Source organism: Oncorhynchus nerka, linkage group LG4 (assembly GCF_034236695.1).
Source record: "Oncorhynchus nerka isolate Pitt River linkage group LG4, Oner_Uvic_2.0, whole genome shotgun sequence".
In the NCBI taxonomy this organism is placed as follows: domain Eukaryota; kingdom Metazoa; phylum Chordata; class Actinopteri; order Salmoniformes; family Salmonidae; genus Oncorhynchus; species Oncorhynchus nerka.
The window spans coordinates 57,404,899-57,549,077 of NC_088399.1; the positions used below are offsets into that span (position 1 = coordinate 57,404,899).

General features: G+C 42.8%; 3 protein-coding genes across 3 annotated transcripts; all 3 read left to right on the forward strand.

Annotated features, from left to right (window-relative positions):
* Window positions 1-33,176: 33,176 nt before the first annotated feature.
* On the forward strand, window positions 33,177-68,252 carry LOC115128251 (zinc finger protein ZFPM2-like). The gene is made up of 4 exons (XM_029657936.2): window positions 33,177-33,267; window positions 54,846-55,052; window positions 55,709-55,951; window positions 65,085-68,252. Exons 1-4 carry the CDS (start codon window positions 33,177-33,179, stop codon window positions 67,502-67,504), a joined length of 2,961 nt encoding a protein of 986 aa, XP_029513796.2. The 3' UTR covers window positions 67,505-68,252.
* A 15,265-nt stretch (window positions 68,253-83,517) lies between these two features.
* Window positions 83,518-90,677, forward strand: LOC115128252 (probable C-mannosyltransferase DPY19L4). The gene is made up of 20 exons (XM_029657937.2): window positions 83,518-83,726; window positions 84,024-84,123; window positions 84,234-84,407; window positions 84,634-84,758; window positions 85,055-85,145; window positions 85,345-85,466; window positions 85,661-85,806; window positions 86,150-86,273; window positions 86,490-86,624; window positions 86,822-86,953; window positions 87,214-87,315; window positions 87,513-87,586; window positions 87,779-87,937; window positions 88,046-88,165; window positions 88,259-88,379; window positions 89,045-89,101; window positions 89,192-89,274; window positions 89,425-89,557; window positions 89,765-89,923; window positions 90,105-90,677. The coding sequence occupies exons 1-20, from the start codon at window positions 83,700-83,702 to the stop codon at window positions 90,267-90,269; spliced, it is 2,349 nt and encodes a 782-aa protein (XP_029513797.1). The 5' UTR covers window positions 83,518-83,699; the 3' UTR covers window positions 90,270-90,677.
* A 5,000-nt stretch (window positions 90,678-95,677) lies between these two features.
* ints8 (integrator complex subunit 8) lies at window positions 95,678-127,337 on the forward strand. Its single transcript, XM_029657938.2, has 27 exons — window positions 95,678-95,806; window positions 97,089-97,224; window positions 97,382-97,556; window positions 97,704-97,844; window positions 97,967-98,038; window positions 98,140-98,191; window positions 98,289-98,471; window positions 107,026-107,133; window positions 107,306-107,458; window positions 112,856-112,956; window positions 113,179-113,320; window positions 113,471-113,541; window positions 113,738-113,913; window positions 118,575-118,705; window positions 118,819-118,929; window positions 119,216-119,420; window positions 121,043-121,164; window positions 121,414-121,598; window positions 121,784-121,877; window positions 121,964-122,025; window positions 122,182-122,300; window positions 124,221-124,324; window positions 124,472-124,522; window positions 124,625-124,698; window positions 124,796-124,860; window positions 124,948-124,991; window positions 125,157-127,337. Exons 2-27 carry the CDS (start codon window positions 97,095-97,097, stop codon window positions 125,271-125,273), a joined length of 2,988 nt encoding a protein of 995 aa, XP_029513798.1. The 5' UTR covers window positions 95,678-95,806; window positions 97,089-97,094; the 3' UTR covers window positions 125,274-127,337.
* The last annotated feature ends 16,842 nt before the right edge of the window (window positions 127,338-144,179 follow it).

The following is a 144,179-nucleotide window of genomic DNA, read 5'->3' on the forward strand; positions in this document are numbered from 1 at the left end:
TGCCCCCACCCAGGTAATGGAAGTGCTGGCAACACTAGCTGCTGTAACCCATGGAGAGGGGGGTCACACTACGACAATCAGAGATGGTGAAACGTATTGTGACCCTGGTGGCACAAAATAATCAAAATGTCTGACTGCACAGAGGTGTTTGGGAAAATGGTCACAACTGGGGACCAGCGTGTGTGTGTTTCAGGGTAGGGGGGTGTATTTGAACTCCATCAGCTAGGATTTGAAATTGGTTAATCAAATCTCCCCATTCTTTCTCAATTTTGCATGCCTTCTCAAACAGCTACAACTGTATATGCATTCACACCTCAAGTCTTCTCTTGAGTTGGGCTCGGAGATGGAACAACTGAGCTTGTGGTTGTTTGTGGGGAAAGGGTGGGGAGTGTGTGTGTGTGTGTGTGTGTACAGTATATATCCCACATCTGTTGCTATGGGTGATGATGTTAGGGACAATACAGGATGGATCACAATAATTGTTTGCTTGCCGAAAATGTAATTTTTGTAATGCCAATCCTGGTTATAGGTAACAATCCTGGTTATGGGTAACAATCCTGGTTAGAGGTAACAATCCTGGTTATGGGTAACAATCCTGGTTAGGGGTAACAATCCTGGTTAGAGGTAACAATCCTGGTTAGAGGTAACAATCCTGGTTAGAGGTAACAATCCTGGTTACAGGTAACAATCCTGGTTATGGGTAACAATCTTGGTTAGAGGTAACAATCCTGGTTATGGGTAACAACCCTGGTTATGGGTATCAATCCTGGTTATATGTAACAATCCAGGTTAGAGGTAACAATCCTGGTTATATGTAACAATCCTGGTTATGGGTAACAATCCTGGTTATGGGTAATAATCCTTTGTAGGAAGTGCCTACATTATTACGCATATAATTTGTTAATTGTGGAAATAAATTAAGATATCCAATTTTCTTTATATATATATATATATATATTTATTTTAATTACTTTATTTTAATTATTTTAATTACTGTATACAACGCAATTGAGGTGAGGGCGTTGGAAATGCTTTTGGCAGTTAATCTGCTTCGGTTCTGTGGTGGCACTGTGTGCTTTTTTTAAAGGATGTCCCAGCGAAAAAGAAGAGGGAAACATGCCACTGATACCTGCAAGACAAACTGCCCGAGTGGCTCCACCTGTCCACCGACAGGCCCATAAAACTCGAGAGAGCTCACCGAGCACTGAGGCCCCCACCAGCAGCCAGACAACCACCGCGCCCAATCACTATACGTTTCCTGAGATTCACCGACAAGGAACGAGTCCTACAGGTGGAGAAAATCATCACCATTACAGTGGGAAACGTCAAACTCACTTTACACCAGGACCTGTCAGCTGGAATACGCCGAAAGCGCCGAGTTTGACGAGGTGAAGAAATACTCCATTGACCGAGGCATCTTTAGGGGATTCAAATACCCAAACGAGCTCAGGAAATCTTCACCAAGGAGCCCTGTGACAAAACTCCCGAAGAGGCAAAACGTTTTTTGAAAGACAATCCTGGTCAATGAGAAACGGACCAATGACTAAATGCGATTAATGCTATTACTAAAGGGGGTAAGACAACATATAGCCGATATCCAAAGACCCACCCGCCCCGCTAAATGTCATTATAGCCGTCTAATCTATATTTGTTTTCCTTTAGCTGAGAGGGATAGGCTTTATAGCCTAAACTAGGCCTACTAATGTTTCAGCCTACTTTTATTTCCCTTTTTTTGTGTTGCTATTATTACTTGTGGTTCCATATGTCCCTTGGGGGAGGTATATGTAGGCTGGGCTATTGATTTTATTTTCTCCCTCTTTTAATGTGGTCTGGACGGGGACTACGTTGTAATTTACTCAATGCGGGGCGGAGAGGATGAGGCATTTCTTTGGTGGGGAGGTGGAGACGTTGTGTGTTGCTAGCTGTTCCCGTTTTTTCCCCCGTTTTTGGGGGGGAACATCGAGTTGAGACTGAGCGGGGGGATTATAGATCCAACGGGATTTGTTGAGTTGTTTGGGAACTCGGCTGGGGTGTTCAGAGATTATTATTTTATGTACATAATTTATTTTCCTTTTATGTGAACGCAGCTGTAACTATTATCCACCTTTACCCAGAGATGACTTGCACTAAAGTTCGATTACTGTTCGATGACGATGACTAGCACCTTAAATCTATTGATATGGAACTGCCATGGTCTAGGTCATGCAATAAAACGGAAAAAGATACTATGTGCTCTAAAAAAGGAAAAAGCAGACGTTGCTCTATTACAAGAGACACACCTCTGTGATGACTGAACATGCCAAACTCCACAGAACTTGGGTGGGACAGGTGTATTTCTCATCTTTCAAATCAAACAGTAGAGGTACAGCCATACTTATCCATAAGAATGTTCCATTCATAATTGACAAAAACATATCTGATCCGGAGGGGAGATTTATTTTGATAACTGGGTCACTGTATGGACAACCAATTACTATCTTAAACATATTCACCCCTAACACAGATACTCCTGCTTTCATCTAAAAAATGATAACCCTGTTCAATGAGCATTGTGCTTCCTTTGGAGTGGTGGCCGGAGATTTTAATTGTACCCTTAACCCAACCCTAGACAAATCATCTCAAGTCCCCACCACAAATCCTAGATCTGCAAAGATGTTGAACTCTCTTACTAAAGAGATGGGACTGATAGATATCTGGAGAGAGACGAATGGCTCATCTATGGACTATACATACTACTCTAATGTCCATAACACCTACTCCCATATAGATTACATTTTTATCCCAAAGAGTTTAATAAATTCAGCCACGTGTACAATCGGACCCATAGCACTTTCAGATCACGCCTTTGTCCACCGACATGACCTCTGCAAAAACATCCCGAGGTCAAAGAGCTGGGAATTCAACACCTCCATGTTATCCAATGAAGCTCCATACATTGATAACTACATGTATAGACAACTACACACAAGACAACAAAGATTCTCATGTTTCTCAGGCCACAATGTGGGACGCTGCCAAAGCCACACTAAGAGGTCATCTAATTGCATATGCTTGCTCTAAGAAAAAAGCAATGGAAGCACACAGGCTATATCTTGAGAGGGAGCTAGAATGCTGTGAAAGAGTACATAAACAATCCCCAGACAGCACCTCCTGGAGTCAACTTAAAGCAGCCAAAGAAAAACTGAATTTGGACTATACTCGGGAGATAAAAAAAGAAGTTTTCTTTACTAAACAGAAATACCATGAGTATAGCAATAGGCCGAGTAGATTGCTTGCTTACCAATTAAAAAAAGAGCAGTCAGAGTGTACAATCATGGCTATCCGAACAGCAGAGGACGAGGTCACATATGACCCAAAAAAGATCCATTTAACATTTCATGATTTTTACTGCAAACTATATACCTCTGAGAGAAAACACACGGAGGCAGAACTCCACTCCTTCCTAGAGGGACTCTCACTACCTAAACTATCAGAGATCGACCAAGAAGATCTCAACTCCCCCTTCACTTCTGAGGAGATCCTGGAGGCAATTACCTCCATGCCAACTAGTAAGTCCCCAGGCCCAGATGGATTCCCCAGAGAGTTCTACAAAGCTTTTTGGCCCCAGTTTAGCCCTATTTTCATGCCAATGCTGGATGATTTTTGCAAAAACGGAGTTCTCCCAGACTCAATGCACACAGCTTGCAATACAATGTTGCTCAAAAAAGACAAGGACCTTCTATCCTGCTCGTCCTTCCGGCCCATAAGCTTGATGGATTTCGACTATAAAATAATTGCCAAATTGCTCACCAAAAGACTGAACACTCTTCTTCTCAAAATAATAAAAGCAGACCAAACTGGATTTATTAGAGACAGATACTCTTCTGATAACATTGGCCGTCTTTTTAATATTATTGATCAAGTAAACGCACAGAAGACCCCTGTCCTGCTGGCTTCACTGGATGCTGAGAAGGCGTTTGACAGAATGGAGTGGAGCTTTCTGTTCTCAGTCTTAGAAAAGTTCAATATGGGCCCAAAATTTATTAAATGGATCAAATCACTATAATCTCATCGAAATGCCATGGTGACTACTAACGGACTGAATTCTGACAGATTCCCTTTGGGACGGGGCACAAGACAAGGGTGCTCACTGTCCCCCCTGCTCTACTTGTTGGGGGCGGAGCCGCTGGCAGAGTTGATAAGGAGCAATCCAAGTATTACGGGTGTTTCTGCAGGCAGCCTGCAGCACAAGATTTCGCTTTACATGGATTATGTCTTGCTCTACATATCCAACCCTGAGAAATCCCTCCCTCCCATTTTAGACACAATTGCTCAGTATGGCAAGTTTTCAGGTTATAAGATATATTTTAACAAATCCACTGTCTGCCCTCTCAATCTTACACTCACCAGCTCTATGAAGACACTATGTCCATTCCAATGGAAGAGACAGGAGTTTCAATACCTTGGGATCTTCATAACACTAGATCTGAGTAGCCTTTTCAAGGAAAACTATCTTCCACTCCTGGATCGAATCAAGAACGATCTCCAAACCTGGATCTCCCTCCCAATTAGCTTAGTAGGAAGAATTTTTGTCATCCATATGAACATCCTCCCTAGACTGAACTATTTATTTCAGATGCTCCCATGCTATCTCCCAGTTTCCTTTTTCAAAACAACTAACCAAAGCATCACCAAATTTATATGGGGCAATAAAAAACCTAGGATCAAGTTCTCCACTCTATCGAAACCTGAATCTAAGGGTGGTCTTGCCCTTCCCTCCCTTCAATTGTACTACTGGTCTGCCCAAATCCGCAACATGCTAACATGGATCACAAACAGACAAGAGTCAACGTGGATTCAGATAGAAGCCAATCCTGTGGTTCATTGCCACTAAGCTCAATTATATTAATTAATAACTTTAGTGAAGTGGGCAACATAGCCAAAACATTTGTGATTTACAGCACCTTACTAGCGTGGAGGGACTGTAAGAAATACCTGGGCATTTCCTCCCAAATATGTTCCCACTCGCCCATAGTAGGCAACCCAGACTTGCCAAAAATCCTGAAGGATGCCAACTTTAATCTTTGGCATACTCTAGGAATCAGGACCTTTTCAGACCTATTTCATCAGAAAAACACTACACTGAAATCCTTTCAAGAGCTCTGCAGTGAATTCAATGTGCCAAGATCCCATTTAAATTCCCTTCTTGTCACCCTTCTTGTCACAGCACAATCCATTAATGGCAAAATATCTTATATCTATAGACTCCTTTCTGAGAAAGGAGGCTCCTCCTTTACTCCTTTGAAAATAATCTGGGAAAAGGACCTTGGTCTGACTATCAGTGATGAGTTATGGACGGAGGTTTGCAACAGGGTATACTGCTCCTCTACTAATGTAAAAATTAAATTTTATACACTCCTTTGAGACTCCATAGAATGAAAACGGACATCTCTCCTAACTGTAAAAGATGTACAGTGGGGCAAAAAAGTATTTAGTCAGCCACCAATTGTGCAAGTTCTCCCACTTAAAAAGATGAGAGAGGCCTGTAATTTTCCTCATAGGTACACTTCAACTATGACAGACAAAATGAGAAGAAAAAACATCCAGAAAATCACATTGTGGGATTTTTAATGAATTTATTTGCAAATGGTTAAGAGAAGCTCTTCTCTGTCTGCATTAACAAGGACAACACACAGGTCTTTCCATCATTGTATGATTTTTTTGTGTGCAAATAAACTCAAGCTTACGGACAATGTCAAATGTGAAATAGCGAGCACCTGAGTGAGTTGGGTGCTCAATTACGCAAGTACTTTCCCGAAACGGACGACACAAACAACTGGATTCATTATCCTTTTCATGCCCTGCCTCCAGTCCACTTACCGATATCATGTCCTGCCTCCAGTCCACTTACCGATATCTGAACAAGAGAGCCTCATCTAAATTGCAACAAGCGGGTCTGTAAAAATTGAATTTAATCAGAAGCCACTGCAAGATTTCTGGATTGGGCTGTGCTCAGAGTATCCTGCCTTGGCAAATTGCGCTATTAAGACACTGATGCCTTTTGCAACCACATTCCTATGTGAGAGTGGATTCTCGGCGCTCACTAGCATGAAAACTAAATACAGGCACAGATTGTGTGTGGGAAATGATTTAAGACTGAGACTCTCTCTAATACAACCCAGCATTGCAGAGTTATGTGCATCCTTTCAAGCACACCCTTCTCATTAACCTGTCGTGAGTTATTCACAGTTTTCGATGAACAAATAAGGTTTTATATGTAAGATGGTTAAATAAAGAGCCAAATGATTGATTATTATTATTATATTATTATTTGTATCTGGTCCTTAAGGGCTCTTTGTCACTTCCCGTGAGCCGGGTATAATTTGTGTGTGGCAGACTTACAATGATGTCAACAAACAACATTTGAGAGTGCGCTGACCCTGGTTCTAGAAGAGGTACGCAGCTGAAGGTTGAATGTTTTAAGGGGTACGGGACTATAAAAAGTTTGGGAACCACTGACTTAGAAGATAAGAAAAGACGATCCGTATTTCCCTGGCTAAAAGAGAAGGAATATAGCACCTATTGTTGACAGGACACTCATTCCACTATTTTAGATGAAGTTGTGTGGAACAAGGCCTGGGGGGGTCTAAATATACTTCTCCCATGGAAAAAGGGAAAAGAAGCCCAAAAAGGGTGATGATATTAATTAGCAATAATTTTGATCCGAATGTGCAAGTTGTTCAAACAGATCTGTAAGGTAGATGATTCTTTAAAATATGTTATTGGACCATAAACAGATTTCTCTCATTAATCTATACGGTCCAAATAATGATGATCCACTATTCTTTGAAAATATATATAATACTGAAACTTATCAAGCCTACAACAAGTAATACAAGACTATATTATTATGGTGGGAGATTATAATACGGTTTCAAATACCTCAATGGAGCTTGAAGGAAATCACACTACAAATCATCACCCTTAGGCACTTAAGGAAACCCCAATATCATGGATATATTGGAACTACTGGTATATGGAGGCTTAAATATCCTGACCGAGTGAGATAAACATGTCATTCTGAATGAATATCATGGATATATTGGAACTACTGGTATATGGAGTCTTAAATATCCTGACCGAGTGAGATAAACATGTCATTCTGAATGAATATCATGGATCTACTGGTATATGGAGGCTTAAATATCCTGACCGAGTGAGATAAACATGTCATTCTGAATGAATATCATGGATATATTGGAACTACTGGTATATGGAGGCTTAAATATCCTGACCGAGTGAGATAAACATGTCATTCTGAATGAATATCATGGATATATTGGAACTACTGGTATATGGAGGCTTAAATATCCTGACCGAGTGAGATAAACATGTCATTCTGAATGAATATCATGGATATATTGGATCTTCTGGTATATGGAGGCATAAATATCCTGACCGAGTGAGATAAACATGTCATTCTGAATGAATATCATGGATATATTGGAACCACTGGTAAATGGAGCCTTAAATATCCTGACCGAGTGAGATAAACATGTCATTCTGAATGAATATCATGGATATATTGGATCTACTGGTATATGGAGGCTTAAATATCCTGACAGAGTGAGATAAACATGTCATTCTGAATGAATATCATGGATATATTGGAACTACTGGTATATGAAGGCTTAAATATCCTGACCGAGTGAGATAAACATGTCATTCTGAATGAATATCATGGATATATTGGATCTACTGGTATATGGAGGCTTAAATATCCTAACCGAGTGAGATAAACATGTCATTCTGAATGAATATCATGGATATATTGGAACTACTGGTAAATGGAGCCTTAAATATCCTGACCGAGTGAGATAAACATGTCATTCTGAATGAATATCATGGATATATTGGAACTACTGGTAAATGGAGCCTTAAATATCCTGACCGAGTGAGATAAACATGTCATTCTCGCTGGCACCAAAAGTTTAAAAAGTGTTGATAGGAGACAGAATGCGGTCAGACCATCAAATAATTGTCAGATACATTACTCTTACAGAATTTCCATGTGGATGAGGATATTGCAAATGTAATCAAAGCCCATTGGATGACAACATATTTTTTAACCAGGACAGAATAATTTATAACAGACTTTTTATGACAAAATATACGCAACCATTCAAAAGTTTGGGGTGACTTAGAAATTTCCTTGTTTTTGAAAGAAAAGCACATTTTTCCATTCATTAAAATAACATCAAATTGCTAAGAAATATAGTGTAGACATTGTTAATGTTGTAAATGACTATTGTAGCTGGAAACGGCAGATTTTTTACGGAATATCTACATAGGCATACAGAGGCCCATTATCAGCAACCATCACTCCTGTGTTCCAATGGCATGTTGTGTTAGCTAATCCAAGTTTATAATTTTAAAAGGTTAATTGATCATTAGAAAACCCTTTTACAATTATGTTAGCACAGCTGAAAACTGTTGTCCTGAATAAAAAAAGCAATAAAACTGGCCTTCTTTAGACTAGTTGAATATCTGGAGCGTCAGCATTTGTGTGTTCAATTACAGGCTCAAAATGGCCAGAAATAAATAACTTTCTTCTGAAATGCGTCAGTCTAATCTTGTTCTGAGAAATTAAGGCTATCCCATTTGAGAAATTGCCAAGAAACTGAAGATCTGGTACAAAGCTGTGTACTACTCCCTTCACAGAACAGCAAAAACTATCGCTAACCAGAATAGAAAGAGGAGTGGGAGGCCCCGGTGCACAACTGTGCAAGAGGACAAGTACATTAGAGGGTCTAGTTTGAGACACAGATACCTCACAAGTCCTCAACTGGCAGCTTCATTAAATAGTACCAGCAAAACACCAGTCTCAACATCAACAGTGAAGAGGTGACTCCTGGATACTGGCCTTCTTGGCATATTAACAAAAAATAGATGGAAAAGCAGTACAGATAGATACCAATAAAAGCTGTACCAATATCAAAACAAATTGTATTTGTCACCGTGAAATGCTTAATTACAAGCCGTTAACCGAACAATGCCGTTTTATAGGCACAGAATGCGTTAGAGGAAAAACAAAAAGAAATGGAGTAACTTATTTAAGAAAGATTGAGTGTAATATATTATAAAAAATAAAGCAAACTGGATGAAATATGGGGAAAAATGCACCAAAATCTTTTTTCATCTTTAAAATAGAAATGCTACCAAAACGAATTTACTGAAACTTGCTACAAATGATGGAGTCACCCATGATTCACCAAAATAGATTTTGGAAGAGGAAGCAAAGTACTTTAAGCATATGTTTTCATGTCAGTCTCCTCCATCTCCATTAATCAAAGTTAATTGTATGGAATTTTTTTATATTAATAATGTAAAATTAACAGCTGTACAGAAAGACTCATGTGAAAGCCAACATACAGAGGAGGAACTTCTAGATACAATTAAAGCCTTTAAGTCTGGGAAAGGGCTGTATGACATACCAGTTTTGATATACCAAACATTTGTTATGTACTCAGACTACCCTTAATTAGCATGTTTTAACCACTCCTATAAAAATGGTAGATAATCAGATACTCAATAATAAGCTCTGATTTCATTATTACTGAAACAGGACCCAAGTGGTAATTATAAAGATCCAGTCCATTTTAACAGTTGGAGGCCCCTTACAATTCAGTGTTGTGATGCAAAAAAGGAGCAAAATGCATAGTGCATAGAATTAAAAAGGGATTGTCAGATATTATTCATACTAATCAGAGAGTTTTTTTTGGACGATACATTGGAGATAATATAGGACAAGTACTGGAAACAATAGAACACTATGAAAAATCTGGGAAGTATGACTGGAATATTTCAATTTGGGAGAATCTCTTATAGTTATGTATAATAACCCTAGGTGTAAAATAGTAAATAATGGCTACTTATCATTAAGTATTAAACTGTCAGAAGGAACAAACCAAGGTTATCCACTATCGGCATATCTATTTACTATAGCCATCGAAATGTTAGCTATTAAAATCAGATCCAACAATAATATCAAAGGGCTAGAAATCTAGGGCTTAAAAAAAGGTGTCATTGTACGATGATGATTCATGTCTTCTTTTAAATCCACAATTTAGATCCCTCCATAATTTAGATCTAGATACCTTTTCTAATCTGGATTATAACCAAATTATGAAAAATCTACTATATTACGTATTTGATCACAATTTTGGGGGGGCGGGGTAATTTACCAATAAAATGGTCTGATGGTAAAGTACTCATATCCTGAAAGAAAGAAATTCTCACATTTTATTACAAAGTTATCAAAAATAGATAATATATTGCTACCATGGAATATATTGCTACCATGATTTGTGGACATATCACCCCGATTAACTCTTTAGTCATATCCCAGCTTACCTATTTGCTTATGGCCCTCCCCACCCCGAGCGAAATCAAAACGGGCCTATTTACAGTTGAAGTCGTAAGTTTACACACACCTTAGCCAACTACATTTAAACTCAGTTTTTAACAATTCCTGACATTTAATCCATGTAACAATTCCCAGTTTTAGGTCAGTTAGGATCACCACTTTATTTTAAGAATATGAAATGTCAGAATAATAGTAGAGAGAATGATTTATTTCAGCTTTTATTTCTTTCATCACATTCCCGTGGGTCAGAAGTTTACATACACTTAATTAGTATTTGGTAGCATTGCCTTTAAACTGTTTAACTTGGGTCAAACATTTCGGGTAGCCTTCCACAAGCTTCCCACAATAAATTGGGTGAATTTTGGCCCATTCCTCCTGACTGAGCTAGTGTAGCTGAGTCAGGTTTGTAGGCCTCCTTACTCACACAGAATTTTCAGTTCTGCCCACAAATTTTCTATAGGATTGAGGTCAGGGCTTTGTGATGGCCACAAATGACTTTGTTGTCCTTAAGCCATTTTGCCACAGCTTTGGAATTATGCTTGGGGTCATTGTCCATGTGGAAGATCCATTTGCAACCAAGCTTTAACTTCCTTGAGATAACTTCTTGAGATATTGCTTCAATATATCCACATAATTCCCCTACCTCATGATGCCATCCATTTTGTGAAGTGCGCCAGTCCCTCCTGCACCGAGGCACCCCCACAACATGATGCTGCCACCCCCGTGCTTCACGGTTGGGATGGTGTTCTTCGGCTTGCAAGCCCCCCCCCCCTTTTTCATCCAACCATAAGGATGGTCATTATGGCCAAAACAGTTCTATTTTTGTTTTATCAGACCAGAGGACGTTTCTCCAAAAAGTACGATCTTTGTTCCCATATGCAGTTGCAAACCGTAGTCTGGCTTTTTTATGGCTGTTTTGGAGCAGTGGCTTCTTCATTGCTGAGCGGCCTTTCAGGTTATGTCGATATAGGACTCGTTTTACTGTGGATATAGATACTTTTGTACCTGCTTCCTCCAGCATCTTCACGAGATCCTTTGCTGTTGTTCTGTGATTGATTTGCACTTTCACATCAAAGTACGTTCATCTCTAGGAGACAGAACCCATCTCCTTCCTGAGCATATGACAGCTGCTTGGTCCCATGGTGCTTATACTTGCGTACTATTGTTTGTACAGATGAACGTGGTACCATCAGGCGTTTGGAAATTGCTCCCAAGGACGAACCAGACTTGCGGAGGCCCACAATTTTTTTCCTGAGATCTTGGCTGAAATATTTAGATTTTCCCATGATGTCAAGCAAAGAGGCACCGAGTTTGAAGGTAGGCCTTGAAATACATCCACATGTACATCTCCAATTGACTCTAATTATGTTAATTAGCCTATCAGAAGCTTCTAAAGCCATGACATAATTTTCTGGAATTTTCCAAGATATTTAAAGGCACAGTCAATTTAGTGTATGTAAACTTCTGACCCACTGGAATTGTGATACAGTGAAATAATCTGTCTGTAAACAATTGTTGGAAAAATGACTTGTGTCATGCACAAAGTAGATGTCCTAACTGACTTGCCAAAACTATAGTATGTTATTAACAAGAAATTTGTGGAGTGGATGAAAAACGAGTTTTAATGACTCGAACCTAAGTGTATGTAAACTTCAGACAACTGTATATAATAAATATTATTTCAGAGGGCAGAAATTATACATATTAAACCCTTAGACCTCGCACTAAATCAAATCAAATGGCTTCAGTCATACAAAACATATACTGTACTTCAATCCGAACTACTTCTCCAGCAGATTATTAAGAATGTCACACCCCATGTTAAAGAATGGTCTTTTTCTCTTTATTCAGATTACAACCTCTAACTTTCAATTATTTGAAAATGAAATCCTCTCCAAAATGTTGCTATTTTTAAACAAGCCATAAACAATTGGTTGCAATTTCAGTTTAATCCACCACAAATATTACAGTTAAACTCAAATATATTAATGGATTAAAACATTATAATGGTTTAGTTTTTTAAAACTATCATCTTTGTAAATTATTTTATAAATAGGACTGGTGGACTTATGTCACACATGCAGCTAACAAAAATATATGGAAATGTCTGCTCTATACTCAACATTTCAACCAACTAATTGCAGCATAAAATGGGAAGAGGCTAGAGTAAGCGGGAGAAACTAAGGAATATGTCTGTCGGCCCTGCATTAAAGACCAACATTGGTTAAAGAAAATTGTGATAAACAAGAAAGTATACCCGTTTAAATTCAAGACCAAAAAATGGATAGCTGTGCCATATAGAATGTTAAATAGTTGGGAAGAGATTTTTGATTTACCGATTCCATGGCACATGGTTAATGAACCGATAAACAAAACGACGCTGGATTCAAAACTTTGACTTTTTCAATTGAAATGATTATTCAACATTTTTGCAACCAATATAATGTTATATATGTATATATGAGGGATACAATCATCCCAGCAGATTGCAGATTTTGCTGTGAATGACTGAAGAATTGCAACATTTACTTGGAGCTAACTCTGCAAATAACTCTGCTGGGTGATCTAAAACTTCATAGTCAATCGATCAATAATATAATAATACTCTTAGCAAAAAAAAGTTATCTTTAATTTTTTTTAAAGAGTTTCTGTAGAAACTATAAGAACAGAAATGTTCTGAATTTTTCTAAAACTTCACAGCACAGTTAAAAAATATGGCAAATAGAAATCAAAACTGGATGCTGTTCAGAAATAGATGGGAGGGGTTGAGTGGAGATGAAGGGTGGGACTAAAAATAACAAGATAACTCATGTAAAATATACTGTGTCCGTAAAATGTATATACAGTAGGTTTGGAACTTTTGTGTAACAGAAATCAAAACTGGATGGTCTCAGGAGATGGGAGGGCTTGAGGGTAGCTAAAAACAAACAAAAGATAACTATTGTAAAATATACTCTGTCTATAAAATGTACATAATATGTATAACTGCAATTGGCACGCTGATTGCAAGAATGTCCACCAAAGCTGTTGCCAGAGAATGTAATGTTAATTTCTCTATCATAAGCTGCCTCCAACGTTGTATTAGATAGCTTGGCAGTACATCCAACCGGCTTCACAACCGCAGACCATGTGTAACCACGCCAGCCAAGGACCTCCACATCCAGCTTCTTCACCTGCGGGATCGTCTGAGACCAGTCACCCGGACAGCTGATGAAACTGTGGGTTTGCACAACTAAATAATTTCTGCACAAACATCAGAAACTGTTTCAGGGAAGCTCATCTGCCTGCTCATTGTAGTATCTGGGATCTACATCTGTTTATATTAGTTACTGTGCTGTTACTAAGCAGTAATGCATTACGGCAGTGTTACGTTACTACACCTAATAGGAAATGCACATGCGCACTGGGGTGCCGGGAACTGTAGAGTACGAGGGGTTTTGACTAAACGAAAACTAACTGTACTCCAGTCTCCTGCCTGGTCATTTCTCCACAACACAAATATTACACTCATCGTCCTCACTAGGGTCTTGACCTGACTGCAGTTTTGCGTTGTAACTGATTTCAGTGGGCAAATGCTCACCTTCTGGAGAAGTGTGCTCTTCACGGATTAATCCAGATTTCAATCGTACCGTTTCAACTGTACCAAACAGATGTCAGACATATGGTGTGTATGGCGTTGTGTGGGCGAGCGGTTTGCTGATGTCAACGTTGTGAACAGTGCCCCATGGTGGCGGTGGGGTTATGGTATGGGCAAACATAACCTACGGACAATGAACACAATTGCATTTTATCAATGGCAATTTGAATGCACAGAGACACCGTGACGAGATCAACAGTGGGCCGTGGTCACACCAGATACTGACTGCTTTTCTGATCCACGCCCCTACTTTTTATTTTAAGGTATCTGTGACCAATAGGTGCATATCTGTATTCTCAGTCATGTGAAATCCATAGATGAGGGCCTCATGAATCTATTTCAATTGACTGATTTCTTTATATGAACTGTAACTCAGTCAAATCTGTGAAATTGTTGTATGTTGCGTTTATATTTTTGTTCAGTGTAGGAGACAATCGTTGTGACCTCTATCATTCCACCAACTTACTTACATTTTTTTGGTTTCTGCAAAGTTACAATATGTTTGCTTGTATTTGTTTGGAATGTGTGTGTGTTTGTGTGTGTGTGTGTGCGTGCATGTATGTGTACCCACGTGAGCATGTGTGTGTGTAATCTGCGCCTGTGGCAGGTTCCCCACTCTGAAGCACGGTGGTATCGCTGGCCCATTGTTGTCGCTGCTGTCAGAGCAGGGAGAGGCCGATGCAGCCTGTGCTGGCCTGATAAGGAAAAGAGGATTCAGCCAGGCTGGGAAGAGCAGAATCAGTGGGACTTGAGGAGAGTGGACTACACTGGAGTTCTCCCTCTCCTCTCTCTCTCTCTCTCTCTCTCTCTCTCTCATATTCCCACTCAGTCATATTCACGTAGACACAAATCTGGAACGTTGGACTTACATGTCCTGTCCAAGATGTCTTTGAAAGATTCCTTTGATGACAACATTGGAATGCGCCTCCTGTTTAAAGTCCATCTTATTCTTCGAAATCCATTGGAATGTTTGCACTTTGAATACACATCATACAACTCTCAAGTTTATACTATCCTAATTCAACATCATTTGACCAGTGAAATCGTGCAATACTGCATTAGGCATCAAGTTCCATAGATACTGAGGGATAATCAATACAAATGTGAACAGCAGCAGTCCAGCAGCTTTGAAGGTCTATCCTGTAAGGATGATGCTGCGGTATCCCATAGCTTAAAGCAAAGTTCTTTAGACTCCTCTGTGATAGTGATCATGAATGCCTGAACAGTCTCCATTGGTCATAGATGCGTTTCATCTCCTCTCTCAACTCCCTTGATTCTCTCACCTCCACCAGAAAGGCAGGCAGCATGGTACAGGCTGACGATCTGCCCGGTGAGGTATTTGGTATTTTATTAGAATCCCCATTAGCGGTTGTGAAAGCAGCAGCTACGCTTCCTGGTGTCCACACAAGACATAAAACATGACATAACACAGAACATTAATAGAAAATAACAGCTCAAGGACAGAACTATTACTGAACAAAAATAAAACGCAACATGCAACAATTTCAAAGATTTGACTGATTTACAGTTCATATAAGGCAAACAGTCAATTAAAATAAATGCATTAGGGCCTAATCTATGGATTTCACTGGGAAAACAGATATGCATCTGCTGGTCACAGATACCTTAAAAAAGGTAGGGGCGTGGATCAGTATCTCGTTTGACCACCATTTTCTTCATGCAGCATGACACATCTCCTTTGCATAGAGTTGATCAGGCTGTTGATTGTGGCTTGTGGAATGTTGTCCCACACCTCTTCAATGGCTGTGTGAAGTGGCTGGATATTGGCTGGAACATGCTCAATCGGTGACATGTCTGGTGAGTCTGCAGGTCATGGAAGAACTGGGACATTTTCAGCCTCCAGGATTGTGTACAGATCCTTAAGACATGGGGCTGTGCATTATCATGCTGAAACATGAAGTGATGGCGGCGAATGAATGGCATGACAATGGGCCTCAGGATCTCGTCCCGGTATCTCTGTGCCTTCAAATTGCCATCGATAAAATGCAATTGTTTTCATTGTCCGTAGCTTATGCCTGCCCATACCATAAACCCACTGCCACCATAGGGCATTCTGTTCACAACTTTGACAGCAAAAATTCTCTAAAACGATGTTGAAGGCGGCTTACGGTAGAGATATGAACATTAAATTCTCTGGCAGTCATCATGCCAATTGCACACTCCCTTAAAATGCGAAACATCTGTGGCATTGTGTTGTGTGACAAAACGGCACATTTTAGAGTGGTATTTTACTGTCCCCAGCACAAGGTGCACCTGTGTAATGATCATGCTGTTTAATCAGCTTCTTGATATGCCACACTTGTCAGGTGGATGTATTATCTCTATCGATTGCGCAAGCAGGGCTGGTAAAACCCTGGATCATTGTTATTCTAACTTCTGTGACGCATATAAGGCCCTCCCCCGCCCTCCTTTCAGAAAAGCTGACCACGACTCCATTTTGTTGCTTCCAGCCTACAGACAGAGACTAAAACAAGAAGCTCCCGCGCTCAGGTCTGTTCAACACTGGTCCGACCAATCTGATTCCACGCTTCAAGACTGCTTCGATCACATGGATTGGGATATGGTCCGCATTGCGTCCAACAAGTGCATCGGCGATGTTATACCCACAGCAACGATTAAAACATTCCCAAACCAGAACCCGTGGATTGATGGCAGCATTCGCACAAAACTGAAAGCGCGAACCACTGCTTTTAACCAGGGCAAGGTGACCGGAAACATGACCGAATACAAACAGTGTAGCTATTCCCTCCGCAAGGCAATCAAACAAGCTAAGCGTCAGTATAGAGACAAAGTAGAGTCGCAATTCAACGGCTCAGACACAAGAGGTAATAGGCAGGGTCTACAATCAATCACGGATTACAAAAAGAAAACCAGCCCCATCACGGACCAGAATGTCTTGCTCCCAGACAGACTAAATATCTTTTTTGCTCGCTTTGAGGACAATACAGTGCCACTGACACGGCCTGCTACCAAAACCTGCGGACTCTCCTTCACTTCAGCCGACGTGAGTAAAACATTTAAACGTGTTAACCCTCGCAAGGCTGCAGACCCAGACGGCATCCCCAGCCGCGTCCTCAGAGCATGCGCAGACCAGTTGGCTGGTGTGTTTACTGACAATTCAATCAATCCTTATCCCAGTCTGCTGTTCCCACATGCTTCAAGAGGGCCACCATTGTTCCTGTTCCCAAGAAAGCTAAGGTAACTGAGCTAAACGACTACCGCCCGTAGCACTCACTTCCGTCATCATGAAGTGCTTTGAGAGACTAGTCAAGGACCATATCACCTCCACCCTACCAGACACCCTAGACCCACTCCAATTTGCTTACCGCCCCAATAGATCCACAGACGATGCAATCGCAACCACACTGCACACTGCCCTATCCCATCTGGACAAGAGGAATACCTACAGTGGGGAGAACAAGTATTTGATACACTGCCGATTTTGCAGGTTTTCCTGCTTACAAAGCATGTAGAGGTCTGTCCTTTTTATCATAGGTACACTTCAACTGTGAGAGACGGAATCTAAAACAAAAATCCAGAAAATCACATATGATTTTTAAGTAATTAATTTGCATTTTATTGCATACAGACCTTCTCCAGATCCTTCAGGTTTCAAGGCTGTCGCTGGGCAATACGGACTTTCAGCTCCCTCCAAAGATTTTCTATTGGGTTCAGGTCTGGAGACTGGCTAGGCCACTCCAGGACCTTGAGATGCTTCTTACGGAGCCACTCCTTAGTTGCCCTGGCTGTGTGTTTCGGGTCGTTGTCATGCTGGAAGACCAAGCCGCGACACATCTTCAATGCTCTTAGTCTCCTTTACTTTTAGCCAAGAGAGGCTGGCATGCATAATATTGGTATTGTCCCTCTGATTACAGTGAATACGTTTTTCTAGGTCCTTCTAATCAAGACAACCAAACTAAAGCCTGTAATACTTATTTTGTGGAGTGTGGTGTATAAAAAGCAAAGCATCTCTTTATCACGGACAGACCATCTTTACAACCATTGAATCAATATGCTTTGACCATGACAGTTTACAATTTACAACAAACACCAAGTAATTTAGTCACCTTAACTTGCTGAACTGCCACATTATTCATTAACCGATTCAGCTGAGGTCTAGAACTTGGGGAAAGATTTGCACCAAATACAATGCTCCTAGTGTCACACCCTGACCATAGTTTGCTTTGTATGTTTCTATGTTTTGTTTGGTCAGGGTGTGATCTGAGTGGGCATTCTATGTTGGATGTCTAGTTTGTCTGTTTCTGTGTTTGGCCTGATATGGTTCTCAATCAGAGGCAGGTGTTAGTCGTTGTCTCTGATTTGGGAGCCATATTTAGGTAGCCTGTTTTGTCATTTTGGGTTGTGGGTGATTGTCTATGTTAGTTGCTTGTGTCAGCACAGTTCTCGTTATAGCTTCACGATTGTTTTGTATTCAGTGTTCAGTGCTTTCTTTAATTAAAAAATCATCATGAACACATACCATGCTGTATTTTGGTCTGCTCCTTACGACGATCGTGACGCCTAGTTTTAGAGATATTCAGGAATAGTTTAATAGTGGCCAACCATTCTAAAATGGATTGCAACTCTTTGTTTGGGGTTGCGATGATTTCACTAGCTGTGGTTGCTGACATGTATATGGTTGAATCATCAACATACATAGACACACAGGCTTTGTTTAATGCTAGTGGCAGGTCATTAGTGAAAATAGAAAAGAGTAGAGGCACAAGAGAGTAGTCCTGTGGTACACCACACTTCACATGTTGAACATTAGAGAAGAAAACCCTCTGTGTTCTATTAGATAGCTCTGAATCCATGATATGGCAGAGGTTGAAAAGCCAGAACACATACGCTACCTTTCAAAAGTTTGGGGTCAATTAGAAATGTCCTTGTTTTTGAAAGAAAACCACTTTTTTATGTTCATTGAAATAACATCAAATTGATCAAATACAGTGTAGACATTGTTAATGTTGTTAATGACTATTGTAGCTGGAAACGGCAGATTTTTAATGGAATATGTCCATAGGCATACAGAGGCCCATTATCCGCAACCATCACTCCTGTGTTCCAATGGCACGTTGCGTTAGCTAATCCTGTCCTTCTTTAGACTAGTTGAGTATCTGGAGCATCAGCATTTGTGGGTTCGATTATAGAAACTGAAGATCTCGTACAACGATGTGTACTACTCCCTTCACAGAACAGCACAAACTATCTCTAACCAGAATAGAAAGAGGAGTAGGAGTCCCCGGTGCACAACTGGGCAAAAGGACATTAGTGTACATTAGTGTCTAGTTTGAGAAACGGACACCTCAAAAGTCCTCAACTGGCAGCTCATTAAATAGTACCCGCAAAACACCAGTCTCAACGTCAACAGTGAAGAGGCGACTCCGGGATGCTGGCCTTCTAGGCGGAGTTCCTCTGTCCAGTGTCTGTGTTCTTTTGCCCATCTTGATCTTTTATTTTTATTGGCCAGAGTTAATCTAAGATATGGCTTTTTCTTTGCGACTCTGCCAAGAAGGCCAGCATCCCAGAGTCGCCTCTTCACTGTTGACGTTGAGACTACTTTCAAAATCTTAGCTAGCAGTCATCATCATGAATCAAGTCGACAATCTCCTGGAAAATCCTTTTTAATCCTTGTCTTATGAAGAGAAATAATGAATAGAAATGATAGATAAAACATATTGGGTGCTCATCGGCCATTGGACATAAACATTGCACAACAAGTTGGAAATCGTAAATTCAACAATGAGTGGTTGACAATTGGAAGGAATCAGTGACAGTGGCTAACTGCAAGCATTGCAAAGCAATCACTAGCATGCTATTCAGTGGAGTGGCTGTGTGGTCCCAAATCTGGGATTAAGTGTCCCTTTTCCAAATATAAAATGATTTGTGCCGTGCTCAAAACAACTGTTAACTCAGAACTGTGAAAACTTGACTTCAGTGAGTTCAAGAGACTGGGAATTCTGGGAAAAACGAGCTCCGACTAGGAAACAGGTTTTGAACGGTCATCCAACTCAGAATTGTAAATCGGGAACTCAGGCCTCTTTCTAGAGCTACAACCTGAAGACCAATGACGTCATTATGATTCGACTTTGTTTTTTTCTGAGTTCCCAGTTGTCTTGAAAGCACCATAAATCCAGAGAATTCCAGACTTTGATGACAAAATTTGCCCATGATGGACCGCCATGCCACCTTCCTGTTCAAGTGAGCACAGCACAACAAGGTGAGTCCAAAAATGTATTTTATGCTGCTGCATAAATGACGTAGTATGACAGGGAGATATGTATACTGTAGCTAAGAAAGTAATACTAAGTGTATGTTGTGTAGTAAGCTGTTAGTAGCCCATGTGCCACACCCTAATAATTTGGTCTATTTACCCCTCTTAATTTTGCCAACTGTTCTGACTTGATGGTGCACATGTAGCCTATAACCTGTTTTATAGAATTGTAATCATCAAATTTTGTAAGAGCTTTCATTGTCTACTTATAGGCCCCCTTTATTTATCATACAGTTCTGACTTGGTGTACAGGGAGAACACTGTAAGAACGGCCCATGTTCTGAATTCTGTCGCTGTACATTTCAAAAGTGCTAAACAAATAGTTATATTTACTACGTCCGTCCTAGCTCACTCATTAATGTCTTAATCGAAATTATAGATTGCCTCTCATCCGCTTGTTGTCCCATTATGCCATAGTTTGTACATATCAAATGTCATTACAAAACCACATTTGTTTTAGCAAGTCAGCCAAATCAGGTATGTTTTTCTAAAACGCAGTAAATGAGCCAAATGAACTGTTTCGCTGCCAGACAAAACTCTGCTGATAGCCAGGTGTAGCAGTGGTAAGATGGTGGGACTGCTGTTAGGACAGATTTATGTAGGCCCCGTTTGTCAATGTTATACTCCAATTATTGTATTGTTTAGTGTTGTGGCTTTGCTTGTATGCATCCCACTTTTTATATATATATTTTTTTGCTCCACCAAGATTCACATGCTAAAATCACCACTGGGCCATTATACTATGGTCAGTACATCCAATGGGTATGGATACAGCTTTGAGCAGAGTTATGTAGCACTGGTAAAAATGTCATCAATACATGTATATGATATAGTTCCTGTACTGTTTATAAACACCCTGGTAGGTTTATTAATAACCTGAACCAGATTACAGGTACTGCTCAGGGCGAAAAGGGTCCATATCAGGGGATATCTTTACATGACAAGTGTTTTAATGTTCTAGAGAATACAGACCATTTCCAATGCATGTTTTCAGTTTTGTGGATATGCACCATATTCTGACAAATTCTGAATCCAGATGTGCCTTTTAGACAAATATGATATTAGGATATAGGATATATATTAGGATGATATTAGGATTCGTCTGAATATCACACATGGACATTCAATATCATAAGAGATGTGACATCCTATTTTCTCTCTTAACATTGACACATATGGACTGTATACATCAAACATCTGTGTTTTGTGAAGATATGAAGCTACACTACATGACCAAATGTATGTGGACACCTGCTCGTTGAACATCTAATTCCAAAATCATGGGCATTAATATGGAGTTGGTCCCCCCTTTGCTACTATAACAGTCTAGACTCTTCTGGGAAGGGTTTCCACTATTTGTTGGAACATTGCTGTGGGTACTTGCTTCCATTCAGCCACAAGCATTAGTGAGGTCAGGCACTGATGTTGGGCGATTAGGCCTGGCTCACTGTCGGCATTCCAATTCATCCCAAAGGTGTTCGATGGGGTTGATGTCAAGGCTCTGTGCAGGCCAGTCATGTTCTTTGACACCGATCTCGACAAACCATTTCTGTATGGACCTCGCTTTGTGCACAGGGGCATTGTCATGCTGAAACAGGAAAGGGCCTTCCCCAAACTGTTGCCACAAAGTTGGAAGCACAGAATCGTCTAGAATGTCATTGTATGCTGTCGCGTTAAGATTTCCCTTCACTGGAACTAAGGGGCATAGCGAAACCATGAAAAACAGCCCCAGACCATTATTCCTCCTCCATCAAACTCTACAGTGGTACTATGCATTGGTGCTGGTAGCGTTCTTCTTGCATCCGCCAAACTCAGATTCATCCGTCGGACTGCCATATGGTGAAGCGTGATTCTTCACTGCTCCAGAGTCCAATGACAGCGAGCTATACACCTGTCGTGTCTTTGGCTTTGCCAGATTAATTGCTATGACATGCTATTCTATAAAATACTTTCTCCGTAATTAATATCACCTGATTGAGCTAATCAGGTAAATGTAATTAACTAGAGTGTCGGGCACCACAAAATAATATTTATAGAGCTGTTATCTTCCGAATAAACTCTTAAAGATTTAGCAATATTTTACATCAATAGCAGTCAACATTAATCGTCATCTTACTTCAGTCTCATCTGAAAGTTGTAAATTCTTGGTTATCTGCAAGAATCCTGGCCAACAAGTTGAATCAGCAATACAAAATTGGGTTTAATGATTTATTTACTAAATACCTAACTAATCACACAGAATAACATATACAAAGAATTTATTATACCTGGATAATTCTTTACGTCATGGGAAACGTCCCTAGCGGGCGGAACAGATATGACAGCTTGTTACACAAAGGAAAAGGGGCTGGGTTTGAGTGAAAGAGCGGGATACTGGAACGGAGGCGAAGCTGTGCTATCGTAAATACAATATCTTATGCATTCTAAATTACCGCCCATTTGGAAAAGGAAAATGCAATAAATATTTACTCTGAGCTGCGCTTCAGTAGGTTGGTGGTAGATGGGAGACCGTGTTGCCAAACCGAGTCCTCTGTCCTTTGAAGAATGTTTCTGGTGGTCACTTGGATAAGTTGTAGTAAAGTCGTTGTGTGATAGACGGGATACTCTGTCGGTTCCTTCCTAACCTGTGTTTGCAGCTGCGGTCGCTAACTCAACGGCTAGGAGGTATCACTTCTGTCGTGAATAAGAGTTCAAAGTTCATACCATTCGCAACCAAAGCTCATGCTGATGTTGGCTTCGTTCTGTAGTTTTTGTCTGAACCTTCTGACATGGGATCGTCATCTCACATCCGCGGAACAGGAAGTTATGTTGTCGTCAAGAGCTCATATAGGAAGGGAGAAAAGGGATGTGTGTCATAGTTTACAACCTCTGTCTCTTCACGTGGGCGGGCCACTGAGTGAGCATCTCTAACTTATGAAAACCCACATCTCACATTTTAGAAGCTAAAATCCCATTTCATCCCATCACAAATCATTTCATATTCAAACATTTAAATTGAAAGACAATTCCATGTGAATCTGAACTGATGTGTATACTTTCCACTGTGGAGTTTGTCATCTTATCATTGATGAGAATGTCTCAGATGACAACCGAACTGACATCATATTCATTAAGTACCACTGCATATGTTCAATTGTTCGGATTACCAGAATATATTTCATTTCCCCCCACATTCTGACATTCCCAGAATCTCTATGTTAACCAAGAGGTTTTGCAAATGTAACCTTAGTAGGGGTAGAGAGCGGAAAAGGGGGGTAAGAGGTATTTATGACTGTCATAAACCAACCCCCAGGCCAACGTCATGACACACCCATCCAGCCGACAGCTGGTATTGCACATAGTGATTTTAGGCTTGTTTGCGGCTACTCGGCCATGGAAACCCATTCGGCCATGCAAACCCATTCGTCGGGAGCTTCATGAAATTTTCATGAAACTCCTGACGAACAGTTCTTGTGCTGCCGTTGCTTCCAGAGGCAGTTTGGAACTCAGTAGTGAGTGTTGCAACCGAAGACAGACGATTTTTACATGCTACGCACTTCTGTGAGCGGTCCCATTCTGTGAGCTTGCGTGGCCTACCACTTTGCGGCTGAGCCGTTGTTGCTCCTAGACGTTTCCACTTCACAAAAACAGCACTTACAGTTGACCTGGGCAGCTCTAGCAGGGCAGAAATTTAAGGAACTGACTTGTTGGAAAGGTGGCATTCTATGACGATGCCACTTTTAAAGCCACTGAGCTCTTCAATAAGGCCATTCTACTGCCAATATTTGACTATGGAGATTGCATGGCTGTGTGCTCGATTTTATACACCTGTCAGCAACATGTGTGGCTGAAATAGCCAAATCCACTAATATGAAGGGGTGTCCACATACTTTTTTATATATAGTGTATATTGATTCCAGATAAGCTTCTTTTGGCTGCGGTCCATATAAAAATATTACAAATATTTTTGATATGCTGAAGATAAGGACAATTCCTAATGCATTTCTGTGTTTTCATCACATGCTCAATCATTTCACAAATATGAGATTCATATTTTTCTTTCATGCACATAATTTTGGGATTTCCTCCAGATATCAGACCGGATACTGACTCATTAGATATCCTGAGATAGGCCTTTTTGGACATCTCATGTACTTTATTTGATGACAAATACTGACGGTATTGTAAATTTTCTCACCATGTACAATGCATATGCTCTTGAATGAGGTCCATATCAGAATATAGCATTTTCTAATGATATGCATTTTCTGATACATATCAGAAAAACTTATTTTAGTTTTAAGGACATGCTCAATAATTTGACAAATATTAAATCCATATAATTCTTTCAGACATTAGCTATAATTGTTGTATTCCCTGTGGATAAAGGCGCAGGCAAACCTCAAGCTAAAGGCACTGTAACTGGCTGTGGAGTTCCAACTGTCATTTTTTATTTGGGTGCCACAAAGGAGTGTGTAAACAGTGTGTGGTAGAGCTGACAACTGGAGAAACAAAAGAAGTGAGAAGCTGATCAGAAAACACCTGAAAGAAGTTAACGCTAAAGTGAGTATTCGAGAAGTTTTATTTGTCTTAGTAACTAGAATCAAGAACATGATCTAATTTGGCCAGCAGCCAGTCGTGCTAGCTAGCTAACGTTAGCTAGGTTTGATAAGGTGAAAAGCTAACTGGTAGCCTACAATAGCTAACTAGCTAACAAATAACGAAATGGCCTTCGCTTCAGTGATTTTTTTGACCCCCTATCAAACCTCAATGTGACAGCTAATGTTTTAAAACATATATGGCTGGATGTTAAATGACGATACGGAGGCATTGATGCGAGTAACCAGTCTTGTTCAGTACATTGCAATACATCCGGGTATCTCAAGCACACCGGTAAAACACTGGAGTTGCAGTAATTAACATTTACCACCAGATGGCATCACTATCATCGTACACCCATAACGTCTTCCCTTTTATAAAATAGAACAGGAGCTGCCAATTCACGAACAAAACAAACTTAGTAATAATTTCCAACATGAACAGTTTAGCTTTTTTCAGGTAGCAACACATTTTGATAGTGTCTTCACTTTTCCCATTTAAAAAAATATATATCTCTGTCTGTCAACAATCCCGAATTGGAAACCTATAGATTAAGTATTTTTGGTGGCTTGGACAGACGCCCGCAGCGTGAAAAGACAAGGGGCTTGTCTGCGAGGACTGCGGGTTCCCGCACAGGCGTGTCACCTGACTGTCTAAGGGGAGTATTGATGGGCGAGGGAGTGGCTCACCTGTGATCCGCTGGTTCTTTGCCCAGTGCCTCAGGCCCCATGTGACTTGCTGGGGTTCCGTCCTTTGTCACGTGACCCCTATGACCATCAGGGTTCTGAGTAGAAATCACAAGTGCAATATAACAAAACACAGCTTAGCTTGTTGTTAATCCACCTGGTGTGTCAGATTTCAAAAAACCTTTACAGCAGAAGCTATCCAAGCGTTTATGTTAGAACATCTCTCTCAGCAGACAAAACATTACAAACAGCTAGCAGCAAAGTAGATTGGTCATGAAAGTCAGAAAAGCAATAAAATGAATCGCTTACCTTTGATGATCTTCGGATGTCATGAGACCCCGTTACACAATAAATAAATGTTCCTTTTGTTCAATAATGATTATTTTAATATCTTTTTATATTCAAAATACCTCCATTTGGTTGGCGCGTTTTGTTCAGAAATCCACAGGCTCGAGCGGTCACAACGGGGCAGACGAAAATAGTAGTAGAAAATAGTATCCGTAAAGTTCGTAGAAACATGTCAAATGTTTTTTATAATCAATACTCAGGTTGTTTTTACAATAAATATTTCAACCGGACAGTAGCTTTTTCAATAGGAGAGAGAGAGAACATGTCTGCTCCAAGCTGTTGCACATGCAAAACTCTGCTGGCACTCAGCCATCCACTGACGCGATGTGATCCTTCTCACTCATTTTTCAGAATAAAAGCCTGAAACTATGTCTAAAGACTGTTCACACCACGTGGAAGCCATAGGGAAAGGAATCTGGTTGATATCCCTTTAAATGGAGGGAAGGCATGCAATGGAACAGGGAGATTTGTTTCTCTTAGGCACCTCCTTGTTGGTTTTTCCTCAGTTTTTTGCCTGCAATATCAGTTCTGTTATACTCACAGACAATATTTTGACAGTTTTGGAAACTTTAGAGTGTTTTCTATCCTAATCTGACAATTATATGCATATTCTAGCTTCTGGCCCTGAGAAATAGGCCATTTCATTTGGGTACGTTTTACATCCAAACATCAAAATACTGCCCCCTACACTCAACAGATGGAGCCCCATATCAAAATATTTTTCAACCAGCACAGGCTTCATTAAATCAGAAATAGTGATTAAATATTCAGTTGTTTTTTGAAATTCTTCCTCTGATTTACAATCCAAAGGGTCCCAGCTACAACATGCATGGTTGTCTTGTTAGATAAAATCCTTCTTTATATCCCAAAAAGTCAGTTTTAGTTGGCGCCATCGATTTGAGTAATCCACTCGTTCAACATGCAGAGAAAGGAATCTTAAAAGCTACCCCTAAACTTTGTTAAGACAAGTCAAAATGCATTTCTAGTTAATCATCGGGTACCCTAAAATGTAATTAAACAATAATATTTAATACGGAAAGAAGTATGTTCAATAGGAAAGCAAAATTAGCAGGTGCGCTTCGTTCCAACTCTGACTCCCAGTACTAAAACTCAAAATTCTTCCTCGTTTGGGAAGAAACATGCCTGGAACCTTGAACAAAGATTGATGATATCTAGTGGAAGCAAGAGGAATTGAAATCTGGGAGCTGGAATTGCATATGCCCCATAGCTTTTCATTGTAAGAGCATGGGATCAAAAAAAAAAAAAAGTTTTCAGGTTGGTGTTGTGACGACCCTCCCACTCTGTCTGCCGTATTCTCTCTGTTATTTCCTTATTAGGATGCTGGTGGGCGGAGTTGGGAGGGTCGTCAGCTACATGGGAAACACCTGGGCCCGGTGTCTCCCAGGATAAATACACCACTTCCCCATTCATGGAGGAGACTCTCTCCATGCAGACACCCTTTGTAGATTGTGTTGTGGTTCTTGGTGGCCGTTTGTTTGTTTGTTTGCTTTGGCACCTTTCATCACCCTGCATTATCACATTCATGCATGCAAAACACTCACTTACACTACTGATTACTGATTACACACACCATTGTATATTATACTTAGTTGCTTTAGTTAATAAATACATATTTTGCTACTCCTTATCTCCACGTTGTCTCCCTTTGTTACGGGCTTTGAGCCGGTTCGTGACAGTGTTTCTTTGCTTTTCTCCTACCGTATCAACTGTGTTATAGTCTCATACATTATTTTAACATTTCTACAAACTTCAAAGTGTTTTCTATCCAATGGCACCAATTCTATGCATATCCTGGCTTCTGGGCCTGAGTAACAGGTACTTGAGTACTTTGGGCAAGTCAGTCAGACAGGAAGTGGAGATAAATAGACCTTAGCCTGAAGATGTTCGTCACACACATTATCAAGCATCGCACACAAATTATCCAGATAATGAATGAACCCCAGCCTAAAACCCCAAACAGCAAGCAATGCCGATCTAGAAGCATGGTGGCTTGGAAAAACTCCCTAGAAAGAACATTGTTTGACTAATAGAATCAGTCAAACAGGCATATGTGAGTGTCAGTTGGTGTATGTTTGTGATGTGGGGCTAAAGCTACTGACCCGGAAGCTAGGCTCTCTCTCTTCTCCCAGTCTTTTGGGAGGTCGGGTGGATAATTAGTCTGTCGTAGTGGATGTTAGCAATGTCCCACTGCTCTCTGGCAGCTTTCATGGCTGGGATAAGTTATTTCCGCCTCTGGTGCACAGTTTCTGAGTAGTCCTCGTTAAGGATGATGTTGGTTCCTCTCAAGTTCTTGGCTTTTTACAGGACAGACATTTTGTCCTTAAACCCTAGGAACTTGATCAGTATCGGCCTGGGTCTTTCACCTGGGCTGGTTACAGGTTTTCCACCTCAGTCTTCCTATGGTCCATCTGGAGCTTTTCAGTGATCAATTTTCATACTTTCTCCTCAGACTCGGCTTAGTTCTCGTGTGAAGACTCTGGTATGCCATCCACAATGATGTTATGACTCCTGGATTGTCCCTGTAGATAGTCTGTTTTCCCAGGTATTGTTAATAATGATTCACAGACAGTGCTGATGTCATCTCGCATGGACTTACAGTTAGGTGTCATATTGCTGCAAGTCTCTTTCAGGACATCCACCTCTCCTTGGGAGAACTGCAAATTGTTCTTAATGTCCTGGACCTCTCTGGTCAGATCATCCATTATTTTATTAGTTGAGTCCATCAGTATTTGGACAAAGCTCTTCAAGTTATTTTCCTGTTGTTGTAAGAACTGCTTGTTTAAACGATCCATCACCTGTGATAGAGAAACACTGTCTTTTCCATTACTCTAACAGGCTTTGGTTTTGGATGTCATGGTAGCAACGTAGGCCAACGCTGGTACTCCATGCAGTTCCAGACAGGGCAGGTTGCAGGGCAGATGAAAACAGCAAGACACAGAAGGGATTTGACAGCCACAAGCCTGGGACAATCTGTGGCCCCAGCCACAAGGGATAACCGTGTCGCAGGCTGTGTGATGCTGAGGAGTATTTATGTCTGTAATAAAACCCTTTTGTGGGGAAAAACTCATTCTGATTGGATGGGCCTGGCTCCCCAGTGTGTGGCTGACTAAATTGGTGGCTGACTAAATACTTTTTTGCCCCACTGTATATATAACAAAAAGTATTTAGTCAGCCACCAATTGTGCAAGTTCTCCCACTTAAAAAGATGAGAGGCCTGTAATTTTCATCATAGGTACACTTCAACTATGACAGACCAAATGAGGGAAAAAAAATCCAGAAAATCACATTGTAGGATTTTTAATGAATTTATTTGCAGATTATGGTGGAAAATAACTATTTGGTCACCTACAAATAAGCAAGATTTCTGGCTCTCACAGACCTGTAACTTCTTCTTTAAGAGGCTCCTCTGTCCTCCACTCGTTACCTGTATTAATGGCACCTGTTTGAACTTGTTATCAGTATAAAAGACACCTGTCCACAACCTCAAACAGTCACACTCCAAACTCCACTATGGCCAAGACCAAAGAGCTGTCAAAGGACACCAGAAACAAAATTGTAGACCTGCACCAGGCTGGGAAGACCGAATCTGCAATAGGTAAGCAGCTTGGTTTGGAGAAATCAACTGTGGGAGCAATTATTAGGAAATGGAAGACATACAAGACCACTGATAATCTCCCTCGGTCTGGGGCTCCACGCAAGATCTCACCCTGTGGGGTCAAAATGATCACAAGAACGGTGAGCAAAAATCCCAGAACCACACGGGGGAGACCTAGTGAATGACCTGCAGAGAGCTGGGACCAAAGTAACAAAGCCTACCATCAGTATCACACTACGCCGCCAGGGACTCAAATCCTGCAGTGCCAGACTTGTCCCCCTGCTTAAGCCAGTACATGTCCAGGCCCGTCTGAAGTTTGCTAGGGAGCATTTGGATGATCCAGAAGAAGATTGGGAGAATGTCATATGGTCAGATGAAACCAAAATATAACTTTTTGGTAAAACTCAACTCGTCGTGTTTGGAGGACAAAGAATGCTGAGTTGCATCCAAAGAACACCATACCTACTGTGAAGCATGGGGGTGGAAACATCATGCTTTGGGGCTGTTTTTCTGCAAAGGGACCAGGACGACTGATCCGTGTAAAGGAAAGAATGAATGGGGCCATGTATCGTGAGATTTTGAGTGAAAACCTCCTTCCATCAGCAAGGGCATTGAAGATGAAACGTGGCTGGGTCTTTCAGCATGACAATGATCCCAAACACACAGCCCGGGCAACGAAGGAGTGGCTTCGTAAGAAGCATTTCAAGGTCCTGGAGTGGCCTAGCCAGTCTCCAGATCTCAACCCCATAGAAAATCTTTGGAGGGAGTTGAAAGTCCGTGTTGCCCAGCAACAGCCCCAAAACATCACTGCTCTAGAGGAGATCTGCATGGAGGAATGGGCCAAAATACCAGCAACAGTGTGTGAAAACCTTGTGAAGACTTACAGAAAACATTTGACCTCTGCCATTGCCAACAAAGGGTATATAACAGTATTGAGATAAACTTTTGTTATTGACCAAATACTTATTTTCCACCATAATTTGCAAATAAATTCATTAACAATCCTACAATGTGATTTTCTGGATTTTTTTCAAATTTTGTCTGTCATAGTTGAAGTGTACCCATGATGAAAATTACAGGCCTCTCATCTTTTTAAGTGGGAGAAATTGCACAATTGGTGGCTGACTAAATACTTTATTGCCCCACTGTGTGTATATATATATATATTTGGTGTCAAAAAAAATATATATATATTTTAATATATATATATATATATATTTTTTTTTTTTGACACCAAATACAAACATACATATATACGAACAACAACTTACAGACATACACAAACAACACCAATCTCCTCTGCCCAGACCTGCATGCTCACAACCTCATTCCTAGTGCCTGCATTATTATTTGCCACATGGCCTTAAATTGTATCAATTTGTTTTTCTTTGTCTCCCATGCTATTTCAATAAAAAATGATTTTTCCATTGTGTTAAGGACGGCAGATTGATCAAACTTTTTCAATAGAACACTTTTTCAGCGACTTTCAAAACAACAAACTGTGCTCTCCCTCGTTCCGCGTTGCCTCTCAGTGAATAGAAGAAGAAACATGGAAGACCTGTATCCAGTTGCTGTTATAAAAAAATGGAACCATGATGCTGTTTCCCTGGATAAGTAGTGAGAACCTAGAATGACATATTGAAGTCAACATTCTAGCTATGTTGAGGACGACCTCCCTGCAAATAAACAGCCCAGTCTGACCATGAGATGGCAAGCCCCTACTGCTGCTGAGGCCTGATAAGTGTCCCTCACCCCTGCCTCTCATCTCCCCCGCACGGTGCAGTGCCAGGGCCCTACGACAAAACCCTGTCAAATTAGCCAACCAGGTGACTGAAGAGATGAGGGAGAAGAAAAATGGCAGCATTCAGCAGAAATGCAGTTTTCTGGCCTATTAGGCTAATGAAAGATTAATGCTATAATTAAATAAAATGTCTGAGAGCAAATTTAGAGAGCTCTTTCTTCCATGGTTGAATATAGCCAAATCTTTTGTTAAAATAGTTGCTAAAAATGTTCCTTGTGGGACACTATAATTCACATGATTTTACGTATAGCTGTTATCGATATGATACATCTTGCTCATCTTATTGTCTAAAGTGGACAGCTGCCTGCAGATCCATGTCATCATCTAATGACATACAAATCTATGCATCAGCTGGGTGTGATACATTCAGTCACAATGGCTCAGGATGAGTTAAATGCATTCAATTGTACAACTGACTAGGTATCCCCCTTTCCCTTGTATGTATGCATAATAATTAGATACTTAAAGCTACAGCCTGGGATCTGAGAATGTGTTTAATGATCATTTCAATTCTTGATATAGAGTATACTCTGTCACTACCATTTTGTTCTTTTTCGAATACGAGAATGTAGCTTTAAAACCAGTGTGATCTGGGTTGTATGGGAACAGACCCCTTCTTCCTTCTTCTAGAAGCAGTCATTGATGGTATACCAGCCTATTGCTGAACATGAGGTAGAGATCAGCTCACAGAGATACATTGGAACTTATGTCCTGACCTGATCCACTCACTGTGATCCTAATCTAGCGGTTGAAAGTTCACGTTAGATTGAACAGTCGGCCAAAGTCTAGAAAAACTAAAAATCAATGATGGTTATCTTGTAATGGGAGTCAACTTGTTGTTATATTGATTTTCATTTAACGACAAGGTTCCTAAAAACCATGGCAGAGGCTGTGTCTGAAATGGCACCCTCTTCCATAGAAATACATTAAATGTGTTCTTTTTAATTACATGCACTATTCCTTATGCACATTCAATATTCCATTGTCAAAAGAAGTGCACTATATAGGGAATAGAGTGCCATTTCGGATGCACTCAGAGTCTCTACAGTACACACAGTTGGATATAGATAAGTTCACTTCACTTCAAGGATGCCCAGCATTGCTGTTTAGCTCAGAGGAGAGGGTCAACTTGTTACAGATTAGGAACACTTACATTTAGACAGAGAGTAATGTGTCAAGCAGTGGTATTATGTCGATGTCTCTTCGAAAGCACATTAAACCACTCTTTATGAGAAATGACATACCATATCCGAACTAGGCAGCAAGTGAAATATAGTCCAAGATATTGACACAATCATTTATCCCTGCATTGTGATCTGTAGACCTGGGTCACTCTTTTGAAACGCACACCAATTCTTTCGATTCTTTCCCTTCCCTGCCAGTCTTCAGGAGGCAGCGTCGATGGTACAGATAGGGAGGTACAATGTGTCTAAAGATCACTTCTAAAGCAGCTCTCCTCCCTTCTTCTTCTTCTCCATCCGAACTCCCTTCAGGATTCTAAAGCACCCTGAAGGACAAGAAAATTCAAAAGAGCCCCGTAACCCCATTGTCACTGAGGACAAATTCGAGTGACGGCCTAGGCCTGGGCTTGTACCCCATAAGACACTCCCCACCACACACACACCACACATGCCATCCTTCAATCTCACTGTCAGGTCAACTGTGAAAAAGACTTTGAAAACTTTCCATAAGAGCGACAGGCCTGATTGATGAATGAGTGATCACAGGTTTTTAGACAGCAAAATGCTAACGTACCACCAACGTCTTTCCTGTCCTTCAGAGTGCCCTGTCCCCAAAGCGGCCTGTCCCAATGGTTCTGACTGGTGGTCCCAGGTGGCTTCAGGACATCACCTGGCTGGCAGCAGAAGATGGCAAGAACAACTGTGTAGTGTACAGCATAGGTACGTACCCTATTTGTTCTTTCACTAACACTGTACTATTGGGAACAGGTCTCCCTCGTAAAGGTGTCTATCGACCTGAGGGGACTTCCAGGTTAGTAAAAGCTGGAGTAGAAAATCTTGTCTTTAACACAAACTGTAGTAATCAACTTCCCTGGAGACTGTGAGAGCAGGGATGTGTCTTTGGGGGTCTTTACATATAGTTGAAGTTGGAAGTTTACATACACCTTAGCCAAATACATTTAAACTCAGTTTTGCATTTGAGTCTATTTGTTCTCAGTTGACTATTTTTTTTATTCAAGAGCAGCAAGTTTTCAAGACACCGACTATCGTTTATTGTAAGAAGTGGTGCATTTATTCAACATATTACTTCCTTTACAGTTTTCAATGATTCTGTATATTTAATGTTGTTGCTTAATATACCGCTTACAGTTGCAATTCGTTGTCATAAAGAAGAGTGTTGTCCTTGATTTTCAACTGTAAGCTGTCTGTATATTAAGCAACATCATTGAATCTATACAATCATTCCATATTAACAACAAACCTAAACATGACATTTCCATGAAATTAACACCCCTAAAATGTGTAGGCATAATGTTAATAATTCACTTCAGTTATCATTGTTTGACGAAATCAAATCTCTAAATGCTTTTTAAAATATGAAGACTTCAGGCAACGAGAAGCTTTTCAGGTCACTATCAGTTATCTTAGGACACAGAGCAATACTGAGAGTGAAGAATAACAGAACATCTCCACCAATGTCATATTCTATTATCAGTCTGTTGAAAGAGAATTGCATCCTGAGGGAGACTCCACAGACACAGCATCGACAGCAGCAGCCAGTCAGTGTGCTGCGATTGTGTTTAATTAAAACACAACAGAGATGAACTGAATCATGGTTCTCAGAGGGAAGTTAGTCATGAATTGTACACAGCGGTAATTGATTGGGTTTAGCCACAGGTTCTGTCGTTATAGTCAGGCTGGATAGAGACTGGATGGGGTGGCAGAGGATCAGACAGAAAACAGAGGCCTATAATCTATAGCTGGGCAGTGGGTAGTTCTGTCACTGAGATAATGCCACTGTACAGTAGATTGGCTGTGGATGAGTGATTTTAGAAGATGTTTTAAATATTTAAATATTGATAGTTTACTCATCTGATCTATTGTAGCTATGCTACAATGTATTCATATTTAGTGGACAGACGCACGTGACATAGGATGGTATGTCAACAGACTGTGGTATGCAACAATTAATGAGGAATTTCTCACTGATCATTTGGACAAATTACAATTTAGTAGGTGTTTGCATATTTTCAAATCTTGGAATTGGAGTGGACATTTGGCCCATGGTTTGGCTCTGATGCATTTACTCAAGATTTTAGTTTTGGGTTTCTGAGATTAATACTGTATATGCCAACTGTTCTTGGTGTTTGTTTCAAAACACATTTATAAAGCAGGGTGCCTCACATAATTTCATCTTTGCTGGTGACTTCAATGTGACTTTCTATAGAGGTTTTCAATGCCTTTTACGATGAGGTGCATTGCTTTAAAATAGTTTTTCTTTTAATCGTGTCAGGATTTGTTACCAGATTTGATTGTGAGAATTCACTTAAACAGAAATGGAGAAACAGAATCTTATGCTCCATTGACTCCCGGTGCCAAAATGGCAGCACATATTATTTATGTGTTTTTATATATGCTCTCTATACTGTCAGAAGGCTTTTGGCTTATCTTGAATGACTGTCAGGGCCTGCATGGGATGTCAGAGGAAAGGAAGGAAATATATGAGATTATTAAGCTCTGCTGGATGTTGTCGGAAGGTCTGACGACACGTCATAAAGCCTGGTTTGATCAATGCTGGACGAGGTGACAAGACTTAAGTCCTTATCGTGCCCTAGTCCCTGATGCTCGTAGATGGTTGTTAGGACTAGGCAGGGGGTTTAGACTGTTCATTAGATGGTAGCCAGGCCCTAGTCGCTGCACTTAGATGTATCATCGCTCCCCCGTCTCGCTCCTCCTCCCTTCATCCCCCTTCTCCCTGACTGATATGTGACAGCCTTATGGAAGTTGCTTGCTCTGAGGAAACATAATGGAAGTGCGGGGTCGGGACGCAGCAGGGTGAAACTGAGGCCAATGTCAGAAAAATGTCTGGCGTTGCAACAGGGAGATAGAAATTGGTAGTGGCTTATCAGTACAGTTCCTGTTTTGGGCGATGGCAGGCTGTTGTAGCATCTAGCTGTATTACGTATGGAGGCTGTGCTTTACAGTGGTGCAGGTATACAGTAATATGCTGCAGCTATGTATTTTTCAGATGTTGTAAAACTGGGTCTAAATAGTAGTTACAGTAGTGGGTCTATATTACGTACAGATATAGGTAATACATTATGGCGCAGCTGTGGTTTGCAGTCAAATGTCTTATTGGATCTTGGATGTTGTAGAAGTTTGATATCAATGTTTTGCTTTCACACTCCCACACTTTGAGGAAGTGAGAAGTAACAGCACCAGAGATCCTGGCACAGGGAGTAAAACGTAACAGCCCCAGAGATCCTGGCAGAGGGAGTGAAAAGTAACAGGCCCAACAGGAATAATCCTGGCACAGAGATGGGCAACCATCCTGGATAGAGGGGCGGCAGGGCAGCCTAGTGGTTAGAGCGTTGGACTAGTAACCGAAAGGTTGCAAGTTCAAATCCCCGAGCTGACAAGGTACAAATCTGTCGTTCTGCCCCTGAACAGGCAGTTAACCCACTGTTCCTAGGCCGTCATTGAAAATAAGAATTTGTTCTTAACTGACTTGCCTAGTAAAATAAAGGTAAAATAAAATAAAAAAATTAAAGAGGGAGGGAAGAAGGGAGAGAGAGAGAAGGAGGAAAGTATCTGACAGGACAGGAGGAGTGATCCCTTAAGCTTTTCAGGAACAGAGGATGCCTCTCTTTGTATTTCCCTCTTTCCTTTTTTTAACCACACAAAGATTATGATGTGCATTGTTTATTATACATCATGCATATCCCTCTTAAGTGTTCCAGAGCATTCCTACTTACCTCAAAATAGCTCATTTCTAAATGCAATTAAAATATCTGTATGCATGAATATGCTACAGTACCACCTCTTCAGTTTAAATTATGAAAATCAAAAACATTAGGATTACATTTCCAGGAACATAATGATGTGTTAAATGTGCCTCAATTTGATCATAGTGTTACTGGTTACACTAACCAAGGACCAACTAATTAGGGCTACGTCCTTGCTGTAATCAAGCAAGAGCCAGGGCTTACATAGTAACTAGATGCCATAGATCAAATGATGTATCCTCTACCCACAATCAACTATACAACCTTCTGCACCCACCGTGGCCACAGAAAAGTATAGTGTAGTATACCGACACCCTGAGAGTAAACCTGGCCAGTCTCTGTTTGACTGATCAGAGCAGAGATACACTACATGACCAAAAGTGGAGTTGGTCCCCCCCTTTGCTGCTATAACAGCCTCCATTCTTCTGGGAAGGCTTTTTACAAGATGTTGGAACATTGCTGCAGGGACTTGCTTCCATTCAGCCACAAGAGCATTAGTGAGGTTGGGCACTGATGTTGGGTGATTAGGCCTGGCTCGCAGTCGGCATTCCAATTCATCCCAAAGGTGTTCGTTGGGGTTGCAGCTGTTCGTCGGGAGCTCCATTTCATGAAGCTCCCGACGAACCGTTCTTGTGCTGCCTTTGCTTCCAGAGGCATTTTGGAACTTGGTAGTGAGTGTTGCAACCGAGGACAGGCGATTTTTACGCGCTACGCGCTTCAGCACTCGGCAGTCCCGTTCTGTGAGCTCTGGTGGCCTACCACTTAGCGGCTGAGCCGTTGTCGCTCCTAGATGCTTCCATTTCACAATAATAGCACTTACATTTGACCGGGGCAATGACTTGTTGGAAAGGTGGCATCCTATGATGGTGCCACGTTAAAAGTCACTGAGCTCTTCAGTAAGGCCATTAATTCTACTGGCAATGTTTGTCTATGGAGATTGCATGGCGGTGTTCTCGATTCTGTACACCTGTCAGCAGCGGGTGTGGCTGAAATAGCCAAATCCACAAAGTTGAAGGGGTAAAAAAAAATAAAGGGAACACTAAAATAACACATCCTAGATCTGAATGAATTAAATATTCTTATTAAATACTTTTTTCTTTACATAGTTGAATGTGCTGACAACAAAATCACACAAAAATTATCAATGGAAATCAAATTTATCAACCCATGGAGGTCTGGATTTGGAGTCACACTCAAAATTAAAGTGGAAAACCACACTACAGGCTGATCCAACTTTGATGTAATGTCCTTAAAACAAGTCAAAATGAGGCTCAGTAGTGTGTGTGGCCTCCACGTGCCTGTATGACATCCCTACAACGCCTGGGCATGCTCCTGATGAGGTGGCGGATGATCTCCTGAAGGATCTCCTCCCAGACCTGGACTAAAGCATCCGCCAACTCCTGGACAGTCTGTGGTGCAATGTGGCGTTGGTGGATGGAGCGAGACATGATGTCCCAGATGTGCTCAATTGGATTCAGGTCTGGGGAACGGGCGGGCCAGTCCATAGCATCAATGCCTTCCTCTTGCAGGAACTGCTGACACACTCCAGCCACATGAGGTCTAGCATTGTCTTGCATTAGGAGGAACCCAGGGCCAACCGCACCAGCATATGGTCTCACAAGGGGTCTGAGGATCTCATCTCGTTACCTAATGGCAGTCAGGCTACCTCTGGCGAGCACATGGAGGGCTGTGCGGCCCCCCAAAGAAATGCCACCCCACACCATGACTGACCCACCGCCAAACCGGTCATGCTGGAGGATGTTGCAGGCAACAGAACGTTCTCCACGGCGTCTCCAGACTGTCACGTCTGTCACATGTGCTCAGTGGGAACCTGCTTTCATCTGTGAAGGGCACAGGGCGCCAGTGGCGAATTTGCCAATCTTGGTGTTCTCTGGCAAATGAAAAACCTCTTGCACGGTGTTGGGCTGTAAGCACAACCCCCACCTGTGGACGTCGGGCCCTCATACCACCCTCATGGAGTCTGTTTCTGACCGTTTGAGCAGACACCTGCACATTTGTGGCCTGCTGGAGGTAATTTTGCAGGGCTCTGGCAGTGCTCCGCCGGCTCCTCCTTGCACAAAGGCGGAGGTAGCGGTCCTGCTGCTGGGTTGTTGCCCTCCTACGGCCTCCTCCACGTCTCCTGATGTACTGGCCTGTCTCCTGGTAGCGCCTCCATGCTCTGGACCCTACGCTGACAGACACAGCAAACCTTCTTGCCACAGCTCGCATTGATGTGCCATCCTGGATGAGCTGCACTACCTGAGCCACTTGTGTGGGTTGTAGACTCCATCTCATGCTACCACTAGAGTGAAAGCACCACCTGCATTCAAAAGTGACCAAAACATCAGCCAGGAAGCATAGGAACTGAGAAGTGGTCTGTGGTCACCACCTGCAAGAACCACTCCTTTATTGGGGCTGTCTTGCTAATTGCCTATAATTTCCACCTGTTGTCTATTCCATTTGCACAACAGCATGTGAAATTTATTGTCAATCAGTGTTGCTTCCTAAGTGGACAGTTTGATTTCACAGAAGTGTGATTGACTTGGAGTTACATTGTGTTGTTTAAGTGTTCCCTTTATTTTTTTGAGCAGTGTATATATAGTGTAGCTTCCTGCCTGCCTGTCAGATAATAACAGCATTTGCATTAAATGTCAATCATGTGGCATCATCATCCCTGCAGTCTGCTCTGCTCTGCTCTGCATCTCCTTATTATTTATGAGCTTTGGCTGGCATGGGGATGAACCAGGAAAAGTCTCTGATTAGCACCACTGAGTATGTGAGCTGTGGTAGTAACTATCAGCAGCCCGCTTTAAAGAATTTCCCTTACATCCTCAGTACATTTTTATAATAGCTTTTCAGTGACAAGGAACCATGTCTGCTAGGACTCCATTTACGAAGTCTAAGCTAGCATCATAAACCTGTCAGGCGCCATGCGGAGTGCTGGCTGAGCATCATGTCATGTTTTAATTATACTGAACAAAAATATAAACACAACATGTAAAGTGTTGGTCCCATGTTTCATGAGCTGAAATAAAAGATCCCAGGAATTTTCCAACGCTTATTTCTCTCAATTTATTTGCATAAATTTGATTACATCCCTGTTAGTGAGCATTTCTTCTTTGCCAAGACAATCCATCCACCTAATAGGTGTGGCATATCAAGAAGCTGATTAAACAGCATGGTCATTACACAGGTGCACCTTGTGCTGGGGACAATAAAAGGCCACTCCAAAATGTGCAGTTTTGTCACACAGCACAATGCCACAGATGTCTCAAGTTTTGAAGGAGCGTGCATTTGGCATGCCGACTACAGGAATGTCCACCAGAGCTGTTGTCAGTTAATTTAAAGTTAATTTCTCGACCATAATCCACCTCCAACATAATTTTAGAGAATTTGTCAGTACGTCCAATCGGACTCACAAACGCAGACCACGTGTAACCACCTCAGCCCAGGACCTCCACATCCAGCTTTGTCACCTGCGGGATAGTCTGAGACCAGCCACCCGGATAGCTGATGAAATTGTGGGTTTGCTAAACCGAAGGATTTCTGCACAAACTGTCAAGGAAGCTCATCTCCATGCTTGTCGTCTTAACCAGTGTCGCTTGCCCTGACTGCAGCTCGGCGTCGTAATCGACTTAAAATGCTCACCTTCGATGGCCACTGGCACACTGATGTGCTCTTCACGTATCTTCACGTATTAATTGCGGTTTCAACTGTACCGGGCTGATTGTGTCGTGTGGGTGAGCTGTTTGCTGATGTCAAAGTTGTGAACAGAGTGCCCCAATGTGGTGGTGGGTTATGGTAAGGGCAGGCATAAGCTATGGACAAAGAACACAATTGCATTTTACAAATGGCAATTTGAATGCACCGAGATACCATGACAAGATCCCGAGGACCATTGTCGTGCCAGGCATCCACCGCCATCACCTCATATTTCAACATGATAATGCAAGGCCCCATGTCACAATGATCTGTACATAATTCATGGAAGATGAAAATGTCCCAGTTCTTTCATGGCCTGCATACTCACCAGACATTTCACAAATTGAGCATGTTTGGGATGCTCTGGATTGGTGTGTACAACAGCGTGTTCCAGTTCCTTCCAACACCCAGCAACGTCGCACAACCATTGAAGAGTGGGACAACATTCTACAGGCCACAATCAACAACCTGATCAACTCTATGTGAAGGAAATGTGTCGCGCTGCATGAGGCAAATCTTACCAGATACAGACGGGTTTTCTGAACCACGCCCCTACTTCTTTTTTTAAAGGTATCTGTGACCAACAGATGCATATCTGTATTACCGGTCGTGAAATCCATACATTAGGGCAAAATTAAGTTATTTAAATTTGTCTTTGTATTTATTATGGATCCCCATTACCTGTTGCCAAGGCAGCAGCTACTCTTCCTGGGGTCCAGCAAAATTAAGGCGGTTACAATTTTAAAAACATTGTAATACATTCACAGTTTTCACAACACTGTGTGCCCTCAGGCCCCTACTCCACCACTCTACCACTTATCTACAATACACAATCCATGTGTACGTGTGTGTATAGTGCGTATGTTATCGTGTGTGTATGCATGTGTCTGTGCCTATGTTTGTGTTGCTTCACAGTCCCCGCTGTTCCATAAAGTATATTTTTATGTTTTTTTTTAAATCAAATTTTACTGCTTGCATCAGTGACTTGATGTGGAATAGAGTTCCATGTAGTCATGGCTCTATGTAGTACTGTGCGCCTCCCATAGTCTGTTCTGGACTTGGTGACTGTGAGGAGACCTTGTGGGGTAAGCATGGGTGTCTGAGCTGTGCGCCAGTAGTTCCAAAAGACAGCTCGGTGCATTCAAACATGTCAATACATCTCATAAATACAAGTGGTGATGAAGTCAATCTCTCCTCCACTTTGATCCAGGAGAGATTTATAGATTTAATTGAGGTTTAGGGTTTAGTGAATTATTTGTCACAAATACAATGATTTTAGTTTTAGAAATATTTAGGACAAACTTATTCCTTGCCACTCACTCTGAAACTAACTGGAGCTCTTTGTTAAGTGTTGCAGTCATTTCAGTCGCTGTAGTAGCTGATGTGTATCGTGTTGATTCATCAGCATACATAGACACATTAGATTAACTCAAAGCCAGTGGCATGTCATTAGTGAAGATTTATAAAAGTAAGGGGCCTAGACAGCTGCCCTGGGGAATTCCTGAATCTCCCTCGATTATGTTGGAGAAGCTTCCATTAAAGAACACCCTCTGTGTTCTGTTAGACAGGTAACTATTTATCCACAGTATAGTATGGGGGTGTAAAGCCATAACTAGGGCTGTGGTGGTCCCAAAATTTTGTCAGCTGGTGATTGTCAAGCAAATAACTGTCGGTCTCACGGTAATTGAATGTTAATTAACATAAACATATTTAGCATCTCCTTGATTCCACAAGCCATTTTAAAAAGTCTAATAAATCCATGTAATAAAGCCTACACCTTCACAATAAATCCATTATTTATTTTAGACAGGTCTAAAGAAGCTTGATATGAAGAAAATGTAGTCAATTTTAGAATAAAAAAATAGCATACTCTGAGTTGTCCTTATGTTAGGTCCTGGTATGGCTATGCCAAATGGCTGTGGGCTACACTATTTAATTTAGCAGACAAGATTAGCTTATTCTGTGGCATTATTTAATATTATTTTATAGTATGAAGAATACAATTGAACAAAGCTGAATAAAATATAAATATAAACAATTTGAAGGAGTGCGCACATGCGGCTATTCTGTGTTGAGCGGTTAATATATAAATAGGTACTTCTCTATGCTTAATTTAGAGTTATTAATGTAACTTTAGTTGTTCTACAAACGTTGCTCTATATATTTATATTTTTATATGCATGTAATGGTTTTATTATAAAGGTGCATATTTATAGTGAAAATTATCTCCCCAAACTTGAAACACAAACACTGCTTATAGTTAAGCTCTACACCCCTTGTAAAGCAGATGAATGTGCTTCATTTGGCCACTTTAGTTGTGATACAAACCTCATTAAATCATATGGGCTAGGCTACATGAGGTGTGCGACTGATTCGGACACGTCACAAAAAAAGGCATGATTTCTTATGCTGGGCATCAGTCACAAGTGATAATGTATAATTCACAACTGATAGGCTAATATTATCACCCATCAGACTGTTCTTGATTTTATCTTGTCTTATACTAAATAATGTGACATGTTATTTTATTTAGAATGGACCATTATCATGCACCTGTATCGAAACAGGGGCAGCAGGAAAAAATAGATGTAATCTATGGACTTAAATAGTGAATGGAGGACGCTTTTCCCCGTTGTCACGGCTGGCTGAAGGACTGGACCAAGGTGCAGCATGGTAAGCGTCCATTTTCTTTATTTAAAAATGACACCGACAAAACAGAGAACAAAACCGTGAAGCTTTGGGCTATGTGCCCTGAACAAAGTCAAAATTAACTTCCCACAAAACAGGTGGGGGAAAAGGGTACCTAAAGTGGTTCTCAATCAGAGACAACGATAGACAGCTGTCCCTGATTGAGAACCATACCAGGCCAAGACATAGAAATACAAAACATAGAAAAAAGGATATAGAATGCCCACTCTAGTCACACCCTGGCCTAACCAAAATAGAGAATAAAAAGCCTCTCTATGGCCAGGGCGTGACACCCATGGTTTATTTTCATGCCAGCCAGGTAGGCTATAATCCTGTTTTAAATAGAAGAAATGTACTTAATATTAGGAAAGTTGAGAAATAAATATAGTAGGCCTAACCACATCTTTTTGTTAGAGGCCATCACTCTGTTTTCTCCCTCAATTGCATGGCCTATAGAAATGTTGCGCAACATGAGCTCATGGGCACTCATTAAGTGTTTTATTAGATTTGGGCAATAGAGTGCTGAGTACCAGGCAGTTAGTAAGTTTGGTAGGCTACTAATGACCATCAGCAGCAACAGCCCTAGCCATAACACAAACGTTTTTCCAGCAGCAGACTATGATCGATAATATCAAAAGCCGCACTGAAGTCTAACAAAAGTGGCCCCATAATCTTTTTATCATCAATTTCTCTCAGCCAATCATCAGACATTTGTGTAATTGCTGTGCTTGTTGAATGTTTGTGCTTTGCCTCATCCCGCTCAACCATACCATTTTTAATTCCTCATCAATCCACTGGGATTAAACTGTTTTTACTGTAATTTTCTTAATGGGTGCATGCTTATTAGTAACTGGATTAAGCTATTTCATAAATGTGTCACGGGCAGCATCTGGTTGCACCTCATTACACAAGACAGACCAACAAATATTATTTACATCATCAACATAGAAATCACTACAAAACCTCTTGTATGATCTCTTATACACTATATTAGGCCCAGCCTTTGGAACTTTGGTTTTCCTAGATATGGCTACTATATTGTGATCACTACATCCAATGGATCTGGGTAGTGCTTTCAAGAAAATGTATGCAGCATTAGTAAATACAGTTGAAGTCGGAAGTTTACATACACCTTAGCCAACTACATTTAAACTCAGTTTTTCACAAATCCTGACATCTAATCCTAGTAGAAATTCCCTGTTTTAGGTCAGTTAGGATTACCACTTTATATTAAGAACGTGAAATGTCAGAATAATAGTAGAGAGTGATTTATTTCAGCTTGTAATTATTTTATCACATTCCCGGTTGGTCAGAAGTTTACATACACTCAATTAGTATTTGGTAGCATTGCCTTTAAATTGTTTAACTTGGGTCAAATGTTTCGGGTAGCATTCCACAAGCTACCCACAATATGTTGGGTGAATTTTGGCCCATTCCTCCTGACAGAGCAAGTGTAACTGAGTCAGGTTTGTAGGCCTCCTTGCTTGCACACACTTTTTCAGTTCTGCCCACAAATGTTCTATAGGATTGAGGTCAGGACTTTGTGATGGCCACTCCAATACCTTGACTTTGTTGTCCTTAACTTCTTGACGCACCCATCCCGTTAGTGGGATCATTTTCATCAACACCCGCTGAATTGCAGCGCGCCAAATTCTAATTAAATTACTAAGAATATTACATTTTCATGAAATCACAAGTGCAATATAGCAAAACACAGTTTAGCCTGTTGTTAATCCACCTGGCATGTCAGATTTCAATACATCTTTTCGGCGAAAGCATAACAAGCGTTTATGTAGGAACATCTCTCTCAGTAGAAAAAATATTACAAACACCTAGCAGCCAAGTAGATAGGTCACGAAAGTCAGAAAAGCAATAGATTAAATCGCTTACCTTTGATGATCTTCGGATGTTTTCACTCACGAGACTCCCAGTTACACAATAAATGTTCCTTTTGTTCCATAAAGATTATTTTTATATCCAAAATACCTCCATTTGTTTCTCGCGTTATGTTCAGAAATCCACAGGCTCGAGCGGTCACGACATCGCAGATGAAAATTCCAAATATTATCCGTAATGTCCACAGAAACATGTCAAGCGTTTTTATAATCAATCCTCAGGTTGTTATTATAATATATAATATATAATTTATCAACCGGGACTGACGCTTTTTCAATAGGAGAGGGAGAGACAATGGCTGCCCCACTCTGTTGCGCAAGCAAAACTCTGCGAACACCCAGCTATCCACTGACGCGATGTTATCTTTCTCACTCATTTTTCTAAATAAAAGCCTGAAACTATGTCTAAAAACTGTTGACACCTTGAGGAAGCCATAGGAAAAGGAATCTGGTTGATATCCCTTTAAATGGAGGCAAGGCATCCAATGGAACAGAGAGCTTTCAGGAAAAACAGCACTTCCTGGTTTGATTTTCCTGCAATATCAGTTCTGTTATACTCACAGACAATATTTTGACAGTTTTGGAAACTTTAGAGTGTTTTCTATCCTAATCTGATAGATTATTAATTATATGCATATTCTAGTTTCTGGGCCTGAGAAATAGGCCGTTTCAAATGGGTACGTTTTTTTTGTTGCCAAAAACGAAAATCCTGCCCCCTACACTCAAGAAGTTAAGCCATTTTGCCACAACTTTGGAAGTATGCTTGGGGTCATTGTCCATTTGGAAGACCCATTTTCGACTAAGCTTTAACTTCCTGACTGATGTCTTGAGATGTTGCTTCAATATATCCACATAATTTTCCTGCCTCATGATGCCATCCATTTTGTGAAGTGCACCAGTCCCTCCTGCAGCAAAGCGCCACCACAACATGATGCTGCCACCCCCGTGCTTCACGGTTGGGATGGTGTTCTTCGGCTTGCAAGCCTCCCCCTTTTTCCTCCAAACATAACAATGGTCATTATGGCCAAACAGTTATATTTTTGTTTCATCAGACCAGAGGACATTTCTCCAACAAGTATGATCTTTGTCCCCATGTGCAGATGGAAATTGTAGTCTGGCTTTTTTATGTCAGTTTTGGAGTAGTGGCTTCTTCCTTGCTGAGCGCCCTTTCAGGTTATGTTGATATAGGATTTGTTTTACTGTGGATATAGATACTTATGTACCTGTTTCCTCCAGCATCTTCACAAGGTCCTTTGCTGTTGTTCTGGGATTGATTTGCACTTTTCTCACCAAAGTACGTTCATCTCTAGGAGACAGAACGCGACTCCTTTCTGAGCGGTATGATGGCTGTGTGGTCCCTTGGTGTTTATACTTGCGTACTATTGTTTGTACAGATGAACGTGGTACCTTCAGGTGTTTGGAAATTTCTCCCAAGGATGAACCAGACTTGTGGAGGTCTACAATTCTTTTTCTGAGGTCTTGACTGATTTCTTTTGACTTTCAATTATGTCAAGCAAAGAGGCACTGAGTTTGAAGGTCGGCCTTGAAATACATCCACAGGTAACCCTCCAATTGAGTCAAATGGTGTCAATTAGCCTATCAGAAGCTTCTACAGCCATGATATAATTTTCTGGAATTTTCCAAGCTGTTTGAAGGCACGGTCAACTTAGTGTATGTAAACTTCTGACCCCTTGGAATTGTGATACAGTGAATTATTAGTGAAATAATTTGTTTGTAAACAATTGTTGGAAAAATTACTTGTGTCATGCACAAAGTAGATGTCCTAACCGACTTGCCAAAACTGTAGTTTGTTAAATTTGTGGAGTGGTTGAAAAACGAATTTTAATCACTCCAACCTAAGTGTATGTAAACTTACGACTTCAACTGTATGTGATCAATACATGTTGATGATTTCATTCCTGTGCTGTTTGTAACTACCCATGTACAGTAGGTTGACTGCGCAAATTTCGCCCAGCCACCGGCGTAGAAAATGTTAACATTCCACTCTTCGTTTTCTACGGTTTCTTTCGTAGGCTGGCGACCTGCGTGATCAAGCCTATAATCCTAGGCAAGCAAACAATTGGTGCATTGGAACTCTGAGTGATCTGGTTTGTCCCGAAACATGAAACAGCCTCTGTTGTTCAGAAAAATAAGCATTTGCCAAAAATGGAGAGAGTGCATAGTGAGGTTGGAAGGGTTCAGGCAGCTCTGCCGCACTCTCTCCATATTCATATTCCTCAACAGCTGTGTTATCACTTAAAAGCCTTTCCAATTACAACAACAAGACAAAAACTCCTTTGGATTCAGTCCAGACCTGCTAAATGCTCAAATAAGCGCTCATTCTCTCGCTCCCTGTCTTTCTCCCTCTTAATCTCCACAAAGCACCTTGGAGGCCGCTCACCCAAATACATGCCAATGAAGGCGGAAGTGTCATTCAGAGATGCAGGTGTCACATTTGATAATAAACTTCTGGATGAAATATGCCTGGGCTAATGAGGCACAGGGTTAGCCTGTCAGGGTTGGAACCATTGGCAGTGGGGATTGTTTGCGGGCTGATAACGTTCTGCATTGCGTCAACATTCCAAAATCCATCATTAATAAACAGAGCAGCCTCTATCATAGGGAGCGTCTGGATCTGTGTGTTAAGTGGAAGACATTGCTTTCCATTACGGAATGCTTGTGGGATTCAGGGTGGGAGGACTGGAGGAGGATAATGGGGTGTATAATCTGCTCATATTTATTTAGCTGTTCGTGAGGGTTTTATACTGATTCCATACGTCAGTAGTAAATTAAGCAGAAGAACACAAGAAAGCTATGCATTGTCATTTATTTAGCTAGTTTTGAAAATAAAAGCAGGAATGAAGAACTTCTCAGTGGAGTGTTCTGACCAACTTTTAAAAGACCATCCAAAGGTCTACAAGAATAGGTCATTGTTCTGTCATTATTTGATACTCTACCATTATCAATTATACCCCCATTGAACTGATATGTGGATCTGGTGAATATGTTTCTCTGTTCACATTTTTAGGTTTTCCTAAATAATTTATCCTCTTAGATGTAAGGGACCTTCGTGGTTCTGGTACCGGTTCCGACCACAGACAAAGCACATGCCTGCAATTGTTACATCGTAGCGCAGCATGGTAGCACATTCAGAGATCAATTTATAGCCATTAATCTAAAATAATTTATATAGATTTTAAACAAAAAACACTTTCTATTTCTCATAGACGGAGAAGTTTAATATAAGATGAACGAGCTCAGGAAGCCAAGCTAGAGCTTTGTAAAACGTTTACAGTGATGGTGGCTGACCTTTTGATCAAGAAAGACCTTTAGAAAATAAGCACATTTTCTCTAAACATACAAATATGTATTTTACAGTTATAAGGAAAGTGAAATCTTTTAGTTAGTAGTTTTATAATGTGATTCGGAAAGCATATACTGTAAGTAATTTCAAGCCTAATTCATAGTTTTGTTGAATAGGAAATAAAATCATATAAAATATCATATTTGAATATTTCTACCATATTTATACTGTGCACTTGAGTTTATGTCTTCAAAACTGACTAAACCTCAGAGTAATTTATAACTATTTTTACCAGAAAGGTGAGATTTGAACCTTTCTTTGAGTATGCGGCATTACTATCCTGAAAAGTTAATATAAACAGAACGTGCAACAATTTCAAAGCTACAGTTCATAGTATAGAAGGAAATCATTCAATTGAAATGAATTCATTAGGCCCTAATCTATGGATTTCATATGACTCGGCAGGGACACAGCCACGGGTGGGCCTGAGAGGGCACAGGCCCCCCCATTTGGGAGCCAGGTCCACCCATTGGGGAGCCAGGCCCAGCCAATTAGAATCAGTTTTTCCCCACAAAAGGGCTTTATTACAGACATAAATACTCCTCAGCACCCCTCCTCAGACGATCCCATAGGTGAAGAAGTGGAGGTCCTGGACGTGGTTACACATGGTCTGCGGTTGTGAGGCCCGTTGGTTGTACTGCCAAATTCTCTAAAGCGAAGATGGAGGATGCTTATGGTAAAGAGATTAGCATTCAATTATTTGGCAACAGCTCTGTTGGACATTCCTGCAAAATGTCAACATGCCAATGCCAATTGCATGCTCCTTCAAAACTTGAGACATCTGTGGCATTGTGTTGTGACAAAACTGCACATTTTAGAGTGGGCTTTTATTGTCCATAGCACAAGGTGCACCTGTGTAATGATCATGTTTAATCATCTTCTTGATATGCCACACCTGTCAGGCGGATGGGTTATCATGGCAAATGAGAAATGCTCACTAACAGGGATGTTAACAGACATTTTAGAGAAATAAGCTTTTTGTGGTGTATGGAACATTTCTGGGATCTTTTATTTTATTTAATGAAAAATGGGACCAACAGTTTACATATTGCATTTATATTTTTGTTCAGTATAGTTATTGTTTATGGCCCTCTCATGATAAATTGTCACTTTTGGTGATTACGTAGATGACATTCTGGATTACATTTAGTTACATCTGGTTTTAAAGGAACGTTCCACAGCATGTCTCCAAGACTTCACCACAAGTTGTTAATGGCCCTAGTTATCCAAATTGGCCAAGAAAAACAAACAATCGCGCTAATAAACAATAAAATTGTATTTTATCCAACCAGGAAGTCATTTGTTTGACTCATGAGATTACTACAGCTTCGATGATGCTTTGCGTCTGGAAGGCAGGTACGTGGAGGAGTGTCTAAACCAGATGGGTGTTAGATTGGCACTAGCTCTGAATAATACATTTTTAAAAACAGGCAGAACTCGAAGTGGATCTAGTAACGATACACAACCACAATGCACACAACACTATATGAAAAGATGACGATATAAAAGCATTAGCTAGCAGTCGCAAAACACTTACTCTGGGATCATTTGAGTGATGAGGCGAAAGCAACCAACTGTAGACAAAAGTCGAGGAGTGACGTCGGGGGAGGTTAATCTGCGACAGCCGAAAGTCGGACACTGATGTGGTTTTCCAACAGCAGGGCTCACTGCAACATGGTAGTGTTGCCATTGTTTATAAAAGTTGTTCCTGATAATGTGGAAATAAACATGTCTCCAACCCCCATATCACACACTCACAAACTGGAAATGTGTGTGTACATCGTACACATGAATTGTGGCAAGTCTTTGGTCACATTCGCGTGTGGGGGGGGACGATTGGTTGATAATAGAGTCTCCCACAATGCAGGTGATGGTTGCAGGATTAAGTTGGTGAAGAGCAACTGAAGAAACTTGCAGTCGATTGCAGTCCAAACTTTATGACCTTTGATCACATGATTTTTGTAAAGTTCATGCAGTCAACATGTCAACAAGGACAATTGGTCACCGACTTGACAAAAGTGATCTGCCCTCTGTCTCTGTAGTGATTACAGTCAGGGCGGATTCCACATAGTCAGTGTTTCAGGAGCTTCCACAGCTTTGCAGCTACTCGCATCTTTGTTGTTTTTCTTTGTTAACTCCTTGATTTGGGGACTACTTTAACTCTGGATGAGCTACTAGGGACACATTGCCAACTGGTTTGTGCCCCGATATTCTATCCTCATGCACGACATATTGAGAAAGGACACCGTCCACGACTACGAGTCGGTCTACTAGCCAGAGACGTGGCCTCTGTGCTTCGCTTCCTGGCTTGTTCCTCTCCAACGTGCATTCACTCACCATCAAAACTGATGAACTAATCAGCCTAGACTCCAGAGTTTTATATTGTATGTTTACTGTTCCGATATTGTATTCTGTGTATTCTGTTTGTATATTGTCTACTGCTGGCAGCACCTTCTCACTCAGTCAAATTCCGGTTATGTGTAAATGTACTTGGCGAATAAAGGTGATTCTGATTCTGATTATTCAACAAAACTTGATAAATGTTGTACTCGTCCAACTCTGCAAGGGGGTCATTGCTTGCAGCAGCCATTCTACTCATGACTTCTACTCATGGTTCTCTGACAGTAGTAACGAGAGAAGCTCAGGGTCACTGAGGGTCAAATCTGGAACATAACCATACATAACTTTTGCTCTACAGAACTCCTTTGGAAGCTGTTTTCACAGTCCTACATGTTTGTAATGTGATCTGGGAAATTATTTTGGGGTACAAAATGTCCAGAACGTTCCTTTAAAATCATGAGTAGAACTGTCCTCCTCTTCCTCCCCGGAGGAGCCTCCCTGTTACATTAATCCCACAAACCCATTACAATGCCGTAACTTTAAGACTTGTATAAACAAAGACCATCATTTAGGTGGAGGTGGACATTTGTTGGCTCTGGGTCTTTGAGTCTGTTGGAAGAGAGGAAACAAAGACCAATGGGAGGGGAAGTTTGTTGGCTCATGTACTGTGAGGCAATCGAGGAAGACAAGAGTCAGATGGAGACTAGGAGAAGACTGTCTGTCTGACTGGCACTTTGCAGGAGCTTAGCTCATCCAGCCAGTAAAGCAGCAGCAGACTGACAGCAGCTGGTTACCCACACCAATAACAGTCCGTCAAGAAACTCACTCAACTCGCACTCCCAAAATGAGAAAATTGGACGCAGGTAGATTTTTTTTACATATGCGTAAAGACCCTCAAAACTCACTGCACCCCCACCCCCCAGCTCCACCCATATGTAGGACGGAAAATAAATATGAATATGAAATATGCATTACCCCTAAACAAGCATCCTGGCCCTGGGATTGTAGCGGATGTTCAGTTGCTTCGTGCTGCTGTCCTCTCCGCTGTCTGTTTGATCTAGTGCTCTGGCATTGCGATCAATGAGGACACAGGTGCAGGGCGCAGATGGCAGCGTGCTGATACCAGGAGGGGTGTGGGTTGGATGGAGGGGGAGTGGAGGGGGGTTCAGAGACCGTGCCAGGATGACAGAATGGTACCAGGGACGGGGGCCCTCCCCTTCCCTCCCCCTCCTGTGAAACATGCAGTCCCATCTTCACTAATGGAGGTTGTTGTTGTTTTGTTCTCAGTGCAAGCTTTTGATTTGTGGTTCAAGCTAAGGGAAACTGCACTCTGAAACATAGTTTTAGTATTCTGAGTTCCAATTTAATAGATCTTTGGACATAAAAGGTTTAGGCCTCCTGGGGAGCTAATCATAACAAAGTAGCAAGGGCAGCCTATTACCACTGTAGTGTCCATTTAACGCTTGTTTAATAGTCCAAAACAAGCATTTCATTACACCTGCAATAACTCCCGAGTGGCGCAGCAGTCTAAGGTACTGCATTCTCAGTGCAAGAGGTGTCACTACAGTCCCTGGTTCGAATCCAGGCTGTATCACTTCCTGCTGTGATTGGGAGTGCCATAGGGTGGTGCACAATTGGCCCAGCGTCGTCTGGGTTTGGCCGGGGTAGGCCGTCATTGTAAATAAATATTTTTTCTTCACTGACTTGCCTAGTTAAAATATTAAAAAATAACATCTGCTAAATATGTGTATGTGAGCAATAAAATGTGATTTGTAAAAAGTGACTGTTAAAGCGTAACTGTCAAAGGTATGGTATGTTAGGCTACCCCCCTCTGTATGCTATGGTATGTCTAATGTCATGTGAATCTCTGTGTAATCTGGATTCCCTGACTGAGAATGCAATTGATTCTGGTATATGAGCAAGGAAAATGTTAATTAGAGACAAATCAAATTATAATAAAATGTTGAAATACTCTTAATTCCCATCTCATTGCTTGTTTATGACTTGTTTATGACGAAGTGCAGTGTGGTAACAGTAATCCATGGAGAGATCGCCACCTTGTGGAGAAGAGGTGTCACCTTTTGATCAACTGCTACAAGGGAAAGAAAGGAATGGCATTTTTATTTTATTTACCTAGGCAAGTCAGTTAAGAACAAATTCTCATTAACAAAGACGGCCTACACCGGCTAAACCCGGACAACGCGGGGCCAATTGTGCACCGCCCTATGGGACTCCCAATCAAGGCTGGTTGTGATACAGGCCAATTTCATCCTTTACAAACCTTTGTTGTTGCTGCTTGGCTTTGAGAAGTGATTGGCAGAATTTTCTTTGAATTCTTACTTGTTACTATAAACAGTATATATTTTTTAAATGTAGTACCTTGCTAAGAAATCCCCTGCAATTATAATTTGAAGGTTATGTGAATCCATCACATTTACATGTAATGTTGAAATAGCAATTGTCAGAGCCTTATATTCTCAACATAAGGCTCTGGCTTTAGCTGAAGTCAATCATACTAGTTCCATTCACATGCGTATGATTGTTTTGTGTGTTTGCCGTGCACATCTTTAAATGGAGAGCAGAAGCATTGTCCAGCTGGTCTGTCAGTACCCTGTGTCTTTCTTCTAGTGTTTAGCTCCAACGTATCATGGTTAGCTCGTTATCTCGGCAGCCAGACTTTTGTAAATAGTCATATTAAAAGATGGAGAGGCTGTCATTGGGAGAGAGATAAATGTTATCATGGCTCCAAAGCCCTCCTTTCTTGTTCTTCTGCCTAATTAGTTTGTTCTCTGGCCTCCTGTGCAATGTTCCATGCCAAGGCTTCTAGAATTAGATTTTCCATGACTTTCATGTTAAAAGTGTTTTGTTCTAGGATGTAAACTCAGAATAAAAAGAAACGTCCTCTCATTGTCAACTGTGTTTATTTTCAGCAAACTTAACATGTGTAAATATTTGTATGAACATAACAATATTCACCAACTGAGCCATAAACTGAACAAGTTCCATAGACATGTGGCTAACAGAAATGGAATAATGTGTCCATGAACAAAGGGGGGGGGGTCAAGTATCTGTATCAGTATCTGGTGTGGTCACCAGCTGCATTAAGTACCGCAGTGCAATGCACCAGATTTGCCAGTTCTTGCTGTGAGATATTACCCCACTCTTCCACCAAGGCACCTGCAAGTTCCCAGACATTTCTGAGGGGAATGGGCCTAGCCCTCACCCTCCAATCCAACAGGTCCCAGACTTGCTCAATGGGATTGAGATCCGGGCTCTTCGCTGGCCATGGCAGTACACTGACATTCCTGTCTTGTAGGAAATCACCACAGAACGAGCAGTATGGCTGGTGGCATTGTCATGCTGGAGGGTCATGTCAGGATGAGCCTGCAGGAAGGCTACCACATGAGGGATGATGTCTTCCCTGTAACGCACAGCGTTGAGATTGCCTACACTGACAACAAGCTCAGTCCAATGATGCTGTGACATGCCGCCCCAGACCATGACGGACCCTCTACCTCCAAATCGATCCCGCTCCAGAGTACAGGTCTCGGTGTAACGCTCATTCCTTCGATGATAAACGCAAATCTGACCGTCACCCCTGGTGAGACAAAACCGAGACTCGTCAGTGAAGAGCACTTTTCGCCAGTCCTGTTTGGTCCAGAGACAGTGGGTTTGTCCCCATAAGCAATGCTGTTGCCGGTGATGTCTGGTGAGGACCTGCCTTACACCAGGCCTACAAGCCCTCAGTCCAGCCTCTCTCAGCCTATTGCGGACAGTCTGAGCACTGATGGAGGGATTGTTCGTTCCTGGTGTAACTTGGGTAGTTGTTGTTGCCATCCTGTACCTGTCCCGCAGGTGTGATGTTCGGATGTACCGATCCTGTGCAGGTGTTGTTACACATGGTCTGCCACTGTGAGGACGATCAGCTGTCCACCCTGTCTCCCTGTAGCACTGTCTTAGGCATCTCACAGTACGGACATTGCAATTTATTGCCCTGGCCACATCTGCAGTCCTCATGACTCCTTGCAGCATGCCTAACCCACGTTCACGCAGATGAGCAGGGACCCTGGGCATCTTTCTTTTGGTGTTTTCCAGGGTCAGTAGAAAGGCCTCTTTAGTGTCCTAAGTTTTCATAACTGTGACCTTAATTGCCTATCGTCTGTAAGCTGTTAGTGTCTTAACGACCGTTCCACAGGTGCATGTTCATTATTTGCTGAGTTTATATTGAATGCGGTGGACTACATGGGTTTTACTCATGTTTGACTTGCACAGAGAGAATTCCTTTATATCATTTTCAAGCTGGTGTATCTGAATATGACCTATTTATCATGTAGCCTAAGCCCTAAGCTATTGTACAGTGTGCGAACTGAAGCAGAGAGCATACCATATACTTTACGATACAACATTGGAGTATTATTGCAGGCATAGTCTTTTTTTCTACAATACATCTTTTAACTGATATTCAGACATTATAAGTACACGGTTTCTACCTGATTAAAAAGAAGAACACGTTTTTTTTCTCAGGTGGACAACTTTGGTGCACTACAACCAAACCCATCATCGAAGGAGAGGAGCTAGCTGCGTTTGCTGTGGACTTCTACTCCCGTCTTCCGGCGGTCAACCAGGCAGCTCTCTCTGAGGGAATGTACCCGGCCAGATTGCTGGACTCCATTCAACTATTGCCCCAACAGGCCAACATGGCATCCATACTTCCCAACGCTATTGTCAACAGTAAGTGCATCTTTAGCCTAGGAGACTAGGGCCCATGCCAAATCTTTTCAGCCTCCTGAGGGGGAAAAGGCGTTGTTGTGCCCTCTTCATGACTGTGTTGATGTGTGTGTGTGTGTGTGCGTGTGTGGGTATGTGTCCATCCATGCATAGTTGTGTGTGTTTGTCTGTGTACGTAAGTTGGTATTTTTGTGTGTGCGCGTGCGAATGTGTGTGTGTTTGTCAATTAGCTATCTCAGCTTAGATTAGTCTGTTTGGCAGGTATAAGAGCCTACGGGTTCTCCTTGACCTTCAGTTTGTGTTAAAATTAAGTATTTACTCTTCATCCACATAGACAGCACCCCCATCAAATAACAGCCCATTTACGCTGATTGAGGTCTATTGGGTTCAGGTCATCACTCTTTGACAGTCTATTCCAGCCCTGGTGAAAAATTTAAGTTAACTTAAGCTAAAACGCTTTCCTCACCCATGAGACCGCACTGAGGCTTTTTAAGAGAGTCGATTAAGTACAGTGAGATGTGATTCTAATGTCTATGTGTGTGTATTCATCATGATTGGTTGGATTTATAATGCTTTTCCAGTGCTCAATGCACTGTACATGGTAGGCCTAACGGGATGAACCTCACCTCATCTCTGTGTTCATCTCTGTCTTTCTACAGAGGACATCTTCCCTTGTAAGGCGTGTGGGATATGGTACCGCAGTGAGAGGAACCTGCAGGCTCATCTGATGTACTATTGCAGTGGGAGACAGAGGGACTCAGTCTCAGACATGATGGCAGAGCAGTTAGACAGGAAGACTGGTCCCCATCACATGCCCAACGTAGGCCCCGGCCCCTACCCACACTGCAATTTAACTGGATCAGTACAGCAGGCCTTGGAGATGCACTTAAACACCCACAATGGTAAGCTGAGAGGAGAATATGTTGACATTGTTAGATTCAATGTTCTGGTACAAATCTAGTCGGATACCAAAAGTCAAACTAGATGTATTCAACACACTGGGCGTTGCAGCTGCAAAAGCACTCATACAATTCACAGAATCATATATTTATACCTTCCGATTAGGTGGCGTCACATCCTTGTATTTCTAGGATCAACAATCAATCTCTGTTGCAGTGCAAGAACTGTGTCTGTTCCTCCTATTTATTATTATTGACCTTTATTTCAACAGAGATCACATACAGGTGAAGTGGGAAGTTTACATACACTTAGGTTGGAATCATGAAACTTGTTTTTCAACCACTCCACAAATGTCTTGTTAACAAACTATAGATTTTGGAAAGTCGGTTAGGACATCTACTTTGTGCATGACAAGTCATTTTCCCAACAATTGTTGACAGACAGATTATTTCAATTAGAATTCACTGTATCACAATTCCAGTGGGTCAGAAGTTTACATACACTAAGTTGACTGGGCCTTTAAACAAAGTCTTGCTCCAAAAGCTTCCGACTTACCTAACATCACTGTTAAGATTAAAACTACAAGTTGGTTAACTTTGGAGACTCCTTTTGTGTCTACAGAGCTAGGTAAATCGGCTTTTAATTTATTTTGCACCCAATGTTTGGAATAATCTCAAATACTTTTTGATTGGAAGTCCCTAGGGCAATTCAGACAGCCGACAGAGGAATTTTATTTAAAAAATGTTTTAACATTTTATTTAACTAGGCAAGTCAGTTAAGAACAAGTTCTTATTTTCAATGACGGCCTAGGAACAGTGGGTTAACTGCCTGTTCAGGGGCAGAACGACATATTTGTACCTGGTCAGCTCAGGGATTTGAACTTGCAACCTTTCGGTTACTAGTCCAACTATTTATGTTTATCTATACTTGCCTGTTGCATATGTTGGTCTTCCAAGATGGCGTAGCAGTCAGACATCTTTGTTTTTTGTCCTGTCGTGTCCCTTGTATATATTTTCTAAAAAAATTTCTTCGCATATATTTTTAAAATATTTTCCTAAACCTCAACTTCTAAATACTCTCCTGCAACCCGCCTCACCCAATGTGGCGTGGATCTGCTTTTTTCTAAAGTATTTCTATTTAACTCCGAACTGGAATACCTCAACTGAAGCTATCCAGCTAACTACCTACCAGCTATCAGTTAGCAAACCATTGCTAGCGGTCATCAGCTAACCTTAAGCTCAGAAAGCTCTCGCCAGCTCGTACACGTTTCAAATCAGAGCATACCGGAACTATTTTTCTCTCCATATCCCCAAATTCCTACCACAAACTCTGAACATTTTCATATGGATCTTCGCAACTAGCTAACCGCAATCCCGGGTGACCACTCCTGGCTAGCGTTTCCATCCCGGAGCAAGCACCAATTAGCCTGAAGCTAGCCCGGCCAGGGCTCCTGTGCTACTACCGAAGTCCACTCCTGGGCTACAATATCTGGACCCCTTCTACTGCCGGTACGGGGCACGAAACCCCACTGATCCTCTATGACTGGAATACCGACATCATCTGCTCGAGGATTCCAAAAGGCCCCTCAGGCGCAACGCCCGCTGAATGCCCATTCTGCTAACCTGCTAGCTACCTAGAGCTTCTTGGAACCCTACTAACTCCACGACTGGTCTATTGACGTCACCGCACGAAGAGACAAAAACACTTACCCCCATCGCGACGTCCCCCAAAAGCTAACTTGTTAGCCCCGGTCTACTAACTGCTAGCTTGTTAACCCGGTCTGCGAACTGCTAGCTTGTTTAGCCCCGGTCTGCTAACTGCTAGCTTGTTTTGCCCCAGCCTACTAACTGTTAGTGTGTTAGCATCGGCCTGCTAACTGTCTGAATCGCCGTGTTCCCAGTGAGCCCAACCACTCACTGGACCCATATGTTCACTTGGCTACGCATGCCTCTCTCTAATATCAATATGCCTTGTCCATTACTGTCCTGGTTAGTGATTACTGTCTTATTTCACTGTAGAGCCTCTAGCCCTGCTCAATATGTCTTAACAACCATGTTGTTCCACCTCCTACATATGCGATGACATCACCTGGTTTAAATGTCTCTAGAGACTATTTCTCTCTCTTCATTACTCAATGCCTAGGTTTACCTCCAATATACTCACATCCTACCTTACCTTTGTCTGTACACTATGCCTTGAATCTATGCTATCGTGCCCAGAAACCTGCTCCTTCTACTCTGTTCCGAATGTGCTAGATGGCCAGTTCGTATAACATTTAGCCGTACCCTTATCCTACTTCTCCTCTGTTCCTCTGGTGATGTAGAGGTTAATCCAGGTCCTGCAGTGCCTAGCTTCACTCCCCAGGTGCTCTCATTTGTTGACTTTTGTAACCGTAAAAGCCTTGGTTTCATGCATGTTAACATTAGAAGCCTCCCTAAGTTTGTTTTACTCACTGCTTTAGCACACTCTGCCAACCCTGATGTCTTAGTCGTGTCTGAATCCTGGTTTAGGAAAACCACCAAAAACCTTAATCTCCATCGCTAACTACAACATTTTCGCCAAAATAGAACTGCCAAAGGAGGCGGTGTTGTAATCTACTGCAAAGATAGCCTGCAGAGTTCTGTCATATTATCCAAGTCTGTACCCAAACAATTCGAGCTTCTACTTCTAAAAATTCACCTTTCCAGAAACAAGTCTCTCGCTGTTGCCGCTTGCTATAGACCTCCCTCTGCCCCCAGCTGTGCCCTCGATAGCATATGTGAATTGATTGCCCCCCGTCTATCTTCTGAGCTTGTGCTACTAGGTGAACTAAACTGGGACATGCTTAACACCCCGGCCATCCTACAATCCAAGCTTGATGCCCTCAATCTCACACAAATTATCAATGAACCTACCAGGTACAACTCCAAATCCGTAAACACGGGCACCCTCATAGATGTCATCCTAACTAACTCGCCCTCCAAATACACCTCTGCTGTTTTCAATCAAGATCTCAGCGATTACTGACTCATTGCCTGCATCCGTAATGGGTCTGCGACCAAACGACCACCACTCATCACTGTCAAACGCTCCCTGAAACACTTCTGCGAGCAGGCCTTTCTAATCGACCTGGCTGGGGTATCCTGGAATGACATTGACCTCATCCCGTCAGTAGAAGCCTGGCTATTCTTTAAAAGTGCCTTCCTCACCATCTTAAATAAGCATGCCCCATTCAAAAAATGTAGAACTAGGAATAGATAAAGTCCGTGGTTCACTCCAGACCTGTCTGCCCTTGACCAGCACAAAAACATCCTGTGGCGTTCTGCATTAGCATCGAATAGCCCCCGTGATATGCAACTTTTCAGGGAAGTTAGGAACAAATATACACAGGCAGTTAGGAAAGCTAAGGCTAGCTTTTTCAAACAGACATTTGCATCCTGTAGTACTAACTCAAAAAAGTTCTGGGACACTGTAAAGTCCATGGAGAATAAGAGCACCTCCTCCCACCTGCCCACTGCTCTGAGGCTAGGAAACACTGTCACCACCGAAAAATCCACTATAATTGCGAATTTTAATAACCATTTCTCTATGGCTGGCCATGCTTTCCACCTTTCTGCCCCTTCCCCGTTCAACTTCCCGGCACCCTCCACAACAACCCGCCAAAGTCCCCACCATTTCTCCTTTACCCAAATCCAGATAGCTGATGTTCTGAAAGAGCTGCAAAATCTGGACCCCTACAAATCAGCCGGGCTAGACCCTCTATTTCTAAAATGATCTGCCGAAATTGTTGCAACCCCTATTACTAGCCTGTTCAACCTCTTCTTTCGTATCGTCTGAGATTGCCAAAGATTGGAAAGCTGCCGCAGTCATCCCCCTCTTCAAAGGGGGTGACACTCTAGACCCAAACTGCTACAGACCTATATCTATCCTACCCTGTCTTTCTAAGGTCTTCGAAAGCCAAGTGTTATGGAGCATGCGAATTTTCGCAGTCTTTAAAAAAAAATCGCGCAACATTTCAGCGCCCTGCTATTCATGCCAGGAATATAGTACGTTCATTTGGTTAGTGTGTGTGGCTAGGAAACAGTCAGACCTTTCCAAAACTGTTTAAATCACGCCTGTGCCATTTACAGAACGTGCGTTTCGGTCGAATAGTGCATGAAAATCTGTTCACTGAAAATGTAAAAATATATTCTTCCGCGCCTGCAGGCAATTGTTTACAGAGAACAGAATTAAATAGAGCCGAGTTCTCATTGGCTACAGCTTCCCCATGCTGTCTAGAGTTACGTCATTAGTTTCGCAATTGATTCTTGGTCTAACCCAAACAAGGGAACTACTTTCCTACTGGCACCGCCCAGATTTTGGGGCGACCATTTCCAAACATATTTTTCTCCACGGACAAGCTAACGATTTCACACCGCCTCCTGAGGTATTTTATCGCTTATTAACGTGTACTAATACCTAAAGTTGCATTACAAAAGTATTTCGAAGTGTTTTGTGAAAGTTTATCGTCGACTTTTGGCATTTTAAAAAATGACGTTACGTTATGAAATGCTAATTTTTTCCTCCAATTCCAAGGTATTCCTAGCTCGATATCTAGGCTATATATGGACCGATTTAATCGAAAAAAGACCCTAAATGATGTTTATGGGACATCTAGGAGTGCCAAGAATGAAGCTCGTCAAAGGTAAGGAATGTTTTATATTTTATTTCAGCCTTTTCGTTTGCGAGCGCTAACGAAAAATCGGTCGTTTTTGTGACGTTGCAGTATGTGAGGCTGCATGGTACAGATAATAGCGTCTCATGCTTTCCCCGAAAAGCATTTTACAAATCTGACTTGGTGGATAGATTCACAACGAGTGTAGCTTTAATTTGGTATATTGGATGTCAATTTTTATGAAATTTTGATTTTTATCATAAACTATGCGTGGTGCACTTGAAATTTCAGAAAATTCGATTCCCACTGGGGAAGCGCTTCCATAACAAGTTTTAACAGACAGATTACCGACCATTTCGAATCCCACCGTACCTTCTCCGCTATGCAATCTGGTTTCAGAGCTGGTCATGGGTGCATCTCAGCCACGCTCAAGGTCCTAAATGACATTGATATGAGACATTACCGTGCAGATGTATTCATCGACCTGGCCAAGGCTTTCGACTCTGCCAATCACCACATTCTTATTGGCAGACTCGATAGCCTGGGTTTCTCAAATTATTGCCTCGCCTGGTTTACCAACTACTTCTCTGAGTTCAGTGTGTCAAATTGGAGGGCCTGTTGTCCAGACCTCTGGCAGTCTCAATGGGGGTGCCACAGGGTTCAATCCTCGGACCGACTCTCTTCTCTGTATACATCAATGATGTTGCTCTTGCTGCTGGTGATTCTCTGATCCACCTCTACGCAGATGACACCATTCTGTATACTTCTGGCCCCTCTTTGGACACTGTGTTAGCTAACCTCCAGACGAGGTTCAATGCCATACAACTCTCCTTTCGTGGCCTCCTACTGCTCTTAAACACAAGTAAAACTAAATGCATGCTATTCAACCGATCACTGCCCGCACCTGCTCGCCCGTCCAGCATCACTACTCTGGACGGCTCTGACTTAGAATACGTGGACAACTACAAATACCTATGTGTCTGGTTAGACTGTAAACTCTCCTTCCAGACTCACATCTCCAATTCAACATTAAATCTAGAATTGGCTTCCTATATCGCAACAAAGCATCCTTCACTCATGCTGCCAAACACACCCTTGTAAAACTGACCATCCTACCGATCCTCGACTTCGGTGATGTCATCTATAAAATAGCCTCCAACACTCAACAAACTGGATGCAGTCTATCACAGTGCCATCCGTTTTGTCACCAAAGCCCCATACACTACCCACCATTGTGACCTGTACGCTCTCGTTGGTTGGCCCTCGCTTCATACTCGTCGCCAAACCCACTGGCTCCAGGTCATCTATAAGTCTCTGCTAGGTAAAGCCCCACCTTATCTCAGCTCACTGGTCACCATAGCAGCGCCCATAGCACGTTCTCTAGCAGGTATATTTCACTGGTCATCCCCAAAGCCAATTCCTCATTTGGTCGTCTTTCCTTCCAGTTCTCTGCTGCCAATGACTGCAACGAACTGCAAAAATCTCTGAAGCTGGAGAGTCATATCTCCCTCACTAGCTTTTAGCACCAGCTGTCAGAGCAGCTCACAGATCACTGCACCTGTACATAGCCCATCTGTAAACAGCCCATCTATCTACCTACCTCATCCCCATACAGTATCTATTTATTTATCTTGCTCCTTTGCACCCCAGTATTTCTACTTGCACGTTCATCTTCTGCACATCTACCATTCCAGTGTTTTATTGCTATATTGTAATTACTTCGCCATCATGGCCTATTCATTGCCTTAACTTACCTTATTTGCACTCACTATATATATACTTTTTGTTTTCTGTTGTTCTATTGTATTATTGACGGTTTTGTTTATTCAATGTGTAACTCTGTGTTGTTGTATGTGTCGAATTGCTATGCTTTATCTTGGCCAGGTCGCAGTTGTAAATGAGAACTTGTTCTCAACTAGCCTACCTGGTTAAATAAAGGTGAAATATGCTTGTTTTTGTATTGTGCAGGGCTCATTTGTAAAATAGACATACAGTTGAAGATGGAAGTTTACATAAACCTTAGCCAAATCCATTTAAACTCACAATTGTTTTTCACAATTCCTGACATTTATTCCTAATAAAAATGCCCTGTCTTAGGTCAGTTAGGATCACCACTTAATTTTAAGAATGTGAAATGTCAGAATTTCAGCTTTTATTTCTTTCATCACATTCCCAGTGGGTCAGAAGTTTACATGCACTCAATTAGTATTTGGTAGCATTGCCTTTAAATTGTTTAACTTGGGTCAAACGTTTTGGGTAGCCTTCCACAAACTTCCCACAATAAGTTGGGTGAATTGTGGCCCATTCCTCCAGACAGAGCTGGTGTAACTGAGTCAGGTTTGTAGGCCTCCTTGCTCGCAAACGCTTTTTCAGTTCTGCCCACATATTTTCTATAGGATCGAGGTCAGGGCTTTGTGATGGCCACTCCAATACCTTGACTTTGTTTTCCTTAAGCCAGTTTGCCACAACTTTGGAATTATGCTTGGGGTCATTGTCCATTTGGAAGACCCATTTGCGACCAAGCTTTAACTTCCTGACTGATGTCTTGAGATGATGCTTCAATATATCCACATAATTTTCCTCCTTCATGCTGCCATCTATTTTGTGAAGTGCACCAGTCCCTCCTGCAGCAAAGAATCCCCACAGCATGATGCTGTCACCCCCGTGCTTCACAGTTGGAATGTTATTCTTCTGCTTGCAAGCCTCCCTCTTTTTCCTCCAAATATAACGATGGTCATTATGGCCAAACAGTTCTATTTTTGTTTCATCAGACCAGAGGACATTTCTCCAAAAAGTACAGTCTTTGTCCCCATGTGCACTTGCAAACCGTAGTCTGGCTTTTTTATGGAGCAGTGGCTCCTTCCTTGCTGAGTGGCCTTTCAGGGTATGTCGATATAGGACTTTTCTGTGGATATAGATACTTTTGTACCTGTTTCCTCCAGCATCTTCACAAGGTCCTTTGCTGTTGTTCTGGGATTGATTTGCTTTTCGCACCAAAGTACGTTAATCTCTAGGAGACAGAATGCGTCTCCTTCCTGAGCGGTATGATGGCTGCGTGATCTCATGGTGTTTATACTTGAGTACTTTTGTTTGTACAGATGAAGGTGGTACCTTCAGGTGTTTGGAAATTGCTCCCAAGGATGAACCAGACTTGTGGAGGTCTTCAAATTTTTTTCTGAGGTCTTGGCTGATTTCTTTAGATTTTCCCATGATGTCAAGCAAAGAGGCACTGAGTTTGAAAGGTAGGTCTTGAAATACATCCACAGGTACACCTGCAATTGACTCAAATTATGTCAATTAGCCTATCAGAAGCTTCTAAAGCCATGACATCATTTTCTGGAATTTTACAAGCTGTTTAAAGGCCCAGTCAACTTAGTGTATGTAAACTTCTGACCCACTGGAATTGTGATACAGTGAAATAATCTGTCTGTAAACAATTGTTGGAAAAATGACTTGTGTCATGCACAAATTAGATGTCCTAACCGACTTGCCAAAACTATAGTTTGTTAACAAGAAATTTGTGATGTGGTTGAAAAACAAGTTTTAATGACTCCAACCTAAGTGTATGTAAACTTTTGACTTCAACTGTATCCCAGCCGTCGGTAAATACACCCAAAATCAAAAATGTAATTCAACAAAATAGCCTCTAGCCTGTTTAACCGTAACTTTCTTCAACAAACAATTCCCTCTCAAACAAATATGTGCTGTTGGGTATACTCCTGTGTCCGTATTGCATTTACTTGGTAATAGACACGCTTCTAGTTTAAAATATGTAACTTTTTTTTATCTAGCCAAGTCAGTTGAGAACAAATTATTATTTACAATGACGGCCTACACCAGCCAAACCCGGACGAAGCTGGGCAAATTGTGCGCCGCCCTATGGGACTCCCAATCACGGCCGGATGTGATACAGCCTGGGGGACTGAGATGCAGTGCCTTAGACTGGTGCGCCACTCGGGAGCCCGAATACAAAGTGTTATGTTAGGGGTAAATCCAAGACAATACATCACAATACCACTCTTCATATTTTCAGCATGGTTGTGGCTGCATCATGCTATGGGTATGCTTGCCATCGGCAAGGACTAGGGATTTTGTTTTAGGATAAAAAGAAACAGAATAGAGCAGTCTACTTTCCAACAGACACTGGGAGACAAATTCACCTTTCAGCAGTACAGTAACCTAAAACTCAAGGCCAAATATACCCTGGAGTTGCTTACCAAGACAACATTGAATGTTCCTGAGTGGCCTAGATACAGTTTTGACTCAAACCGACTTGAATATCTATGGCAAGATTTGAAAATCGCTGTCTAGCAATGATGAACAATGAACATGACAGAGCTCAAAGATTTTTTTAAAGAATAATGTGCAAGAATTTTGTGTAGATTATTGACAAAAATGAAATACATTTTAATCTCACCTTGTATCACAACAAAATGTGAAAAAAGTACATGAGTGGAACTTTCTGAAGGCACTAACAATCTAAAATGTCTTCTTCTCCTCAGGTGTTAAGATGGAGGAGGTGGTGTCCACTGGCAGCAGTAGTATGACATGCACAGTCTGTGACCACACAGCGGACTCCCTCACCAGCCTCCAACAGCACATTCTCTCCCACCTGTCTCAGACAAGCTACCGGTGCTCCCACTGCCACTTCAGCTTCACCTCCCTCAGGGAACTGGACAAGCACCGGGAGAATCACGGACACAGCCACAGCCCACTCAGACAGCACGGTCCCAGGCAGGTTGAGACAGAGTACTCTCCCAGGGAGGGCAGCAGCGTGGAGAGGAGCCCCCAGCGGGCCATGGTGAAACAGGGGCAGGAGATCCTTCAGAGCCCAGTACTGGGTAGCATCCTTGACACCAGGACTAGTCCCAATGCGGAGCTGGAGAAGATGGAGACTTTCCCAGTGAAAGCTGACCCTAACTCAGGAAGCAGGTCTAGTTTCTCCTACACCAGTGTCAAATCGGAACCCTCCAGCCCTCGCCAGGCATCCTCACCCATCCAGAACTACATGGGCCCCGCTGCTTTCCCAATGGGGCCATTCTTACCCCATTTCCCCTTCTCACAGGACATAACAGCTGCCCCCCAGGCCTCGGAGATCCTGGCTAAGATGTCCGAGCTGGTCCACCGTAGACTGAGGCATGGAGGTACTAACAACTACCTCCCTCATGTCATGTACAGCACCCTTGTCCCCAAAGGGGCCACGTGTTTCAAATGCAATATCACTTTCGGTAACTTGGACAACTACTTAGTTCATAAAAAGGACTACTGTAATAGCCGTTGGCAGCATGTGACCAAGCCACATGATTACGCCGGTGTCCTGGACAAAGTGGCTGATACAGGGAGCCCTAAAAGTGGGGATTTGGGTGGGTTGGGCAGCATGAACATGGATCAGGGTCATCAATCTGACCACAACAGTCATCTCATGTCCCCCCGCCTGAACTTGTCAGGACTGGATGTTGGGGAAGGGAAGGCACAAGTACATGCTGAGCTCACTGGTAGCGTGAAGAACCCCTCCACCCCCACCAGTTCAGATGAGAACCCTTCTATACAGGGAGATGTGACAAGTCCCAAAACATCCCAAACGCCCGAGACAGACCCTAACAAGACAACGTGCGAGCCCTGTAAGATTACCTTTAGTCGTACCGAGACCTACATGGTTCACAAGCAGTATTACTGCGCCACGCGTCATGACCCACCCATGAAACGAGTGCATGGAAACAAACTGCCCGTCACCCAGAGAATGGTTCGTACGCGGAAACGGAGGAAGAACTTAGAAATTAGTGTTCCCAACCATGAACAACAGAGGCCTCCCATGAGTCATCATCCACGTTACTTTGGGATAGCATCCATTGAAGGACGAGGCATGTACCAAGACCCAGGGAAGATATATGGTAACCAGTTTCACCCCAGTTACAACTTGTTTCTTGGCATGGTTCCTAAGCATCCAGAGGCTAATCTCCCTGTCACTAAATCAGCTCTGATATCTAAGTGCAACACCATAGCTCAAGATGATCAGGACAGCCCTATTGATCTTAGTAAAAAGTGTTCATCATCAAGCCCTGGCAAATTATCTACCGCTCCTAAAAGACTCACGGACTATCACGAGTGCACCGAGTGCAAGATCAGCTTCAGCAAAGTGGAAGACTACCTTGCGCACAAACTGAGCTCTTGCCCCATCACTGCTTCAGATCACAACATATCTGCGGTTGTAAAAAGAGAAGGGTTTAACAACCCAGTAGATGACAACGATACAAACCTGGAGAAATGTGTCACCAATGGAGCCAATAAGGTGTCTTTTCAAACAGGTAGCACTAAGGGGGATCAGCTCGCTGTCATCAAAGAGGAAAACAGGGACCAGTGTCTGTCCCAAGAATTTAGCCCTCCATTATTTAAGAAAATTCGACGTGATGAACAGATTTCACCCTTTTATGGAATCAAGCCTGCCGACTGCACCACAGGTACAGTGGTGATGCAGAGAGAGCTCGGCGAGCAGAGACAGAGCCCCAATGAAGGGAGTGAGGTGGAAAAAGAACAGCCTATGCCTGATGGCTACCAGGAAACACCAGGTGTTTTGCCCCAAAATGGCTGCCAGGAGCCTGAGAGCACAGAGAACACACTCCAGGACAACAAGCTTGTTAATTCCTATCTCCCAGACAGCCAAGTATCATCCTTGTCAGATTCAGACTGTCCTGTCAGTGTCAACCCCAAGAACAGCCCTTCCTCATCCCCGTCCTCCCCAGCAGTATCTAAGACAGAGGAGGTGCGACCCTCCTGTGTTAGAAGCCTAAATGGCTCCATCCAGGCAACACAGGGTAACGTCAAATACTGCCATCCCTGTGACATCCAGTTCAACAACCTGTCCAACTTCATAACGCACAAGAAGTTCTACTGCTCGTCACACACCGCCGAGCATGTCCAATGAGTTTGGTCCGGTGCCCAGTCTCTCCTCCTAAACCTGCCTCACACAGGGTAAATGCAGCACTGCTGGTGGACAATCAAGAGTAGCAGCTCCTTCAGTTTAATAAGCAAACATGTTTGTGGGACAAAAGAAATGTCATCCTTTCCCTCCTATGTGATTTATTTATTTAATTTGAAAAATACTTCCACTGTTAAGGTTTTTAATTGAAAAAAAGTTATATTTAAAGCCTTGTGTCATACGCACAGAGAATTTGACTTTTGAATGCCTATTTATATATTGATTATGAAGAGAGGTACAACAAAAACTATTTGGAGCTGAAATGCCTCAAACCCTAGTCTATCTGTACAGATTATTTTAGTATGTTTACCGTCATTAAGTGATACAAAAATACTGTTTTTGAAATTATAGGACATGTTTGTTAATCTTATATTTCAGTGTAGAACTTTGTCATGTACTTAATCTGTAAATTGTAGCTTGTATATTCATTTTAAATGTCTGATTTTACTCTGATGCAAAACTTGTTTTTAAATGTACCTCTGATTTTGTTCTCCTTTTATATCTCTATTCAAAAGTGAATTCACATTTTTATTTTGTCTGCTTTGATGAATTGTTGATAACATGTTTGAGTATTGACCATGAAGGCTGGGTGATGTGATCATTCCAATGTCAAAAATACAGTACATTGTTCAAATGTGTTGCTATGCATGCCTGTGTTCGGAATGAAATTCCTCAATGTTTGATATTTTTACTTTACGTGTTGTGGAAATATTAATAAAAATCTCAGGCGCAATTTGCTTTGTGATGTCTGTCTATACTACCTCCTACCTCAAATATGCATCCTCACAATACACACATGATATTACATCACCACCTAGTGGGTGTATATGGAATAGATATAAAAATAATAATAATGCTTGTTCTATCTGCATACTAAGGATACTCATGACTGACTTGGACATCACTTCTATGCATGCTAATATCTACAGGGGGCTTTTGGCTATTTCAAAATGCTGAGTCATTTATGTTGAAGGAAATGGAAAAAGAAATTCAACAATGTTCTGCAGTCTGACCATTCCATTTGGCTTAGTAAGGGTTGAATGTCCTCATGGTATTTGATACTTCACAGCCTCAGCCTACATTACAGTGCAGAATTCAATATATATGACCTGAAATATCTAGCAAGAACACTAATTTAGTTTTTGCAACAAAATGTACTACAAGATATGGGAGTTTTACAAACATGTAATTTACAGAAGCATTATAAAGTGTCATACAAAATGTATTACAAAGTCTTTCTTTCACCTGTCCATCTCCTCATTTGAAGTCCATGCTGTCACTGTCACTTGTCCACTCAAGCTTAACATTGTCATCTATCACCCACCGGGTGCCCTTGGAGAATCATTCAATGAACCGGACATCATGATAAGCTAATTTCCTGACGATGGCTCACTGCTCTTCTTACTAGGCGACTTTAACCGCCCAACGTTTGCCTTCAACTAATTTCTTTCCTCTCCTTGCCTTTTTTGGCCTCACCCTTTCCCAATCCCCTCCAATTCACAAGGCAGGCAATATGCTTGATCTTTACTTGAGGTTGTTTGCCTACTAATTTCACTTCAACCCCCCTCTGATCACTACTTTGTTTCCTTTTCTGTCTCCCTTTCCTCCAACCCTAGCCACTCAGCCTCTTCCCAGACGGTCATGCACTGTCACAATCTTCTCTCTCTCGATGACTGGTCCCAGGTTGACGACATCCGCTCCTCATTCACTCAGCCTATTAGGTCCACTGGTCCCACTCTCACAGAACTAACCTATGCCTGGACCTCTTTCTCCCCTTTCTCCAGATGAAATCCTGCAACTAGTGAGGTCTGGCGACCCGACAACCTGTCCACTCAACACCATCTCCTCCTCCCTACTCCAGACCATCTCTGGAGGCCTTTTCCCATTCCTCACTTCCCTCATCAACTCATCCCTGACCACTGGCTGCATCCTCTCTGACTTTAAAATGTCTCGAGTCGCTCCCCCCTCAAGAAACCAACACAACTTACTGTATCTGGACTTCAACAACTATAGACCTTTATCCCTTCTTTCTTTTCTTTCCAAAACAATTCAGAGTACTTTCTCTGATCACCCGAGGACTTATCTCTCTCAGAACAATCTTCTTGACCCTAACCAATCAGGCTTCAAGACGGGTCACTCAACCCAGACTGCTCTTCTCTGTGTCATGGAGGATCTTCTGGACCCTTAACCAGTCAGGCTTCAAGACGAGTCACTCAACCCAGACTGCTCTCCTCTGTGTCACGGAGGCTCTCTGCACTGTCAACGCTGACTCTCTCTCCTCTGTTCTCATCCTCCTAGATCTATCTGCTGCCTTCAACACTGTGAACCATCAGATTCTCCTCTCCACTGTCTCAGGGCTGGGGGTTTCAGACTCTCCTCTCTGCCAAAGCTGACTCTCTCTCCTCTGTTCTCATCCTCCTAGATCTCTCTGCTGCCTTCGACAGCTTGAACCATCCGATCCTCCACTCCACCCTCTCAGGCCTGGGCGTCTCAGGCTCTGCACACTCTTGGATTGCATCCTACCTGGCAGGCGACGTGGAGAGGATCTGTGTCTGCACCACATACTCTCACTACTGGTGTCCTCCAGGGCTCGGTTCTTGGCCCTCTCCTCTTCTCTCTATACACCAAGACACTCTGCTCCATCATATCCTCATATCATTGCTATGCAAATGACAGTCAACTAGTTTTCTCCTTCCCCCCTTCTGACACCCAGGTGGCGACACGCATCTCTGCGTTCCTGGCAAATATCTCATCTTGCATGTTGGCCCACCACCTAAAGCTCAAATTCGACGGAGCTGCACTTCCTCCCTGGGAAGGCCTGCCCGCTCAAAGACCTCTCCATCATGGTTGACAACTCCACATTGTCACCCTCCCAGAGTGCAAAGAACCTTGGCATGACCCTGGACAACACCCTGTCGTTCTCTACAAATATCAAAGCAGTGACTCGCTCCTGCAGGTTCATGCTCTACAACATCCGTAGAGTTCGACCATACCTCACACAGGAATCGGTGCAGGTCCTAATCCAGGCACTTGTCATCTCCCGTCAGGACAACAGCCCTTCTGGTTTTCAACCTTCCCAAGTTCTCCCATGTCACCCTGTTCCTCCACACAATTCACTGGCTTCCAGTCGAAGCTCGCATCTACTCCAAGACCATGGTTCTTGCCTACGGAGCAGCAAGAGGAACTTCCCTCCCTATCTTCAGGCTACAGTGCCTTGCGAAAGTATTCGGCCCCCTTGAACATTGCGACCTTTTGCCACATTTCAGGCTTCAAACTTAAAGAGATAAAACTGTATTTTTTGTGAAGAATCAACAACAAGTGGGACACAATCATGAAGTGGAACGACATTTATTGGATATTTCAAACCTTTTAACAAATCAAAAACTGAAAAATTGGGCGTGCAAAATTATTCAGCCCCTTTACTTTCAGTGCAGCAAACTCTCTCCAGAAGTTCAGTGAGGATCTCTGAATGATCCAATGTTGACATAAATGACTAATGATGATAAATACAATCCACCTGTGTGTAATCAAGTCTCCGTATAAATGCACCTGCACTGTGATAGTCTCAGAGGTCCGTTAAAAGCGCAGAGAGCATCATGAAGAACAAGGAACACACCAGGCAGGTCCGAGATACTGTTGTGAAGAAGTTTAAAGCCGGATTTGGATACAAAAAGATTTCCCAAGCTTTAAACATCCCAAGGAGCACTGTGCAAGCGATAATATTGAAATGGAAGGAGTATCAGACCACTGCAAATCTACCAAGACCTGGCCGTCCCTCTAAACTTTCAGCTCATACAAGGAGAAGACTGATCAGAGATGCAGCCAAGAGGCTCATGATCACTCTGGATGAACTGCAGAGATCTACAGCTGAGGTGGGAGACTCTGTCCATAGGACAACAATCAGTCGTATATTGCACAAATCTGGCCTTTATGGAAGAGTGGCAAGAAGAAAGCCATTTCTTAAAGATATCCATAAAAAGTGTTGTTTAAAGTTTGCCACAAGTCAGCTGGGAGACACACCAAACATGTGGAAGAAGGTGCTCTGGTCAGATGAAACCAAAATTGAACATTTTGGCAACAATGCAAAACGTTATGTTTGGCGTAAAAGCAACACAGCTCATCACCCTGAACACACCATCCCCACTGTCAAACATGGTGGTGGCAGCATCATGGTTTGGGCCTGCTTTTCTTCAGCAGGGACAGGGAAGATGGTTAAAATTGATGGGAAGATGGATGGAGCCAAATACAGGACCATTCTGGAAGAAAACCTGATGGAGTCTGCAAAAGACCCGAGACTGGGACGGAGATTTGTCTTCCAACAAGACAATGATCCAAAACATAAAGCAAAATCTACAATGGAATGGTTCAAAAATAAACATATCCAGGTGTTAGAAAGGCCAAGTCAAAGTCCAGACCTGAATCCAATCGAGAATCTGTGGAAAGAACTGAAAACTGCTGTTCAAAAATGCTCTCCATCCAACCTCACTGAGCTCGAGCTGTTTTGCAAGGAGGGATGGGAAAAAAATTCAGTCTCTCGATGTGCAAAACTGATAGAGACATACCCCAAGCGACTTACAGCTGTAATCGCAGCAAAAGGTGGCGCTACAAAGTATTAACTTAAGGGGGCTGAATAATTTTGCACGCCCAATTCTTCAGTTTTTGATTTGTTAAAAAAGTTTGAAATATCCAATAAATGTCGTTCCACTTCATGATTGTGTCCCACTTGTTGTTGATTCTACACAAAAAAATACAGTTTTATATCTTTATGTTTGAAATGTGGCAAAAGGTCGCAAAGTTCAAGGGGGCCGAATACTTTCGCAAGGCACTGTATATTCAAACCCTTCACCCCAACCCGAGCATTCTGTTCTGCCACCTCTGGTCTCTTGGCCCACCCACCCCTACGGGAGGGCAGCTCCCGCTCAGCCCAGCCCAAGCTCTTTTCTGTCACCCAGTCCGATAAAATATAGAAATTTGGCCTTTACAACTATAGCCCATAGAAACGCATTGAATATATTGAAAAAAAGACAGTCGAAAAATATATCATAAGGAATAAGGTTTAGAAGTGTCTGTCCTACAGTACTAGGAAATATAAAATATAAGAAAGCTCAGAAGAAAATATATATTTTTACACATATTTAATCCCATATTTTTGGGGGCACAAATTACCTCCGTACTTTCATTTGCTTGTATAGGTTACCTTCAGACGAGTCCCGTAACACTTGTGGGGGACCTAGAGCAAAACGGTGAACACCGTCGTGTTTGTGAGTGTCTCCCCTTTCCATAGATTGGTCATAATAGTTCAGGCGCTACAGTCGTTTTTGTGAGAAGACCGATTTTGGGGATGTCTAAAGGTCTGACATCTTCCAGATGCAAAAGGCCAACATAGGTGAATGTGTTAGATTGATGGGGACTTTTTTATTATGTTACTCAGTTTGACGCATGGGTGAATACACTAACTGTAAATCACTCTGGATTAGAGCATCTGCCAAATGACTAATGTCAAATGTAGGCTCCTGTTGCTGATGATCACAGGGGCAGTGCCCACTTTGACCACTATAAGTGTCCCTGAAGCACTAATATCAAGATGGAGTTAATTATCAACAGTACTTTGATTTAGATTTTATTAGGATTGTTTCTAGCCCAAGTTTCTAGCCTCATTCTTTCAATAGTCCTTAAGAAATGTAATTTTAAAAAACATCACAAAAACACAAAACAAGATCCACATTCCTATTACCTATACATATATGAGGTACACCCCCCCCAGCCTACTCCCACTCACATACCTCATGTGCACATATTAATAAATAATACAACATATTACAATAACCTCTTAGACCCACTATATTCATGGAATACATTTTGCGATTTAATCTCTTTAAAAAAAACTTTTGGAACTTTCTGGCAAGGAGTTCCAGTATTTCACTGCCCTGAAACTAAAAGCTATTTTGCCAAGCTATAATTTTGTTTTTGGTGGTCTATAGGTGGTCTTGGTTCTGCTCTGTGTGTTACGAGAGACTTTGTTTTTGACCATATCCAGTTCATCATATATATAGCGCTTGGTCTTTCAGAGTGGTGAATTTGATGTACATGGACTTTTTGTAATGCTGAACATATTTACTCTCCCTGATAGATTTTTCTTAATGTTGTCTTGTATCAGATTAACATGGCTCTGGTCTGCCACACAGATCTCTGTTTGACTAGACTTTCTCATCACAAAGCTAAGCAGAGAGACTTTATACAAAACTGTTCTCTGTAATATATTTCTCATCACACAGACTAGTCGACTAGGTCTATGTCAAAGAAAAGCTGTGGCAGCACAGGCTGCTAAGGAAACACATGTCCATCTTGTCATAACGCTCCTGGAGACACCAGGCTGTTCATTCTCCATCATTTAACATAATACATGTTTGTTTTACATTGTATTTATTGGTTGTTGTATTGTTGTGATCAGGACATCCTTGGGAGTGATAACATGGTCTCAATGGGTTTTCCCTGAATAAATAAATAAAGAACAATAATGGTAATAAAAATGGTTTTATTCTACCCTTACAGAATAACCACATGATTTGTATTTGTTAGGGATCCCCATTAACGTTAGATGCTGACTCTTCCTGGGGTCCAAACACAATAAGGCACTTACATTATATATAAACAAAATATAAAACAGTACATCATATAACATTATTACACCTCTACATATCTACAATACAAAATGTTTAATACCAACATACAACAATATTACAATGTATGTGTGCGTATGCATGTTGTGGCAACCCGGGGGCCAACACACAAAGTGAGTTCACACCATGGACAGCTCTACAGGGATAGAGAGGCCAAGGTGAGTTCACACCATGGACAGCTCTACAGGGATAGAGGGAAAGTTGAGTTCACACAATGGACAGCTCTACAGGCACCAACAGGGGCTGGTGATTCAACACCATGGAGGGCTCTACAGGGATAGAGAGGCCAAGGTGAGTCAACACCATGGAGGGCTCTACAGGGATAGAGAGGCCAAGGTGAGTTAACACCATGGACAGCTCTACAGGGATAGAGAGTCCAAGGTGAGTCAACACCATGGACAGCTCTACAGGGATAGAGAGGCCAAGGTGAGTTCACACCATGGACAGCTCAACAGGCACCAACAGGGGCTGGTGATTCAACACCATGGACAGCACTACAGGCACCAACAGGGGCTGGTGATTCAACACCATGGACAGCTCTACAGGCACCAACAGGGGCTGGTGATTCAACACCAATACTACCCAGTCCAGGTGCTGCAACCAATTGGACCTGGAATTAGTCCCACCTGTTCCTAGATAACCCAACGGGTATAGGTAGTGGTGCAGTCACTCGGGCAGACAGGCAGAGGGTACGCCTAAACCTCAGAAGAACCAGAGTGAGTATGATAAGCACAGCGATTAGACACCAAAGAAGATACCAGACAATGTTTGACTCACCTTTGCCCCCAAAGGAAGAGAACTCATTCCCGGGCAGCACGCCACCCAGCGCATGTTTAGAGAAAACATTAAAACACCAGACTCATCTCTGTCTCTCTCTTTTGTTTGTGCATTAACATAGGCAGTCCGTGGAGCCGCAACGCCAGACACAGAGCGACCAACTCGTTATCTGAGAGGCCTTTCAGTTGTATTTCTCCCCTTGCCGTTCCCCCCAACCTTTATTAAATAACTACTTTTGTTTGAGCACCGTAAAACTGTCTCCCGCTGTCTTATTTTATTGTGAGTTTCACCTATGACTCCACGGGGCTGCCACACTTGGTGGAGAATGCTGGCAGAACCCTCCCATGCTCTGAACTCACAATAAAATAAGAAGCCAGTGGTCATCATGGAAGATGCTGTAACAGCATCTTCCTTGTCCTTCAGGAGGCAGTCCCAAAGCTTACCCAAGCCATGCTCCGGCTGGACCAAATGGCGGAACCAGGCAAGGTGGCCCCCTTTCTGACTGGAGAAGTCCAAAGGGCCTGTAGGGACTTGCCACTGGCGGACGTCGACAACTATGTTGCTCTTAAAACTGTCATCTGGCCAATTATGGGCACAACATACCAACCCGGGCCCAACGGTTCCACTCCTGGGCCTATGATGGCCACCCCCGGTAAGACCTCTAATGTGGTGACAGGTAGCCTAGTGGTTAGACCATTGGACTAGTAACCGAAAGGTTGCAAGATCAAATCCCCGAGCTGACAAGGTAAAAATCTGTCGTTCTGCCCCTGAACAAGGCCGTTAACCCACTGTTCCTAGGCCGTCATTGAAAATAAGAATTTGTTCTTAACTGACTTGCCTAGTTAAATAAAGGTAAAAATTTCAAAAATAGCTGAGCTGGTTAGACTAACTAGAAGTTGGCTTAGTACGGGGGATGGCTATTAGCAATAGATCGACTAGTAATGGACAAATGTATCCGGGGCCTCACCACTGATGCAAAGAGCCATGCTGCTCAGTGCAACATGTTGACACCCTGGTCGCTATATTAGAAAATTACCAGGTACTGTAGAGATGTTGCGAAGCAGTATGCCAGAGCCCAGTAGGCCTGAAGTCAAGGCCGAACCAACGCATGGTAGAAAGGGAGACACCTATTTGAACCCCACTTCAAAATGGCTTCCTATTACTGAACCCAGATAACCCCAGAAGCGGGGACCAGGAGGGACACCCGGCCTGAAGCTGCCCTTTGAAACAATGAGTCCATGCAAATGGCCAGTCCCGCAGAGAAGACCACCAGAACGTGTGGCTACATCACAACCTGCTGGGTCCAGGAAGCAACAGCAGCCCCTCAGATCCCAGTCAAAATAGGCAGTCAGGATGTGGCTTCCTCGTTGGACACAGGTAGTTTGGTGACTCTCATCAAGCCTCAATTTGCCGCTGACCCCTTAGGGCCGCCCATAATAGTCGCTTGTATACATGGAGATACAAAAAGTTGCCGTACCTGCCGTGTGGAAGTGAAAACTCAAGTTAGCTTTGTGATTGTAGCTGGGGTAGTAGACAAATTGCCAGTAAATGTCCTAGTGGGCCGGGACTGCCTGGTTTTCCAGAGATTCTGGAGCAGGGGGGTCACAGCCTCTAGGAGAACAGCTTCATGGAAAAGGAAAATCGTTCCCCGACATAGAAGCATCTACCAGCCTGTGCCGCCGCTTTCCCTCCCTCCTCCTCAGGCTCCGTGCAGGCCACAGCTGATCCCCCCCCTTGGCTCTCCCCAGCACCGATCGAGATGAAGAGTTTTCAGAGTTTTCCTTTACGGAGGAGGGAAAGGGAACCTCCCTGGGACAGTTCGGCACTGCCCAAATCACCGATCTTAACCTGGAGCAGGCGAGTGGATGAGTGTGGGAGTTGTCAGTCGAAAACCAGTAGAGGGGGTGAGTGTGGGAGCTGTTGGTCGAAAACCAGTAGAAGGGGTGAGTGTGGGAGTTGTCGGTCGAAAACCAGTAGAGGGGGTGAGTGTGGGAGTTGTCAGCCGAAAACCAGTAGAGGGGGTGAGTGTGGGAGTTGTCAGTCGAAAACCAGTAGAGGGGGTGAGTGATCGTTCCATTCCACATTTTGCGGTCAAAAACAATCTATTGAGATGAGATGAAAGTGCTAGAGTTGTTCTTAGTGCCCAAATGTTACATCTCCAAATTCCTATACCTAGCACACTCACATTTGCTTGGAGCACACCTAGGAGTGAAGAAAAACTATTATCGGATCCTGGCTCGGTTTTACTGGCCCGGAATGAAGAGGGCTGTACACGATTACTACCAGCAGTGCGATGAATGCCAGAAAACAGACCCAAAGGTAACCTATCAAAATCCCTTAACCAATAATCGAGACCCCTTTTCAGAGGATAGATAAGGACAAATTGGGACCTCTGCCCAGATCCAATCGAGGACATACAGTTTAAGTCGGAAGTTTACATACACCTTAGCCAACAAAATTTAAACTCAGTTTTTCACAATTCCTGACATTTAATCCTAGCAAAATTCCATGTTTTAGGTCAGTTAGGATCACCACTTTATTTTAAGAATGTGAAATGTCAGAAAAATAGCAGAGAAAATGATTTATTTCAGCTTTTATCATCACATAGTAGGTCAGAAGTTTACATACACTCAATTAGTATTTGGTAGCATTGTCTTTAAATTGTGTAACTTGGGTCAAATGTTTTGGGTAGCCTCCCAACAGCATCCCACAATAAGTTGGGTGAATTTTGGCCCATTCCTCCTGACAGAGCTGAGTCAGGTTTGTAGGCCTCCTTGCTCGCACACGCCTTTTCAGTTCTGCCCACACATTTTCTATGGGATTTTCTATGGTCAGGGCTTGATACCTTGACTTTGTTGTCCTTAAGCCATTTTGCTACAACTTTGGAAGTATGCTTGGGGTCATTGTCCATCTGGAAGACCCATTTGCGACCAAGCTTTAACTTCCTGACTGATGTCTTGAGATGTTGCTTCAATATATCCACATAATTTTCCTACCTCATGACGCCATCTGTTTTGTGAAGTCCACCAGTCTCTCCTGCAGCAAAGCACCCCAAAAACATGATGCTGCCACCCCCATGCTTCACGGTTGGGATGGTGTTCTTCGGCTTGCAAGCCTCCCACTTTTTTATCCAAACATAACGATGGTCATTATGGCCAAACAGTTCTATTTTTGTTTCATCAGACCAGAGGCCATTTCTCCAACAAGTACGATCTTTGTCCCCATGTGCAGTTGCAAACCGTAGTCTGCCTTTTTTATGGTGGTTTTGGAGCAGTGTCTTCTTCCTTGCTGAGCGGCCTTTCAGGTTATGTCAATTTAGGACTCGTTTTACTGTGGATACCTCCAGATACGTTTTGTTTCCTCCAGCATCTTCCCAAGGTCCTTTGCTGTTGTTCTGGGATTGATTTGAACTTTTCGCACCAAAGTACGTTCATCTCTAGGAGACAGAACGCATCTCCTTCCTGAGCGGTATGGCGGTTGCGTGGTCCTATGGTGTTTATACTTGTGTACTATTGTTTGTACAGATGAACGTGGTACCTTCAGGCGTTTGGAAATTGCTCCCAAGGATGAACCAGAGTTGTAGAGGTCTACAATTTTTTTATGTGGTCTTGGCTGATTTCTTTTGATTTTCCCATGACGTCAAGCAAAGAGGCACTGAGTTTGAAAGGTAGGCCTTGAAATACATCCACAGGTACACCTCCAATTGACTCAAATTGTGTCAATTAGCCTGTTGTCAATCAGAAGCTTCTCAAGTCATGGCATCATTTTCTGGAATTTTCTAAGCTGTTTGAAGGCACAGTCAACTTCGTGTATGTAAACTTCTGACCCACTGAAATCGTGATACAGTGAATTATAAGTGAAATAATCTGTCTGCAAACAATTGTTGGAAAGATTACTTGTGTCATGCACAACGTAGATGTCCTAACCGACTTGCAGAAAACTATAGTTTGTTAACAATACATATTTTGGAGTGGTTGAAAAACAAGATTTAATGACTCCAACCTAAGTGTATGTAAACTTCCGACTTCAACTGTATACTGAATATGCATATATACTACAGATCAAACGTTTGGGGTCACTTAAAAATGCCCTTGTTTTTGAAGGAAAATAAAAAAGAATTGTCCATTAAAATAACATCAAATTGATCAGAAATACAGTGTAGACATTTTTAATATTGTAAATTACTATTGTAGCTGGAAACGGCTGATTTTTAAAGGAATATCTCCATAGGCGTACAGAGGCCCATTATCAGCAACCATCACTCCTGTGTTCAATGGCACGTTGTGTTCGCTAATCCAAGTTTATGATTTTAAAAGGCTAATTGATCATTAGAAAAAAAACTTTTGCAATTATGTTATCACAGCTGAAAACTGTTGTCCAGATTAAAGAAGGAATAAAACTGGCCTTCTTGAGACTAGTTGAGTATCTGGAGCATCAGCATTTGTGGGTTCGATTAAAGGCTCAAAATGGCCACAAACAAAGACCTTTCTTCGGAAACTCGTCAGTCTCTTCTTGTTCTAAGAAATGAAGGCTATTCCATGTGAGAAATTGCCAAGAAACTGAAGATCTCGTACAACGCTGTGTACTACTCCCTTCACAGAACAGCGCAAACTGGCTCTAACCAGAATAGAAAGAGGAGTGGGAGGCCCCGGTGCACAACTGAGCAAGAGGACAAGTACATTAGTGTCTAATTTCAGAAACAGACACCTCACAAGTCCTCAACTGGCAGCTTCATTAAATAGTACCCGCAAAACACCAGTCTCAACGTCAACAGTGAAGAGGCGACTTCAGGATGCTGGCCTTCTAGGCAGAGTTGCAAAGAAAAAGCCATATACAGTGGGGCAAAAAAGTATTTAGTCAGCCACCAATTGTGCAAGTTCTCCCACTTAAAAAAATGAGAGACGCCTGTAATTTTCATCGTAGGTACACTTCAACTATGACAGACAAAATGAGGGGGGAAAAAATCCAGAAAATCACATTGTAGGATTTTTAATGAATTTATTTGCAAATTATGGTGGAAAATAAGCATTTGGTCAATAACAAAAGTTTCTCTCAATACTTTGTTATATACCCTTTGTTGGCAATGACAGAGGTCAAACGTTTTCTGTAAGTCTTCACAAGGTTTTCACACACTGTTGCTGGTATTTTGGCCCATTCCTCCATGCAGATCTCCTCTAGAGTAGTGATGTTTTTGGGCTGTTGCTGGGCAACACAGACTTTCAACTCCCTCCAAAGATTTTCTATGGGGTTGAGATCTGGAGACTCGCTAGGCCACTCCAGGACCTTGAAATGCTTCTTACGAAGCCACTCATTCGTTGCCCGGGTGGTGTGTTTGGGATTATTGTCATGCTGAAAGACCCAGCCACGTTTCATCTTCAATGCCCTTGCTGATGGAAGGAGATTTTCACTCAAAATCTCACGATACATGGCCCCATTCATTCTTTCCTTTACACGGATCAGTCGTCCTGGTCCCTTTGCAGAAAATCAGCCCCAAAGCATGATGTTTGCACCCCCATGCTTCACAGTAGGTATGGTGTTCTTTGGATGCAACTCAGCATTCTTTGTCCTCCAAACACGACGAGTTGAGTTTTTAACAAAAAGTTATATTTTGGTTTCATCTGACCATATGACATTCTCCCAATCTTCTTCTGGATCATCCAAATGCTCTCTAGCAAACTTCAGACGGGCCTGGAAATGTACTGGCTTAAGCAGGGGGACACGTCTGGCACTGCAGGATTTGAGTCCCTGGCAGCGTAGTGTGTTAATGATGGTAGGCTTTGTTACTTTGGTCCCAGCTCTCTGCAGGTCATTCACTAGGTCATTCTGGGATTTTTGCTCACCGTTCTTGTGATCATTTTGACCCCACGGGGTGAGATCTTGCGTGGAGCCCCAGATCGAGGGAGATCTTGTATGCCTTCCATTTCCTAATAATTGCTCCCACAGTTGATTTCTTCAAACCAAGCTGCTTACCTATTGCAGATTCAGTCTTCCCAGCCTGGTGCAGGTCTACAATTTTGTTTCTGGTGTCCTTTGACAGCTCTTTGGTCTTGGCCATAGTGGAGTTTGGGGTGTGACTGTTTGAGGTTGTGGACAGGTGTCTTTTATACTGATTACAAGTTCAAACAGGTGCCATTAATACAGGTAACGAGTGGAGGACAGAGGAGCCTCTTTAAAGAAGAAGTTACAGGTTTGTGAGAGCCAGAAATCTTGCTTGTTTGTAGGTGACCAAATAGTTATTTTCCACCATAATTTGCAAACAAATTCATTAAAAATCCTACAATGTGATTTTCTGGAGAAAAAAAATCTCATTTTGTCTGTCATAGTTGAAGTGTACCTTTTAAGTGGGAGAACTTTCACAATTGGTGGCTGACTAAATACTTTTTTGCCTAGTGGTTAGAGAGTTGGAATAGTAACCGAAAGGTTGCAAGTTCAAATTCCCAAACTGACAAGGTACAAATCTGTCGTTCTGCCCCTGAACAGGCAGTTAACCCACTGTTCCTAGGCCGTCATTGAAATAAGAATTTGTTCTTAACTGACTTGCCTAGTTAAATAAAGGTTAAAAAAATGGCCCTTTCACACCTGGACAAAAGGAACACCTGTGTGAGAATGCTATTCATTGACTACAGCTCAGCGTTCAACACCATAGTGCCCTCAAAGCTCATCCCTAAATTTAGGACTAAACACTTCCCTCTGCAACTGGATCATGGACTTCCCGACGAGTCGCCCCCAGGTGGTAAGGGTAGGTAACAACATGTCCACCACAATGATCCTTAACACGGGGGCCCCTCAGGGGTGCATGTTCTGTCCCCTCCTGTACTCCCTGTTCACTCATGACTGCATGGCTAGGCACGACTCCAACACCATCGTTAAGTTTGCCGATGACGCAACAGTGGTAGGCATGATCACCGACAACATTGAGACTATAGGGAGGTCAGAGACCTGATCGTGTGGTGAAAGGACAACAACCTGTCCCTCAACGTGATCAAGCCAAAAGAGATGATTGTGGACTACAGGAAAAGGAGGACTGAGCACGTCCCCATTCTCATCGACGGTGCTGCAGTGGAGTAGGTTGAGAGCTTCAAGTTCCTTAGTGTCCACATCACCAACAAACTAACATGGTCCAAGCACACCAAGACAGTCGTGAAGAGGGCACGACAAAACCTATTCTCCCCAAGAGACTGAAAAGATTTGGCATGGGTCCTCAGATCTTCAAAAGGTTTTACAGCTGCACCATCGAGAGCATCCTGACGGGTTGCAACACTGGCTGGTATGGCAACTGCTCGGCCTCCGACAGCAAGGCACTACAGAGGGTCATGCGTACGGCCCAGTACATCACCGAGGCCAAGCTTCCTGCCATCCAGGACCAGACGGTGTCAGAGGTAGGCCCTAAAAATTGTCAAAGTCTCCAGCCACCCTAGTCATTGACTGTTCTCTCTGCTACCGCACTGCGAGCGGTACCGGAGTGCCAAGTCTAGGACAGATTCAACCCCCAAGCCATAAGACTCCTGGACATCTAATCAAATGGCTACCCAGGCTATTTGCATTGCCCCCCCCCCCCCCCCCCTACATGTACAGTGAGGGAAAAAAGTATTTGATCCCCTGCTGATTTTGTACGTTTGCCCACTGACAAAGAAATGATCAGTCTGTAATTTTAATGGTAGGTTTATTTGAACAGTGAGAGACAGAGTAACAACAAAACAATCCAGAAAAACGCATGTCAAAAATGTTATAAATTGATTTCCATTTTAATGAGGGAAATAAGCCACTTTCACTATTAGCTCTACTTAGGCAGTGATTTATAGCTCCTGCTATGATCATCAGCAGCTTTCTCTTATCTATGTATACCATATCGCCGCCCACCAGCCACGTAATCCCCGGTCTAGATGCTCCTACCCATCTCTCCCTTCAACCTGTATCTCCCTAGACCTGGATCCACCCTCACTGCCTCAGCATATGACACCCTTCTCACCACTCTCACTTGTTGCATCTACACTGCAACATTGCCTGACACCCACCATATGTGTACATAAACCCTCACATAGTAACTCATATATCCTATGGTTACTTTATTTGGCCATTCACTAGAATGTTGTCGCTTACCTCTTTAGTGCTAACACTCACAGGCACTCCTGTTATCACCCATTTAATTCACTGCTTCCCTGCTTGATCAGTCCAGCTGCTCGACACCACTTCACACTTCCCTATTTGTTTCACTCTGTGAGATGTTTCCCTCTGCACAATGTCCTTACACAACAACAAGCTCCATCTCTTAACACTTTAGCATTGACAACTTCAATGAAACTATGTTGTCCTTCCTCAAACGTCATTTTCAGCCTCCTCTGTGCCTCCATAGACCTCTAGCTCCCCTTCACATTGATCCCGGAGTCCCGAACAGTTCTAGGTTCATCTCCTGATGTTTATTGTCCTGGTTTAGACCTAGCTATGCTGAAGACTTCTTCCCCGGGAGTTCTAACAGAAACATGTAGCTAGTTTCCACACTGCCATCTAGTGTATAGAAGGATTGATGACAGTAGGGAAGAAATGGTTGGGGAAAGAAATCGCTTGAGGACTCGGGGCAGCTAGCTAGCTCGTTAGTCATTCGTGGAAGCAAGTTCGAAGACAAACTCGTTAGCTAGCTAAGTATTAACAGGCTAGTAGTAGTAGTGGTAGTAGTAGCTCTGTTAATGTCATGGAATTGCTGTGAATCTCTGGTAGGTAGCTAGGTATTCGTTAGTTTAGCCAGCTAGATAGCTACCTGTTTGTACAGATATGTCATAATTTGCTAAGACTTTGTCAGTATGCTAATTTTGGTTAGCTAGCTAGCTGACTAGCTAACCTTAACATTGTTAATTAACGTTACCTAGCAGGCCAGAAGTAACGTTAGGTGCTAGTTAGCTAGAATGGTAGCTAGTTAGCCAGGGACTAGCTGCAGTTACGTTCGCTGTGTGGATTATGTTAGGCCAGGGTGTCTGACCCATAATGTGAATATGCCTCTTGTGGTTTAACAGGATATGGCAGAGTTGAGATGCCGGAAAACAGTGGTAAAGGAGGGAGAAGAGGAGGAACACCAGCAATGTGAATCTGAACCTTGCTCAGAGAATTTTACAAGTAACCAACCACACTCAATAGGTGTCAACTGTAGGCCTGCATGGTTTGGTGACAGCCAGGAAATACATATATGTGGGTGAAGTTGTAATGTATTCCTTTTCTTTTACCAGTGGACAAGGTTAGTCTGAAGGAGAAGTGTTCAGAGGACACAGATGGAGCTACCTGTGGGGTTCAGGAGAAAGAGAAAGAGAAGGAAGATGAAGAGGAGAAGGATGAAGATAAAAAGGAGGAGGCAGACAGTCAGAAGCCCACTCCTGTCAAAAGAAACCGGAGCGCCTGCAGATGTGAGTGGATCTCTTGTTATTTTCTCGCAGTAAGGGTAGGGATGGAGCCTCTCACTGATGAATCTCTTTCACCAGATTCTTCCTCCAATGCTATGTGCAGATAGCCTGGGGACAAGGTTACTCACTGACTGACACAATCACACAGTAAAAGACGTGCGTTGGGTAGTGTGTGACTTTTGTCTGACAGTAACGTGATGCTCAAACGTACTCTACCCCCACTCTGCAGCGGTTATGCTTCAGAGTCTAGTGAAGCTGTTCTTCGGATGCCTGGCAGCAGTTACATGTGGCATGATGTATGCAGTGTATCTCTACACCTACCACGAGAGGAAGTTCTGGTTTTCTAGCAGACAGGTGGGTAGCGCTAGCCTGGGTACTAGTCTGTGTTACCATTCCACTTCTTACCACTCCTTGTCATGCCACACTTGCATGACAAGGAGTAGCAAGGAGTGGAATGATAGCCTACAGACTAGTAACCAGGCTAGGGTAGCGCTTGCTCTTCCCCAATCCATTTCTCTCGCTCTCTCTCTCTCTCTCTCTCTCTCTCTCTCTCTCTCTCTCTCTCTCTCTGATACATCATTAGATAATGGCCAGGTGTTAACAGAAATATGAACAGTGCTTACCCTGCCTTTGTGTTTATTTTGTTTCAGGAGCTGGAACGGGAAATCACCTTCCAGGGTGGCAGTGGACTCTACTATTACTACTACAAACACATGTTGACAGCACCCTCCTTTGAAAGAGGTAATAGCCTAATCGTTCCCCAAACAAACCAGTATCCAATACAAATCAGTGGTTTTGATATCCAAACCTGAGACAACCTGTCTCACCCAGTCACGGTTATACTGTAACACTATCATATGTTGCCATACTGTTACTACATCTAAGGTTTTCAGTCATCTTATTATCTCTGTGTTATGTATTTGTTGATTTTCTGCTTTAGGGATATACGAGCTGATGAGAGACAACAGGACTGTGTCTGGTCAGACCATCAACGCAGTGGAACGCCTGTCTCTGTACCCAGAGCTTATTACTAGCCTGCTCTATAGAATCACAGGAAGCCAGGTCAGTGCACCACCTAGAGATCAACTCTTTCCCTTGATCAAAAAGATCTGACATGAACTTGTGGTTTTTGGCTGCATGGAAACTTGCGTTAGTTGACGTGCTGCCTACCCACATCCTGCAGTCTTATCAGCCATAAAGATGCTAGTGATGTACTCTGTGTGTGTCTGACTGGTAGGGTTTCCTCCACCCTGCAGGATGTAATAGAGCCAGTATACTTCTACATCGGGGTGGTGTTTGGCCTCCAGGCTGTCTACGTCACTGCCCTCTTCGTGTCCAGCTGGGTGATGAGTGGCACGTGCGTGGCTGGCATACTGGCTGTGGCCTGGTATGTTATCAACCGGTGAGTGGGAGATGGACACACTATCAGACACAATGTGTGTGTCCCAAATGGCACCCTATTCCCTTTATAGTGTGCACTACTTTTGACCAGGGCCTTTCCGATACAGGCAATGGGGACATTGTCCTGCTTTTTCCAGAGGTGTCCACTTGTACCCTCCCTATCATGGATTTAAAAGCATAGGGGTGTTGGCTGGAGGGTAGTTTCCACCGTTGTTAAATCGATGAGAGAAAGTATTTAAGTGTGATGAATCAGGACATAGCCATTATCATGGTCTTCCTAGGCATTCAGACATTACAACATAACTTGTTTTAATTCTGTCATTGTTCATTTATTGTCTCCCCAGACCAGACACAACCAAAGTGGACTATGCCATTCCACTGCGGGACAACTGGGCCTTGCCTTACTTCTCTTGCCAAGTTGCAGCCTTAACAGGATTCCTGAGTAATAACATTAACTCAGCCTCAGAGGTGAGCTACCTTTGCATGTTACCTCAAAAAAACACCTAGGTCATTGGAGAGAGGGATAGAGTGAGACATTCTGTGTATTGCTTTCAATGAAATTGATTTAAAAGCTGTGAGCTCATCATTATGTGTGGGATATAGGGAATATGGATATTTTAAGTTTGTGTTTCATCATACCACCTGTGGGTTTTTCCCACGATGGCTCTCCTCTCTGTGTTGTAGATGTTCTGTTACCTCCTGATGAGTGCCACCACCTTCACCTTCATCCTGGTGTGGGAGCACAGCCACTACGTGCTCTTCATCCAGGGCCTGGCCCTGTTCCTGCTCGACTCCTTTGACCTGGTGCCGTCCCGCAAGGTACTTACTTACTGCCCTCCAAAGTTATTGGGATATTATCTGATTTTGAAGACCTAGATGCTGACTTCCGTCTTCATGGTTGTTATAGATGATACATTTGCTGAAAGAAATTTTGGTAGGATAAAATGTCATAGTATGCAGTCAATTGGATATAGACTCATCGTCTCTCTTTTCTGTCTCTCTGTGTGATTGACAAGATGGCTGACATTCACAAGGTGTACTTGAGCTCTCTCTTCCTGGCCTACGTCCTCCAATTCCAGAACCCAGCCCTGCTCAGCTCTCCTTTGCTCAGCCTCCTCATCAGCTCAGTGCTAGCGAGGTACTTCCAGGTAGAGAGAGCTTCTGACTTACTCTGTGAAACCAAATGGCAGTGAGGCTTTGGAGCTGTAAGTTAGCTTCTACCTTGCACGCAAAATGATGAAATATTGAACATCCGCTACCGTTCGCACATGGGGGGAACGTTTGATTGAAGCATAAGGTGTAAATTAGGATTAATAAGATGATGGAAGCTGCTAATGTTAGATAATCAGAGGTTTCTTTGGCAGTTGCCACAATCGCTTTCAAATGTTGTCTGTGGTCTTGTTTTCAGCAAAACATGAAGATGGGCCCCCTAGTGGCCAGACTGATGAAGCTCTTTCTGCATTTCTACCTTTGCTTCACCACTGGGATCACCTTCAGCTATGTGGCCAAGGTGAGAGTCCCTGAGTTTTGGTTCAGTTTCATCAATATTGTAACATTGTTGGAAATATGGGAGTGTTCCCCCTCTGGATGTGTATTGGAAAGGAAATTGCAATGTCTGATTAACAATCACACAACATGTTGTAGTAGATGGGATTTCAGTTGGAAAATCAACATTTTCATGTAATATGCATCTAATTTGATTTCCAGCGACTAATGCCAGTCAGAGAGAGTGATTTCATTTTGAAATTTCTTGAAGTGAAATTTGGACTCAACACAACAACGTGAGTTGTAACACTTTCTAACATACAACTGACCCAAATATTTGGCATTCAGCGATAAGACAACGATAAGATAATTCTAGTGTGAAGTCTTATTGTAGTAATATTAAGTGTTCAATCATAATGTTAACTAGCAATGAACAACAGTAAATATTAAAATGTTGATGAAAATATTGAATGGTTTCTCTTCCTCAGAGACTTTGTGACTAACCGGCTCCTGTGTCAAGAATGCTTCCAGACCCCCAGTCAGGACTTTTTCCTGCGGCTGACCCAAGCATCAGTCCTGCCTTTTTACCTACTGGTCCTCCTTATCTGTCTCATATCAACACTGCAGACCATCTACAGGAGGCTCAGGTTAGAAACTACACATAGCTGTTGTTTTGTGTTCTCATAATGTGGTCGATTTGAAATACAAAACCTTCATATGGCCATTCAGTCATTTTTGTGTCTCCACGGTGATAGTGGTGAGCCAATGAAAATTAACCTCAGACTCGAAGATGGACGAATAGGAGAGCAACCCGAGGTCATCTACCACGTTTTCCACACAATGCTGTTCGGGGCTCTGGCTATGGTCTTTGAGGGGTATGTTCCTAAATGATTCAGGTTTACTTGCTATAACCTTTCAGACATGAAAACAAATGGCTGTCATTGTTCACATGTGGTGTTCTCCCGCAGGATGAAGTATTTGTGGACCCCATACGTCTGCATGTTCACAGCGTTTGGCGTGTGTTCTCCAGAGCTCTGGGTGACTTTGTTCAGGTGGCTGAGGCTGAAGTCCATCCACCCTGTGGTACTGGTGAGAGAGGCATTTTCCATTCAATTGTCTCCAATCACCATAAACTCTACGCTTTGAGTGTGGACATGTCTCCATATTCATAGCTAACAAATCGATCCCAGAACACCAAACAGTCCCTTTACAAGTCAGAATGTTGAATACATTTTATTTGAACTTACTCTACTGGTTGTCAGCTGATTTCGTCCTTATGCAGTTGGAAATGTGAGACAAACTATTCCCAGGAAAGTATTACTTAACCGACTTGAAAACGCATGTGGGCCGCTGTGCGTGGCTGTCACGGTTTGTTCATCACCTGAGGCACGCTCACACGATGTAAATACATGCTGCGTGCATACTAGCAGATCGCGTGCAGGTGTTTACATGGTTATGTGCATGTGTGAGATGATGGAAATCTCTTTGCAGTACCAGCGTCTTGAAAAGTCAGGTTAATAATAGATATTTATTCTCAAATTTCCAGAGGTTTAAGGGCCAACTGCAGAGACAACCAGTAAAGTTCATATGTAATTTTATTCTGGTTGTAAGAGGAAGCTTTCCAAGCAATTGTATTGCTTTGTTTCACACTGTGATACCTTGCTATCACAGTCTGTTTTAGGCTACAAGCACCATATCTGTTCATAATGTAAAAGTATAGCATTAATCTTTTGCTGCTTGTTTTACCCAAACAGGCCTTGATATTGAGCACAGCAGTTCCAACCATCATTGGATTCAGTTTATGGAGAGAGGTGAGGTTTGCAATATATGCTTTGAACTTTAACAATTAAGGTGACATTTGTAACATGTTAAATTGGCATAACCCTCTGCCCTTCTTTCAGTACTTTCCCCGTGTCATAGCAGAACTATCAGAGCTGCAGGAATTCTATGACCCAGACACAGTCGAGCTGATGAACTGGATAAAGTGTGTAATCTGCCTCATTGCCTCTCACACAGATCATTTAATACGGACTTGAGGGTTACACAGTACATTCTTACTGAGGGTTCTGACCCAGCAACCCATTTCTGCCTCCCTCCCTCTTTTTCTTTCCGTCCCGCCTCTGTTCCTCTCCAGGACCCATGCCCCGATGGCAGCAGTGTTTGCGGGCAGCCCACAGCTGTTGGGTTCGGTGAAGCTGTGCTCAGGTTGGACTGTGACCAGTCTGCCTCTCTACTCAGACATTGACCTGCTGAGGAGGAGTGAGGATGTGAGTAGGGCTACCTGAATCATATGGTGTGCACTTAGTAGAGTAGACGAAAACAGGAGAAAACATTATGAGATAGGACAAATATTATTAATCCTACAGGTTAAAACATATCTCCTCCTGAAACATGGGATAGCTGTTTTCCCTAGTCATTTGTTTTTTCCTTCTGTCAATCCCCCCATTTGAAACCTTGTGTTTTGCGTCAAATAGACATACCAGGTGTATGCAATGAGGTCTGCGGAAGATGTCTACAAGATTCTGTCTTTGCACAAGACGAGCTACGTGATTATCGAAGAGTCGCTGTGCAACGAGTTGAGTCATACCAAGGGCTGCAGGATCAAAGATCTGCTGGATATCGCCAACAGCCATGTGAGTATTATGAACACCACTCCCTGCAACATTATACCAGGCACACACACACTTTGATGATAAGCAGTCAATTGTTACAATACATAACGGCGCTCTGAGAAATATAGCCTATATACATGATTGCGTTCTTGCACATGACTGTTCTTTCTTGCGTTGACTGTTGCCCTCCTTCCTCCACCAGGTGGTGTATGACAAAGGCGAGATGTACTCTTTCTCCAAACACGGGCGATTCTGTCATGAGATAAAGATGAACTACTCGCCCTACACAAACTACTTCTCAAGGGTTTTCTGGAACAGGTCCTATCACGTCTACAAAGTCAACTCTGTCATCTCCTTCCAGTACTGAAGACAGCTCAGCTTCAGCCTAACTACTGAGACAAGACTTTCTTCTGTCTCTGCAGTGTCTGTTACCATAGTTGGATGCAATTACAACCCCTTCGCAGTTGGTACCCGTAAAATCCGTGGAAGTGTGTCGATTGAATATTCAGTCCCCTTGACATTCTACTGGGAGTGTAAATTGTCTTGATATTCTGCACAGTAACAAATCACACGTGTAACAGAGTGAGATCCATGATGAGAACATTCAGTTGGTCCCCCAATTATTGCATGTCAGATAAGTGGTCAAACTCTTAATGAATAGTTAGGGGTGAAGTTCACAATGCCATGTGAGTCATAGTACTGTATTTTGTTTTCCAAAACACTAATTACTGTGATGTCTTGAGTGAAAGTAAAGCACACGTGCATGTAAGGGAGACAGGTCCACTATTCTCTTGTCATTATTTACCTCTTAATATTGACGCACATGCAGTGCATATATGTTTTAACAGTTGAAGTTTGCTGCTTTTGCGTCTTAGGATGTATTTGCCTGCACACCCCCGTGTCTTCTATATGATGTAAAAGGGAAGGGGCGGATAAGGTTGACCAGAGCTCACTCTTAAGCCTTTTGGCAAGGTTCTCCAATTTGACCCGTGGGTGGTTGTATTTGGCCCCCCCAGGTTTTCTGAGAGAAAAAAAAAGTATTCAGACCACTTGACTTTTTCCACATTTTGTTACATTACAGCCTGATTATAAAATTGACTACTTTGTGTGTGTGTGTGTGTGTGTGTGTGTGTGTGTGTGTGTTGTTGACATAAAAGACTGTCAAAACACCAGGAAATCAGCTCCAAGTGATTTTAACTTATGAAAGAGAGAGCCACGTGATCGTATATGCAGGGTTTGAAATGATTTTGTTTTAGTCAAACATATCTGGGCTTCTTGCGGTCAATTTGCAGACTAGAAAGTAGAAATTATTTGTAATTATGTTCTGGCCCACTGACCATCCTCTCAATAAATAATCGGCCCGCGGATTAATGAGGATGGGGAGTGAAGGCAGGCTCTGAGGCTATCCATTTAGGTTGCTTTTCATTTTAAAAACCTATTCTTCTGGATGCCTTTTAGTCTTTTTTATTTATTTAACCTTTATTTAACTAGGCAAGTCAGTTAAAAACAAATGATTATTTACAATGACAGCATACCTCGGACGACGCTGGGCCAATTGTGCGCTGCCCTATGGGACTCCCAATCACTGCCGGTTGTGATAAAGCCCAGGATCGAACCAGGGTCTGTAGTGCCTTAAACCGCTGCGCCACTCGGGAGCCTGAATCTTGACATAAAATGTTCACTCAAATGAACAATTATAGGCCACATAGCTAAAGCAGTGGCATTTCAGATGCTATATTGAGCTACCGTCAACTTGGATCTTTTACTGGTTGACAAAGTATGCCGGTCTAACTTGCTCTGTCTGGAAATTGTAAAGAAAGTGGATGAATTTGTAAATGCAAAGAAACTATGAAGTCGATCTACGATGTGTTTTAATTGTATTTGTCTCAAATGTTTTGCTAGTGCTGAACTGCAATGACTTTTAAGTAGCTGCTATCTGCTGTTTTTCTCCTGAAATGTCAATGCAAAGAATATATGCTCTTGGAGCGGCCTCGTTTACCAGAATCTGTGCACTCAGTGTCCCTTCCCTGTATGTTTTACCTTAGAGACAATTATGCCTATGCATCTTTGTATAGATTGTTCTTGCTATTCTAAACTGTTGGATCCTTCAGGAGCCGGTATGCCACATTTTATGGTGGCAGATGGTTGACCTGGTCCTTTTTAACCATGGTAAATTCAGAACATAACTCAATAGGAAGTTAGCAAACATACTATTTTATGTTGTGCGTCATATATGTTTTGTGCCTTTTTTTGGAAGGTGATGTATCCTAATTAATGTTCATGATGTAAAAACAGTCAACTGTATCGTAACCAGCTGGTACCTAGCCCTCCAATTGCCAGTTTCCAAATATTGAGGTGAAGTTACTTTTTGTCCTCATTGTTAGCAGATACACTATACAGTTGAAGTCGGAAGTATTTCTTGTTAACAAACTATAATTTTGGCAAGTCGGTTAGGACATCTACTTCATGCATGACACAAGTAATTTTTCCAACAATTGTTTACAGACAGATTATTTCACTTATCATTCACTGTATCACAATTCCAGTGGGTCTGAAGTTTACATACACTAAGTTGACTGTGCCTTTAAACAGCTTGGAAATTTCCAGAAAATTAGGTCATGGCTTTAGAAGCTTCTGATAGACTAATCATTTGAGTCAATTGGAGGTGTACCTGTGGATGTATATCAAGGCCGACCTTCAAACTCAGTGCCTCTTTGCTTCACATCATGGGAAAATCTAAAGAAATCAGCAAAGACCTCAGAAAAAAAAATTGTAGACCTCCACAAGTCTGGTTCATCCTTGGGAGCAATTTCCAAACAGCTGAAGGTACCACATTCATCTGTACAAACAATAGTACGCAAGTATAAACACCATAGGACCACGCAGCCGTCATTCCGCTCAGGAAGGAGATGTGGTCTATCTCCTAGAGATGAACGTAATTTGGTGTGAAAAATGCAAATCAATCCCAGAACAGCATCAAAGGACCTTGTGAAGATGCTGGAGGAAAGAGGTACAAAAGTATCAATATCCACAGTAAAACGAGTCCTATATCGACATAACCTGAAAGGCCGCTCAGCAAGGAAGAAGCCACTGCTCCTAAACCGCCATAAAAAAAACAATATGGTTTGCAACTGCACATGGGGACAGATCGTACTTGTTGGAGAAATGTCCTCTGGTCTGATGAAACAAAAATTGGATTGTTTGGCCATAATGACCATCGTTATGTTTGGCGGAAAAAGGGGGAGGCTTGCAAGCCAAAGAACACCACCAACCGTGAAGCACAGGGGTGGCAGCATCATGTTGTGGGGGTGATTTGCTGCAGGAGGAACTGGTGCACTTCACAAAATAGATGACATCATGAGGATGGAAAATGATGTGGATATATTGAAGCAACATCTCAAGACATCAGTCAGGAAGTTAAAGCTTGGTCACAAATGGGTCTTCCAAATGGACAATTACCCCAAACATACTTCTAAAGTTGTGGCAAAATGGCTTAAGAACAACAAAGGCAAGGTATTGGAGTGACCATCACAAAGCTCTGACCTCAATCCTATAGAAAATGTGTGGGCAGAACTGAAAAAGCATGTGCAAACAAGGAGGCCTACAAACATGACTCAGTTACACCACCTGTGTCAGGAGGAATGGGCCAAAATTCACCAAACTTATTGTTGGAAGCTTGGGGAAGGCTACCATAAACGTTTGACCCAAGTTAAACAATTTAAAGGCAATCCTACCAAATACTAAATGAGTGTAAAGAAAAAAAAAAAAATCTCTCTTCTATTATTCTGCCATTTCACATTCGTAAAATAAAGTTGTGATCCTAACTGACCTAAGACGGAATTTTTAATAGGATTAAATGTCAGGAAGTGTGAAAAACTGAGTTTAAATGTATTTGACTAAGGTGTATGTAAACTTCAGACTTAAACTGTATATACAAAAGGATGTGGACACCTCTTCAAATTAGTGGATTTGGGGGCCTCCCAGGTGGCGCAGTGGTTAAGGGCGCTGTACTGCAGCGCCAGCTGTGCCACCAGAGACCCTGGGTTGCACGGTGTTTCCTCCGAAACATTGGTGCGGCTGGCTTCCGGGTTGGATGGCGCTGTGTTGAGAAGCAGTGCGGCTTGGTTGGGTGTGTATCAGAGGACGGGAGTTGTAGCGATGAGGCAAGATAGTAGCTATATATATCCACAACAATTGGATACCACGAAATTGGGGTGAAATTCAAAAAAACATTTTTGGGGTGGATTTGGCTATTTCAGCCACATCCGTTGTTGACAGGTGTGTAAAATCGAGCACACGGCCATGCATTCTTCATAGAGAAACGTTGGCAGTAGAATGGCCTTACTGAAGAGCTCAGTGACTTTCAAAGTCAATTTTACCCCAATTTCGATGTCACCTTTCCAACAAGTCAGCTTGTCAAATTTCTGCCCTGCTGAGCTGCCCTGTCAACTGTAAGTGCTGTTATTGTGAAATGGATTAGTCTTGGAGCAACAACGGCTCAGCCAGCAAAGTGGTAGGCCACTACCAAGTTCTAAACCAAGTTCTAAGCGGCTAAATGGCTCAGCCAGCAACACTCACTACCAAGTTCTAAACTGCCTCTGGAAGCAACGTCAGCACAATAACTGGTCGTCTGGAGCTTCATGAAATGGGTTTCCATGGCCGAGCAGCGACACGCCTAAGATTACCATGCGCAATGCCAAGCGTAGGCTGAAGTGGCGTAAAGCTCGCCGCCATTGAACTCTGAAGTGATGAATCACGCTTCCCCATCTGACAGTCCGACGGACAAATCTGGGTTTGGCGGATGCCAGCACAACTCTACCTGCTCCAATGCATGGTGCCAACTGTAAAGTTTGGTGTAGAGGAATAATGGTCTGGGGCTGTTTTTCATGGTTAGGGCTAGACCCCTTAGTTCTAGTGAAGAGAAATCTTAATGCATACAATGATATTCTGGACAATTCTGTGCTTCCAACTTTGTTGCAACAGTTTGGGGAAGGCCCTTTCCTATTTTAGCATGACAATGCCCCCGTGCACTAAGCGAGGTCCATACAAAAATGGTTTGTAGAGATCTGTGTGGAAGATCTTGCCTGGCGTGCACAGAGCCCTGACCTCAACATCATCTAAAATCGTTGGGATGAATTGGAACATAATTGCCCAACATAAGTGCCCGACCTCGCTATTGCGCTTGTGGCTGAATAGAAGCAAGTCCCCTCAACAATGTTCCAACATCTAGTGGGAAGCTCTCCAAGAAGAGTGGAGGCTGTTATAGCAGAAAGGGGGGACCAACTCCATATTAATGCCCATGATTTTGGAATGAGATGTTTGACGAGTAGGTGTCCACATACACTACATTACCAAAAGTATGATGAACCCACAGATGGAGGAATTACATTTTCAGTCATATGGACCACAGCATTGTGTAAATCTGTATAAGAGCCACAAAAGTAACATCAGTAGTCCACCACTGGAGGTATTGGATTAGACTTGTCAAACAAATGTCAGACTATTCATCAGTCTGCCTGGAAATTGTTTTTGGTTGTAGTAATTTGAATTGAAGAAAATATGTTACTGGCATAATAAAGTTAATCCAAACTGTCCATGGAAGTTATGTAATAGCTTGTTATTTGTTTTAATCTTCTTTTAAACTAACAAATAGGTAGATGAATAGGAAGATTAGGCAAACATCTGCAATTTGTGAAGACAGATAAAGTACAAATGCAAGTGCACGATGCGCAAAAAGGGTGCAGGATAACCACGTTCATGATTGGAGCGGATCCGGATATGACGTCAGAAATGTTTATTGAGCAAATCAAATCATTAGAAAGCATATTGGAGTAAGCTAGCTAACGTTAATTGTCAAAACATTAAACCTTTCTGAATATTTTGAGAATTGCAAACTCAAAAAAGGTAAACTTATGCATTTACATTTGCCAGCTTGATAATATAAGGGAGACCCACCTAGCTAGCATCAACCGCTAGCTGCTAACATTAGTTTAGATAGCTAGCCAGCTAACTTTTGTTTGCTTGATTGTGAACCTCATCAGCTGTTTTTCTCTTTAGCTTAGTTTCTTTAGGATTTTGATATTTGTATAACTTAAGTTAGACTGGTTTTGGATGTACTATTTAATATCCATTGGAAATTTGGTTACTTAGCTGCTAGTTAGCGTTTTGGAGAAGTGAGCTTGCAGAGTTGGTAGCTCTGGGTCCAGTGTTTCCACAATCAATTTGGCTATATCGTAAATATTTCAGAAAACAAACATTTGTTTTTAAATTGAGGTTGGGTGTAAGGTTATATTGTCGTTGGGTTTAAAATCTGATTTTAAGAAGATAAATTGTAGAAATAGGCGGGGTTTATGACTCTGTGGCTGTGTTAAGTATCTGGTCCAGGGTGTAGTGAACGAACCGTGTCAGAGCTACAGGATTCAGGTTGCAAAACTTTCGAATTCCCTGCACTTCCGATGTCCCGGTTGGGATCAAAAGGGAACTACTATTTCTGGCAAACCAGTGAATTTATTTTAAATTGGGATCAATTCCATTATAATTTAGGAGATTAGGTCATTTCAATTCAATATGAAATTGCAATTTCTTTGCTTATTGAGGATTTCTTTCAGTGCTTTGTGGTGAAATTTCTAACAAGCATTGTTAGCTTCTTAAAAATGTAAATGTAAGCATCATGTAACCTTGCTCTCCAGAAACCAAGGAAGCATTCTATCTTATCCCTAGGGTTCTCAGATGTAAGTATTGCCCACCGCTGGGACCACGGGGACTACAATCCAGACACTCTCTGTTTTAACATTTAGAAATGTTAGACTCTCTTGCGATATGATTTTGGAAACATAAAATCCCCTACTTTCACATCACGTAAAAATAATTTCACAAATGCAAAACATACAGTTATTGTACACTGTTGGAACCGGTTTAACAGTTGCAGCCGACAGTATATATTTTTTTAGTTACAACACTTTTCTGGCATCCTTCCATTACACAGGTTTTCGCAGCCCGCTAGATAATTAGTACAGGTGGTCGATCGCCTCTGTCTTCCGTGAACAAGCATTGTAACGTGGAAATATGGCTGTGTGGGAACCCTAACCGTATAAAGATCCTCCCGCCTTGATGGAAGATGCCTTCGTGAATATTATTGCCATCTATGAATAGCCTAAGTGTAACCAAGACTGTGTAACACTGACAGGTGGAGATGAGTGCAGAGGCGGCAGACCGTGTGGCTGTGAGCGGCAGCCGGCCGAGCACTCCTCCTCAGACCTCCTGGTTCGAGTTTCTCCTGGATGAGATGCTGCTGGAGAACCACCTCCAGAAGTCCCATCCAGGTCTGCTGCGCGAAAGACAGAATCCTCTCTGAATATTGGTCCTGATCTGATTGGCATAACCATATTGGTAGCAGTGATTGAACTTAGACATGAGTGGACTCAAACTCGACTGGTTTGTTTGATTGAAAACGTGTATATATATGTTTCCTTCCTTCAGATCCTGTTCCAGTGCAGCTTGTCATCCAGTTCCTTGAACAAGCGGCCAAGCCCTCTGTGAATGAGCAGAACCAAGTCCAGCCTCCTGCAGACAACCGCAGGAACCGCACTCTGAAGCTGTTGGCTCTTAAAGTAGCAGCACACTTGAAGTGGGATCTAGATGTATTGGAGAAAGGGTGAGTGTGATGTAGAAACGTTTGCAGTGACTCTTTTTATTTGAGAATTTGTTATTCCATTACCCTGAAAAGCTAGAATAGTAGTGTGGTTTTTGTTCGTTTTTATGTACGTGTTTCATTGAATTGACACATCCTTTTTCTCTCCAGCTTGACTATTCCTGTTTTGAACATGCTGCTGAATGAGCTACTGTGTGTGAGTAAGGTTCCACCTGGAGTGAAACATGTTGACCTGGATCTGTCCACCTTGCCTCCCACCACTGCCATGGCTGTCATCATCTACAACCGTTGGTGAGAATGGGCACTGGGGAGAACTTTCTGCAGAGGAGGATTGATTGAACTGTATAATAGACCACCAAGTTGTCATAATTCTGTCAGTTCTAATAATTGTATCCATATTTTGTCTCTCAAAGGGCCATACGAACCATTGTGTTAAGTAGTTTTCCAGAAAAACAGACAAAACCCGGGCCTCATCAGATGAACATGTAGGTTCTCCTTCTGCTTTCAGAACTAAATTGGTATTGCTGTAGGTATGACAGGATTTTTATCAGTACAGCATTACATTCCTTTTCCATGTTGTCTATAGGTTGAATGTTGTGCAGCAGGAGAAAGAGTTGACTGAAAATATCCTGAGCGTGGTGAGTCTGGTATTTTCTTCAGGACATATTAGACAACGGAACACCATTTTAAAACATGAGGGATTACATGGTGCTGTGTCACTGTCTCCTATTGCAGCTGAAAGAGCAGGCAGCGGACTCTATCATGGTGTTGGAGGGATCTCTTGGTCTGAAGAAGGACTTCTACATCCACACCCTGAGGACTCTGGACCTGCTGGCTGCCGACCCCAGTACTGCTAACGGAGAAACTGAGTCCTCCACAGCAGGCCTTAGGATCAGTGCTGATGAGCTGCACTGTCAGGTGGGTAGACTCACAGAGCCTATTAAATTACCATATTATATACAGTACCAGCCTAAAGGGTTTTTCTTTATTTTTACTATTTTCTACATTGTAGCATAATAGTGAAGACATCATAACTATGAAAAAACACACATGGAATCATGTAGTAACCAAAAAAAGTGTTAAACAAATCAAAATAGATTTTATATTTGAGATTCTTCAAGGCCTTGATGACAGCTTTGCACACTCTTGGCATTCTCTCAACCAGCTTCACCTGGAATGCTTTTCCAACAGTCTTGAAGGAGTTCCTACATATGCTGAGCACTTGTTGGCTGCTTTTCCTTCACCCTGCGGTCCAACTCATCCCAAACCATCTCATTTGGGTTGAGGTCATATGATTGTGGAGGCCAGATCATCTGATGCAGCACTCCATCACTCTCCCTTTTGGTTGAATAGCCCTTACACAGCCTGGAGGTGTTGGGTAATTTTCCTGTTGAAAAACAAATGATAGTCGCAAACTAGATGGGATAGTGTATCGCTGCAGAATGCTGTGGTAGCCATGCTGGTTAAGTGTGCCTTTTAATTCTAAATAAATCACAGACAGTGTCACCAGCAAAGCACCATCACACTTCCTTTTATTTTATTTTTTTATTTCACCTTTATTTAACCAGGTAGGCTAGTTGAGAACAGGTTCTCATTTGCAATTGCGACCTGGCCAAGATAAAGCATAGCAGTGTGAACAGACAACACTGAGTTACACATGGAGTAAACAATTAACAAGTCAATAACACAGTAGAGAAAAAAGGTGAGTCTATATACAATGTGTGCAAAAGGCATGAGGAGGTAGGCGAATAATTACAATATTGCAGATTAACACTGGAGTGATAAATGATCAGATGATCATGTACAGGTAGGGATATTGGTGTGCAAAAGAGCAGAAAAGTAAATAAATAAAAACTGTGGGGATGAGGTAGGTGAAAATAGGTGGGCTATTTACCAATAGATTATGTACAGCTGCAGCGATTGGTTAGCTGCTCAGATAGCTGATGTTTGAAGTTGGTGAGGGAGATAAAAGTCTCAACTTCAGCGATTTTTGCAATTCGTTCCAGTCACAGGCAGCAGAGAATTGGAACGAAAGGCGGCCGAATGAGGTGTTGGCTTTAGGGATGATCAATGAGATACACCTGCTGGAGCGCGTGCTACGGATGGGTGTTGCCATCGTGACCAGTGAGCTGAGATAAGGCGGAGCTTTGCCTAGCATGGCCTTGTAGATGACCTGGAGCCAGTGGGTCTGGCGACGAATATGTAGCGAGGGCCAGCCGACTAGAGCATACAAGTCGCAGTGGTGGGTAGTATAAGGTGCTTTAGTGACAAAACGGATGGCACTGTGATAAACAGCATCCGGTTTGCTGAGAAGAGTGTTGGAAGCAATTTTGTAGATGACATCGCCGAAGTCGAGGATTGGTAGGATAGTCAGTTTTACTAGGGTAAGCTTGGCAGCGTGAGTGAAGGAGGCTTTGTTGCGGAATAGAAAGCCGACTCTTGATTTGATTTTCGATTGGAGATGTTTGATATGGGTCTGGAAGGAGAGTTTGCAGTCTAGCCAGACACCTAGGTACTTATAGGTGTCCACATATTCAAGGTCGGAGCCATCCAGTGTGGTGATGCTAGTCGGGCATGCGGGTGCAGGCAGCGATCGGTTGAAAAGCATGCATTTGGTTTTACTAGCGTTTAAGAGCAGTTGGAGGCCACGGAAGGAGTGTTGTATGGCATTGAAGCTCGATTGGAGGTTAGATAGCACAGTGTCCAATGACGGGCCGAAAGTATATAGAATGGTGTCGTCTGCGTAGAGGTGGATCAGGGAATCGCCCGCAGCAAGAGCAACATCATTGATATACACAGAGAAAAGAGTCGGCCGAGAATTGAACCCTGTGGCACCCCCATAGAGACTGCCAGAGGACCGGACAACATGCCCTCCGATTTGACACACTGAACTCTGTCTGCAAAGTAATTGGTGAACCAGGCAAGGCAGTCATCCGAAAAACCGAGGCTACTGAGTCTGCCGATAAGAATATGGTGATTGACAGAGTCGAAAGCCTTGGCAAGGTCGATGAAGACGGCTGCACAGTACTGTCTTTTATCGATGGCGGTTATGATGTCGTTTAGTACCTTGAGTGTGGCTGAGGTGCACCCGTGACCGGCTCGAAACCAGATTGCATAGCGGAGAAGGTACGGTGGGATTCGAGATGGTCAGTGACCTGTTTGTTGACTTGGCTTTCAAGACCTTAGATAGGCAGGGCAGAATGGATATAGGTCTGTAACAGTTTGGGTCCAGGGTGTCTCCCCCTTTGAAGAGGGGGATGACTGCGGCAGCTTTCCAATCCTTGGGGATCTCAGACGATATGAAAGAGAGGTTGAACAGGCTGGTAATAGGGGTTGCGACAATGGCGGCGGATAGTTTCAGAAATAGAGGGTCCAGATTGTCATGCCCAGCTGATTTATACGGGTCCAGGTTTTGCAGCTCTTTCAGAACATCTGCTATCTGGATTTGGGTAAAGGAGAACCTGGAGAGGCTTGGGCGAGGAGCTGCGGGGGGCGGAGCTGTTGGCCGAGGTAGGAGTAGCCAGGCGGAAGGCATGGCCAGCCGTTGAGAAATGCTTGTTGAAGTTTTCGATAATCATGGATTTGTCGGTGGTGACCGTGTTCCCTAGCCTCAGTGCAGTGGGCAGCTGGGAGGAGGTGCTCTTGTTCTCCATGGACTTCAGTGTCCCAGAACTTTTTGGAGTTGGAGCTACAGGATGCAAACTTCTGCCTGAAGAAGCTGGCCTTAGCTTTCCTGACTGACTGCGTGTATTGGTTCCTGACTTCCCTGAACAGTTGCATATCGCGGGGACTGTTCGATGCTATTGCAGTCCGCCACAGGATGTTTTTGTGCTGGTCGAGGGCAGTCAGGTCTGGAGTGAACCAAGGGCTGTATCTGTTCTTAGTTCTGCATTTTTTGAACGGAGCATGCTTATCTAATATGGTGAGGAAGTTACTCTTAAAGAATGACCAGGCATCCTCAACTGACAGGATGAGGTCAATGTCCTTCCAGGATACCCGGGCCAGGTCGATTAGAAAGGCCTGCTCACAGAAGTGTTTTAGGGAGCGTTTGACAGTGATGAGGGGTGGTCGTTTGACTGCGGCACCGTAGCGGATACAGGCAATGAGGCAGTGGTCGCTGAGATCCTGGTTGAAGACAGCGGAGGTGTATTTGGAGGGCCAGTTGGTCAGGATGACGTCTATGAGGGTGCCCTTGCTTACAGAGTTAGGGTTGTACCTGGTGGGTTCCTTGATGATTTGTGTGAGATTGAGGGCATCTAGCTTAGATTGTAGGACTGCCGGGGTGTTAAGCATATCCCAGTTTAGGTCACCTAACAGAACAAACTCTGAAGATAGTTTAAAGATAGGTCAATCAATAAACGTATGGTGTCCAGGGCACAGCTGGGAGCTGAGGGGGGTCGGTAGCAGGCGGCAACAGTGAGAGACTTATTTCTGGAGAGAGTAATTTTCAGAATTAGTAGTTCGAACTGTTTGGGTATGGACCTGGAAAGTATGACATTACTTTGCAGGCTATCTCTGCAGTAGACTGCGACTCCTCCCCCTTTGGCAGTTCTATCTTGACGGAAGATGTTATAGTTTGGTATGGAAATCTCTGAATTTTTGGTGGCCTTCCTGAGCCAGGATTCAGACACGGCAAGGACATCAGGGTTAGCAGAGTGTGCTAAAGCAGTGAGTAAAACAAACTTAGGGAGGAGGCTTCTGATGTTGACATGCATGAAACCAAGGCTTTTTCGATCACAGAAGTCAACAAATGAGGGTGCCTGGGGACATGCAGGGCCTGGGTTTACCTCCACATCACCCGCAGAACAGAGAAGGAGTAGTATGAGGGTGCGGCTAAGGGCTATCAAAACTGGTCGCCTAGAGCGTTGGGGACAGAGAATAAGAGGAGCAGGTTTCTAGGCATGGTAGAATATATTCAGGGCATAATGCACAGACAGGGGTATGGTGGGGTGCGGGTACGGCGGAGGTAAGCCCAGGCGCTGGGTGATGATGAGAGAGGTTTTATCTCTGGACATGCTGGTTGTAATGGGTGAGGTCACCGCATATGTGGGAGGTGGGACAAAGCAGGTATCAGGGGTATGAGGAATGGGACTAGGGGCTCCATTGTGAACTAAAACAATGATAACTAACCTGAGCAACAGTATACAAGGCATATTGACATTTGAGAGAGACATACAGCGAGGCATACAGTAATCACAGGTGTTGAATTGGGAAAGCTAGCTAAAACAGTGGGTGAGACAACAGCTAATCAGCTAGCATAACAACAGCAGGTGAGATGGCATTGACTAGGCAACTCGGCCGACAGATAAAACAAACAAGCAGAATGGAGTACCGTGATTAATGGACAGTCCAGCGTGCATCAGCTATGTAGCCAAGTGATCAGAGTCCAGGGGGCAGCGGTGGATGGGGCAGGGGGGGCTGGGCTGGCGAGTGTTATCCAGGTAAAAAATAAAAAAAACTAACAATGACTAAATAGCTTGTAGCTAGCTATCTGGTTAGCTTCTGGAGGTTCTTGAGTGTGTTCTAAAAATAAAGATAATAGAGATTCCGTATCACATTGGGTGAGGCAGGTTTCCGGAAGGTATAAACAAAAAAAAATAGAGTACATATGGGCCACTGCGTTTTTGGGACGCGGCGATGCAGATGGTTAGTAGGCCTGTGCTAACAAGCTAACAGATTAGCAGGCCGGGGTAAACAAGGTAGTAGTTAGCGGACCTGGGCTAAACAAGCTAGCAGTTAGCATGCCGAATTAGCAAGCAAGGAGATAGCGAGGGCTAGAGAGTTAGCCTTTGGAGGACGTCGCGATGGGGTGAGTCTGTTTATTCCTCTTCATGCAGTGATATCGATAGACCGGTCGTAGGTCAAGGTATTGTAGCCCAGGAGTATGCTAGGAGCTCTGGCCGGGCTAGCTTCAAGCTACGTGGGTGGAAACGCTAGCCAGGAGTAATCAACCAGGGTTGCTGTTTAGCTCGATAGCTAGTTGTGAAGATCCAGCTGAAGAATGTTCCGTTTGTGGTGGGAATCCGGGGGTAAATTTTTTTTTAAAAATAAATAAATAGGTCCGTTATGCTCTGGTTAGCGTCGCGTTGTTCGAACTGGCGAGAGCTTTCCGGGCTAAAGGTTAGTTGATGACCGGTTAGCTGAAGACCGCTAGCATAGCTGGTAGTTAGCTGGCTAGCTTCAGTTGAGGGGGTCCGGTTCCGAAGTAAATATAACTACTTTAGGAAAAGTAGCTACATTGGCGGGTTGGCGGGTTGCAGAAGAGTATTTGTAAGCTTAGGTTTAGCAAAATGTTTTTAAAGATATGCGAAGAAAAAATATCTAAAACGAAAAAGAGACGATATTTACAGAGAGACGATACGACAGGACAACTTACTGCTACGCCATCTTGGACCTCCTCCATGCTTCACGGTGGGAACCGCACATGCAGAGATCATCCATTCACCTACTCTGCGTCTCACAAATACACAGCAGTTGGAACCAAACATTTCAACTTTGGACTTATCAGACCAATGGACAGATTTCCACCAGTCTGATGTCCATTTCTCCTGTTTTTTGGCCCAAACAAGTCTCTTCTTATTATTGGTGTCCTTTAGTAGTGGTTTCTTTGCAGCAATTTGACCATGAAGGTCTGATTCACGCAGTCTCCTCTGAACAGTTGATGTTGACATGGGTCTTTTACTTGAACTCTGTGAAGCATTATTTTTGGCTGCAATCTCTGAGGTTGGTAACTCTGGGTCTTCCTTTCCTGTGGCGGTCCTCATGAGAGACCGTTTGATCATAGGTCTTGATGGTTTTTGCGAATGTACTTGAGGAAACTTCTTGACATTTTCCTGATTGACTGACCTTCAAGTCTTTCACTGTCATTTCTCTTTGCTTATTTGAGCTGTACTTAAAATGGACATAAAATGGACTTGGTCTTTTATCAAATAGGGTGATCTACTGTATACCTTGTCACAACACAACTAGTTGGCTCAAACGCATGAAGAAGGAAATAAATTCCACACATTAACTTTTAACAAGGCACACCTGTTAATTGAAATGCAATTGTATTAGTCACATGCGCCGAATACAACAGAGAAATTCTTATTTACGAGCCCCTATCCAACAATGCAGTTAAAAAAAATACGGATAAGAAATAAAAGTAACAAGTAATTAAAGACCAGCAGTAAAAATAACAATAGCGAGACTATATACAGGGGGAGGCACCGGTTAGTTGAGGTATTATGTATATGTAGGTAGAGTTATTAAAGTGACTATGCATAGATGGCAAAAACAGAGAGGAGCAGCATTGTAAAATAGGGGGAGGGGGGATGCAAATTGTCTGGGTAGCCATTTGATTAGATGTTCAGGAGTCTTATGGCTTAGAAGGGGTAGATGCTGTTTAGAAGCTTCAAATACTAGGTCCATGACAAGGGTGGCTGGAGTCTTTGACAATTTTTAGGGCCTTCCTCTGACACAGCCTGGTATAGAGGTCCTGGACGGCAGGAAGCTAGGCCCCAGTGATGTACTGGGCTGTTCGCACTACCCTCTGTAGTGCCTTGCGATCAGAGGCCGAGCAGTTGCCATACTAGGCAGTGATGCTACCAGTCCCCTCCTGCAGGTCTCTGACCTCCTTAATGATGGTGTTGGAGTCGTTCCTGGCCGTGCAGTCATGAGTGAACAGGGAGTACAGGAGGGGACTGAGCATGCACCCCTGAGGTGCCCCTGTTTTGAGGATCAGCATGGCGGATGTGTTGTTACCTTACCACCCTGGGGGTGGCTGGTCCGGAAGTCCAGGATCCAGTTGCAGAGGGAGATGATTAGTCCCTAGGTCCTTAGCTTTGAGGGCACTATGGTGTTGAACGCTGAGCTGTAGTTCATGAATAGCATTCTCACATAGGTGTTCCTTTTGTCCATGTGGGAAAGGGCAGTGTGGAGTGCAATATAGATTGCATCATCTGCAGATCTGTTGGGGCGGTATGCAAATTGGAGTGGGTCTAGGGTTTCTGGGATAATGGTGTTGATTTGAACCATGGCTACCCTTTCAAAGCACTTCATGGCTACAGATGTGAGTGCTATGGGTGGGTGTCATTTAGGCAGGTTACCTTAGTGTTCTTGGGCACAGGCACTATGGTGGTCTGCTTAAAACATATTTGTATTACAGACTCGGACAAGTTAAAAATGTCAGTGAACAAAATTGCCAGTTGGTCAGCGCATGCTCGCAGTTCACGTCCTGGTAATCCGTCTGGCCCCATTGGCCTTGTGACTGTTGACCTGTTTAAAGGTCTTACTTGCATCAACTGCGGAGAGCATGATCACAATCTTCCTGAACAACTTGTGCTCTTATGCATGTTTCAGTGTTATTTGTCTCGAAGCGAGCGTAGAAGTTGTTTAGCTCGTCTGGTAGGCTTGTGTCACTGGGCAGCTGTCGGCTGTGCTTCCGTTTGTAGTCTGTAATGGTTTGCAAGCCCTGCCACATCCGACTAGCGTCAGAGACAGTGTAGTACGATTCGATCTTAGTCCTGTGTTGATGCTTTGCCTGTTTGGTGGTTCGTCGGAGGGCATATTGGGATTTCTTATAAGCTTCCGGGTTAGGGTCCTGCTCCTTGAAAGCGGCAGCTTTAGCTCAGTGCCAATGTTGCCTGTAATCCATGGCTTCTGGTTGGGTTATGTACGTGTGGCCCCTTACCAGACGCCGCTGTTCTATCCTGCCAGTACAGGGTATAACCAACCAGCTGTATTTTGAGTGTCGTCGTTCAGCCACGACTTCGTGAAGCGTAAGATATTCATTTTAAATGTCCCGTTGGTAGTTTAATCTTCCGCGTAGGTCATCGGTTTTATTCTCCAAAGATTGCACGTTTGCTAGCAGAATGGAAGTAAGTGAAGGTTTATTAGATCGCCTACGAATTCTCAGAAGGCAGCCCGCCCTCTGGCCCCTTTTTCTCCACCTCCTCTTCACCCAAATCAATGGAAACTATGCTGTTTCCCAAGAAAGCGATATGTCAGACTCGTTAAAGGAAAAAAAGGATTCTGCCAGTCTGTGATGAGTAATCGCGGTCATGATTTCTAGGAGTTATTTTCGGTCATAAGAGATGGTAGCGGCAACATTATGTTCAAAATAAGTTACGAACAATGCAAACAAACAAAAACAAAAACACAATCGGTTGGGGACACATACAACGTCAGCCTTCTCCAGCTCCATTGCATTCCAGGTGACTACCTCATGAAGCTGGTTGAGAGAATGCCAAGAGTGTGCAGAGCTGTCATCAAGGCAAAGTGTGGCTACTTTAAAGAATCTCAAGTATAATATATTTTGATTTGTTTAATACTTTTTTGGTTACTACATGATTCCATATGTTATTTCATAGTTTTGATGTCTTCACTGTTATTCTACAATGTAGAAAATAGTAAAAATAAAGAAAAACCCTGGAATGAATAGGTGTCCAAACTTTTGACTGGTACTGTAAAAAAAACGTCTTGTGTTCTACAGGTGCATTATGATTTGGGAGGTATTTTCTTTCAACAAGGCTGCTCAGACCAACTGGCATATGAGAAGGCTAGAGAGCATTTTCAACAAACACGAGAGTTGCTGTTGAAGGTACAGTATTGAGCTGTAGACGTTGATATATTTTGCTTTGGTAGTTTCATGGTCTCTTGCACTAAAATATATTCAAACATATCATACATTTGGTCTGACTTTGATTCAATTTGATATGAGTTTTTGTGTTAATGATGTTCACCATTGTAGCTCTGCTGTTCTTGTATTGCAGTTCGACTTGACGCTTCACGTTCACCTGGATGAGAAGCGTCTTGCTGGGTACTGGAACGCCTGCAGGGCCCTGACTGGAGCCTTGGACCCCAGTGACACCCAGCTAAACCCCTACGGACAGATCAACAGCCTCATCAGAACTCACAACTACCAGGTCAGTCAGCCTGAGAACATAACAACAACAAAAAAGCAACAAGTATAAAAACAAGATGGTCTACATTGGTGCTAAGCCCAGCTGATGATGATATAATAATGTTCTCCTGCGGTTTAGGCATTATTTAAGGAACTGAAAGCCACACAAACACAATCAGTAATTTTGTGAACAATTATTTATTTGTTTTTCTTGCATGTCCGAGACAATTACAGTTTCACGATATTAATATGTACAGTTCATTGGGGGGAAACAGTCACAAACTAAACACCATACAAATTAAAAAGGACAAAACGAAATAGATTAAAGACTAATAGTTTTCAGTATTTCCAAATTAAAACGGTCTGTTAAAATGTCATTCTCAAAGGCTACCAACCCAGAGCCACATAGCATAGCATTGTCATTAATAGTAAGAGGCATAACAATACTGACCTTAAGTGTCTCCCCAGACACCCCCACCTTAATTTTAAGTTTCCTCTTAATTACAATTATAACAGACTTTGTTTTCCCATGTGGCATAAGAGTAGGCTATTATTGACTAACCTGTACCACAGCACATTGACTTGGTACCTGTATCCCCTGTACATAACCTCGTTATTGTTGTTTTATTTACTTTTAGTTTATTTAGTAAATATTTTCTTAACTGCATTGATGGTTAAGGGCTTGTAAGTAAGCATTTCACGGTAATGTTTACACCTGTTGTATTCGGCGCATGTGAGAACTTTAGAAAAATGTGTTCTTATAAATTTTGTTCTGAAATCTATTGATATCAGCAGGAAGTAGGAAGGCAAAAATCTTTTTTTTTTTACGTCGTAAGTACTCTACACTTAATTGTCTTGATAGGGGTGTTTGAAAAAAAACATTACACAGAATATTGTTTAGACCCTTCACAGAACAGCGCAAACGGGCTCTAACCAGAATAGAAAGAGTAGGAGGTCCTGGTGCACAACTGAACAAGAGGACAAGTACATTCTAATGTCTAGTTTGAGAAACAGACGCCTCACAACTCCTCAACTCTCCACTGTTGATGTTGAGATTGGTGTTTTGCGGGTACTATTTAATGAAGCTGCCAGTTGAGGACTTGTGAGGTGTCTGTTTTTCAAACTATACACTAATGTACTTGTCCTCTTGCTCAGTTGTGCACTGGGGCCTCCCACTCCTCTTTCTATTCTGGTTAGGGCCAGTTTGCGCTGTTCTGTGAAGGGAGTTGTACACAGCGTTGTACGGGATCTTCAGTTTCTTGGCAATTTCTCACATGGAATAGCCTTCATTTCTCAGAACACGAATAGACTGACGAGTTTCAGAAGAAAGATCTTTGTTTGTGGCCATTTTGAGCCTGTAATCGAACCCACAAATGCTGATGCTCCAGATACTCAACTAGTCTAAAGAAGGCCAGTTTTATTGCTTCTTTAATCAGAAAAACCGTTTTCAGCTGTGCTAACATAATTGCAAAAGGGTTTTCTAATGATCAATTAGCCTTTTAAAATGATAAACTTGAATTAGCTAACACAACGTGCCATTGGAACACAGGAGTGTTGGTTGCTGATAATGGGTCTCTGTACGCCTATGTAGATATTCCATAAAAAATCATCTGTTTCCACATACAATAGTAATTTACAACATTAACAATGTCAACATCAAATTGATCATAAATACAGTGTAATGTGCTTTTCTTTCAAAAACAGGACATTTCTAAGTGACCTCAAACTTTTGAACGGTAGTGTACATACTCTATAGTGTTTAAAATAAACATAACCAACAGAAAAAACTTAATAGAAAAGGCCAGTAGGCTGAGAGATCGCCAGCTGGTAGACCTGAGTTGGGAGTCCCTTTGATACTGACAATATGGGGACGCCAAGCAAACCTTATATTTAAAATAAAAATCTTATTGTGTTCTTCTGTATCAGAGAAACATACAGTGCATTCGGAAATTATTCAGACACTAGGAGTTAAACTATGTCACAATTAAAATGTTTTTCATACTGTTACGAATCCCTTTTGGCCCGACAGTCTAGGGGGGATGGTAATGAGACCCGTAACATAACTCATGCAAATTATTATTGTGACAAAGTAAAAGTGTGAACGAAATAACCACGACAACTGAAATCTACCGTCAAACTCCAGGTTTATTTATAAACACACTGTAATGGGGGGAGCAGGAAAAGGGGCTGAGCTGGACCCAAGAAAAGAAACAATAAGTATTCAAAAACACCCCTAAGCTAGACTAGCCTACTTTAACAACAGCTAACTAACTAACCAAAAATACAGTGGGTGGTCCGCCCAGTTCTAACTAGTGTATTTAACAAAGTTCACCTACGGGTAGTGTATGCCCATGGGCGACTTGTCTTGGTTTCCCCCTTTTCCCACCAGCAACAAACAAACACCATAACCAAAAACAATACTCACAGGTGATGACAAAGTGCTATGGAGGTGCTTAAACAAAAGAGAGGTTAAGACACAAAGCGAGAGTGAAACACAGAGACCTACAGACATGGCATTTACAGAGAGATTGAGCTAGAGATTGAGCGAGAGATTGCTCTAGAACAAACAAATGATGGGGTTTTTAAACCATGGGGAAGGAACTGTGATAGGGTAGGAAGTAGGAGGAGGTGTGTCTTCTGATTGATGATTGATTGTTGACTGATTGGGGAGTGATGATTTTCACCTGTGAGGGGAGAAGGAGAGAAAAGAAACACACACAGGATAACTGTATCCGTAACACATACACTACCAGTGAAAAGTTTTCACCTACTCATTCAAGGGTTTTTCTTTATTTTTACTATTTTCTACATTGTAGAATAGTATTGAAGACATCAAAACTATGAAATAACACATGGAATCATGTACTAACCAAAAAAGTGTTATACAAATCAAATGTATATTTTTGATGACTGCTTTGCACAATCTTGGCATTCTCTCAACCAGCTTCATGAGGTAGTCAACTGGAATTCATTTCAATTAACAGGTGTTCCTTGTTAATTTGTGGAATTTCTTTCCTCAATGCGTTTGAGCCAATCAGTTGTGTTGTGACAAGGTGGGGGTGGTATACAGAAGATAGCCCTATTTGGTAAAAGACTAAATCCATATTATGGCAAGAACAGCTCAAAGAATAAAAGAGAAACAGTCCATTACTTTAAGACAAGAAGATCAGTCAATATGGAACATTTTGAAGAACTTGGAAAGTTTATTCAAGTGCAGTCGCAAAAACCATCAAGCGCTATGATGAAACTGGCTCTTATGAGGGCCGCCACAGGAAAGGAAGACCCAGAGTTACCTCTTCTGCAGAGGATAAGATAATTAGGAGTTACCAGCCTCAGAAATTGCAGCCCGAATAAATGTTTCACTGAGTTCAAGTAACAGACACATCTAAACATCAACTATTCAGAGGAGACTGTGTGAATTAGGAATTCATGGTCGAATTGCTGCAAAGAAACCACTAAAAAACACCAATAAGAAGAAGAGACTTGGTTGGGCCAAGAAACACGAGCAATGGATATTAGACCAGTGGAAATTTGTCCTTTGGTCTGATGAGTCCAAATTGGAAATGTTTGGTTCCAACCACCTTGTCTTTGTGAGATGCGGTGTGGGTGAACGGTTGATCTCCGCATATATATTTCCCACCATAAAGCATGGAGGAGGGTGTGTGGGGGTGCTTTGCTGGTGACATTGTCTGTGATTTATTTAGAATTCAAGACACACTTAACCAGCATAGTTACCACAGCTTTCTGCAGTGATACGCCATCCCATCTGGTTTGGGCTTAGTGGGACTATCATTTTTTTTTTCTCAACAGGACAATGACCCAACACACCTCCAGGTTGTGTAAGGGCTATTTGACCAAGAAGGAGAGTGATGGAGTGCTGCATCAGATGACCTGGCCTCCAACCTCAACCAAATTGAGATGGTTTGGGATGAGTTGGACCGCAGAGTGAATGAAAAGCAGCTAACAAGTGCTCAGCATATGTGGGAATTCCTTCAAGACTGTTGGAAAAGCATTCCAGGTTCAGCTGGTTTTTAGTATTTTATTAGGATCCCCATTAGCTGTTGCAAAAGCATCAGCTACTCTTCCTGGGGTCCACACAAACCATGAAACATAATACAGAACATCAATACACAAGAACAGCTCATGGACAGCACTATATACATTTTTTTTAAAGGCCCAAGTATATCAATGCAAACACACAATGTATCTAGGTCAAATAGGGGAGAGAATGCCAAGAGTGTGCAAAGCTGTCAAGGCAAAGGGTGGCTATTTTGAAGAATCTCAAATATCAAATATATTGTCATTTGTTTTAGCACTTTTGGTTACTACATGATTCAATGTGTTATTTCATAGTTTTGATGTTTTCACTATTATTCTACAATGTAGAAAATAGTAAAAATAAAGAAACCCTTGAATGAGCAGGTGTTCTAAATCTTTTGACCGGTAGTATATATGTCTATCTAATCTATAGAAGGGAACCATGGGAGTGATAAGCAGAACTCATGATTATTACAGTTTCCTGTTTTCTATTGCTCGTTCATGTGCAATGAGGACAGTCAATGTTTTCTGAAGGCTATGCAGGACTTTCTGAGCCTCATCAGGAGTGTCGAATAGGAGCTGTCGATTTGTTGTGGGACACTTTAAGCTTAGCAGGATACAGTAGACAGTGTGGTTTAGCTCTTTCTCAGGCTTTGCATGAGTGACCCAGCTGCTTTGTATGCATCCATGAAGGCCTTTTTGTAGGTATAGGGGAGCATCCTGAAGATCAATGTTCTCGGTTGGTTGTCACCGCCTGGTTTTAGTTCAGCGTCGATGCGACGTGCACGCTCCAGCGCAATCACCCCACGGGATGACAGCCTGGGGAGCCACAGGCGTAAGGATGAGCTGCATGAATAATCTTCCATCTCTGCTAAATGATTCGTAATCCCATAGGCGTTATCTGCGTAGGTACTGATTTCATCAGTGTTGTGTTTACATTGTATTGTCTGTGTGGGGTGATGGGTGATTTTGTTGCGACAGCCTAGTTTACCTTTGTGTTTTTCAGTCTGAAGTTGGATGAATTTCATCTGGAATAATTCCATATCTGTGAAGATGGAATTGACTGTGACACTAGTAAATATATCAGTGCGCATTTCAAGTAAAGAGTATTTTAGATCACCATCAAGTGTTTAGTGGGGAACGTCTTCTGCAAGCGACATCCTCTTATCTTCTTGATTTGAAGACTTGGTAGTCAGGTCCAACATATCGAGTTTTCTCTTAGCCCGTGTTTCAGTGTTCATCCTTGTTCGTGATTAGTTAAGAGATGGTCAAAAGTACGATAGAAATGGAATTTTAAACGTTTGCACCAGCATGAGCAAAACTCCTATGCCACCATCTTGCTCAGTAACCAGAAGTAATTGAAGGCTCTTCTTTTCCTCAGGCTCTTGTAGAGGCTTTCATCAAAGACAATGTGTCCCTCAGCTTGCCCAACCACCTCAGACAGTCTGTCCTGAGGGAGTTTTTGCACAAAGTCCAGCAAGGGTGAGAACACTTGGTGGCTAAAGCATTCAACCCAGAATAAAAATGTTATCTTTGACATGTACTATACACAACTTCACTGTCTTAGGCGTAAATATTTTTCGTAGAACCAAATGTATTAAAATGAGGCACATCAGTCTTGTTTGCATGCAAGCAATCCCAGCTTTAAGATGTTTAAATGCTTGCCGGTGTTATGTTAATGCTCTGTTTACATGATGCACACAGGGAGAGGGGCCTGGACGAAGTGTGTCACAAGCTTTGCGTGTGCAACGCTGTTCGAGACGCCCTGCAAGGGGAGGTCCTCAGTGTGCGTTTTCACCAGCTGCTCCACAAGCCAAGGAAACATGTGGTGGACTTTATGCTAGAGGTAGAACTACAAACCCATAGCCTGATTAAACCACAATAAATGCTGTGCTCACCATTGTTTCAGTCTGGTTTAACCAGGCCTCTTCTCAATGAAAATGTCATTCCTATCTATAAACACTAATCTACATTCAAACTGTGTTTCCTCTTACAGGTATGCACAAGGTCATTAGACAAGGACCGTTCATCAGAGACATCCAAGAGGAAGATGGTTATTTTTCTAAAGTGCGTAGGATTGAGTTGATTAACTTAGATTTGAGGCATTTTGTAAGCTTGTAATAACTGCAGATCTAATGTGTTGGTGTAGCTTGTTGATGGTGAGCAGTATGCCAAATGCTGATACCTGTCCTGACATTTGATGCTTCCACATCATAGACATGTATTAATATCTTTATACATCATTGCCCCCACTCCCATACAGAACCCTGTGTGAGAGCTTGGCAGAGCCCCACCTGGTGTTCGTGGTGACCGCCCACAAGCTGTTCACGGAGCTGCTGAAGGAGGAGGATAGGAAGATCCTGGTGGAGCAAATGAGGAAGAGGTCAGCCACGGTCAACCTCTGTGCCAAGCCTCTGCCCTCCTTCTATGATATCCCAGGTATGCTGCTAAACTCAGCAACAACAAAAAATGTCCTCTCACTGTCAACTGTTTTATTTTCAGCAAACTTAACATGTGTAAATATTTGTATGAACATAACAGGATTCAACAACTGAGACATAAACTGAACAAGTTCCACAGACATGTGACTAAATGAAATGGAATAATGTGTCCCTGAATAAAAGGGGGGGATTCAAAATCAGAAGTAACTCAGTATCTGTGGCCACCAGCTGCATTATTTACTGCAGTGCATCTCCTCCTCATGGACTGCACCAGATTTGCCAGTTCTTGCTGTGAGATGTTACCCCACTCTTCCACCAAGGCACCTGCAAGTTCCCAGACATTTCTGTGGGGAATGGCCCTAGCCCTCACCCTCCGATCCAACAGGTCCCAGACATGCTCAGTGGGATTGAGATCCGGGCTCTTCGCTGGCTATGGCAGAACACTGACATTCCTGTCTTGTAGGAAATCACGCACAGAATGAGCAGTATGGCTGGTGGCATTGTCATGCTGGAGGGTCATGTCAGGATGAGCCTGCAGGAAGGGTACCACATGAGGGAGGAGGATGTCTTCCCTGTAACGCACAGCGTAGAGATTGCCTGCAATGACAACAAGGTCAGTCCGATGATGCTGTGACACACCGCCCCAGACCATCACAGACCCTCCACCTCCAAATCGATCCCGCTCCAGAGTGCAGGCCTCGGTGTAGCGCTCATTCCTTCGACGATAAACTCTAATCCGACCATCACCCCTGGTGAGACAAAACCGCAACTTGTCACTGAAGAGCACTTTTTGCCAGTTCTGTCTGGTCCAGCGACGGTGGGTATTGTGCCCATAGGCGAAGTTGTTGCCGGGGTTATCTGGTGAGGACCTGCCTTACAACAGACCTACAAGCCCTCAGTCCAGCCTATTGCAGACACTCTGAGCACTGATGGAGGGATTGTGCGTTTCTGGTGTAACTCGGGCAGTTGTTGTTGCCATCCTATACCTGTCCCGCAGGTGTGATGTTCGGATGTACCGATCCTGTGCCGGTGTTACACATGATCTGCCACTGCGAGGATGATCAGCTGTCCGTCCTGTCTCCCTATAGCCCTGTCTTAGGCGTCTCACAGTACGGACATTGCAATTTATTCCCCTGGCCACATCTGCAGTCTTCATGCCTCCTTACAGCATACCTATGGCACGGTCACCAGATGAGCAGGCACCCTGGGCATCTTTCTTTTGGTGTTTTTCAGTCAGTAGAAAGGCCTCTTTAGGTCCTAAGTTTTCATAACTGTGACCTTAATTGCCTACCGCCTGTAAGCTGGTAGTGTCGTAACGACCGTTCCACAGGTGCATGTTCATGAATTGTTTATTGAACAAGCATGGTAAACAGTGTTTAAACCCTTCACAATGAAGATCTGTGAAGTTATTTGGATTTTTATGAATTACATTTGAAGTCGGAAGTTTACATTCACCTTGGCCAAATCCATTTAAACTCAGTTTTTCACAAATCCTGACATTTAATCCCAGTAAAAATTCCCTGTCTTAGGTCAGTTAGGATCACCACCACTATTTTAAGAATGTGAAATGTCAGAATAATAGTCGAGTGATTTTATTTCAGCTTTTATTTCTTTCATCACATTCCCAGTGGGTCAGAAGTTTACACACACAATTAATATTTGGTAGCATTGCCTTTAAATTGTTTAACTTGGGTCAAACGTTTCGGGTAGCCTTCCACAAGCTTCCCGCAATAGGTTGGGTGAATTTTGGCCCATTCCTCCTGACAGAGCTGGTGTAACTGAGTCAGGTTTGTAGGCCTCCTTGCTCGCACATGCTTTTTCAGTTCTGCCCACAAATTTTCTACAGGATTGATGGTCACTCCAATACCTTGACTTTGTTGTTCTTAAGCCATTTTGCCACAACTTTGGAAGTATGCTTGGGGTCATTGTCCATTTGTGACCAAGCTTTAACTTCCTGACTGATGTTTTGAGATGTTGCTTCAATATATCCACATCATTTTCCTGCCTCATGATGCCATTTATTTTGTGAAGTGCACCAGTCCCTCCTACAGCAAAGCACCCCCAACACATGATGCTGCCACCCCCGTGCTTCACTGTTGGGATGGTGTTCTTCGGCTTGCAAGCCTCCCCCTTATTCCTCCAAACATAACAATGGTCATTATGGCCAAACAGTTCTATTTTTGTTTCATCAGACCAGAGGACATTTCCCCCAAAAGTACCATCTTTGTTCCCATGTGCAGTTGCAAAACGTAGTCGGGCTTTTTATATGGTGGTTTTGGAGTGGTGGCTTCTTCCTTGCTGAGCGGCCTTTCAGGTTATGTCGATATAGGACTCGTTTTACTGTGGATATAGATACTTTTGTATCTGTTTCCTCCAGCATCTTCACAAGGTCCTTTGCTGCTGTTCTGGGATTGATCTGCACTTTTCACACAAGTACTTTCATCTCTAGGAGACAAAATGCATCTCCTTCCTGCGAGGTATTTTTATTTCACCTTTATTTAACCAGGTAGGCTAGTTGAGAACAAGTTCTCATTTACAACTGCGACCTGGCCAAGATTAAGCATAGCAGTGTGAACAGACAACAACACAGAGTTACACATGGAGTAAACAATAAACACAAGTCAATAAAAATAAACAATTTTTAAAGTCTATATACATTGTGTGCAAAAGGCATGAGGAGGTAGGCGAATAATTACAATTTAGCAGATTAACACTGGAGTGATAAATGATCAGATGGTCATGTGCATGTAGAGTATACTGGTGTGCAAAAGAGCAGAAAAGTAAATCAATAAAAACAGTATGGGGATGAGGTAGGTAAATTGGGTGGGCTACTAACCGATGGACTATGTATAGCTGCAGCGATCGGTTAGCTGCTCAGATAGCAGATGTTTAAAGTTGGTGAGGGAGATAAAGTCTCCAACTTCAACGATTTTTGCAATTCGTTCCAGTCACAGGCAGCAGAGAATTGGAAGGAAAGGCGGCCAAATGAGGTGTTGGCTTTAGGGATGATCAGTGAGATACACCTGCTGGAGCGAGTGCTACGGGTGGGTGTTGCCATCGTGACCAGTGAACTGAGATAAGGCGGAGCTTTACCTAGCATGGACTTGTAGATGACCTGGAGCCAGTAGGTCTGGCGACGAATATGTAGCGAGGGCCAGCCGACTAGAGCATACAGGTCGCAGTGGTGGGTGGTATAAGGTGCTTTAGTAAGAAAGCGGATGGCACTGTGATAAACTGCATCCAGTTTGCTGAGTAGAGTATTGGAAGCCATTTTGTAGATGACATCGCCGAAGTCTAGGATCGGTAGGATAGTCAGTTTTACTAGGATAAGTTTGGCGGCGTGAGTGAAGGAGGCTTTGTTGTGAAATAGAAAGCCGACTCTAGATTTGATTTTAGATTGAAGATGTTTGATATGAGTCTGGAAGGAGAGTTTGCAGTCTAGCCAGACACCTAGGTACTTATAGATGTCCATATTCTAGGTCGGAACCATCCAGGGTGGTGATGCTAGTCGGGCGTGCGGGTGCAGGCAGCGAACGGTTGAAAAGCATGCATTTGGTTTTACTAGCGTTTTAAGAGCAGTTGGAGGCCACGGAAGGAGAGTTGGATGGCATTGAAGCACGTTTGGAGGTTAGATAGCACAGTGTCCAAGGAAGGGCCAGAAGTATACAGAATGGTGTCGTCTGCGTAGAGGTTGATCAGGGAATCGCCCGCAGCAAGAGCAACATCATTGATATATACAGAGAAAAGAGTCGGCCCGAGAATTGAACCCTGTGGCACCCCCATAGACTGCCAGAGGACCGGACAACATGCCGTATGACGGATGCTTGGTCCCATGGTGTTTATACTTGAGTACTATTGTTTGTAAAGATGAACCAGAGTTGTGGAGATCTAAAAAAGAATAATAAAAAAATCTGAGGTCTTGCTTGGCTGATTACTTCTGATATTCCCATGATATCAAGCAAAGAGGCACTGAGTTTGAAGGTAGGCCTTGAAATGCATCCACAGGTTCACCTCTAATTGACTCAAATTATGTCAATTAGCCTATCAGAAGTTTCTAAAGCCATGACATAATGTTCTGGAATTTTCAAAGCTGTTTAAAGGCACTGTCAACTTAGTGTATGTAACTTCTGACCCACTGGAATTATGATTTAAGTGAATGCACAAAGTAGATGTCCTAACTGACTTGCCAAACTATAGTTTCTTAACAAGAAATGTGTGGAGTGGTTGAAAAATGAGTTTTAATGACTCCAACCTAAGTGTTTGTGAACTTCCATCTTTGAAAGACAGGGTACTGATGAAGGGACGTTTCTTTTTTTGTGGCGTTTATATTAGCACTGCTGTTTGGCTAAACACAGGTTCCACACATCACTTCGGCAAGTATTCAGAGCTCTGTATGGCAGGGGTGGAGGAGTAGGGGCCAGTGTGGGTTCTTCAAGTATTCAGAGCTCTAGAGGAGTAGGGGCCAGTATGTGGGTTATTCGGTGATTTAGTAGATTATATTTATCATACCTCTTGTCTGTCTTGCATTGAAAGTTTGCCCTCTTGTTAATCTAAAGCTCCCATCAAGGAGTGATGCAGTCTTCTTTCCCATGTATTATGTTATGGATGTGCATTTCCCTCTGATCCTGTGCTTGTCCTTCTGTCCCTGTTTCTCCCCAGCTGCGGCCAGTGTCAACATTGGACAGCTGGAGCAGCAGCTCATCCTCTGCCTGGACGCCCGCCGCATCCGGCAGATCCTAATTGAGCTGCACAGCATGGCCGAACGACCCTTCTGGCGGGTTAACAACAAGGTCAGGGTTCAAAGGTCACCACAGACTGCTTCTACAGCACCTATTATTTTGAATGTTAGCAGGGATTTTGTTAGAATGATACTTACCTGAAACTTTATTCCTTGTCCCTACAGTGGGAAGTTCCTCCAGATTACATCAATGTGATACTCAACATCAAAGACAACCTGACCAAGGATCTGGTGTACATCCTCATGGCCAAAGGGCTTCACTGCATCACTGTAAAGGTCTATCCCTTTCAAATTCTCCATAAAATCATGAGAATTGTGGAATATGAAGTTCATGGGTCAACACAATGTTACTGTTGGTTGATAGATGGGATGTATGCCTTGTCAACAAACCTTGATTTTGTAATACTTGTAGGTCCCATTTCCCAGACGCAGATTAGGCCTAACACTGGACTAAGAAATGCTTTCTTCTTTTTAGTCCAGGAATAGGCTTAATCTGTCTGGGGAAGCCAGCCCATAAAGAACTTGGGTTGATCTCATCTTTGTAATGTTGTTGGTATCCCAGGACTTTGCCCACACGCGGCAGCTCTTCTCAGCCTGTCTGGAGCTGGTGACTGAGTTCTCTCCTAAGCTAAGGCAGGTGATGCTAAACGAGATGCTGCTTCTGGAGGTGCGGGCCCATGAGACTGGGGCTGCTGAGGGTAGCAATGTCAGACCCCCACCCGACCTGGTCAGCAGGGTGCGAGGCTACCTGGAGATGAGGATACATGGTAGGTGAATGGAGAAACAGTGACTTTACTCATGAAATGTTCAAGGCATAAATAAGGAAGCACATGGAATTGAAATTTTGATTTCAGGCCTCGGGTCCCTCAGCATTTTGCCATATCAGTGTCCTATAATGTACAGTTGTGGCAACATATATTGGCACCCTTGCACTTTAAAAAAATAATTCCCTATTTCTTCTGAAATAAATTGAAATAATTTCAACATTGAAGAACCAATTTTGTTTTAATAAACTTCAGTTTAGAATTTTAATTTAAAAATAAAGACAAATGGCATTGGTAGAATATTTGGCACCAAAGAGAGTACTTGGGTACACCGCTTTTGACTGTTCACAAATGCTTCCTGTTGCCATCAATGAGCTCTTTCCAGAAAACTGCTCTAATTCTTCAATGTTTGAGGAGGTGCCCTCCACCAACTGCTGTTTTCAGCTCTCACCATGGTTTATGGATGTGATTCATCCTTAGCTGGCCACTCCAGAACAGTCCAATGTCTGTTCTTGAACCATTCCAGGGTGCATTTGATGTGTGTTGGGTTGTTGTCCTGCTGGAAGACGCACAACCTTCAGAGACACAGATTTGGGATCCTGGGTTGACCATTGCACTCCAAAACATTGTTATAATCTGCTGATTTCATGTTGTCTTGCCCACATTCTAGTCACCCAGTACCAGAGACGGAAAAGCAACCTGGGTCTTCAAGCAGGACAACGACCCCAAACACACACCAAAAAGCACCCAGGAATGGTTCAATAAGAGATGCTAGACTGTTACGTGGCCACTGATGTGTCCTGAGCTGAATTACATCTACAACCTTTGGTGAGGGCTGGCCAAGTGGTGCAGAGGTCTAAGGCACTGCATCGCAGTGTTGCGGCGTCACTACAGCCTGGGGTTCATTACCGGCCGTGACTGGGTGTCCCATAGGGCGGAGCACAATTGGCCTAGCGTCGTCCGGGTTAGGGGAGGGTTTGGCCGGGGGGCTTTATATGGCTCATCGCGCTTTAGCGACTCCTTGTGGCAACCCGGGCGCCTGCAGGCTGACTTCGTCGTCAGTTGAACGGTGTTTCCTCCAACACAACTGTGCAGCTGGCTTCCGGGTTAAGCGAGCGGGTTTTAAGAAGCGCGGTTTGGCGGGTCATGTTTCGGATGACGCATGACTCGACCTTCGCCTCTCCCGAGCCCATTGGGGAGTTGCAGCAATGAGACAAGATCGTAATCACGAAATTGGGGAGAAAAGGGACATTTGAAAGAAATTAAATATAAAATGTCTATCTCAAAACAGCAGTCATTGTAGGGCACCCCTCAAACATTGAAGAATTAGAGTAGTTTGCTTCTAAAAGAGGGCCAAGTTGCCAGTAGAAAGGAGTAGCAATCTCATTGTTGGTTACAAGAAGCGTTTGTCTGCAGTTACCTTGGCCAAGTGACCAATCTCTGGGGTGCCAATAATTTTGCCCATGCCCATTCTAAACTAAAGTTTACAGAAACAAAATTGCTTCTACAATGTTGAAAATTTGACACATTTGTATTTTTCTCAAGTAATTAAGAAAAGGGTGGCAATATATTTGGCCACAACTCTATGTATGCCTATGGTCCCTGTGTGTTTCTTGCCATTCCAGATCTCCCTCTGCGCCAGATAGTAGGGGAGGAGTGTGTGGCCTTCATGTTGAACTGGAGGGAGAATGAATACCTGACACTGCAGGTTCCCCAGCAGCTGGTCATGAACAACCCCTACATCAAGGTACAGGCCTCTCAAAGACTGCACGACACCTCACTATGTATCTGAAGAGGATATAAGATGTGTTTATCATCAGTGTTCTGTGACTGAACCGTATCATAAATACCACACTGGTTATTGCTTTGTGATATTGAGAAGTATTCAATGTTACTTGTGTGCCAGTTAAGTTGTATTGTGTTCTGCCAATTGTGGTCTGTTGATGGACTCAAATCCTTTGCTCTACACCTGTGGCACACCTTTTCACCCCAATAGCTGGGTCAGCTCCTGGCCTCCACCTGTAAGGAGCTCCCGGGTCCTAAAGAGAGCCGGCGTACAGCCAAAGAGTTGTGGGAGGTGGTAGTCCAGATCTGCAGTGTGTCGAACCAGCACAAGAGAAACAGCGACGGACGTGTCAGCCTCATCAAACAGAGAGAGTCCAGTATGGGCATCCTGCAAAGGTAAACGGGCCGGTAGTGATAGATAGTCAATGACCAAATAAACATGATTACACTTAGGTTAACTACTGTTTTAGAACTACAGGTTTCTTCACCTGGCTTAGTCCTCATCAGTTTATACTAAATATTGAGGCAGACATCAATGTGCTAAGTCACCTTCTTGCTGACGTTTCCCATATTATTTTTAGGAGCCGATTCATCACATTCATCAAGAAGCTTCGGGAACCACTGGTGCTGACCACCCTTATCTCACTTTTCGTGAGGTTTCATAGCATAGTGCGGGTAGGTTTGGCCACCTTCCGCACACTGGTGCAGGCTATAACAAAACATGTTCTCTCATGGTTGAACAAATTTGCATCTCTCTACAGGATGATATTGTCAATGAAGTGACAGCAGAATACCTTGCCATTTGGCCATCAACCCTGGCAAAGTATGAACACCTGTTTGGTTCTATATGGCTACAGAATATGGTCCTATTTTCCATTGAGTTCCATTTGATTTTCTAAAAGATAGTCTTCATAAACTCATACGGTGAGAAGACACTTTACTTTGCTACTTACTGTGGTGGATAATGTTTGTCTTCTAGCATGCAGGCTGTGGATGTGGAGGCGGTGGCTGTGACGGTTAAAGAGCTTGTGACCTACGCCCTTACACTGAACCCCAACAACCAGTCCTGGCTCATCACGCAGGCCGACATCTACTTTGGTAAGCAGCACTCAAATGGTGGTAGAGAACCTTACCAGGGGGTGTATGTATCAAGTGTCTGAGTAGTGCTGATCTGGAATCGGATCCCCTTTGTTCATGGATTGTGTATGTGCTATTCAGAGGGGGGATGGGCAGACAAAATATTTGCCTTTGAACAGGGTATGGTAGTAGGTGCCAGAACTGCAACGCTGCTGGGTTTTTCATGCTCAACAGTTTCCCATGTGTATCCACAAATGTCCACCACCCTGTGGGAAGCATTGGAGTCATGGGCCAGCATCCCTGTGGAACGCTTTCGACACCTTGTAGAGTCAATGCCTAGACGAATTGAGGCTGTTCTGAGGGCAAAAAGGTTGGGGGGGGTGCAACTCAATAGTAGGAAACCGTTAATATTTTGTACACTATATATACAATGCATTTGGAAAATATTCAGACACCTTGACTTTTCACATTTTGCTATGTTACAGCCGTAATCTAAAATTGATTAATTAATTTTTTTTCTCAATCTGCACACAATACCCCATAATGACAAAGTGAAAACAGGTATTTAGACAAATATATAAATACTTTATTTACATAAGTATTCAGACCCTCTGCTATGAGACTCGAAATTGAGCTCAGGTGCATCCATTGATCATCCTTGAGATATTTCTATAACTTGATTGGAGTCCACCTGTGGTAAATTCAATTGATTAGACATGGTTTGGAAAGGCACACACCTGTCTATATAAGGTCTCACAGTTGACAGTGCATATCAGAGCAAAAGACAGGAGGATTGTGTTGAGGCACAGATCTGGGGAAGGGTACCAAAACATTTCTGCAGCATTGAAGGTCCCCAAGAACACAGTGGCCATCAAGACTCTTCCTAGAGCTGGCCGCCCAGCCAAACCGAGTAATCTGGGGAGAAGGGCCTCGGTCAGGGAGGTGACCAAGAACCCGATGGTCACTCAGACAGAGCTCCTCTGTGGCGATGGGAGAACCTTCCAGAAGGACAATCATCTCTGCAGCATTCCACCAATCAGGCCTTTTATGGTAGAGTGGCCAGATGGAAGCAACTCCTCAGTGAAAACCACATGACAGCTCCCTTGGAGTTTGCCAAAAGGCACCTAAAGGACTCTGACGATGAGAAACAAGATTCTCTGGTCTGATGAAACCAAGATGGGCCTGAATGCTAAGCGTTACATCTGGAGGAAACCTGGGACCATCCCTACAGTGAAGCATTGTGGTGGCAGCATCATGCTGTGGGGATGTTTTTCAGCGGAAGGGAGACAAGTCAGGATCGAGGGGAAACATAAACGGAGTAAAGTACAGAGCGATCCTTGATGAAAACCTGCTCCAGAGCACTCAGGACCTCAGACTGGGGCGAAGGTTCACCTTCCGACAGGACAATGACCCTAAGCACACAGCCAAGACAACGCAGGAGTGGCTTCAGGACAAGTCTCTGAATGTCCTTGATTGGCCCAGCCAGAGCCCAGACTTTAACCCAATCAAACATCTCTAGAGACACCTGAAAATAGCTGTGCAGCGATGCTCCCCATCCAACCTGACAGTGCTTGAGAGGATCTGCAGAGAAGGATGGGATCAACTCCCCAAATACAGCTGTGCCAAGATTGTAGCGTCATACCCAAGAGGACTCAAGGTTGTAATCGCTGACAAAGGTGCTTCTACAAAGTACTGAGTAAAGGGTCTGAATACTTATGTAATATTTCAGTAGCTGTGTTATAAATTAGCAAAACCTTAAAACCAGTTTTTATTTTGTCATTATGGGGAATTTAAGAATAAGGCTGTAACGTAACAAAATGTGGAAAAAGTCAAGGGGTCTGAAATACTTTCCCGAATGCAAGTTTACAGACCCTAGAACAAGTTTAGTGGGTAGCTAGTTGTCACAGTCAAGTAATGTCCTCCTCTATTTTGTCTCCCCAGTGACCAACCAGTACTCTGCAGCGTTGCATTTCTACCTCCAGGCTGGGGCAGTGTGCTCTGACTTCTTTACCAAGGCTGTGGCTCCTGATGTCTACACTGACCAGGTAGAGAAACCGTCTGGTGTTTTCAAATGGAACTCATAGGGCTCTGGTCAAAAGTAGTGCACCATTTGGCACGCAGACTTGGTGTTTTCTTGTTTAAACACCCAAGATCACTGGATTATTTGTGACGCTGATCGTTTTTCTTTGCAGGTTCTAAAGAGAATGATCAAGTGTTGTTCGATGCTGAACTGTCACACACAGGTCAGACTTCTTTCCAGAAAGTTTATAATGGTTCTTATTGAGATTTGAACTTTGTAAATGTTACATGTTTGAAGGCTATGATCATGGTGTCTTGCTGATTAGGTTGCAGTTCTGTGCCAGTTTCTAAGGGAGGTGGACTACATGACAGCATTCAAAGCTCTTCAAGAACAGAACAGGTATGACAATTTATTGGGAGGGAGGGCCTTGTACACCCAGGCGATGAGATGGAGGGATGGCCCTGTGACTAATATAGGCCTATTTGTTCCATCTTAGTCACGATGCCATGGATTCCTTCTATGACTACATCTGGGACGTCACCATCCTTGAATATCTCACACGTATCCTTTAATCTTTAATGATTTACTTAGGCATTATTAGCAGGCAAGTTAAAACAATGTTTACCCCTTGACTGTGCATGCCTGTAGACATCCACCATAAAAGGGGTGAGGGCGAGAAGAGACAAATTGCTGTAAGTAGAATCTATTTCCATTGAATACCTTAATTCGCTATGGCTCGTCTCCGTCGACAGCCATGTGTCTTTTGGAGAGCCTGGAAGCCCAATCGACAAAACCTTAGGGGTGGTTTCCCGTACAGATTAAGCTTACTCCTGGACTAAAACAGGCTCTCTCCTCAGATCAAGGCGATTGGACAGACTGAGCTGAATGCCAGTAACCCCGAGGAAGTTCTGCAGCTGGCTGCACAGAAAAGAAAGAAGAAATTCCTGCAAGCTATGGCCAAACTGTACTTTTAGATAAAACCGGGCCACCAAACATGTGGGAGACTTTTTTTCAAATAAATGGTTTAACAAACAGAACCACTTTAATAAATTACATTAGCCTTTCAGAAGTATTCAAGTTTACAGATTTTACCTCTGCTCCCATATACAAGAAAATACTCAGTGGACAGTTTTAGGTACACAACCCCGTTCACAAAAATGGTTCACTCTGTGGCTTTTTATAATGCAGGCACAGGCATTCAGTTATTTTTCAATTGAATATTAGTGGGCATGGTATGATCGTTGGTTCCAGTATCTCAGAAACGGCCGCCCCCATGTGCTTTTCACGCACGACAGTGGCTAGGGTTTACAGAAAACGGTGTGACAAACAAAAAATCCAGTTTGCGCCAGTCCTGTGCTCGATGACAGGTCAAAGGGGGGTTCCGATTTGGCACTATATGGGTGTACCTAATAAACTGGCCATTGAGTACATGAAGTTAATGCCATACTCTGCAATTGATTTAAAGGAATAGAATCTTCCAGAAATACAATTCAGAAAACTCATAACTTCACATTTTAATGTTCTGGTAAATTTAAAAAAGTTAAGTACCACACCACAGGCCAATAAACCCATAATACGTTGAGGTAACTTGTCCCCATTACTGAATCGTATGACGGTCCTCATTCAAACCATAACATAAAAAAAAAAAAATTGACCATATGAAATACACTGACTCCTATGCAAAAATGTTCATTAAATGAGTTGGACATCCAGCTCAAGACAAAAACAGCCAGGTCTGGACCCCTTGGTGCAAAGCAGACTGGTCATTCCTTTGGTCCCTAATAATCAACCACAAACCATGTCCTGTATTTGCCTATTAGAATGACAGAGCCAGCTCTTTGCTGTTATCTTCCAAGCGTTAGTTTAGAGTTTCAGACCATTGTTTCTCCAGGCTCAGTGTGTCATGGGCTTCTCTGTGCTGTTGGGGGGAGTCAGGAATTGGTGCTCCAACTCCCTCCTCCTGGCATCCTCCTGAAAAGAAAAAGATACGAAGTGGTTGGCCCAAGCTTAATCCCAATTCACCCATTGAGAATCCTTCCTTGACAACTGTGTTACTTACAGCAACCACAGTATGGAAATTGAAGAAATTAAGTCAATGGTGTCTAAGTACTCACCAGCATGAGTAGGTATCTTGAGTGTGTCTGAATGTTATGCCTGTCCTCAGAGGCTACTTTGATAAAGTCCTTCAACTGTGCCCTGTCACACACAGCAAGCATCTCCACAAAGGGAGCCATCCAGTCAGTAACACAGTCCAGGACATCCCACGTCAGACGGGTGAGAGCGAGAGACCACCGTCTCATCAGTAATCACATTGCAAAAAGTCTCATATTTCCTCCTCAAAAGCAAAACCATAGATAAATGACTTGTAGTTTCTCACCTGATACTTTTTCTACCACTTCATACGGTAGGTAATGACTAACGCTGCAGCCGCCAGCACCCGATACTGATAGTCCAATGAATTGATAAGAGGATGCACAGATCTAAGAGCTGAGAACGACAGGTAAATTGCAAATATGTGCACTGTAGGTAATTTGACTCATTTGGGGTCATAATACAGTACCTTCGGAACGTATTCATACCCCTTAACGCATTCCACATTTTGTGTCAGACCAGGTATTCCCAAACGGGTACGCCATATAAAAATGTGATTCACGTAAAAATAAAATAACATTTTCAAACAGGACTATTCATTTGGTTGAGTTTCTCTCTTGCCTGAGTAGCATCGTTTCACTGCCCAAAATAAAATTAAACCATGTAGTGTTCAGCGAAATAACAACCCAATGTCAAATACAGGTAGCCTAGTCAAATAATTAACATTCAGTGTTGCCAATTTAGCAACTTTTCTCACATTGTCATTGACAGTTTTTTTTATATTGTCTCTTTTTGGTCCATTTAGATTATTAATGTAGATTCTATTAAAATAAATGTAAAAAATGTTATGGTCAAAAATGTAAATGTTTTACTGTGACTTGTTGTTGGCTCCTAAGTGGACCATAAGGTTAAAAACCAAACCAAATCAAATAAACTAAGTAACTCCGCCAGTGTCTTTTTTTTGGGGTCACTTTTGCAGGTCCCAAAGGAGGGTTGGAATTGTGACATAAAAAAAAGAATCGACAGAAGAAAGTTCATTTGTAGTTCTAAACATATTTAGGGTGTTTTTTTACTTGCTTTTTGTCTCTACCATGACGTTATTCCCCTCTCCTACAGCGTCCATCACAATTACATGCACATGGCCAATTATGCAAATTAGGGTATGACGTCATTTAGCGACTATTAGGACGGCCAATAGCTACTTTCCTTACTGAGGACTTGGCAACATTGCAGCCAATCACATTAACCGTTACTCTCTCTCGGGAAACCACTCTTGTGCAGACATATAGAAACGAAACATTATCATTTGAAAAATAAGCCATGGGAGTTTTGAGTGAGAATTAAGATGACTTTCGAGTAGTAAGAAATGTATAAAAGCAACCGATGCCATTCATAAGAAGGGGCTAGAAGCATCTTATATGGTGAATTACCGAGTGGCTTGGACAGGCAAACCCCATACTTTTGTGGAGGACTTAATTCTTCCTGCTGCTGTGGATATGGCTGAGACAATGCTGGTTGGAAAAGGCCAAAAAAACTATACAGACAATGCCTTCATCAAACACTTTCACGACGCATCAGTGACATTGCAGGAGATGTTTTGAAACAATTACTGCGTCGCATACAAGCCAGTGAATTATATGCGTTACAGCTGGATGAGTCAACAGATGTGGCGGGCCTGGCACAGCTCCTGGTATATGTCTGTTATGTTTATGGGGGGGTCAATTGAGGAAGACATCTTCTGGAAACCAGGACAACATGAGAGGATATTAAGTACTAGACAGCTTTGTAACATCAAATGGACTTTGGTGGTCAAGATGTGTTGGTCTCTGTACTGATGGCGCAAAAGCCATGACAGGGTGACATAGTGTAGTGGTAACGCGCGTGCAAGCAGCTGCTCCTGACGTCACTTGGGTACACTGCAGCATCCAACGAGAGGCTCTCTGCATTATGCAAAGATATGGGCAGCAACCATGTAACGCACGTAACACTTTTACAACATACAGAAGTGTGCTGGTTATCAAGGGGAAAAGTATTGACACTTTTTTTTTAAAGAAAAATCCCAGAACCACACGGGGGGACCTAGTGAATGACCTGCAGAGAGCTGGGACCAAAGTAACAAAGCCTACCATCAGTAACACACTATGCCGCCAGGGACTCAAATCCTGCAGTGCCAGACCTGTCCCCCTGCTTAAGCCAGTACATGTCCAGGCCCGTCTGAAGTTTCCTAGAGAGCATTTGGATGATCCAGAAGAAGATTGGGAGAATGCCATATGGACAGATTAAACCAAAATATAACTTTTTGGTAAAAACTCAACTCGTCGTGTTTGGAGGACAAAGAATGCTGAGTTCCTTCCAAAGAACACCATACCTACTGTGAATCATGGGGGTGGAAACATCCTGCTTTGGGGCTGTTTTTCTGCAAAGGGTCCAGGACGACTGATCCGTGTAAAGGAAAGAATGAATGGGGCCATGTATCGTGAGATTTTGAGTGAAAACCTCCTTCCATCAGCAAGGGCATTGAAGATGAAACGTGGATGGGTCTTTCAGCATGACAATGATCCCAAACACACCGCCCGGGCAATGAAGGAGTGGCTTCGTAAGAAGCATTTCAAGGTCCTGGAGTGGCCTAGCCAGTCTCCAGATCTCAACCCGATAGAAAATCTTTGGAGGGAGTTGAAAGTCCGTATTGCCCAGCAACAGCCCCAAAACATCACTGCTCTAGAGGAGATCTGCATGGAGGAATGGGACAAAATACCAGCAACAGTGTGTGAAAACCTTGTGAAGACTTACAGAAAACGTTTGACCTCTGTCATTGCCAACAAAGGGTATATAACAAAGTATTGAGATAAGCATTTGGTCAATAACAAAAGTTTATTTTCCACCATAATTTGCAAATAAATCAATTAAAAATCCTATAATGTGATTTTCAGGATTTTTTTTCTTCTCATTTTGTCTGTCATAGTTGAAGTGTACCTATGATGAAAATTAAAGGCCTCTCATATTTTTAAGTGGGAGAACTTGCACAATTGTTGGCTGACTAAATACTTTTTTGCCCCACTGTATATATAGTACCAGTCAAAAGTTTGGAGACACCTACTCATTCAAGGGTTTATCTTATTTTTTTTTAAATGTTCTACATTGTAGAAAAACTTAGAAATAACACGTATGGAATCATGTAGTAACCAGAAAAGTTTATATTTGAGATTCTTCAAAGTAGCCAGTTGGCATTCTCTAAACCAGCTTCATGAGGAATACTTTTTCAATGTTCTTGAATAAATCCCCACATGTGCTGAGCACTTGTTGGCTGCTTTTACTTCACTCTGCGGTCCAACTCATCCCAAGCCATCTCAATTGGGTTGAGGTCGGGTGATTGTAGAGGCCAGGTCATCTGATGCAGCACTCCATCACTCTCCTTCTTGGTTAAATAACCCTTACACAGCCTGGAGGTGTGTTTTGGGTCATTGTCCTGTTGAAAAACAAATGACAGTCCCACTAAGTGCAAACCAGATGGGATGGCGTATCGCTGCAGAATGATGTGGTAGACATGCTGGTTAAGTGTGCCTTGAATTATAAATATATCATGGGTAATGCACCATCACACCTCCTCCTCCTCCATGCTCACGGTGGAACCACACATGCAGAGGTCATCCGTTCACCTACTCTGCCGGTTGGAACCAAAAATCCAAAATTTGGACTCGTCAGACCAAAGGACAGATTTCCACTGGTCTAATGTCCATTGCTCGTGTTTCTTGGCCCAAGCAATACTCTTCTTATTATTGGTGTTCTTTAGTAGTGTCCTTTAATTTCTTTGCAGAAATTCTACCATTAAGGCCTGATTCACACAGTCTCCTCTGAATAGTTGATTTTGTGTTGTGTCTGTTACCTAAATTCTGTGAAGCATACATTTGGGCTGCAATCGGAGGTGCAGTTAATTCCACAAATGAACTTTTAATTGAAATGCATTCCAGGTAACTACCTCATGAAGCAGGTTGAGAGAATGCTATGAGTGTGCATAGCTGTAATCAAGGCAAAGAGTGGCTTCTTTAAAGAATCTCAAATTTGTTTAACACTTTTTTGGTTACTACATGATTCCATGTGTTATTTCATAGCTTTGATGTCTTCAAATAAAATTTGATTTGATTCGATTCACTATTATTTTACAATGTAGATTATAGTAAAAATTAAGAAAAACCCTTGATAGAAATAGGAGTATAACAATGACTGTACTATATTAATTTAACAATATGTTTGTTATTGCCTTGGATTTAATTAATTTCATGATGTAAATAAATGTCCTAAGTTTGGAGACTTAACTGTGTTTTTAATACATTTGGGGGGGAGAATGCAATTTGCACCACTTCTGTAGAATCAGCCATATGGGAAAGAGGGATACCTAGTCAGTTGTACAACTGAATGCGTTCAACTAAAATGTGTCTTCTGCATTTAACCTGCAGCCCCACCGTATGGTCCAATATAGGTACTGTTGGATTGGATAGAACCTGATAATTTAGCTTATAGTCCAGCAGAGACATGCTAACCTGCAGACGCCCACTGAACATCATGACTACCGGGACTGTGAAAATGATACATTTACATTTAAGTCATTTAGCAGACGCTCTTATCCAGAGCGACTTACAAATTGGTGCGTTCACCTTAAGACATCCAGTGGAACAGTCACTTTACAATAGTGCATCTAAATCTTTTAAGGGGGTGAGAAGGATTACTTTATCCTATCCTAGGTATTCCTGAAAGAGGTGGGGTTTCAGGTGTCTCCGGAAGGTGGTGATTGACTCCGCTGTCCTGGCGTCGTGAGGGAGTTTGTTCCACCATTGGGGGGCCAGAGCAGCGAACAGTTTTGACTGGGCTGCGCGGGAACTGTACTTCCTCAGTGGTAGGGAGGCGAGCAGGCCAGAGGTGGATGAACGCAGTGCCCTTGTTTGGGTGTAGGGCCTGATCAGAGCCTGGAGGTACTGAGGTGCCGTTCCCCTCACAGCTCCGTAGGCAAGCACCATGGTCTTGTAGCGGATGCGAGCTTCAACTGGAAGCCAGTGGAGAGAGCGGAGGAGCGGGGTGACGTGAGAGAACTTGGGAAGGTTGAACACCAGACGGGCTGCGGCGTTCTGGATGAGTTGTAGGGGTTTAATGGCACAGGCAGGGAGCCCAGCCAACAGCGAGTTGCAGTAATCCAGACGGGAGATGACAAGTGCCTGGATTAGGACCTGCGCCGCTTCCTGTGTGAGGCAGGGTCGTACTCTGCGGATGTTGTAGAGCATGAACCTACAAGAACGGGCCACCGCCTTGATGTTAGTTGAGAACGACAGGGTGTTGTCCAGGATCACGCCAAGGTTCTTAGCGCTCTGGGAGGAGGACACAATGGAGTTGTCAACCGTGATGGCGAGATCATGGAACGGGCAGTCCTTCCCGGGAGGAAGAGCAGCTCCGTCTTGCCGAGGTTCAGCTTGAGGTGGTGATCCGTCATCCACACTGATATGTCTGCCAGACATGCAGAGATGCGATTCGCCACCTGGTCATCAGAAGGGGGAAAGGAGAAGATTAATTGTGTGTCGTCTGCATAGCAATGATAGGAGAGACCATGTGAGGTTATGACAGAGCCAAGTGACTTGGTGTATAGCGAGAATAGGAGAGGGCCTAGAACAGAGCCCTGGGGACGCCAGTGGTGAGAGCGCGTGGTGAGGAGACAGATTCTCGCCACGCCACCTGGTAGGAGCGACCTGTCAGGTAGGACGCAATCCAAGCGTGGGCCGCGCCGGAGATGCCCAACTCGGAGAGGGTGGAGAGGAGGATCTGATGGTTCACAGTATCGAAGGCAGCCGATAGGTCTAGAAGGATGAGAGCAGAGGAGAGAGAGTTAGCTTTAGCAGTGCGGAGGGCCTCCGTGATACAGAGAAGAGCAGTCTCAGTTGAATGACTAGTCTTGAAACCTGACTGATTTGGATCAAGAAGGTCATTCTGAGAGAGATAGCGGGAGAGCTGGCCAAGGACGGCAGTTCAAGAGTTTTGGAGAGAAAAGAAAGAAGGGATACTGGTCTGTAGTTGTTGACATCGGAGGGATCGAGTGTAGGTTTTTTCAGAAGGGGTGCAACTCTCGCTCTCTTGAAGACAGAAGGGACGTAGCCAGCGGTCAAGGATGAGTTGATGAGCGAGGTGAGGTAAGGGAGAAGGTCTCCGGAAATGGTCTGAAGAAGAGAGGAGGGAATAGGGTCAAGCGGGCAGGTTGTTGGGCGGCCGGCCGTCACAAGACGCGAGATTTCATCTGGAGAGAGAGGGGAGAAAGAGGTCAGAGCACAGGGTAGGGCAGTGTGAGCAGAACCAGCGGTGTCGTTTGACTTAGCAAACGAGGATCGGATGTCGTCGACCTTCTTTTCAAAATGGTTGACGAAGTCATCTGCAGAGAAGGAGGAGGGGGGGGAGGGGGAGGACGATTCAGGAGGGAGGAGAAGGTGGCAAAGAGCTTCCTAGGGTTAGAGGCAGATGCTTGGACTTTAGAGTGGTAGAAAGTGGCTTTAGCAGCAGAGACAGAAGAGGAAAATGTAGAGAGGAGGGAGTGAAAGGATGCCAGGTCCGCAGGGAGGCGAGTTTTCCTCCATTTCCGCTCGGCTGCCCGGAGCCCTGTTCTGTGAGCTCGCAATGAGTCGTCAAGCCACGGAGCAGGAGGGGAGGACCGAGCCGGCCTGGAGGACAGGGGACATAGAGAATCAAGGGATGCAGAAAGGGAGGAGAGGAGGGTTGAGGAGGCAGAATCAGGAGATAGGTTGGAGAAGGTTTGAGCAGAGGGAAGAGATGATAGGATGGAAGAGGAGAGAGTAGCGGGGAGAGAGAGCGAAGATTGGGACGGCGCGATACCATCCGAGTAGGGGCAGTGTGGAAGTGTTGGATGAGAGCAAGAGGGAAAAGGATACAAGGTAGTGGTCGGAGACTTGGAGGGGAGTTGCAGTGAGATTAGTGGAAGAACAGCATCTAGTAAAGATGAGGTCGGCGTATTGCCTGCCTTGTGAGTAGAGGGGAAGGTGAGAGGGTGAGGTCAAAAGAGGAGAGGAGTGGAAAGAAGGAGGCAGAGAGGAATGAGTCAAAGGTAGACGTGGGGAGGTTAAAGTCGCCCAGAACTGTGAGAGGTGAGCCGTCCTCAGGAAAGGAGCTTATCAAGACATCAAGCTCATTGATGAACTCTCCGAGGGAACCTGGAGGGCGATAAATGATAAGGATGTTAAGCTTGAAAGGGCTGGTAACTGTGACAGCATGGAATTCAAAGGAGGCGATAGACAGATGGGTAAGGGGAGAAAGAGAGAATGACCACTTGGGAGAGATGAGGATCCCGGTGCCACCACCCCGCTGACCAGAAGCTCTCGGGGTGTGCGAGAACACGTGGGCGGACGAAGAGAGAGCACATGATCACATGCAGGCAACAGTCATAAGATTTTCATAGTAGCTGTAATGTTGAAATAGCTCTAAGTTCAATTTCTATTCATCCTGTGCATTTATTTTTCTCTGCCAAAGGGAATAGATCCATGGCAATCTCCAGTTACCCACAATGTAAATATCCACCTGATTTCTTCAGGGAACCCTGATCAAACTCAGGTACATGACCGGAATAAGCAAGCTTCTCCTCTCTTATCCTCTATTTTGGCAATAAGGGAATTTGGGATGGTCACTATATTTTCTGACACACTATATTCTGTTTATCATGGTTTGTCACCAGGGGTGGCTGAAGGGAACAGTGGTGATTATGAGGAGGAGGACCACCTGTTCACTCCTGACCCCAAACAGTCCTCAGAGAGTGACTATGATGAAATCGCTAAATAACTGGACTCAAACCCAGAGCATGGCTACTAAATGAGCTGGATGTCCAGTCTTCTGTCAATGCTTGAAATGATGTGTTGTGATATATCATCCATATGTAAGTTTATTATGTATGTTGTTTTGTATTTTGTGTTTTTGATTGTAATCCTATTTCTTTATAAATTTGTTTGATATTTTCAAGACCCAGCACTTCATAATATGCAGTTATGATATTTGTTCAGTTTGTAACAAACAATGATCCACAGAGGAAAAACTTACAGGGGAAAAACAAAGAAGACACATTTGAATATCAATATCTATTTTAACCACATGGTGCCACTGCAAGCTCATAATTTCCTGGTCCTTGAAATGTAGGGCATGAGTTAAAGAAAGAGAGTGAATGGGACCACATTTCACTAACTCTAATGACATGTGACAACTATCTATTTATAGCTGGTTTGCGAGGGGGGAAATCAAATGAAACACTGTGAAAACCTTTCAAGCAGGAAATCAACAGTGGTTCAGTGGCTCAGATCTGGTCCCAGGCCAACAAAAACAATCACTGTTGCTTGAAACAGAACCTGGCATTTTCTTGTTTGGTCCATTACATCTCTAGCAGCTGCAAAGTATCAAGCAATAGTCTGGTTGGCTACCAAATGGTATGATGCAATGACAGTATAAAGTACTGTTTAAAAAATTATTAGGATAAAGAGATCTCCTTACAAGGAGAATATGTGCCATGGTAGATTACCAATACTTTAGCGTGCATGAGTCAAAATAAGCGGGAAGGTCAGATAATTCTTTCCTGAGATTTACAGGATGAATGTGTCTACAATCAAAGCTATCCCCCCCTGATTAATTTCACTCATCTTTAATCATTTTGTATCCAGAAAACACATTCATTATTGGCCCTTTCTCCATATGAAATCCAATCTCTTTCACGTGTCAGAGAATCTGGTACGTATAACAGCCCAACCGCCATTACACTGAAGCCGCGGTTACACCTTGCATTACTAAGATGTGGTTATCGTCATCTGATCAACATGATGATCCGATCACTATCTGATCGAGTTTTTTTGCTTCTACACATGGTAATAAAATGTCTCTAGCTGCCCAATGTGTCCGTATTGTGACCAGACTCCCTGGTCCCTCCCTAAATGGTCCCTCCCTTATCCAAACTGGCTTTAACCTCCCCTTATGACACAAGTTGTATAAATTGACAGAAAACAGAACACTTTTGTTATCCAACGATTAGGACTTGGCATAATAGGCTACTGTCCCGATAACTTCAACCTGTCCACAGCCGTACAAATAAATATTAAAATAAATATTCAGAGAATCTCTGCCATCGCTAAAAATTTTGTGTGTACAAATGACAATTAATCCACAGTATGAAAACAAACACTTAGGGCCCTTATGCACACAGTAGAAACAGAAACACACTACCATGTGGAAAACGGAAATCTGTAATTCATACAGCAATTTTAGGTATTATCAACAGTAAAAAAAACTCTGAAACATGCTACTGCAGCATACTGTAAATTATGGTGCATTGTAGGAAAATTGCTGTGTTTCAAATGATACTGTGCTTCCACCCCACAGAATACAGTACTGTACCGTATTCTTGGAGTGCCAAAAACCTTTTGACCACTAGTGGGTGCATGTTATTCTTGTTTTTTGCTCATTAACATATTGTGCCTTGTAAGAAACTATATTTGTTGCACCCCTGAGTGAGAATGCAGTACCAATTTAACTCCTATGTGGTTATTATATTCACTTACATGTATTTTATTTAACCTTCTATTTGACTTGGAAGTCATATTGAAACGAGGGTATATTTTACAGATGAGCCCTGAATAAATATGTCAAACTTATACAATGTACAACATCACAAAACATATTAAGAAAATAAGATGCATTTATCAACATAGAGGCCACTGATTAGGCCTCTGAACTGACAAAGGGGGACCAGAACATCTAATTTCAGAGAACTGTTGTAACACATAAATGGCGCAATTAAACTAAAAACATCTTTACCCAACTCTGTGGAGACCGAAGGGGCCTCCAGAGTTATCCAAGCCTGTGGCCGAGTTTGGTCATTTATATGTTTAAGTTGAATTAATAATGATAGATACATAGGAAGTTTCTGCATGAACTCATTCCTTAGATACAAAGAGGCCCAACCCACTTTTGATACAAAACACAATGGATGAGTTCTGTAGTTTTTAGTTTAGTGTATTAATTCGACCATTTGAAAAAACAAGCACACATAAATGTGTGGCATTGAGATAATAAAACATAAAACAAAGAAGAAGAACATCTATCTCATCATTGCAGTTACATCATAGAGGTTATTCATATTGGCACAGAAGACATACTTTGTTTTTAAAGCTGCCCAGATAGGATGTCATTTTTATGGGCAGAGGCAACTATGCCAAATTGCATCACCATGTACTAGTAGTGACCAGACATCGTGCTAAAAGCCGTCTTCAATTCATCCCCCTCCCGGATGCGGATGAGATTGTTTGCACTCCTCAGGTCCAGTTTGGTAAAGAACCGGGCCGACTCATTCCATCCGCTGGATGCTGCTACTGTCCGGAAGGTGAGCGCGTACCAGGCAGCCGTCTAGTCCCCCTGCCGTAATTGGAGTAGGCGCTCACCCCCCTCTCTGCCCTCCGGTGGATGACCGAAGATACATTTGAACAGAACCATGAACACCTCATATGAATCTGGCTCCTCCTCTCCTCTCTCCCAGATGGCCGTGGCCCATTACAAAACCCGCCCAGTCAGCAGAGAAATAACCGTTGCAACCTTGGACCTCTCGGTGGTGGGGGCTCTCTTCTGGTGTAAAAAGTAGAGGGAACACTGAAGTAGGAAGCCACTGCATTTAATGAGGTGCCGTCATATTTATCCGGGAGGGACAAACGGACATCGCTGACCTGAGCGGGTTGCTGAATGGGCTGTTGTGCTGGCTCAACTGGTTGTAGAGTATCCTTTGCTAGTTGACGGTAACGCCTCCTGGGAATGTTTGAGACGTTGGGATATATTCTATTTTCCTGCTGATTCCATTGTTTGAGTCAGTATTCTATAATGAATACACTGAGAGTCTAGATGCAGGTGCAGGTGGTACGTTTAATAAAACAACACAGACATGGAACGAGACAACATAGCAGTGGCGTTTTCACATAATACTGACTGGGAAAACTGGGGAAAGAACCTAAGGGAGTGCCAGATATAGGGGAGGTAATGAGTGAGGTAATGGAGTCCAGGTGCCTCATGATGAAGTAGAGGTGCGCGTAATGGTAGGTGCCTGGTGTGTGTAATGATGGATGCCAGGACCGGTGGCTAGTATACCGGCGACGTCGAACGCCGGAGGGGAGGAGCAGGAGTAGAAGTGACAATACTTGAGATTCTTCAAAATAGCCATGCTTTGCCTTCATGACAGCTTTGCACACTGTTGGCATTCTCTCAACCAACCGTCTTTTTATTTTTTTAAATTATATTATCAATTTAATTTATGTTTTTTAAAGTTTTTTTTAATATATTTTTTTACATGTATTTAACTAGGCAAGTGAGTTAAGAACAAATTCTTATTTACACCGGCCATAACCGGACGACGCCTGGCCAATTGTGCGCCGCCCTATGGGACTCCCAATCACGGCCGGTTGTGACACAGCCTGGAATCGAACCAGGGTGTCTGTAGTGACGTTTCAAGCACAGCGATGCATTGCCTTGGACCGTTGCTCCACTCGGGTGCCCTAAGCTTCACCTGGATTGCTTTTCCAACATTCTTGAAGGAGTTCCCACATGTGCTGAGCACTTGCTGGCTGCTTTTCCTTTACTCTGCGGTCCAACTCATCCCAAACCATCTCAATTGGTTTGAGATCAGGTGATTGTGGAGGCCAGGTCATCTGATGCAGCACTCCAATACTCTCCATCTTGGTCAAATAGTCCTTACACAGCCTGTAGGTGTGTTGGGTCATTGTCCTGTTGAAAAACAAATGATAGTCCCACTCAGCGAAAACCAGATGGGATGGCGTATCAATGCAGAATGCTGTGTTAGCCATGCTGGTGAAGTGCGCCTTGAATTCTAAATAAATCACTGACAGTGTCACCAGCAAAGCACCCCCACAGGACACATTGGCCCAAGCAAGTCTCTTCTTCTTATTGGTGTCCTTTAGTAGTTGTTTCTTTGCAGCAAATCGAACATGAAGGCCTGATTCACGCAGTTTCATCTGAACAGTTGATCATCAATGAACAGCATTCTTACATAGTTATTCCTCTTGTCCAGATGGGATAGGGCTGTGTGCAATGCATCGTCTGTGGATCTATTGGGGCGGTATGCAAATTGAAGTGGGTCTAGGGTGTCAGGTAGGGTAGAGGTGATATGAGCCTCTCAAAATACTTCATAATGACAGAAATTAGTGTTAGGCGATAGTAATTTAGTTCAGTTACCTTAGCTTTTTTGGGTACAGGAACAATGGTGGGCAGCTTGAAGCAAGTGGGGACAGCAGATTGGGATAGGGAGAGATTGAATATGTCTGTAAACACTCCAGCCAGCTGGTCAGCGCATGCTCTGAGGATGCGTCTATGGTTGCCGTCTGGGCCGGCAGCCTTGCTAGGCTTAAATGTCTTACTCACTTCAGCCACAGAGAACAAGAGCCCACAGTCCTTGGGAGCGGGCCGTGTCGGTTGCACTGTGTTATCCTCAAAGTGGGCGAAGGTGTTTAGCTGTCCGGGAGCAAGACGTTGGTGTCCGCGACGTGGCTGGTTTTCCCTTTGTAATCCATGATTGTCTGTCAACCCTGCCACATACGTCTCGTATCTGAGCCGTTGAATTATGACTCCACTTTGTCTCTGTATTGACATTTTGCCTGTTTGATTGCCTTACAGAGGGATTAACTACACCATTTGGTTAAATATGGTGCTCCAATGTTGACATCTATCCACAGTTTCTGGTTTGGGTAGGTTTTAATTGTCACAGTGGGAACAATATCCCCTATACACTTCCTGATGAACTCAGTTACAGTGTATACGTTAATGTTATTCTCAGAGGCTACCCGGAACATATACCAGTGCTCAAAACAATCTTGAAGCATGGATTCCAATTGGTCAGACCAGCATTGAATAGACCTTAGCACGGGTACTTCCTGTTTGAGTTTCTGCGTATATGAAGGAAGGAACAAAAATGGAGTTGTGATCTGATTTGCTGAAGGGAGGGCTGAGGAGGTCCTTGTAGGCATCCCAGAAGGGGGAGTAACAGTGGTCGAGAGTTTTTTCAGCGCGAGTCGTACAGTCAATGTCTTGATAGAACTTTGTTTTGCTCAAACTGACTTTGCTAAAATCTCCAGCTACAATATGATATAACAATAGCGAAGCACAAAACAACCTGAAAATAGCTAGTTGTTTACCCTATCCCGAAACACACACTTGCAAGGTTGTCTAGGTAGCAAGCAAACCTTTAGCTAACATAAGCTAAATAACAACAGGCTCAGTTTTCCCCCTTTCATCAGTGATGCTACCTTATTAGCTGGCTAACTTGATAGAATATCGATTTCGATTTCAGGACCTAGACAGAAACAGAAACGTCCTTTAAGGGTGGTTATAGCTGTTTTCCTCAAATATGACCCATTTCTGGAAACTAGGCGTATGTCGCAAGTCACTACTTCACAGGACAGCCATTTGAAAGTAAACTTATAAAAAAAAAATCTAAATGCAGTTTATTTTGGCAGAAATGCCTTCTCGAACATGTGAACTTTTATGTGCCTTAATAACAAACTTGTAAGCCGTCTGTAAATAGGAATACAATTGTTAAATGATGAGCCTAGTTGGTTTAGCCAAAGAAAAGGGGAGCAATCTTCCCGCTAGTGATGATTGACTGAGATAATGAGTGGGCTGGACATGCCGAGAGACGAGTTTGTATTGGTCTGCCACATAGCACGCGTCTGTCTATTGGAGCTGGTCAATAGGTCCAGTTAATCGCGTTAAACGTGGCTTTTTTACAATTACAATGTATTGCGTAGTAAAATTAAATAAATCTAATGTCAAATTAAAGTGTACTGTTAGCAGTTAACGTTAGCTGGCTGGCTCGCTCGCTAGCTAACATTCAGTGGAATTCGAGTATAATAGCTATGGAGATGGAGAAAACACCAGTCTGGATTACATCTTCAAACTACTAAGGGCAACCATGAATGGCATCAGACAGGGGACGTGTCCACCCATGATGTATACTGGTAAGATAGTCCTGCTAGCTACATTTTCAGATATTACACATTTCTAATTTTGACAGAAAGTGGTTTAATTTCAAGTATACTGTTAGCCAGCTAACGTTAGCTGGCTGGGTCGCTAGCTAACGTTGTGTATGATCTTATTCTCAGACACATTTGCTTGACTAGTTATAGCCATAGACCCAGGTTGGTTAGCTACCTGCAGATTTATGCAGGGTAGTAACGTCATGAGTTGTGATTATGGTCCATTGTTTAGCTAGCTAGCTAGCTACATGTCTTAACAAAAGGCTCCACTCTGTATCCATTTCCATAGAATGCCACTGCAACTGTTGATAGATGTACTAGCTGGTAAATTCACTCCGGCTATCTACTCTGATTTCATACTATTTGTTTTCCCCCGCATCTAAAGCGGACTGATACAGCTGGCCAGTTGATAGCTGCAGGCTAAAGTTAAATCTAGACTTGGTTTCCTCTATTGTAATCGCTCCTCTTTCATCCCAGCTGCCAAATTAACCCTGATTCAGATGAACATCCTATCTGTGCTAGATTACGGAGACGTAATTTATAGATCGGGCGGCTATATGTTCTTTACCATTCGGCCATCAAATTTGCCCAATGCTCCTTATAGGACACATCACTGCACTCTTCTGTAAACTGGTCATCTCTGTATACCTGTTGCAAGACCCACTGGTTGGTGTTTATTTATAAAACCCTCTTAGGCCTCAATCCCCCCTATCTGAGATATTTACTGCAGCCCTCATCCTCCACATACAACACCTCAAAGCGCACACATCCCTGGGTCGCTCATCTTTTCAGTTCACTTCAGGTAGAGACTGGAACAAGCTGCAACAAACACTCAAACTGGACAGTTATATCTCAATCTCTTCATTCAACTCAATCATGGACACTCTTACTGACGGTTGTGGCTGCTTTGCGTGAAGTATTGTTGTCTCTATCTTCTTGTCCGTTGTGCTGTTGTCTGTGCCCAATAATGTTTGTACCATGCTTTGTGCTGCTATCATGTTGTGCTGCTGCCATTTTGTGTTGCTACCATGTTGTTGTCATGTTGTGTTGCTACCATGCTGTGTTGCCAGTACTCTACTGTACTGTATTATTGTACTGTACTGAACTATACTTTACTTTCTGTACTCTACTGTATTGTATTGTACTGTAATCTACTTTTCTTAAATGTACTGTAATATACTGTACTCTGCTGTGTTGTGCTGTCCAAACTTCTGAAACATGTCTATAATTGGTTCACTCAAATGTTTGGGCCAAGTCAAGGCCAGCCTGGACCGGCCCAAATCTGAACCAAACATAGATGTCTGTGATTGGGGGCGGCAGGGTAGCCTAGTGGTTAGCCTAGCGTTGGACTAGTAACCGAAAGGTTGCAAGTTCGAATACCCGAGCTGACAAGGTACAAATCTGTCGTTCTGCCCCTGAACAGGCAGTTAACCCACTGTTCCTAGGCCGTCAAAGGTAAAATTAAAAATTGGTTCAGATTTGTTCCGGTCCGTGGATGTTGAAATCAAGGCCGGTCCTGACCGTACCAAAAAAGATGTCCGAACAGGACCAAAAAAAGACTTCCAAAAGATGTCGGCCCGTGCTCACTGGGGTGTAGTAGTGTCAGCTGCAATTTAGTTGGTAGGCCGACCGTTTGTAAAACAGGCTTTATTAAGTCCTGATTCTTGTGACTAATAATTCTGGCTATTTAAGCTCTGAATATCAGCTACACAACTTCATCAGGAGTTACCCTGAGCCTATTTGCAATGAGAATTAATGTGTTTACGCAGTGGGAAATAGAGATGTAGTTTTATCGCATTTTTTAATTTGAGGTTAATCTTAAGCTATTTGATCGGAGAAATGTGCATGATGTAAAAAAGTAAAAAAGGGTACTGGTCTGTCTCGTGGCATTGTCATACATTTGATCTCCACTCTAGCCTTGTCTGTGTTTATGGGAAGGAATTCCCCAGCACTAATTTGACATTTTGAACTCAGTTCTGTGCAAGTGTTACAGACCACAAAGAAAGTATATGTCTAGATATGAATCAGTCTATGATCAAATTAGGTAAAATAATGTGTGACTAGGTCAAATAAAACATAAACAAATAAATAAAGGGTACTGGTGGTCATAAAACAAAATGAAATAAAAGTTATGATTTGATTTATGAAAGGAATAGCATTAGATATAGAGTTACACTCCAATGTCTATCCATTTTATATACTATCATTAATGTACAGGGCTATACCAGCAATGGTGGGCATATACAGTATTGCCCCAGTGGCAGGCCCACTGTTCAGATCCTTGTGGAATTCCTGTGAGTGTTATGTCACGCCCTGACCTTAGAGAGCCTTTTTATGTCTCTATTTGGTTTGGTCAGGGTGTGATTTGGGTGGGCATTCTATGTTCTTTATTTGTTTGTTTCTGCCCGAGTGTGGTTCCCAATCAGAGGCAGCTGTCTATCGTTGTCTCTGATTGGGGATCATACTTAGGCAGCCCTTTCCCTCCTTCTGTGTGTGATCTTGTTCTTTGTTTGTGTGCAGGTAGTTTGCACAACGAAGCTGTTCGGTTGTTGTATTCTTTATTGCTTTGTCTTTTCTAAAGTTTCACTTCATTAATAAATTATATGGAACTCAAAGAACGCTGCACCTTGGTCTCATCCTTCCGACGACACTCGTTACCTGTTATTAGTTGACCTGGGTGGCAGAGTGAGTCAAAGTAAATCCTAAAAGGCGACTTCAAAATTATCTTTCATGGGGTCTAATTTTTCTCAGTTAAACCAATGGAAAAGTGTGTCAAGGTGGGCAGTATTTTGTATTTATTACGGATCCCCATTAGGCAGCAGCTACTCTTCCTGGGGTCCAAACATATTAAAGCACTTACATTACATATACAACAAAAGATAAGACAGTACATCATATAACTTTAAAATTATTACACCACTACATATCTGCAATACAAAATGTTTAATACCACCACACAACAAAATCACAATGAACGCGCATGCCTGTGTCTGTACCTTTGTGTGTGTCTACTTTTACCTGTTTTTAAAAATCTGATTCTACTGCTTGCATCAGTTACCTGATGTGGAATAGAGATCCATGTAGTCAGTTGCGCTATGTAGTACTGTGCACCTCTCATTCCTGGGGAATTCCCGATTCTACCTGAATTATGTTTGAGAGGCTTCCATTAGAGAACACCCTCTGTGTTCTGTTAGACAAGTAACTCTTTATCCACAGTATAGCAGGGGGTGTAAAGCCATAACACATATGTTTTTCCTGCAGCAAACTATGATCAATAATGTCAAAAGCTGCAATTAAGCCTAACAAGACAGCCACCAAAATAATTGTATCATCGAATTCTCTCAGCCAATCATCAGTCATTTGTGTAAGTGCTGTGCTTGTTGAGTGCCCTTCCCTATGAAAGGGCACTCAAAGTGTGTTGTCAATTTGTTTAATGTGAAATAGCATTGTATCTGGTCAAACACCTTTTTTTCCAGAGGTTTACTAAGGGTTGGTAACAGGCTGATTGGTCGGCTATTTGAGCCAGTAAAGGGGGCTTTTTACTATAATTCTTTATATAATTTACGTTTGTTTCATAGTATAGTCTCTTTTTATTTAGTTTACTAACATGATTTCTTAATTGCAGTACATTTGCCAATCAGTTAAGTTGGGCTGCCAGACTTATTTGCCATACCTTTTGCCTCATCCCTCTCAACCATACAATTTTTCAATTCCTCATCAATCCAATGGGATTTAACACTT

Bases quoted from the DNA above. Each gene is read 5' to 3' on its own strand.
- LOC115128251 (XM_029657936.2), top strand. From the start codon at position 33,177: ATGGTTCTGACTGGTGGTCCCAGGTGGCTTCAGGACATCACCTGGCTG. The intron at 33,268-54,845 runs GTACGTACCCTA...TTTTTTTCTCAG, and splicing joins CTGTGTAGTGTACAGCATAG to GTGGACAACTTTGGTGCACT. The intron at 55,053-55,708 runs GTAAGTGCATCT...GTCTTTCTACAG, and splicing joins TCCCAACGCTATTGTCAACA to AGGACATCTTCCCTTGTAAG.
- LOC115128252 (XM_029657937.2), top strand. From the start codon at position 83,700: ATGTCATGGAATTGCTGTGAATCTCTG. The intron at 84,759-85,054 runs GTGGGTAGCGCT...ATTTTGTTTCAG, and splicing joins TCTGGTTTTCTAGCAGACAG to GAGCTGGAACGGGAAATCAC. The intron at 88,166-88,258 runs GTATGTTCCTAA...GTTCTCCCGCAG, and splicing joins CTGGCTATGGTCTTTGAGGG to GATGAAGTATTTGTGGACCC.
- ints8 (XM_029657938.2), top strand. From the start codon at position 97,095: ATGAGTGCAGAGGCGGCAGACCGTGTGGCTGTGAGCGGCAGCCGGCCG. The intron at 121,165-121,413 runs GTACAGGCCTCT...TCACCCCAATAG, and splicing joins TGAACAACCCCTACATCAAG to CTGGGTCAGCTCCTGGCCTC. The intron at 121,878-121,963 runs GTAGGTTTGGCC...ATCTCTCTACAG, and splicing joins GGTTTCATAGCATAGTGCGG to GATGATATTGTCAATGAAGT.